General features: G+C 38.3%; 1 protein-coding gene and 1 long non-coding RNA gene across 3 annotated transcripts; both read right to left on the bottom strand.

Annotated features, from left to right (window-relative positions):
• Positions 1–42,390: 42,390 nt before the first annotated feature.
• On the bottom strand, positions 42,391–117,772 carry adcy2a (adenylate cyclase 2a). Of its 2 annotated transcripts, XM_023964242.2 has the most exons (25): positions 117,158–117,772; positions 112,900–113,097; positions 101,394–101,555; positions 78,547–78,696; positions 77,386–77,534; positions 77,197–77,308; positions 74,782–74,909; positions 74,382–74,540; positions 73,349–73,481; positions 73,109–73,285; positions 72,884–72,927; positions 72,683–72,763; positions 72,370–72,439; positions 72,049–72,146; positions 71,878–71,962; positions 65,661–65,798; positions 64,557–64,673; positions 56,569–56,753; positions 54,055–54,139; positions 51,259–51,417; positions 50,453–50,599; positions 49,499–49,609; positions 49,269–49,383; positions 46,815–46,939; positions 42,391–45,638 (listed from the first exon to the last, which is right to left on the bottom strand). In XM_023964242.2, the coding sequence occupies exons 1-25, from the start codon at positions 117,686–117,688 to the stop codon at positions 45,486–45,488; spliced, it is 3,612 nt and encodes a 1,203-aa protein (XP_023820010.1). In that variant the 5' UTR covers positions 117,689–117,772; the 3' UTR covers positions 42,391–45,485. The 2 variants fall into 2 exon arrangements, with proteins under 2 accessions (XP_023820010.1, XP_078789610.1); XM_078933484.1 differs by lacking the exon at positions 101,394–101,555.
• LOC144984578 (uncharacterized) lies at positions 60,160–62,616 on the bottom strand. The gene is made up of 5 exons (XR_013648377.1): positions 62,463–62,616; positions 61,887–61,944; positions 61,683–61,744; positions 60,791–60,886; positions 60,160–60,301 (listed from the first exon to the last, which is right to left on the bottom strand). It is a non-coding gene; the product is annotated as an uncharacterized LOC144984578 (long non-coding RNA).
• Positions 117,773–144,179: the final 26,407 nt, after the last annotated feature.

Genomic DNA, 144,179 nt, shown 5'->3' with positions numbered 1-144,179 from the left:
AGTTTAGTTTGGAAAACAAGATAAATCTTTATTATTGTTTTCTTGTGTTAGTCTAAATGCTGACAACCTCTCTTCAGCTCTAGGAAATACAATGAATGCAAAGATGTGTCCAAAAAATCAGGGGATGGAAAAGGAGAGGAGAGACCTTTTTAGAAGAAGTGACAATTAACTAGAGCAACTAGCTGCATAGGTTGAAAGCAAACAAGGAAGCAAGGGCAATTCAGCCTGTGACAGCTCTGCTTAAATTCACAGAACTTTTACTGTCAGAAAAGATAAACCTAATGAAAAAGAAATAGAAAATGTAAAAGCCACGTGTCTATCTGTTTTGTGCTTTCACTGGAAGATAATAAGAGTTTCTTGGAAACATTAAGCAAACAGTGGAGGAGGTTACTCAGCAACAGCAGACTCAGATCAAAGCTACATACTGTAATGCCAAACTTCAGAGTAATTCTTGTAAATAGTTAAGATATTTTTTTGTAATTTTTTGATATAATTTTTTGTTAACCAGTGCGATTTGTCTTTGTGTCATTTCATCTTTTAGGAACACAACCATTATAATTAAAAAAACTATGTAATAATTAATTGGACTTTATCATACAAAAAAATTTTTTTGGTTTGTCTGTTCTCAGGTGGATCAATGAATGAATGAATGAATGAATGAATGAATGAATGAATGAATGAATGAATGAATGAATGAATGAATGTTCTCAGTTGCCACAAAAGGCAGCATTCTGTACTTTTTGTTTGTTGAGAAAAATCAGTTTCGTAGATTAGATTAGATTAGAACTACATCTCACAGTCTTTGGGACTCTTTAAGCATTCTTTGGCTAGATGAGAAAGTAAATATCCCCAAACTAAAATAAATGTGTAACCCTTTTGCCATCTTAGATGACCCCACCCTTGCATTGACGTGTTCTCCCTACCATGACAAAGGTGGATAAAGGTGAAAAGATTTCATGTAATCCATGGACACCAGTGAAGATCACAAATCATTGAAGAAAAAAGGTTCAGGGCACTGTCTAGTGGGTCTAGATGACCCAACTCCCAATGTTAAAGTGCCTAGGATAGCACAAGGGTTAATCCTTCAATAAAATCTTGACCTATATGTGTACATTGTAGATAAAATTTGGTGTTTTATCTTCTTTCAAAATGTAGTGAACATGGTCACAGTTTCTCGGTTGAAAATCCTTGTGATGCTGCAGTTTTTGCCTTTGACAAACCAAAGATCAAATGAAAGAGTTCTATTTTTTGCGGCATGAAATCAGAGATTCTAACTCAAACTGCTCCTGCTTGAAGTGCACGCTTTGAACATACAGAAAAAAATGGAATTCTCCACACCAAAATACATGCAGGGCTGTATTTTAATTTACATGCTGCAGTAAGGGTGCGTAACAAAAAAGTCAAATACTCATACTGCCTGTCTAATGCAATGTTTTTTTTCTTTCCTTAAGGACAAAAGTCTTCATGAGAATTAGCTCCAAAATGAAAAAAAAAAAGGTGATTACAGCACTTTGCTGTAAATGTTAACCAAACAAATGGGCAGGTGTTTAATGTGCACAGCTCCGGGATGAAAGGTCTCTGCTGCAAGAGTAGCCCACTTCAGTATTTTTGGAGATAACAGACGACCACAAGTTTTTGAATAACTCTGAGTTTTAGACTATATGGAATCATGATGTCTTGTTCAACAAGTGGGATCATTGAAGAGTGGTGTGAAGAGTGAGGAACCTATTTAGAAACTGACGAGAAAATGATTTTGACCTTTAGACCCTCCTTATTGGGAACACTAGACATTATAGTTCATTGCGGTCAAAAACACAGGCATTGGTCTTTTTAAAAGTGAAGCTATACTACAATGTACAGAAAGTCCAGAACTACATGGGAGAGCTGGGCGATGACTGGAAGAGAGCTGTAAGTAACACTAACAATGGTTACTATAGTAACACACAACATCATGGATTCAAATCCTTCATTGCTCCAAAGGTCAATTCAATTCAATTCAATTCAATTCAATTTTATTTGTATAGCCCAAAATCACAACAACAGTCGTCTCGATGGGCTTCGAAGTAAAACATGAACTCAAAAGGATCACGAATACAAAGAGTTCAATAGGAAAATACTAAAATGAACTAACAAACTGACTATGCTATACTGGCATCCCTGCCCTTAGACCCCCCTTCGCGGTAAGGAAAAACTCCCCAAAAAAACGGATTCCGGAAAAAACGAAGAAACCTCAGGGGTGCCCACATGAAGGAGGGATCCTCCCCCAGGACGGACAGGCGATTTACCAGAACTCTTAGAGAAGAATTAACTTATCTAAATCTACAACTACATATATATATATATATATATATATATATATAAAAGTCCAGCAGACGAGCTTCATCCAGCCGTGGTTGTGGGGACAGTCAAAGGCGCGAGTCGAGCCGGAGACAGGAACCACAGCCAGGTGTAGGAGCAGGAGCAGAGACGAGGTACTCGGTCAGGTACAGAGCAGAGACGAGCCAGAGATGAGCCAGAGGCAGGATCCACAGCCAGGTGTAGGAGCAGGAGCGAAGGCGAGGTAAACGGTCAGGAACTGGAGCACGGATGAGCCAACAGGAGTCTGGAAGCACTCCCACTCCCCAGGAGGGGAGAGGAAAAGAGGGACAATACATGAATCGCGCTGTACCAAACAGAGGCATGGAGAACTAAATGATGAATTATGATCAAGAATAGAGGAGAGGAAGCGTAGAAGTAGAAAAGAAAAGAGGACAGAACCCTGGAGCACCATAGTTACCCCCGCTTCAACTTCTAGCAGCCTTTTAAAGGAAAAAGTTATTAAGTTTAATTTAAACAAATTAACATTAAGTTAAATAATCTCTAAATACTAACTAGTCTGACAATAAGCCTGTCCAAAGAGGAATGTTTTCAGTCTAGCTTTGAATGTAGAAACTGAGTCGGCCTCTCTTACATGAGCTGGGAGTTTATTCCATAAGACAGGGGCTTGGTGGCTAAACGCTCTACCTCCAACCGTACTTTTACTAATTCTAGGAACCACAAGCAGTCCGGCATTTTGCGAGCGAAGTGTTCTCATTGGATGGTAAGGGACTATGAGGTCCTTAATATAGGACGGGGCCATTCCATGCAAGGCCTTATAGGTTAACAGGAGGATCTTGAACTTGATTCTAGAATCAACTGGGAGCCAATGGAGCGAAACCAACACAGGAGTGATGTGATCTCTTCTGCTAGTTCCTGCTAACAATCTTGCTGCTGCGTTCTGAACAAGCTGGAGACTTCTCAAGGAACTCTTAGGACACGCTGCTAACAAGGAGTTACAGTAATCCAGCCTCGACGTAACAAATGCATGGATGAGTTTTTCAGCATCACTCTTAGAAAGTATATTTCTGATCTTAGCAATATTCCGCAGGTGAAAAAAGGCAGTTCTACACACCTGACATATGTGAGCCTTAAATGATAAATCCTGGTCAAATAAAACCCCAAGGTTTCTAACTGTGGAATTAGGGGCTATACTTATGCCATCCAGGGAGACTATCTGAGCAGACAGAGTATCTCTGAGGTTTTTAGGACCAAGTATAATGACCTCAGTTTTTTCTGGGTTCAAGAGGAGGTAATTAATTGTCATCCAGGTCTTGATGTCACTGATGCAGGCGTTCAGTTTCTCTATCTGGTCATTCTGGTCAGGCTTCATGGATAAATACAACTGCGTATCGTCGGCATAACAATGAAAATTAATGCTGTCTTTCCTGATTATGTTTCCTAGGGGTAGCATATAAACCGTAAACAGGATCGGTCCCAAGACTGAGCCCTGTGGGACTCCATAGTTGACTCGAGTGCACTGAGAGGAATGGCCATTTACATTAACGAACTGATACCTATCAGACAGATAGGATTTAAACCACTGGAGAGCAGATCCTCTGATCCCTATGTCCTGCTCTAATCTATGGAGTAAAAAATACTGTGGTCGATAGTGTCAAAAGCTGCACTGAGGTCCAACAGGACCAGAATAGAAAGTAGTCCCTTTTCTGAGGCCAATAACAAGTCATTAGAGACTCAAACTAGTGCAGTTCCGTACTGTGGTGGGGTCTAAACCCCGACTGAAAGTTATCAAAGTGGCTGTTGTCCTGTAGGTGGCAGTAAAGCTGCTTAACTACAACTCTTTCTAGGATTTTAGAAATAAAGGGCAGGTTTGATATCGGTCTATAGTTGGCCAAGATGCTAGGATCCAAACTGGGCTTTTTCAGAAGAGGTTTAACAACTGCATATTTAAAAGATTGTGGCACGTAACCCGTTTCCAGAGAGGCATTTATCATTGTTAATATGGGATCATTAATTAGGGGAAAAGTTTCTTTAAAAAGTCTAGTGGGAATTGGGTCTAACAGACACGTTGAGGATTTGGAGGACGTAATAATTGATGTTATTTCCGCTTCATCCACAGCAGTGAAGCAGTCTAATGTTACAGAGGTTTCTATGGATGTCTCCATTTCTACCGCTTCAGCCTGTTCTGGGCTGATAGTAGGAATAACTTGATTTAACTTATGTCTAATATTTGAGATTTTACTATCGAAAAATGTAAGAAAATCATCAGAGCTGAGAGAAACAGGAACATGTGGTTCTACTGAGCTCTGACTGCGAGTTAATTTAGCAATAGTGCTAAAAAGAAATCTTGGGTTGTTTCCATTCTCTGATATTAAGGTTGAATAGTACTGGCTTCTAGCTCTACGCAGAGCTTTTTTATAATTTAATAGGCTATGTTTCCAGATATCCAGAGACTGCTCTGAACCGGAGCGGCACCATTCTCTTTCCAACTTACGGGTTTCTTGTTTAAGAGAACGAGTTTCAGCGTTAAACCACGGTGCTACTCGGTTTTGTCTGACGAACTTAGGTTTCAAGGGGGCAACAACATCGAGTGTACTCCTGAGGGCTTGTAAGGCATCATTAACAAAGTGGTCATTTATACTAGGACTGATGCTACGGGAGCTGGACTCAGAGTATTTTCTCAGAATATCACTAAGTACTGGCTGAACTGTGTGTTTAAACTCAGACACAGAACGGTCAGTTAAGGTTCTTCTAAGCTGTTTCTTATTCACTGGGGCAGAAGGGTGTTCCAGTGTAAACTGGAAGGTAATCAGAAAGTGATCAGAAATGATGGGGTTAAGAGGAAGGACACTCAGCTGGCTGATCTCTATACCATGGGTTAGAACAAGATCCAGGGTGTGCTTATGACAGTGAGTGGGTTCATTCACACTTTGGGTGAAACCAACATCATCTAATAAAGCTGCAAAAGCCTTTCCTAGGCAGTCACTGGGGTCATCAACATGAATATTAAAATCCCCTTATATTATAATTTGATCAGAATGTAAGACAATAGTCGATAGGAAGTCAGAAAACTCAGTTAAAAATTCTGAATATGGGCCGGGGGGGCGATAAATAATTATGAGTAAAACAGGTTTTCGAGTTTTCCTGTTTGGGTGACCTAAAGACAATATGATGCTTTCAAATGAATTATAAGCATTTTTAACTTTAGGGCTGAGAAGTAATCTAGACTGTGATATTACTGCCAAACCACCTCCTCCCAAACCCACAAGGGTTAAGCAGGTCTTCCTGCTTAACCCTTGTGCTATCTTAGATGACCCCACCCTTACATTGACGTGTTCTCCCTACCATGACAAAGGTGGATAAAGGTGGAAAGATTTCATGTAATGCATGGACAACAGTGAGGGTCACAAATCATTGAAGAAAAAATGTTCAGCGCACTGTCTAGTGGGTCTAGATGACCCAACTTCCAATGTTAAAGTGCCTAGGATAGCACAAGGGTTACGCCAGCACATGTCCAGGCCTGCAAAAAAGTTCTCCAGAGACCATCTATGATCCAGAGGAGGATTGGGAGAATGTCTTGAGATCAGATGAGACCAAAGTGAAACCCTTGGATCTAAATGCCACTCGCCTGGTTTGCAGACGGACATCCCAAAGACACTCTACCCACTATGAAACATGGGGATAATTATTATGCTGAAAGGATATGCTGAAAGGTGAACAACCACCTATTTAAAAGCGTGCCTTCGCATGTATCCTGACATTTCTAGATTTTGTAGGACTGTGCAGACAGACTCACAGATTTAGTGGGTTTCTCTCAGCACAGATAAGAGCTTGTAAATGCAAATGCCAGAACAAGAACAATCAGCTACATGCATGCAGGTTCACCATGTCAGCTGCGACATCAGAATCACAACAGTCTTTACATATGTTGATACTCTTATGTCAAAAGAAGCATTTTTATTATTTTCTATTGAAAATAGATACAAATAAATGTCCTGAAGGAGATCAATTAATCAACAACAAGCCTCTAACAACTGTGTACCCCAACAAACAGAGATCTCACTTACAAGGATTCTCATTTATTGAGAATATCCTGGTATCTGATCTCTTTTTTACACACACACAGATACAGATAGTGCTCTTAACCCTTCTGCTATCTTAGATGACCCCACCCTTACATTGACGTGTTCTCCCTACCATGACAAAGGTGAATAAAGGTTGAAAAATTTCATGTAATCCACGGACACCAGTGAAGATCACAAATCATTGAAGAAAACAGGTTCAGTGCACTGTCTAGTGGGTCTAGATGACCCAACTCCCAATGTTAAAGTGCCTAGGATAGCACAAGGGTTGCAGTGTTTATTAAATACTGTATCTCTTACAGCTCTTCTTTGCTCAGCTAAGCATATCTGTACCTTGTCTTATCACTGATCCATTCATCTTCTCCGTTTTGCAAACACACTCAAGATGGACTGTCACTCACGCACAAATGCACATAACCCTTGTGGGTGACTGACAGCTTAGTGAATCCTGTGGAGGGAAAAAAAGCTACTACTCTGTGAAATTAGCTTACTTACCACACAGTTCCAATCAATTACATTTGGTTTGTGCACATGGACACAACAGTAGGTGTGCAGTGAGGCCCTGAAAGCACAGCAGTGCTTTCTGTGCTCCATTAATTAGGATATGTAGATTATTAGTTCTTCACTCATGAAATAGCTGAACCTTTATGTAAATAATGTTATGTATTCTGTTTCCAAAATTGTCCAACAATTAAAAGAAAAAACAGGTCTTACTTTTCTTTTTTTGTTGAAAATCAGTCAGGCAGAGGTGCTGATGTCATATTATTATTATTATTATTATTATTATTATTATTATTATTATTATTATTATTATTATTATTATTATTATTATTATTATTATTATTAAATATACTGTAATACATTTTTTTTAGTCCAGAGTTAACTTAGTCATGGTTTGTGAGGATTGTGCTCTTGGATTTGGGTTTGTCAGTATTTTTTCAATGGTTCTTGTAATCTTCTCTTTTCAAGTTTACTCCCATGTCAGTCACACCAGGTTAGGTTGATGATCATTTCAGTTAATTTCCTTCAGTGTTTTTTAAAGTTGTGTCAAAATTCCTTCACGATTTGTGCATTATAGAATATAGCCTGGTTCGTGGTTTGTTGGGATGTCTGAGTCTGCAATTCCTAAATCCACTACCCTGGAAATTTCCTAAAAGTCTCTGCAAAAAACACATTTGCATCAATGCTAACTAGGTTAGCAAATATAGACCACGATGCCTTGTGCTTGAATAAATGTATCCATTGAATAAATGTATTTGAAACATTTTTTAAATCATCCAAGTTTTCATCATCAGAACACAGTGTACTCATAATTACAGAAATGTTTGTATTTATTAGGTTTTTAATTCGGCAATTGGGTGATTTCACATTTACCACTAAAAGAAATTTGTCTAATTTAGGTTAAAATCCAGGGCACTAAATTGGTTCCTACTGTGTAGTCCTTTAGGGGTCAGAGGGTATTAGATTAGATTAGATTAGATTCAACTTTATTGTCACTGCACATGTAGGTACAAGGCAACGAAATGCAGTTAGCATCTAACCAGAAGTGCAATAAGCAGTAAGTACAGAATAAAGTTCTAAAGTATGTACAATAACTATACAGGTTAGTATTATGGACATAATTTACAGATATTAATACTATAAGCACGATATACAGATAGGTGTACTATGAATATACTATACAGATGGGCTATGTAAAAGGGTATGAACACTATAGGCAGAACTATGAACATAATTTACAGTATTGCAATGGACAGTAAAGTGCATAGAAAATATTACAATGTGCAGATGGATTATACAGTGTTCCTGGATGAACAGACAGTAGTGCAAGTAATAACAAGTTACTGTTTTTGCTTGTTGTGAATAAATAAATGATTCAGAGTGTTGAAGAGGGGGGGAGGAGTCTATGGTGGTGTGGGGGGGGGGGTGTTTTAGGGGTGTCAGAGGGAAGAGTTCAGCAAGGAGACAGCTTTAGGGAAAAAGCTGTTCCTGAATCTTGTGGTCCTTGTCCGGAGGCTCCTGAAACGCCTCCCGGAGGGGAGGAGGTTAAACAGTCCGTGGTCAGGGTGAGAGGAGTCCTTGAGAATGCTGCGAGCTCGACGTAGACAGCGTTTCCTCTGGATGTCCTCAAGAGCAGGAAGTGGTGTCCCTGTGATGCGCTGGGCAGTTTTCACCACCCTCTGCAGTGCCTTGCGGTCAGCCACTGAGCAGTTCCCGTACCAGACTGAGATGCAACCCGTTAGGGTGCTCTCGATCGCACACCGGTAAAAGTTCACCAGGATGGATGAAGACAGCTGGTTCTTCTTCAGTGTCCTGAGGAAGAAAAGGCGCTGGTGAGCCTTCTTGACCAGGCTGGAGGTGTTTGTGGCCCAGGACAGGTCCTCCGAGATGGTGGTTCCCAGGAACTTGAAGCTGGAAACACGTTCAACAACCATCCCATTAATGTGGATGGGGTCATGAGTGCTTCCATTCTTCTTCCTGAAGTCCACAATGAGCTCCTTGGTCTTGTTGGTGTTGAGGAGCAGGTTATTGTCAGCGCACCATGTGGCCAGGTGCTGTACCTCTTCCCTGTAGGCAGTCTCATCATTGTCACTGATGAGGCCAATCACCGTGGTGTCATCTGCAAACTTAATGATGGAGTTGGATCCATGCACGGGCTTGCAGTCGTGGGTGTAAAGGGAGTAGAGGAATGGGCTCAGCACACAGCCCTGTGGTACGCCAGTATTAAGTGTGATGGTGTTGGAGTGGGTGTGACCTGACCGAACATGCTGAGGCCTGTTGGTCAGAAAGTCCATAATCCAGTTGCAGAGGGAGGTGTTGATTTCCAGGTCTCCAAGTTTTGTGGTCAGCTTGGAGGGAATGACGGTGTTAAATGCTGAGCTGAAGTCAACAAACAACATCCTAACATATGTGTTGTTATTGTCCAGGTGTGTGAGTGCAGAGTGCAGCACTGTGCATACTGCATCCTCTGTGCTCCTGTTTCTGCGGTAGGCAAATTGGTGTGGGTCCAGTATTGAGGAAATTAGGACAACTAACTGGTTGTCTGAAAACTGCCTGGTTTTCAGTTTTTTATTGTCAGGTCATCTGCTTTTTCATTTTACTCTTCTGTTTCTTTTCTTCTCTTATTTCATTGGTTTTGTCATGTGTAACCCTTGTGCTAACCTAGGCACTTTAACATTGGGAGTTGGGTCATCTAGACCCACTAGACAGTGCGCTGAACCTTTTTTCTTCAATGATTTGTGATCTTCACTGGTGACCTTTATCCACCTTTTTCATGGTAGGAATAACACGTCAATATAAGGGTGGGGTCATCTAAGATAGCACAAGGGATAAGTTTGTTTTGTAAACCTTTTAGTTTCTGCCACAAGGCTGGTCTCCATTTTGGTCTGCATATAGGATCCTTTCCCACTGTCTCCTGACAGGATGACAAAACCAAGGGAAAATCAATCATGACATGGTTAACACTTTCAGCAATTCAGGCATCTCCAAAATGTGATTCTTGATTTAATTCTAACCAACGAAAATGTTAGCAATTTAGAGTTCTGATCATTTTTACAACAAACGGCCTGTCTTGGAAAGAAGTGCTTTTTGAGTTTAATCTGAACTTCCTCCAGCTTTTCTATTACTGTATTTCTTCCTTTCTTTTTTCACTAATTGTGTTTGTGATCTTTTGAAATCAGTAAATTTTGTTCTTCCGGGCACAAAAAGCATATTTAGCCCTTGTGCTATCTTAGATGACCCCACCCTTACATTGACCTGTTCTCCCTATAACATACTGTAGGTGGATAAAGATGGAAATATTTCATGTAATCCATGGACACCAGTGAATATCACAAATAATTGAAAAAAATAAGGTTCAGTGCACTGTCTAGTGGGTCTAGATGACCCAACTCCCAATGTTAAAGTGCCTAGGATAGCACAAGGATTAAAAGTGTAATATTTTTAAGAACACCTAGGGAATTCAAGCTTTGATGTTGCCAGGATGAACTATAATTGGAAACAACAAAATAAAAACACCCCCCCACAACACTGCAGAAGTGTGTCACTTGAATAGATTTTAGTTGTTAAAACTAAGTGCTCTTCCTGGCTTTATATGAAAGATGCTGTAACAAGATGTGCTTGGACTCCACCAAAGATTATTTTCTCCACTCTCAATCAATACCATCCCTTGGACTCCAGTCGAACCCCAGAACCGTCAGGGCTGAAGTCAATTCAGATCCTTAGAGCTGTTTAACTACAGTATTAGCTACAATGCTGGCAGAACACAAATGCTTTACTTTCTTTTTATACCACATTTATCTTTACAGCTTGCATATCATGCACCCTCACATATTTTATTATCTTCCTGAGAACTAACCTGTTCAGCGTACTGTCTTGTGGGGTCTAGATCAGTGTTTTTCAGTCAGTGTGCCCTGGGAGATGGTCAGGTGTGCCGTGGGAAATTAACCTCATTAACCCTTGTGCTATCCTAGGCACTTTAACATTGGGAGTGGGGTCATCTAGACCCCACTAGACAGTGTGCTGAACCTTTTTTTCTTCAATGATTTGTGATCTTCACTGGTGTCCATGGATTACATGAAATCCTCTTCACCTTTATCCACCTTTGTCATGGTAGGAATAACACGTCAATGTAAGGATGGGGTCATAGGATAGAACAAGGGTTAACTGATCTAAAAACATTTTCCATCTCCAGGTTATCAACTCTTTGTTCATCAAAGCAGGCCCTGATAAACACTAAGTAGTAAGAAATGTGAAAGATCGTAAAATACTTTTTTCTTTGTGTTTATTTGATTCTATTAAAGATATTTTGATAAGAATGACAGACAGAGATGCTAGTCCTCCTGCGTTCGGCGGCTGATTGCACTACATCTCCCATGATGCATTGGGTTAAAGTGACAGCATCTCAGCGCACAATGAGTCTTCTTTTGACGTCTTGAAACCACAACGAACACACATTAAACAGTTTTTAAATCTTCTAACTTAACTTTTATTACACTTTTGGAAAAACAGCTGTAACTTCCAGCTTTTTCTGCCACAATTATCACAAAAATGCATGTGAGATTGTGGAGGAGCTGTAGATCGATACAGACTATGAGTTTCTCCTTTTTTGAAATTTTTTATGCTGGTGTGCCGCGGGATTTTTGTCAAGGGTAAAGTGTGTCGTGGCTCAAAAAAGGTTGAAAAACACTGGTCTAGATGACCCAACTCCCAATGTTAAAGTGTCTAGGATAGCACAAGGGTTAGTTACACTGACCAAAAATATAAACGCAACACTTTTGTTATTGCTCCCATTTTTTATGGGATGAACTCAAAGATGTGAAACATTTTTCACATACACAAAATAACCAGTTCTCTGAAATATTGTTCACAAATCTGTCTAAATCTGTGATAGTGAGCACTTTTCCTTTGCCAAGACAATTCATCCCACCTCACAGGTGTGCCATATCAAGATGCTGATTAGACAGCATGAGTATTGCACAGGTGTGCTCTTCAGTTTTGTTTTATTGAGGGGGTCAGGGGACTCAGACAACCAGTCAGTATCTGGTGTGACCACCATTTGCCTCATGAAGTGCGACACGTCTCCTTCGCATAGAGTGGATCAGGTTGTCTATTCTGACCTGTGGAATGTTGGTCCACTCTTCTTCAATGGCTGTGCGAAGTTGCTGGATATTGGCAGGAACTGGAACACGCTGTCGTATACGCCGATTCAGAGCATCCCAAACATGCTCAATGGGTGACATGTCCGGTGAGTATGCTGGCCATGCAAGAACTGGGATGTTTTCAGCTTCCAAGAATTGTGTACAGATCCTTGCAACATGGGGCCGTGCATTATCATACTGCAACATGAGGGGATGTTGTTGGATGTATGGCACAACGATGGGCCCCAGGATCTCGTCACGGAATCTCTGTGCATTCAAAATGCCATCAATGAAATGCACCTGTGTTCTTCGCCCATAACATACACCTGCCCATACCATAACCCCACCACCACCATTGGCTACTCGATCCACAACATTGACATCAGAAAACCGCTCACCCACACAACGCCACACACGCTGTCTGCCATCTGCCCTGAACAGTGTAAACCGGGATTCATCCGTGAAGAGAACACCTCTCCAACGTGCCAGACGCCATCGCATGTGAGACTTTGCCCACTCAAGTCGGTCACGACGACGAACTGGAGTGAGGTCGAGACCTCGATGAGGACGACGAGCATGCAGATGAGCTTCCCTGAGACGGTTTTTGACAGTTTGTGCAGAAATTCTGTGGTTATGCAAATCGATTGTTTCAGCAGCTGTCCGAGTGGCTGGTCTCAGACGATCTTGGAGGTGGACATGCTGGATGTGGAGGTCTTGGGCTGGTGTGGTTACACGTGGTCTGCAGTTGTGAGGCCAGTTGGATGTGCTGCCAAATTCTCGCAAACGCCTTTGGAGACGGCTTATGGTGGAGAAATGGACATTCAATTCCCTAGCAACAGCTCTGGTGGACATTCCTGTTATCAGCATGCCAATTGCATGCTCCCTCAAAACTTGCGACAGCTGTGGCATTGTGCTGTGTGATACAACTGAAGATTTCAGAGTGGCCTTTTCTCGTGGCCAGTCTAAGGCACACATGTGCAATAATCATGCTGTCTAATCAGCATCTTGATATGGCACACCTGTGAGGTGGGATGGATTGTCTTGGCAAAGGCAAAAGTGCTCACTATCACAGATTTAGACAGATTTGTGAACAATATTTCAGAGAACTGGTTATTTTGTGTATGTGGAAAATGTTTCACATCTTTGAGTTCATCCCATAAAAAATGGGAGCAATAACAAAAGTGTTACGTTATATTTTTGGTCAGTGTATGAACATTCTGGCCTTTCCAATGATATCTCATTTGTTTGGGTGGAATTAAGGAAAATTTGGTTTCATGTGGAGACCAAAACAGTCTACAGAGATCATAAATTAATGTGCTGGTTCTCAGGAGTGTAGTTTTTACTTAAATTATTGTTTATATTTGTCTTATTTTATATTCGCAATACACAGTAAGATAACTCAGAACTGGAGAATCTGTTTATATTGTAACATCAGAGCTGATTTCCATTGTTTTTTGGATAGATCATCATGATAGATCATCATGAGGACCAGTGGAAGTCCTGCAGAAGTTGTTCTCCCAAACTCCTTTGAATGAGCACTTGACTGGTTTAGGCAGCTGCTCCTCATTCACTGGTGGTGTCTTGACAGGATCACCGCACAGGTCTGGGTCTTTATTGTTATTTTTTAAATATCATGTTTGCAGTGATGATGAGTTGAAAACTTTTTGGAAATCTGTAGATATATGAAGTCCTCTTTTCATATTTCATATTTATGACCGAACTTTCTTTTAAGTTTTTCTGCTTTTTGTCATAATATTTCAAAGCAGTAAGGTAAAGCAATTCATCCCATCCAATTGTAATTTCCCCTCTTGGCTCATAAATGCATAAAAAGGATTGGCAGAGAAGGAATTCCTGACTTGGACAGGACAGAAGGAGACTCAAAAAGAATAAAAATAAAGAAAAATAGTAATAATTTAAATAAATGAATAAATAATAATTAAACTAAAATATATAATAATTAAATAAAATAAAAAAAAAGAAGGAGACTCAAATCCACTAATGTCTCTAATCTGCTTTTTGTTGAGGAGTTCAGATCCAACCAATTCCATTATAGCTCTAGGAAAGAAGTTGAAGATTGAAACTTAATATGTCCATGAGACGAGGACAAGAGGTCCATGTCCAGAAGTTGCTGCAGCAGATCATGACAAATGTGAGTCACTTTACTGTCTTTCAGCTTCTTTAAGTTAGAACATAGTTTGCTTTCCAAAAATTAGTCTAAAAATATATATATTACATGCAATTTTAGCCAAAATTTAAAAAAAAAAGTTATTTTTAGGACATAGTTTCTGCAGAGCGGCAAAAGATTACCTCTGAATTGTGGGCGGTACTGTTGCCACGGAGTAAGGATGCCCCCACTTCCCATCATCGATGTTTACATGTGCTTACAGGCCTGACAACCCCAACCTGATATTACCGCTGCAACAAAAATGGCGAGCATTGTTTAGGCCAGTTATCAGCTCGGATAAAGAAAATTAAGATGTGGATGGATCGAGTCTTGCACAAGTGGATGCATCAGAATGGACCAGCGCAGGAACCTTGTGGCTTGCCGTAGTAGCGTCTAAATCACACCTACAAGCATTTTCCATTAGCACTTTTTTTTAAAATTTGCTTCTGATTCATAACATTTATAATAAACTCAGAAATGCAATTTTAACCGTCTATATATATATATGTTCTCCGTCATCAGAAAAATGCCACAAGAACATGTGAAAAACACCTTGTGTTCATTGTAGTGGGTCTCTGAAACCAAAATGAATGTTTATTATTTCCTTTAAGCTTTTCAAAAGCTGCAGAATGTGAGACACAAAGGAGAAACAGTCTTGATCTCAGGATAACAAATTACTTTGAGAATAACTGAGTGCTCTTTTATGGTGATAAAGACAGGCAGTCACTTAAAGAGCATGATGGAATTCATTTGCATGAACAAGTTGCCTTTATTTCCTTCTTTAAATTGATAAGCATGTATGGTTGTGCTGTTAATTAGCAGATAAAAAGCATTTTAAAATAATACATTTAACATATAGCAGTGCGGCTTCATTTTAAGATCAGGATGTAGTACTTTCAGAAAAGAAAATTATAGTTTGTACGTGTGATTCTGCTTGTTTTGGATTATTATGAGTCTCCTTTGAATTAGAATGCTTTTTACAAACTACGTTCCTGATGAGATCAGTCTAACTGATGATTGATTGGAGAAAAAAACACCGAAGACATTGTTTAATCAATACATTGTCATTCATGTTTAAAATAACTGACAGTGACGTTTTGTTTTTCAAAATTATTATAACTAACACTTGCCAAGTTGTTCACCTTTCAGCACATCCATTTAGTGGTCGTCACAGCAAATCCGCTTATACTGCTTTCAGCTTCAGAGATTTTAATGCTGGATGCCCTTCCTGACACAGACCTGGACCCCCTTGTGGAAATAACATTAAACAAGTATTCAGTGGATTTATATTTATGTTCAGCGTTATGTTTTAGCAGATCTAACACACACAAAAACATCCTATAATTAAAATAGTTTAAAGACTTGTACAAACTGCATTTGTTGCAGTAAACTAACATACAGATTTTTAATAAGCTACAAGACTGAATCTGTTTTATCCCATCAACTCCATGTACAGTAATCCAAATAAAAATAAAAAAAATGTTGGGGGTTTATGAGAGAACACAGTGCAATGGAGAGATTCAGAATGGTGACAAGTGCCTGCTTCACACCTTTTCCAATGTGCGGTTCAGCCAGAATTTATGTGAACTCAATTTTAACTTCCACTAAGGCTAGATCCCAAAGTACTCCAATATCTGTGTTGAAGAGGCCACTGAGGACAACTGAGCATGTGCAGACCAAAATAAATCTTTTTCAGTTCCTAATAAGGATCACTGTGGATGATTTTACATGTACTTTTTACACCATCAGCTTTTAGTGACATGTAACCCTTGTGCTATCTTAGGCACTTTAACAGTGGGAGTTGGGTCATCTAGACCCACTAGACAGTGTGCTGAACCTTTTTTCTTCAATGATTTGTGATCTTCACTGGTGTCCATGGATTACATGAAATCCTTTTCACCTTTATCCACCTTTGTCACGGTAGGGAGAACACGTCAATGTAAGGGTGGGGTCATAGGATAGCACAAGGGTTAAAGGGATAAAAAGAGCAACATAGCCCAAACGTGCAATTGCTTGGTGCACTGATGCTCTCAGTCTTGTCACATTTGAGTGCATGCAGCCATTATTGGCTTCAGATAAAATAGGTATGTGCTCTTTCAAGCATTGGGTATTAAGTTCATCCTTACAAGTTGGCATCTATGGGGCACCAAATGTAAAAGTTTAGCAATTGAAAACCTGCATTTTTGCCAGATTTAGCCAAATTTTCTTTCATTTGGCAGATTTTCACAAGTGTCAGAATTGAAAACTAACAAAAGTGTTACATGTGTCATTTTAAAAGCATACCAATACTGAATGTAAAAAATAAAAATCAAATTGAGTGGATTAAATCATTGTCTTAAAATAAGGTTTTCTTTTTCCCCAAAACATTGTTTACAATAAAATTAAAGATCAGATAAACATCAGTGGGAGTTTCACCTATTATCTTCCACTCATCTCTCTGAAGTTGGTGCAGAGCTTGTTGACTCTGTGTTCAAAACTGTGGATGGTGCCTGTGGGTTGACCTGCAGTGTGGAAACCTGTAGCCCTGATTCAACTGCACAACAACAACATTTCATTACACGTTTGGCAACCAATCAGGGAAAACCATGACTGCAAATTGTGTGTCCAAATTCCAGCAATATACATAAATGGCACAGTGAACACCTGACAATACTACCGTTTCTATTTTATTTAATAAAAGAGACCTGGGCATCTTTTCCTAGAAGGATGTTTCTTGGTCCAGATGTGTGGGCCTGACTGACAGTGTTGAGGATAATTTGGCGTGTGGGGCCAAAAAAAAAGATTTTCTTGGCCTATACTTCAAACAATTGAGTTCAAATTTACATTAATATTTAACATTCAGATTTAATATTTGGATTATCATTCACGTGTTATAATTACACTGTGTTATATTCAGCATTTAATTTTTACATTTTATATTCAGATTTTGTATTTAAATCGACATCGCTTTTATATTTTCACAGTAGGATTTTTCTTTATATTTGCTTATATTTCATAAAGTATGCTTAAAACAGAACACTTGGGTTTTTAATAAATTTTGGCATAATTGTAATGAAAATACTTCAAATTAATGGAAAAAAAAGTAGTGTAATCAAAGAAGTTTTTAATATCTAACAAAAATGCATATTCTTAGTTGCCGAACTTTTACTTTCAGCATCTCATTAATTAATTAATTGATAATTTATTTATCCCACAATGGGGAAATTCTTCTTTTGACCTATCCCCTGAGGGGGTGTGGTGAGCTGCAGACTAGCTGCACTCACGGGGCAATCCGTGAGTGCAGCTAGTCCGCCAACCCTTCGGTTGTTGGACGACCTGCTCTACTGCCTGAGCTAAACTGCATCTAGTGTAAAGACTTTTTATTCTCCAGCCTCTCAGTAATTCCAAGACAAAACTTAGGACTAACAAGTTCAGAGTTTTTTGTACAAGGTTGAGTTGTACAAAGAGTTTAGTGTAAAAAGGTCTGCATTACCAATTTACGGAAAAATCCTGGTTAGTAAAAAAACTTCCTAAACTGAGCATCAAAGATGGATGAGAAAGGTGAGGAAGAGCGTGTTGGAGATTGTGTAGTGTCTTGATGTATGGTTGGTTTTTGTTTGTTTGTTGAGACACCAGTCTATGATTGATCAAATCATAGTGAATTAGGAGCAGACTAATAAATACATTCTAGACAAGCTTTTAGTGTGACGTTTCATCTACTACAGCAAGCTTCCTGCTTCGCTCCATCATTCATCTGCTCGTATACGACTAGATCTTTTGTGATTTAGGTTAAACTTTATGGATCTTCCTCATGTGTAACAGTCTTTTGTTGGACAGGACGGTAAAGAAAAGAAGGAAAGAGGAGAGAGGGATGCCAGGGAAGGCTGTTAAGCGGCATAAGGCAACAAGTTGATGGATGTTTATAATCATTACAGTCAGGTTTATAAGTAATATAAATCCAAAAAGGGACCAGGGCCAGTCCACAAACTCACCTAAATGCCACAAACATACCTGTGGGTTCCAAAAAAGCCCACATACAACACATGTCAACATGTTCACATCACAATACAACTGATGTTCACACACGCATACTTATGCATTCAGACCAACGCATGAAATATTTCATTTAATAACTCAAACTATTTGTCCATTTACTTGTGCGAAGCTGAGATAGCACCTGTGCTCGAGTGGGTCTTTATGTTCTTCTAAAGTGGGTGATGGAATGTAAGAAGAAGGAGGGAGAGTACTCAGCCATCCCCACACCAAGACCCCCGCCGCGGCAGTAGCGGCAGCAAGGACCCCCCAACACCCGCACGACAGCAGATATAGAACAGCCGCCCGCCGGGCAATCACATCCGGCACCCAGGCCAGGGCCAGCAGGTTCGCCACGGGGGCCCCCATAGCCAGAAAGCGGGGAGGCACCGGGGGACAGAAAGTGCAAGCCCCAGCCCAACCAGGAGAGCAGCCTCCCCCGCCACACCGATAGGGCCCAACACGGGGCCCCGCCCCAGGAGAGCACCCCCAGCCCCAGACAAGCAACCCACCGGCACCCAGGAGTTCTGGGCATCCACCCCGACCCTGGGCACGGGCCAGGGCCCCCCAAGGGAGACCCGCCCTATGCTCCAGACAACCGCCTACCCAGTCCACAGTTGATCCAAGTGAGAGCAAGGCCCGGGAGGAAGATGCCGGGAGGAAGATGCCCCAGAGCAGTGCAGTTCCACAACAAGTGTTGTTCCCATGGCCCGACCAGGCTCACCCATAGATGGAATTTGGAGAAGGCCAGCGCTCGAGAGAAAGGACCAGAACCCACACCACAGGAACACGGACACCCCCAGACTCAGGTGTGATGTGAATCCCGGCCCCCGGTCTTGCCAGAGAACACAGGGATCCCTCTTCCCGCGTGGAGAGAGGGTCGCCGGGCCAACACCCAAGCACGACATGGCCGCTGTTGCCAAGGGCCTGGTACCCCCTACCAGGGATGGGGTAAGGGACAGATGGTCCGATGGTTCCTTGTATAATGTGTGTGTGTTTTTCTATAATGTGTGTGTGCGTGTGTGTATGTGTGTTGGAGAGTATATTTATGAGCGTAAAGGGTGTGTGTACTAAAGGGGTGCATGTAAAATTGTCAGGTAGGGCACTGAGAGGACATCTCCTGATCACTGCTTGCCATTTTTCTTACACCAGTAATGTTAGGTTTGGGGTGTGAGAGGCTGTAAGCTAATAATAGGCTGTAAGCTTCATAATAGAAAGGCCAGTGGAAACATTTTTAAAATGGATCAAAAGATGTTTGGAGTAGGGCTTAAAAAAGAGAACGTGTAAGATAATTGTGTTGCTGCAACTTTGGACAGAATGTTTGTGACTTGAGGGCGTAATGTCTCAAAAATGATCAGTTTCATTACAACCTCTTAACTATTGACACAGTGGTATTGGAACAATGTTTTTTCAGGCACAGAAACTCAGCTGTGATGCTAATTTTGTGGAGTCACAAGGGATCAATAAAATCCTCCACACTTCAGTAGAACGAAAACTCTGTTCTCCATCTCTGTTACTTTAACAATTGGGCCTCTCTCCCTGAAAATGGAGAGTTTCTTCTAGCCTGCTTTACTGTGCGGAAAGTGTCCATCTGTGAGTTTTAAGTGAGAGGTCCAATAAACACCAAATAGTTTCACAAAGACATCTTACTCTGATTAAAATATTGATTTGCATCTGGCAGCACGCAGGCAACACATAATCTGATAGAATGTCTCTCTTGTTTTGAAATTTGAATCTCTTCTGCAGCAGAAAGTCTATTTTTCATTTCAGTCTTTGTGTAAAAAAAAATCCCACCATCAAATAACTCGTACAATTAGATAAAAACAAAACCAAATTAATTGTCTTGTTTCTCTTACTAAAATATAGAAATTGTTTTTAACCCTTGTGCTATCCTAGGCACTTTAACATTGGAATTGGGGTCATCTAGACCCCACTAGACAGTGCGCTGAACCTTTATTCTTCGATGATTTCTAATCTTCACTGGTGTCCATGGATTATATAATTTTTTTCCACCTTTATCCACCTTTGTCATGGTAGGGAGAACACGTCAGTGTAAGGGTAGGGTCATCAAAGATAGCACAAGGGTTAAATTGAAGTAATCAAGCTGTATACAGTAAACCCTTGTTTTTCGCGGGGGTTACGTTCCAAAAAGAACCCGTGATAAGCAAAATCCGTGAAGTAGAAACCTTTATTTTTTTCTTACAATTAATATGCAATTAAATACTCTATTATCCATTGAAAAGAAAGAACAGACCAGTTTACAAGCATTTGTTTCACAAATAAAGGTACTATATAAACATTTTTTTTTCAACAAATAACTTCTGTACTGTACTGTCAAATAATAATTTTAATCATCGATGTGAACGAAAGGCTTCAAATTGTGGAGATTAGCCCCGCCCACCGCGACCCGAGTAATTGGATTAAACAGGAGAAAATTTAAAATGATTATGAGAAAAATACAAAGTACAGTGGGACAAATAGTGACTCAGGTGTATTTCACTGCTCTTGACTGATCCGCTGCATCCTGACTCCGCTCTGCAGTGTTTTCTTCTTTCGAATCCGCGGTGCAGCTGTGTTTGTTCGGGGGAAGAACATAGTGATAGGCAGTTGTTGTTGCTCGTTTTTCTATGGGTTTTAGAGAAACTCGAAATTGCAAGAGAATTTGAACGTACGTAATGTTAATTTGGCAAGCTGTTTTACGTACCTGTACACTTTAAACTGCAAAGTTATAGACGCGCAGGTAGAGAAGAAGCAGAGTGACTTTTTAGCCAATCACAATGCAGAACACAATGCACGATGCAAATCCGTGAAGTAGCGAAACCGTGAAAAGTAAACCGCGTTATAGCAAGGGATCACTGTATTTGGGTTTTCAAAAAAAAAGATTATTATCTAATTTCCTAACAAACAGATGTTGGATGATTTACATTGTGAAGCTTTTGATAAAAAAAAAAGAGAAAAAATATAAACTCTTCTCTTCAAAAACAAAGTATACTCCACATTCAGGGATACAATGGGATGAATCATTCATTTTGATAAAAGATAAAAATTGACCATTTGTGAGTGTGATCGCTGCTTTCTTCTTATTATTGTTATTTATTTACTTTTACAAAGTGCAGTTTAATTAGGAAATATTCAAAAAACACAAACTTTAGACCGAGTAGTGTTGCTGAACACAGTATTCTGTGCATATTCTGAACTTTGTTACAAGTACTTTTTTTAAATTTCCTTTCTAACATTGGCCCACTTTCTTGCAGATTAAATGCAGTTTTTGTGGTTTCTAGGCAGGTTTGAGTGTGCGCCTGAAGAAGGTCCCTGAGCTTGTTTCATTAAAGCTGGTTTCACAGTGATGGATGTTCATTCTTAACAAGCACGTTCCTCTGTGCTACCTCTCAAATGACAAATAGAGCCTTAGAGAACAAACACAAACAAATAGGCCAGAAACAAACTGAAAATGCAAAACTATCAACCCTTCCTCCATCAAAGACACATTCAAGCGCGTGGCAACACATGACCTAAAAAGGCCAAGTGTACAAAAAAGCACCGTCTTGACCTGTGAATGTCTGTTTGTGTGTCCTACTAAAACGCGATCAGACATGAAAACGAAGCAAAAATTCCCTTCCAGGGAGTAGATGACCTAATTTGACTCTTTTTTTGCCATCATCTCTATCTTTACTTGGTGTTGACCAACATTTTTTTTCAAAGGTGTTTGACTCTGATTGCAAGGCCCAACTTTCATTTAAGAAATTTTTATATAGAACAACCCCCCCCCCCAACACAGAGATGCTCAGAGGCAGACATCAAAGTGTGTCAACACAACACACACTTTAAAAATATGCTAATTGGCTAAGCAAAATGGAACATGTGTGCTTGTTTTCAGCAAAGGAAATCTATTTGGTGTAACTGTAAAAGCGATCAGACAACGACCAGAGCAATAACTAAATGTGCATTGGGTCTTATGTGTCTCCCTTCCTATTATTGATTGTAATGCAGTTCACGAGGAATAGAAAACAGATGGTTCATTTCCTTGTTGTTGCCATTCCTGAAAAAAGATGGCACTCCAAATTAAACGAGCCTATTATACAGCATCCCATTTCTGACTGCATTTTAACTGTAAATTAAGAATTAGGTGCAAACATTTTGCTATTACCTGAGTTTCTATGTGTTCTCTAAAGTTGCATAACCTCAAATGAGTCTTTGGTTGTGCTATAGGAGAAAGCCTGTTGGTGAGCCATGGGATTTCTTTAAGCCGCCTGATTAATTGCTAAATCGGTGAGGGCATGCCCCCACATTGTTGAGTTATTTATCCTATGAGACATGTTGGAAAATTGGTATTGACTGCTACAGGAGTCCTGCAGCAGAGCACAGAGGCTGTTGAACCCTTCGACTGAATGGATAAGGATTCAGAGTAATATTTATTTTCAGTATGTTCGAGAAGTGATAACGGAGTAAAATAAGCTCTCAAGATCACATTAAAGCTGACGGAAACATTAAGACATACTGTGGAAGAGAGAATTTTTTTTTTTTTTTGCTTCTTTGTTAAAAACTCTCGTGTTCATGTGTCGCTACACAAGATTTTAAACCTTTGTTTGAGGTTGGTCGTTGAACGAGCACTGCAAGTTAAACCAGTTGAACTTGGACCAATCAGGGGCTTTGATTTGGTAGTGACAAATGAATAACGCCCCCTTTAAATCACGGTGCCAACCATTTGAAAATTGATCCTGTAGGGAAGCTTAAAGGGCCTACATCATTCAAAATCAACTTTTTGAGCTTTTAAGTGTATCATTATGTCAATTTCTCACGATTTCTAGGCTACCCCACTTTGTTGGGACACAGCCTGGGTATATAGACAGATAGATAGAATTTCTCACGAAAAACAACCCCAAATCAGCATTTTGCTCCAGTCACAGAGCAAAGAAACAAGTGGGTTCCCAATTGTGATGTCACAAAGTGGGGAACAACCCCTTCCAGGAAGACTCTGCGTTGCCAGCCCCTCCCCCAGGCTAACACACACCCACTTTCTCTGCAGAACCAGCGGGAATTTGCTGGGTCAAGAGTGTACAATATGCAAATCCAAATTTGCAAAAGTTTGGATGTTGTTTGTTTTCGTGCTGGAAACGCAGATACACTGCCGAGGTCGGCTCTATGTTGATCTCATAAAATGGGCGAGACCCACAAGGAGCAAAAGATGGTGCCTCAGAGATGGAGTTGGCTTACTTCTGGGTAGGAATATAAACTTGCAAAAATAATTCACATTTTATAAAAAAAATCTGTTCTTCAGTGTGCCAAAAGAAAATATATGATCGTATACGTACATGGCTACAGTTTATTCTGAAAGGCTTAAAAAAGCGTAATATAGGCCATTTAATAATTTTGGTCTGTTGTTTGCTGGAATTCTATGACACCAAGTCTTTCATAAGAATAGAGCTGTGTTTATTTCTTCTCCTTTAGATTACTTCAACTCTCTTTTGACCTGTTTTAACAAACGTTCCCTAAACCGTCTTCAGCTTGTCCAAAACTCTGCAGCAAGGCTTTTAACAGGAACCATTAAATGGACACACAGTCAAAATTTAGAGCCTTGCATGGCCAAGCTCTGACGTACATATCTGACCTTTTAACCCCATACTCTTCAACCCGATCCTTGAGGTCTGCCAACCAAAATCTTTTAAGCGTTCCAAAAACGTGCTTCGAGATTACAGGAGGTCTCTCGTTTCAAGCCGTTGCTCGTCGCCTGTGGAACTCCCTTCCATTGTTGTTGCAACAGATTGACTTCGATGAGTGTTTTAAATCTCAGGTTTAAGACGTTTTTTAGTTGATTTGAGTCCTTGCTTTACTATGTTACTATGTATACTGTGTTTGTTTTTTTATTAATATTATAGTATTTTATTACCTGTCTGTGTTTTGTTTTGATTTGATGTTATGCTCCTTTCTGGGAAGGGTGCTATATAAATAAAGATATTCTATTCTAGAAAGAAATAGCCTGGAGCTCATTGTGGTGCTAATTGAAGTGGAATTGAGTGATACAGTGGGATGTTTAGAAATAGTCCTTTCTTTTTTCTTTTTTTTTTGCATGTTACTTCATGAAATGCATGCCATTTTATTCCAAGCACAGCATGACTTACTCATGCGATAAACATTATGATCCTTTGAGCGGAGGATGAAGACAACCATGTCAGTGGAGACATCTTGTGCATTAGTGACCTTTCACAAGTCAACAGCTGGGGAGGAAAAAGAGGGCGACCATCCATGTTTGGAAGTAATACGGTGGCTCACTTGTTTTAAAATTGAATGATTTTCTTGATTAAGTCTGTCTGAAAATGTGGTCGCAAGCGCTCATGCTCCACATTTGCAGCATCTTCCAGCCCATGACAAAATTGAGGGGTTTGGTTTTCACCCAAATGCAGGAATAACATGTCAGAGCACAAAGGCTAAAGATGTCCACCTTCCTCAGTATTCAAAAGAAAGACAGCTTATCAGGGGGAAAGGAGACCAAAGAGGCTGCAGGCTGGCTGATGATGTGACGGACAAGCTGCCCCTGGACAACGTCCCACTTTGATCTGCTTAGGTTAGCTGTTGGATTTGGGGCAAATTCTGCTCTTTAAAAATGCGCGGTGAAAATCAGGGTTATTTTGTGCCAAATGATGGATGAAAAAAGAGCATAATTGCTTTAAGTGTTTCATTTTATGTTCTTTTTCCCCATTTGTGTCACAAAACAAAAACTAACAAGCGAGTGTAATTTCTCTGAGGGAAATTGTGAAGCTTATCAGCAACGCATCCTTTGGTCTGACTCTTTTATCTAATCAGTCTGCTCATTTGTGAGTGAACACTGTGAATGAAAGTGCATAAAAATAAAAGCTGGTACCAGATGTTGACAAGTTTAAAGCTTTTTATTTTTAATCATGCGAAAAGTTCATGCAGAGCGCCTGAAACGTTCAGAGGTGTTAATTGGATTATCGTCACTCTTTTGTGCCAAATGGAATCCTTTTATGGAATTTCTTTTCAAATAAACCTCCAATTGGATTAGAATTTTATACTGTGTTATTGTTTGTTTTCCTAAGTCTTTTCATAAATGCAGAATTAGTATTTGACAACAGCAAAATATAGAAGTTTAAAAAGCTTAAATATCTGAAAAGTCACTATTTTTCAGAAATGCTAGCAGAAAAAAAACTAAAATAGTCAGTTATCTAAACTTACAAACAAAAAAGGAATTATATTGAACTAATTTTAAGTATTTTTTTAGAGGAATTGTATTATTTTCTGTGTAGACTATTATATACTGTAGGTAGGACAATTTCAGTTTAGTCAAGTAATAAAGATCACAATAGTTCATGAAAAATCACATTTCTCTACTGTGTAAGAAAGAAAATAAACTGCTTGCTGCTGGTTAGGGTTTAACACTGGTAGAACAGAGTCCTCAAGAGTACACAGTTAAAAAGAAAAGGGCTAGGATTCACTTGTACTACAGTGATTCTGTTTAAAGAAGTGTCATAAGTGGACCAAGCACTTGAAAACAGAAACTCCAACCTCTAGATACTGTTGTCCGGCAAATTCCTTATGTTCTGTCACCTAGGAACTAAGGAAAAGCCTGTCGAGGCCATTCTCTGAACCTCCCTTAGTAAACAATGACACTCCCTTCTTACTTTCCTGCAGCAAATCCAAACAGAATCCAAGAAAGACAACACCTGCAAATAATAATGTGAAATGAACGATACAGGGTAAACAAAATGTGAAGAAAACACTCTAATAACACAACTAAATTTAAACATGAAACCCAGAAAACAGGAGAACAAAAAAAAATGTGCCCCCTCCGAACCCCTAAACCAAAATAGAACCAATAAACTTGAGAAGTTGTGGATCTGCATCACTTTTTAAACCTCAGGGGAGGGAGAAGTTCAGCAAAGCACTATCTGATTTGGGGATCTTTTACAACCAGTGTTTTAATGTGCTACATATGGCCTCATTCTCAGACAGTTCTTTATTTAGCTTAACTAGAGATATGAGTGGGTTTTTCTGTTAATCAAGCTTTGTTTTACAATTTGTATGTGTATGTCACAATTTCTATTTATGTCAAAACAGGAGACTTCTTTATCCAAATTATTTAAACTGATGAGTTTCTAAGGGTGTAAACAGTTCAAATTGATTAACTTAACTGATCTGGTCTTAACCAAATTAGATGTGGAGGCATCTCTTTTGAGTGTGATTTCAAGTTAATTGAAATCCATTGGATCTTTACTTAGGGCGACACGGTGGAATGGTGGTGAGCGCTTTTAACTTACAGTGAGACGACCCTTGTTTAAAGATTTCTTGTTATTGATGATATTATTGATGAGCTCATTTGAAATGCCTTGTTTAGGGTTTAGGGAACAAATGCGGAAATGAGTGTTCCAAAAGGTCTTGCTTTGGGGTTTGTCAAGAGGTGAGAGTTTTAACTCAAGGCAGACAGCCAAAAACATTCACAGTTTGAGTATCCCATAGAATCTGTCTGTCTAGAGAGGGGCGTTGATATCTGAGATACTGTATTCTATTAACAAAAAGTGTCAACTCTGGTCAACTGGGCTTCAGCTTCCATGCTGCAAACAATAGAAAGCTAATTTCAATGTCCCAAAACACAACTAATTTTCTCAAATATCAGGATGTATGCAGTATCAAAATCAGTTCTGTTGTATGTTGCACTAAAAATCAATTTGTTTGGTACATAAAGTCAAAAAAATATAAGGACTGAAAATACTGATAAGGACGAAAACACCATAAAGTTTGACTTGTACGTATAGGTTATTTTTATGTTATGTTCTATGAACACTCAAAACCATTTCTAAATTGAATATAGGTACACAGTGTTACATTTGAATATTTTTTTCATACATTATTTTTATAGGCAAAATATAAAATGGTAGATTTGGGATATATTAGATATGGCCATTTTTTTCAGCTGAGTTTTGTATTCAATTCTGCTTGAAGCATTTAACTTTCTCTCCTTTTACAGTTTTAAATTTAATCAGTCTTACATAGTTGTGAATTTTTTCCCCTTTTTTAATGATTCTACAGGGCAGCTGAAACCTATGTTGTTGCAATGTATTGATTGCTGTGGTATTTGTCTTTACATTTTCTTTCCTTTTTTTCTCCAGGCATCACACAGCTCTGGCACCTTGGGGTCCTGGTTTACAGAGCTCCTTGAGCGGAACCGTCCGTTTTAGTCTTGGCTCTTCAAAGACCGGCCCAACTGCTTCTAGATGACAGGCTTTTTCAGCCCGCAGGGCATCCTGACAGCCATGAAACAGGTACACACGACATCAGGCTGCCTGCCTATTTACCCACTCCAGGGGAGGAGAACAGATGGCACGCAGAGGGAGAAGCAGAAACACAACCAAGAATCTACACATGCACACATACTAGCACTCACACTGACAGACTACAGCAACAAACAAGTAAAACGCCTTCAGTTTTAGTTTCTGTGATTTATTAAGATTTAATAGCGTTTTGGATTTACGCCTGGCTGCAGTCTTACTCATGTTGCTATGGTCCAGAACCGTGTTTTTTGTCTTTGTTTTTAATGTATCCTAATCTATCTTCAACCAAATTCTCATTTAAACAGATAAAATAATGAGCAAGATGAAAGATCAGCACAAAGGAAAGAAACTGGAAACTAGGAATTACACAACAGCAACAGATTTGAATTAAAAAAAATGGGAAAAAGCTAAAGTGACCTACTTATAGTGGAGAAACCATTGACTGTATCCTGGAACTCGAATGAGTGAGTGTGATATCCTTCATGCACTACTTCTGGTTCCAATGAAGTAATTTCAGTGTCCAGTTTTTTATTTATTTGATTGGTGTGAGTCTACGTTTCTATGGCAACCACTCTCACCAATCAGGAGTGACCTTTTTGGAAGTCTACATCCCTTACAACTTGAAAGTGTGACAGGGGAATCAGTCAATCAAATGTTTTGAATGCGTGATGTGAGACCACCCACTTTTCTTGAGGCATCTGATTGGTCAGTTTACAACTTGAATAACTTTACTACAGATAAAATTTAATGCAAAAAAAAAGGATTAACAAGAACATGTTAAAAATGCATCAGAGCAAGAACGGTAATTCTGAGAATTTTAAAGACAAAAAAATTAAAAGCTGTTTTTTTTCTCAAAAGAAGTCTAAGGTATTTTGGCTTTTTGGACAGGTTTTACTATCACAAAAAGAGGTTATAGAGCTTTAGAAGCCAGAGTGTAGATTTGTATTAATCCCTTTTTGTTGTATTATTTTTTATTTTTATTTGTTAGAAGAAGAAAGGTGAAAAAGTGGGGGATTTGAATAAGTTATTAATTTAAGCTGTAACAATTATACCAGATCTGCTGGAAAAACAAATATTACATCAAAGGTGAAAATCTGACACTAAGATGAGTGGAAAATATCTGTCCATCAATACACCGTGGGTTAGGAGGAGGGATGAAGCAGACAGGGAGCAGTGTGGCAGTGTGCACGTGCATGTGGGGGCGGAGATACATGCATGCTGCCGAAGTGAACCGTGTGTTCATAAGGGGAACCAGATCCTACCCAGCCAGACCAGCCTTTCAGACCAGCTTTTCATGACAGTTTGAACGACACAGATCCGATCTTTTCAAATGCGACCCAGGCCACTTGGGTATGTAGTCCTGAATCCGATACGTATCCGATCTTTTGAAATGCGACCTCCGTCTGACCAGCCAGGCCACATGAATCCGACCCGTACGTCAATGATACACTACAAACGTCATAATTCTGCACTGAAGTAGGCAGGAACGAAAACATAAATAACAAACATGGCGGATGATGCTGCTGAGACCAGTCAGTAGAAGGGAAGCTAGCTCACCGATTTGATTAATATTTAGGGTGACAGCTCTATTCAGGCCAAACTCGGAAAAAATTTCCAGCAAAATGGCCGAGCGTGGTGGGTCAGAAGAAACGCCGGGGAGACCTTCTCCAGGGCCGAAGGCGGATCCTCCTAGAGGTTCACTTCCCCGTTCGGACCCTCAGATTCTCCAGAGCGGGTTAATCAAGAGTCAATAGCATTCATTCTGGGGGAAACCTTTTATTATCGTTCTCCTTCCTCCGAAATACACAACATGAATGCGTGCACCCAACACACTTCTTCTGCCCCCTCTCACTTCCTCCTGCACTGCACGCGCTCTCTCCTCTCTCTTACACACACGCGCGCGGCCCCAGCACATATACATCCCCATTTCACAACAGTGGGCACAGACGATCCTGGCTCTAATGCCTTCTTAAAATGAGAAGATTGTAATTGTGCTGGCTCCTTTGTGAAAATTAATTTATCAATGCAAAAAGAGCTCCGCTGTTGACAACACTGTTGTTGACATCCATTGTTAACGTTAGCTACTTCCGCAAACAACGAGCGATGTCGTTCACCGTTGAGTACTATTCTGTGCATGCGGGTCACTTCTGAGTCATTTCACGGTCACACAGGAGATTACAAAAGTTTGCATTTAATTGGAAATGTGAACGGCCTTGGAAAAAATTCTAATTTTTTCAAAAAAACGGAATTGAGCATTAAGCCCTGCAGTGTGAACGTAGCCTTAGTCCAGTTCTCTTATACAGTCAGTGGGGGACACATTTAAGTAATGCAGCAAGACTACGAAGGCCGGATCCCCGTTTCTGATTGGCTGCAGAGAATGGTGCCACGGTACATCTTAGAAGAACCTTAACTGACCGTTCTGTGTCTGAGTTTAAACACACAGTTCAGCCAGTACTTAGTGATATTCTGAGAAAATACTCTGAGACCAGCTCCCATAGTATCAGTCCTAGTATAAATGACCACTTTGTTAATGATGCCTTACAAGCCCTCAGGAGTACACTCGATGTTGTTGCCCCCTTGAAACCTAAGTTCGTCAGACAAAACCGAGTAGCACCGTGGTTTAACGCTGAAACTCGTTCTCTTAAACGAGAAACCCGTAAGTTGGAAAGAGAATGGCGCCGCTCCGGTTCAGAGCAGTCTCTGGATATCTGGAAACATAGCCTATTAAATTATAAAAAAGCTCTGCGTAGAGCTAGAAGCCAGTACTATTCAACCTTAATATCAGAGAATGGAAACAATCCAAGATTTCTTTTTAGCACTATAGCTAAATTAACTCGCAGTCAGAGCTCAGTAGAACCACATGTTCCTGTTTCTCTCAGCTCTGATGATTTTCTTACGTTTTTCGATGGTAAAATCTCAAATATTAGACATAAGTTAAATCAAGTTATTCCTACTATCAGCCCAGAACAGGCTGAAGCGGTAGAAATGGAGGCATCCATAGAAACCTCTGTAACATTAGACTGCTTCACTGCTGTGGATGAAGCGGAAATAACACAATTATTACGTCTTCCAAATCCTCAACGTGTCTGTTAGACCCAATTCCCACTAGACTTTTTAAAGAAACTTTTCCCCTAATTAATGATCCCATATTAACAATGATAAATGCCTCTCTGGAAACGGGTTACGTGCCACAGTCTTTTAAATATGCAGTTGTTAAACCTCTTCTGAAAAAGCCCAGTTTGGATCCTAGCATCTTGGCCAACTATAGACCGATATCAAACCTGCCCTTTATTTCTAAAATCCTAGAAAGAGTTGTAGTTAAGCAGCTTTACTGCCACCTACAGGACAACAGCCACTTTGAAGACTTTCAGTCGGGGTTTAGACCTCACCACAGTACGGAAACTGCACTAGTTAGAGTCTCTAATGACTTGTTATTGGCCTCAGAAAAGGGACTACTTTCTATTCTGGTCCTGTTGGACCTCAGTGCTGCCTTTGACACTATCGACCACGGTATTTTACTCCATAGATTAGAGCAGGACATAGGGATCAGAGGATCTGCTCTCCAGTGGTTTAAATCCTATCTGTCTGATAGGTATCAGTTCGTTAATGTAAATGGCCATTCCTCTCAGTGCACTCGAGTCAACTATGGAGTCCCACAGGGCTCAGTCTTGGGACCGATCCTGTTTACGCTTTATATGCTACCCCTAGGAAACATAATCAGGAAACACAGCATTAATTTTCATTGTTATGCCGACGATACGCAGTTGTATTTATCCATGAAGCCTGACCAGAATGACCAGATAGAGAAACTGAACGCCTGCATCAGTGACATCAAGACCTGGATGACAATTAATTACCTCCTCTTGAACCCAGAAAAAACTGAGGTCATTATACTTGGTCCTAAAAACCTCAGAGATGCTCTGTCTGCTCAGATAGTCTCCCTGGATGGTATAAGTATAGCCCCCAATTCCACAGTTAGAAACCTTGGGGTTTTACTTGACCAGGATTTATCATTTAAGGCTCACATATCTCAGGCATGTAGAACTGCCTTTTTTCACCTGCGGAATATTGCTAAGATCAGAAATATACTTTCTAAGAGTGATGCTGAAAAACTCATCCATGCATTTGTTACGTCGAGGCTGGATTACTGTAACTCCTTGTTAGCAGCGTGTCCTAAGAGTTCCTTAAGAAGTCTCCAGCTTGTTCAGAACGCAGCTGCTAGATTGTTAGCTGGAACCAGCAGAAGAGATCACATCACTCCTGTGTTAGTTTCGCTCCATTGGCTCCCAGTTGATTCTAGAATTAAGTTCAAGATCCTCCTGTTAACCTATAAGGCCTTACATGGAATGGCCCCGTCCTATATTAAGGACCTCATAGTCCCTTACCAACCAATCAGAACACTTCGCTCGCAAAATGCAGGACTGCTTGTGGTTCCTAGAATTAGTAAAAGTACGGTTGGAGGTAGAGCGTTTAGCCACCAAGCCCCTGTCTTATGGAATAAACTCCCAGCTCATATAAGAGAGGCCGACTCAGTTTCTACATTCAAAGCTAGACTGAAAACATTCCTCTTTGGACAGGCTTATTGTCAGACTAGTTAGTATTCAGAGATTATTTAACTTAATGTTAGTTTGTTTAAATTAAACTTAATAATAACTATTTCTTTTAAAAGGCTGCTAGAAGTTGAAGCTGGGGTAACTATGGTACACTGGGGTTCTGTCCTCTTTCCTCTTTCCTTTTTTACTTCTACCCTTCCTCTCCTCTATTCTTGATCATAATTTATCATTTAGTTCTCCATGCCTCTGTTTGGTGCAGTGCGATTCATGTATTGTCCCTCTTTTCCTCTCCCCTCCTGGGGAGTGGGAGTGCTTCCAGACTCCAGTTGGCTCATCCGTGCTCCAGTTCCTGACCGTTTACCTCGCCTTTGCTCCTGCTCCTACACCTGGCTGTGGATCCTGCCTCTGGCTCATCTCTGGCTCGTCTCTGCTCTGTACCTGACCGAGTACCTCGTCTCTGCTCCTGCTCCTACACCTGGCTGTGGTTCCTGTCTCCGGCTCGACTCGCGCCTTTGACTGTCCCGATAACCACGGCTGGATGAAGCTCGTCTGCTGGACTTTTATATATGTAGTTGTAGATTTAGATAAGTTAATTCTTCTCTAAGATTTCTGGTAAATCGCCTGTCCGTCCTGGGGGAGGATCCCTCCTTCATGTGGGCACCCCTGAGGTTTCTTCGTTTTTTCCGGAATCCGGTTTTTTGGGGAGTTTTTCCTTACCGCGAAGGGGGGTCTAAGGGCAGGGATGCCAGTATAGCTTAGTCAGTTTGTTAGTTCATTTTAGTATTTTTCTATTGAACTCTTTGTATTCGTGATCCTTTTGATTTAATGTTTTACTTCGAAGCCCATCGAGACGACTGTTGTTGTGATTTTGGGCTATACAAATAAAATTGAATTGAAATTGAATTGAATCTTGTGATGGGATTACTTTAATTTCCGTTATGAAGTGACAACTCAGTGGTATAAATTATGTTGTAAACAACATACAATGGAGAATCTAAAATAAAGAATCAATTTAGGAGTCTTTGTTTTTTCCATTTTTTTTCTTTTTCAGTTAAGAAATAAAAGGTACAACTAAGTTGGCTGTCTCTCACCTCAATGTGCCAGCTCATTTGGTAGCTGGTGGTTGCAACAAACTTTTTATTGTATACCAAAAAATGCAGAGCTTATAGCTTTATAGTTATAGCTTATAGTTTATTTCAAAGGGAAGGACGTTAAGAATTTTGACTATCGTGCAGGGTTCTCACTTCCGCTTCCACTTATTTATTCTGCTGTGTAGCAAAATCCCAGTTCCTCAGAGACAGAGAAAGTCTGAAGACTGCTGATGTATATTTCACTAAGTTGGGTTAATGCGAGTTCTAGACGTAGCAACAACTGAGAAAGTGCTTGTTTTGTCCTTTTAGTTGCATCAAAACTCTGAAAGGTCACTGGTTTTCCTGGAAATTTCCTGCCCAACGTTAGAGTATTTAAGTTTTACTATATATTAAATAAAGATTTGAAAAAACTCGAATTGTAAATTCAATTTGTAAACTTACGATCTGTTGCGACATACGGCCATGGACAACATCTGATTTGCTTATGCTTTCTTTCTAAAGGGGCCTTTTTCCTTTTTGTCATTTATATTGTAGCCTTTTTAGTAACAACAGAAACAGCCTGGCGCAAATTGTCTGTCATCCGTGTGCATTGCGGGGTTGGAAGTAACCCTATTGTAAGGTTAAATTGCAGATTTGTTCCTCCACATGAAATCTTTCGAGCTAACAAGGGTTGGATCCTGGACCCCGTGGTGCTTAGTAACAACCAGGCGGATGAAAGATGACATTACACAGCACTCTTCAAAGAGAGTGTATGTATATGACCTTTACCTAGAAGGGGCTGGCTGGGGGCCACTGCAACTGCAAGCTCATTGACTCCTGACAAACCCAAAGTCCTGAGATCTGGATGTATGCTGAGAAAATCAGCGATCATGTTATTCAGGAGCTCACTCCACAGGGAGACTGCTGGAAGGATTTTATTCTCTGTGAAAAAGCGTTAATCTGGCCTGTCTTACCAAGATCTTAAAGTCTTTATCCCCTTCAAGGTTCACATCTCACGCTATCACAACGGATGTAACATTTAAATGTCAAACTGACAAAACATGTTGGAAAATCCGTTTTCAGTGGAGCATGGAAATCACGAAAGACCAAATTAAAAAAATCTGTTATTTGGTTGCAGAACAACTACTTGCTGGGAGACTGTTGGTCCTGGCATTCATGTTGTTGTTACTGCAACACATGCCATCTGTGTAAATGCTACTGACCAAGTGAGGGGGCTCTTTTTGCAGACTGTGGTACAGCAAACAGTCAATTCTGAAGAAACAAGAAGACAGGGAATAAGTGTAACTGGGATCTTAAAGCATCTCAAGCAAAATGAAATCTATCTACAGATTTGTTTTAATCACTTCTCTTGAAAGTCATGCATCTTTTTTTTCTTCCCCTGCATATTCTCCATTATCTTTCAGGTTCTCTCATTAAACTGTGGCCCACCAAAATATATTTATGCTGCATTGTAGGTTGCAAAAAGTTTTTGTACAAAAGAAATAGACTCACTGTTCTAACTCCACGTTACAATTGATTTATTTAAAGATTCACTCCAATGAAAATTTGCTTGTAGCCTTTTTCTCTTGATGGAGGACATACAGTATATATAAAAAAATTAAGATTAAAAATGTGTTTTTGAGAATGATTCATGTTTTTTGATTTTGCCAAAAACAGCCCATTGTTAGTAAAAAAATACCACTGGGAATTCTTTGAAAATATATAAAAGATGATAGGAGTGGGACGTTAGGATTATGTTGGACACACAGAGATTTTTATCACGTTTGGATTATTTGGAAAGACTGGCAAGTAATTTCAAAGAAATCTTTTTTTTTATGTCAAATGGCTAAAATCTTAGATCAATTTGTACTAAGGTGTATTGAAACATTTTTTGTATTTATAAGCTATGTATTTATATTATAAGTTTGTATGCATTGGTTTTTGTGTGAAACTCCCAAGATTTTATTATTTGCTATCTCAAAAATGACAATGCAGATCACTTATGGACATAAGGTTATGTTCTTATACTGAAGCCTTTGCTATGTCTTAACAAATGAAGGAACTAATGTTTTCATGCAAACGTATTGCTTTTTTTCTCTCTGACATAGCTGCATGTTTCAGCCCTTGTGCTATCTTAGATGACCCCACCCTTACATTGACGTGTTCTCCCTACCATGACAAAGGTGGATAAAGGTGGAAAGATTTCATGTAATCTATGGACACCAGTGAAGATCACAAATCATTGAGGAAAAAAGGTTCAGAGCACTGTCTAGTGGGTCTAGATGACCCAACTCCCAATGGTAAAGTACCTAGGATAGCACAAGGGTTAAACGAGGAAACAAAAGATATTTCTGCTGTGAAACTCAACTGATTCTGTATGGAAAACAGGTTTGTTTGAAGGAAAAAGCACATGGGTGTCTAAAACACATATCTCTAAAATGTTCTTTAACTTGAAAAGATTGATTACATCATCAACAGACTCAACAGTACCGGTAATTGTTTTTATGCTAGGAAGACACGTTTATCCCACTTGCCACTCTGTAGATGATGGTGCTCTGACAGTCAAGCATGCAAAGACAGCTTAAAAGACCCACTTTTTGGTGAGTAAATGTCATTTTCTAACTGAACTAATTGCTTGATTTGCAACAGATTTACCTTCATGAAAACAGATGTCTTGTTAGTTACTGCTTGTCCCAGTGGAATCATGTTAATATTTTATAAACTTTAAATTTTCATCAGTGGCTTCCATTTATAAGCAGCAGCTTCACTTCCTAACTCTGCATCACAAAAAAAATGGAGCTCTGATTTTATGTACCTTTTATGTTTTCTCATTTTAAGGGTTACAGATTCAAAGTATCCAAGTCTCCATTCTTTCCCAGTCTACAAGAGACAGATGTTAGCTGCATTGCATTAGTGGAATCTTCTTCCAGAACAGTGGAACCGCTAGGGTGGGCAGAAAAGAAATGGCTCTAATGTGAAATGATTGCTTCATTTTCAAATTAAGGAATTTCAAAGTAATACACAAAACCAGCCAAGTAGGGTAGAGTGGTAGAGTGTCTGCCTTGAAACTGGAAGGCCACGAGTTTGAATCCACAGGCAAGTCATATACCAAAAACCATAAGTAAATTAGGACCCAATGCTTCTATCAGCTCTGCACAGCATTAACCCTCGTGCTATCCTAGGCACTTTGACATTGGGAGTTGGGTCATCTAGACCCACTAGACAGTGTGCTGAACCTTTTTTCTTCATTATTTGTGATCTTCACTGATGTCCATGGATTACATTAAATCTTCACCTTTATCCACCTTTGTCATGCTAGGGAGAACACGTCAATGCAAGGGTGGGGTCATCTAAGATAGTGTAACGCTTCTCAGATTATGGGACTAGGCGCATTAATCAGAGATCGTCTCAGGGAGCCCAAGGTGTGTAAATGAAAACACCGGACAGCAATGAGAGTAAAATGCAATTGATTTTATTAACAGAAAAGACATTTAAACAAGACAGAAAAACAAAAGGAAGTTGGACATGGGTCTGAGTCCTATTAAGTTGTTTCCAAAAGGCTATTAGTGATGATGTAGTTGAGTTTTGCTGCAGCTGAGGAGTTGTTATTGAGGGTGGAAGGGTAAATATGTATCAAGAAAGTGTTTTAGGCGTCCTGGTGTGGCCACAGCAGCAGCAACAGCTGAGAGCTGAGAGCAGGAAGCAGCCAGCAGGAAATAGTAAGAAGCAAGCAGGAAGTGCACCAGCTGACCTGGAGCTTATATTCACATTGACCCTATCACAATAAGGGCGGGGCCAGGTGTTCCCACTTAGTGTGATGGCAAGTCTGATGCCAATGGGTCACACTAGCACAAGGGTTAAGGGGTTAGATTGGTGGGTTAAAACAGTGTTTTTCAACCATTGTGCCGCGGCACACTAGTGTGCCGTGGGAGATGGTCAAGTGTGCCGTGGGAAATTACCCTCATTAATCATTCACTGATCTAAAAACATTTTCCATCTCCAGGAAATCAGCTCTTTGTTCATCCAAACAGGCCCTGATAAAACACTGAGTAGTGAGGAATATAAAAGATCTTAAAATTACTTTTTCTTTGTGTTTATTTGATTCTATTAAAGACATTTTGATAAGAATGACGGTATTTACCTGCAGCTATAGCGGTTTGCGGTAAAGTCCCGCCCCTTTACCTGTCTCCGCCAATCATTGTTGAAGGCTTAATCACATGTCAGCAGTCTGACCAATCAGAAGTGGTTAAAGTCTTCACTTCCTTGTTCTTAATTCTGCTCATAAAGTCTCTCAGTTCCAACAAAAATACCAGCTAAAGCTCGTCTTTAGCGGTGTAGCTTTCCACAGAGTCCGGTGTCAGACCGTGTCAGACCGTGAACAAAACAATGAAGCTCACAGACGCGAGTCTTTCTGCCCTTTTTCGGCAGTTTTCACACTACATCTCCCATGATGCATTGGCTTAAAGGGCCAGTGTCACAATGAGTGCGCGTGAAATGTCTAGAAACCTCAACGGACAAACAGTTTCTAAATTTTCTAATTTAACTTTTATTTCATCTCTTAGAAAAAACAGCCGCAACTTCCTGCTTTTTTGGCCACAATTATCACAAAATGCACGTGAGATTGCGGGGGGGGGGGCTGTCGATCAATAGAGACCATGAATTTCTGCTTATTTTTTATTTTTTTTGGATGCTGGTGTGCCGCGGGATTTTTGTCAAGGTTAAAGTGTGCCGTGGCTCAAAAAAGGTTGAAAAACACTGGGTTAAAACACCAAATGGTTTCTGGTTGCAGCTGTGTCTGCAGTTTATCGCTCCCCTGAGAATGGGTCAAAATGCAGAGTACAAATTTCACACACTCCCTGATACTTTAACTTAAAAAAAATGTGATGTTTTACTTTTAATGCTTGTCAACTATGAAAGCCATTTTTGTCCATGCATCTAATAAGTAAAAATACATCTATGTATTGGGACATAGACTGATCAGTGGGTTTTTTCTTTGCTTTCACAGTTGCTTTCATTAAAATCTCTGTCCATAATCCAATCGTATATTGGACCTTAGCACTACTGATTGAAGTTTTAAATTCTTCAGATCTGTATGTATCAGTTTTCTTTTCCTGTGTGCTTCCTTTCCTAAAAATATTGTTTGCCGTTTGTTCTGCCTCCCCCATGTTTCAACAGTGAAAGCAGTGCAGATTGAATTTAACTAGATCTTTTTTGCAACAAAACGGGAGGAAATGCAATGTTATACTTTCATTGTGACACCTTGAATTTGTGAAATCTAAATTAAAAACAAAATGTGTGTTTTCTATGGTAGTTTACACATGGGCCAATAAATTAAGTTATGTGATAGGAAGTGGTTTAAATGTTGTTCAAAACAACTTTCTCGATACTAAACATAATGGCACACATTTTTCTAGCACAAGTACGTAGTACGTCATGGACTATCCACTTTCACACTATCACACTCACTCCAGTTTCAATCTATTTTTTTGTTTTTAGCCATACTCAATTAACTCAGAAAGTCTTTCAAGTCACCTCCTCTTCCCCCAAGGTTGTGTTCTGGGGTCCCTTTGCCATTTTTTCACTATCATTCTTCCTCTTGGTTTCATATTTAGCAAGAACAATGTTCATTGCCACTGCAATGTGAATGACACCCAGCTCTACATCTACCCTATAGTCCAACTCAAATCTCCCTCCTACACTCCATGCTAACTGGTAGACCACTAAGTACCCGGATACCCTGACATGTGCAGTCTATTCCTGAAAATTTGTGTATGAATCTAGTAGAAGGATACACTTCAAACAATATACTTTACAATACAATAGCACTTTGGTGAACCTTGTTCTGTTTAAAGTGCTTTATAAATAAAGTTGAGTTGAGTTGAGTATAATTATTGGGTAATAAGGGTTCAATTCCCAGTGTGGGTCCTTGGGGAAGACCCTTTACTCTACCGCCTGACTATGTAGCCACAAGGCTATGTAGCCCCTGTGCCGGTCCCCAACCTGGATAAGTTTTAGGGTGGTGTCAGAAAGGGCGTCTGGTGCGATAACCTCTGCCATACGACCCCCTGAAGGGATGTGCCAAAAAAGGAACAACTACAATGTAATTATTGCTTTAAAATGGAGAATAATGTTAGATTTAAAGTACATTAAAAAAAAAACATACGTGCTATTGTCACCTGAGGTGATTTAAACTTTAAAGTATTATGAGTATTCTTTTGATGGCTTAAACAGTCTAAGAATTACAGTATGCCAAAATTAAAAATTATTTAAGTGTTACCAGCAACTTCTCAGGTAATAAAGGTTTAAGATACAAGTCTGGTTAAGTCACAACTTATTGAATTAAAATTATATTAAATTAAAATGCTGTTGATCTGCTTCAAAGTCATCCCTTCAAGTCTAACAGTATTACATTTCCATTGAAAATTCCTCCATTTCTCCCACCCAACAGATGAAGAATCTGAGTGTCATCGCCTTCCACATAAATGGAAAACATGATCAGCATGCTTCCATCTTCAAAACGTCAAACGCCAATCCCTTACACCCCATGCTGCTGCTATATTAGTTTGCAGTCTCATCATTTCACAACTGGACTACTCCCTCCAATCACAGTAGCCTATTCTCCTGTCACATAAACCCCATTTTCCTGTAACTTCACAGGCTGCCGATCTTTTGGTGAATTAACTCTTACTTTTCACCTCCCTGTCTGACTGTCTTTCAGTGAAGGGAGAACTTTCAGTGCCTCCGTCCCCTGTTAAGAATTATACTTCCTCTAGACCTCCATTCAATTTCTTTCCACACTTCAAAATTTTAAGAGAAAACACATCTTCAGGCTTTCAGGTTCTATTTTGGTCAAATACCCGATCTGCTCCATTTTCCTCTGTATGTCTGTATGTCTTAATGTCTGTATGTCTGTATGTCTGTATGTCTGTATGTCTGCAGACATACATACATACAGACATACAGACATACAGACATACATGTATGTCTGTATGTCTGTATGTCTGCAGACATACATACATACAGACATACAGACATACAGACATACATGTATGTCTGTATGTCTGCAGACATACAGACATACAGACATACAGACATACAGACATACATGTATGTCTGTATGTCTGTATGTCTGTATGTATGTATGTATGTATGTATGTATGTATGTATGTATGTATGTATGTATGTATGGAATGGAAACAAATTTATTTCAAATATTAAAAAAACACACATAAAAAAGAGAAAATAAAGAAAACGTTCACACTCGAGAAAAAAAAAGAAAAAAAACATTATTATAAACATAAACAGGAAAAAAATATGAACACATATATTATGTACAATTATACAACTATACATATTCGAAAAGGAGTGAGAAAAAGTATACACTTATACAAACTCACCCCCTATTCCTCATCGATATTAATTACATTAGCAAGCAGCTTCTTTATTTATATAAAATGTTTTATAATATAATCCATGTAGCTATAAAATATAAGATTTTTTATAGAGTACTGTCATAAATACTGCGCATGAATAATAATTGAAAAATACTATGCGCATATTAAGATAAAAATAATATACACATATTATTTACATAAGCATACTTACATACATGTATACATCTAATATCCATCTGATATATTTGAATATCGTTTTAAAATCATATTTTCATATCTTATTTTAAACAGTTTTATGTTTGGACATTGCTTTATTTCTGCTGCTATACAGTTCAACAGTTTTACTCCACAAATAGAAACACTGAAACATCTTCTATTTTTGCGTGCTTTGTATATGTAAAAAATTCTGTTTTCTTCTCAAATTGTACTCTCCCTCTCTTTTCATGAATAATTTTTGTATATTTGCTGGTAGCATGCTATATGTGGCTTTGAACATGATTAGTGCTGTACGCAGCTCCACCAAATCTGTAAGTTTCAATAATTTTGATTGTAGGAATAATGCATGGGTATGATCCAGATAACCCACGTTATGTATGATTCGTATCGCCCTCTTTTTGAGTATTAACAGTGAATGTAATGATGTTTTATAATTGTTTCCCCATATCTCCACACAGTAGTTTCAATATTTATGTATGTATGTGTTTTTTTAATGTTCTTTTCGTGTGACAAACGAGTGTTAAGAAAGATTACTTCATTTAACCCTTGTGCTATCATAGATGACCCCACCCTTACTTTGACGTGTTATTCCTACCATGACAAAGGTGGATAAAGGTGAAAAGATTTCATGTAATCAATGGACACCATTGAGGTTCACAAATCATTGAAGAAAAAAGGTTCAGAGCACTGTCTAGGGGGTCTAGATGACCCAACTCCCAATGTTAAAGTGCCTAGGATAGCACAAGAGTTAAAGTGCAAAATGTCCTCTCATAAACAATGAGGAGCAAATAGAAGATTATTGCAGAAATAAATTTGGAATACAATTCTGCAAACTAGGTTGCACTATGTGAAACAATGAACGCAAGGATCTTTTATTTTTTTAAAGATTCAATTAAAATATTAGTCATTTTATGATGCAGATGTTTTTAAATGTAATACATTTAGTTCTGAGAGGTCAGTTCAGAATTTCACCAAGAACTTGTAATTCAAAGCTTCAAAAAAATGCCTTTTCTGCCAAAACCAAATGTTTAGTTTATGGTGCACAGTTTATGGTGCAATGGTTGGCATTCTAGCCTTAGGGCAATTAGGCCCTGCTAAGTTTGCATGTTCTGCTTATGCACATATGGGGTTTTTCTGGGCACTCCGGTGTCCTCCCAAAATATGCCTTGTAATTTGAATGGTGACTCTAAATTGTCCCTAATGTGAATGTGAGTGAGCGTGTGTGTCTGTTTGACTTTGTGTGGCCCTGTGATGGACAGGCGAACCATCCAGGGTGTACCTGGCTCTGGGCAGACAGTTGCTGGGATAGGCTCCAGCATCCTCTTGGCCCCAAAAGGGATTAAGCAGGTTTTAAAATGGATCAATGGATTAAGAAAACTTCCACGTATCCGACTTCACTGTTTGACTCACTTCTGACTGTGATAGTTAGAAATAATCATTTGTCCACTCGTTCACCAAAGACAATATCTAACTAAACGTGTGCATCAGCACCACCTAGAACAGAGGTACCTTTCTGAACTTGTTTTGATTTCTAGAGTCTATTACATGTTTATATAAAATCAGTAGACAGAGGTGTTTCTATTTTTTACTTTGAAATGCACCATCATGCTCCTGTGCAGATCACTTCAAAGGAAGATGGCATACAAACAACAAAAATTAGCTGCGCTGTCATACATATAAATTTTTATTAAGCTTTTACAAAAACAATGGAATCATCAAAACACTTTTTGGGTCAAAATTTTTTTTCTTACAAAATCACAGTAATGTAAGCACGCTAAAGCTACCCTGTACACAGATCAGGCTTTGCATTTCCAAAATAAAACAATTTACACTAAAATCATCTTTATTCATCTGCATCCAATGATATCACAACAAATATGTCGTAACCCTTGTGCTATCCTACTTTAACATTGGGAGTTGGGTCATCTGGACCCCACTAGACAGTGCGTTGAACCTTTTTTCTTCAATGATTTGTGATCTTCACTGGTGTCCATGTATTAGATGAAATCCTCTTCACCTTTATCCACCTTTGTCATGGTAGGGATAACACGTCAATGTAAGGGTGGGGTCATAGGATAGCACAAGGGTTAAATGTGTTTTCTAAGGTCACGCATGAATGAGGCAGTAAACATGAGGACTGTCATTGGGCTGTCCAGTCACTCACCCACTGGACACGTAAGGTATAAGAAGAAGTTGGTCGCTGATCCATTTCCAATGTAAGTCAAAATATTTACTGAATTGTTAAGTACGTTAGATAAAAAGTATCATATGCCAAATCTGAGATTTTAATCGAGTCAAGAGTTGCGAGAAAAAAAAGCGTTAAGTGTTGAGTCAGCATCTAGACCGAGCAAATTATTTATACTGATCTGACCTCTAAAGTTACCGACACACATGTTCATGAATGTTCTTGAATGCACGTTTAGCATGTGGTTTTCACACCTGGACAAGCACGGAGGGGGCTTCCTCTGTTTATTAGCGCATGTCCACCACCTACAGTTGGAAGAGGCTTGGTGTGAAATGTCAAAGGAGTCCAAATCTGGTGAAACTTGCTCAAGCTTTTTTCTTTCACAGTTCTATTCTGGTATTTGAAAGACTTGGTGTCATAGAATTCCGACCGGGCACAAACCACAAATAATAATTTTCTCCTCTGCAATCAATTTTTATTGTTTTTGTAACTCATTAGTGTACCTCAAAAAAGTAGCTGGCTGATTATAAACACATTTTAGAAAAGGTTTAGCAACATTTTACCATAAATTTGTGACAATGTAATGAAGATGAGATATTTAATGGCTAGGACTAACCAATTGTTACTTTAGCAGAAAAAGCCTTTTCATGTCAGCTTAATTTACTTCTGGAGCAGCTGACATCAGGTTGAAATGCATGATGGTCCACTACAAAGATCAGTTCTTTTTTTCCTTCTGAACATTACTTACAAAGTTAGAAGGAACTTTCTAATAAACAATAGAAAATAGCTTTCTTTGAACAGTGGAGTGAATTGGTGGACTCCATCCAGACGCATGAAAGTAAATATTGGCCTCAATCATGTAACCTAATGTTACATGATTGTTATGAAATATATGTAATCTAAAAAATAAATTCAAATGTAAACTCACAAGAAACAAATTCAAATTAAAAATTAAAGGACATTAAAACAAAAAGTTGTTTTTTAATATTTTGAATTAGGGTTGTATGGTTTATCTAAAAGAAGAAAAAAAGTAAACCTACACTAAACAATATTCAGAGAGAATATTTTACCTCTTAAAACTGCTGAAACATTAAAAGAACAAGTAAATCAAAAACAAATCTCACTTCAGAATCAATTCTGAACTGCCCAGTACGATTTTTCAACAAAGTCTGTGTGCAATATTGTGGATCAAGTTAAGTGAATCCATTCTATGTATTAGACCTCTGTGTGCTATGGAAAAGAAACGTTTGAGTTGTTTTAAAAGGTGAAAAATGTGCTCTCCGATGGTCCCCATGCTTTTAGTAAGCGTAGCTCCCATAGCTGCTTTTGGATTTGTGCCAGACAGTTTTTTTTTTACGAAGCGCTTACTAACCTCATGTGTATCATAAACAGCTCAGATGATGCAGGGAAGATGATAGAAGTGCAAAGGCAACTTTGGAAAGCTTGGCCTTAAGTGAATATCATAATATATTCATAGCCTTTTTTTTGTGTCTTTATCCTTTTTATAGTCCCAAACTGCCCGTAGAATATATCTAAGACTTTGCGCTTTTAACAAGACAGATGAAGTTATGTATGTACACATTCTAAGTCTGTTGCCTGCTTGCATGTTTTTTAACAAGACATATTTTGTTCTCTGTAAAACTTCTGCATTGCCCTAAAGACTTATGAGTGAAACGCAAACTTTCCTACATTCATTATGCCAGCTGTTGAATTACCTGTAAAAAAAGTTGTCACAGCCAACTGTTTGTGAGGGATTTCCTCTTGTATGTTATCTAAAAGTCCTGTACAGAAATCTGTTTTGATCGTTGATAGTACATGAGAACTGGGCCGAGTGACTATGACATCACTCTTAGAAAACAAATTACTTCTAGCTCCAAAGAAAGGAAGTCAATTCAATCACAAAATTGCTGGCGATACGGATGTCGCCATGTTGGAGTCAGAGGACATCAGTGTTCTGAGTCATTGTTTCTATGGCAACCACTCCCGCCAATCAGGGATGAGCATGTTGGAGGTCCACACCCCTACCACTTGAAAGTCAGACACTCAGTCTATTTCTCAATAGACGTCTATAGGGTTTTGGCTTCTTGGAGTCGACGGGTACTTCCTGTTTGAAACATGTAGAGGGAGGGGCTTACTTAGTCCAGTTCTCTCATACTGTCCATGGTTTTATTTGACTGACTTGAAGAAAGATCCATGCTGGACAGAAATGATTTCATGTCTAAGTCGAACACTGATTTGGACTTCTTGATTTCTGTCTAACCAGGCAGGTACATCCAGTTGTGCACTACAGAATTTTTCCTTTTTTTTTTTTTTTTTTTACCTCCAAACGTTCAAATCCGAATATATTTTCACAGGTAATGGCCTACATGCTGTCCATGCCCTACACTTACGGTTACATAAGTGACTACGTATAACTACAGCTGTGGCACAGGTAATTTGCAATGCAACAGTAACATCAAATTTCCCCTCCCCTTCGAGTCTATTTTTACCCAGCAGAGCTGAGTAGATTAAAGCTCCTCTGTCTAAGATCAATGTCTGATCAGGATGTAATTGCAGAATTCAGAACCCATCTTATGGCATAACGTTCCCCTGGGACAGTGAGCGTGTCATCTCTGTGTGCACAAAGAAGGTCTTGAGCTCTCCTTTGCCCTTGACATTAATGATGCCTCGGCAAGAACACATGTATCCCAGAGTGAGAAGGATGAGACTCGTCTCCTCCGTCACCTGCCGAGAGAGAAAAAAACAAATGCACGGGTAAAGTCCATTTCGCTTATCTGACATGATTAGAATACATTTCTGTGTGCAGAAATACTCTAAGTCTGCACAGGAAAAGTTTTATGCCCATTAGTGTCACAAAAAAGTGATGGACTTTTCTTGGCTTTTGCTTCTCTGCTTCGCAAAGCTTGCAGACCAAACCAGCACTGCAGCTGTGGAAGAGCTGTCTACATGTTTGACACCAGCAAAAATGCCCCGAAATGAAGTTTAAAATAGAAAAGTGGAGGACAAAGCAGTTTTCAGAGAACACTGGAAGTAAATTCTATCTTGGGCTTAAAAAACCTGCAGAACTCTAACAAAGAATGGGAAACACTCATGAAAACGTGTACGTTGTTTTTTTTATTTTGCTTTCCCTATAGCTTTAAATATCCACAGGTAAGCAGTTGAGAGCAGTGCAGTTGTGCCATGCCACACAGCAGATGGGCTCTGCCAAATGTGTACAAGCTGTGAACCTTAATGTGGCTCTCTGAAGACTAAATGATTGTCACAGCCACATGCCATGCAGGTGGAAAACTATTATATCTTATCAGCGCTCAGACAGAATGCCAATATGGGATTTGAAGATGTCAGATGTTGCAGGGCTGATGAGATGCCCTTGCTGCTGTAAGTGGTGCATGCAGAGGGAGGAGATGTTTTATCTTTTTCACATCTGTGCTGCCATTTAAATGTCAAAAAAGTGGAAAAAAGGGAACCATGCTGATCCTCTGAGACAGTCACTGCCACTCATGATGTGATGTCTGAAACTCAGAGGACCCATCGGGGCACATCATATGAGTTTTCTGTTTGCTTTTGGAAATCGCAAAAATAAAAAGGACTTTTTCAACTTTCTTTAGAAAGTCTCTTAGATGCTGCCATAGCTTGAAAAGCCATAGCTGGAAAAGCAAAAGTGGATTTAATTAGTAATAACTACATTATTGATGTGATGTAATGCAATATGCCATGAGAAACAGATGCAGCTGAGGCTTATAAAAGTATATCCTGCTTATTATTTGTTCTTTTGTGTTCATATTAACTTTTGAAACAAATTGGAAGTGAAATTTGAAGAAGAAAAAACAATGTTCTCAATTTACTGGAAAATATAAGCAAATTTCTTCGGTTTTGAAAGGATGATCCTGCTTTACACACCTGTATTTTTCCCAGCACTCCGGTGCTTTCCATCCTGCTGGCTACATTCACCGTGTTCCCCCATATGTCATACTGTGGTTTCTGGGCTCCAATGACCCCAGCTATGACTGGACCATGATTAATACCTGAGAAAGAAAATAGGTCAGTAATGAACAGGTGGATTCTGTTTTCATATTTATATTATTTAATCGAGCATCAATGCCTTTTCTGATGTTGCTGGTGATTTTGGAGTATAATTTCACATACAATGAGTAATTTTTTGAACTTTTCTTGGTCATACTTTTTAAGTAGCTTATAGTAACCATTTTATGTTAACCAGTGTAAGAAAAAAAACACAGCTGTTTACTAGACTTAATTGTGAAATTATAAATAGAGCCCAAATCACTTGTTTATATTGAAATTCTCTGGGAAAGCAGCGTAGCTCCCACTTTCAGAGTCCGATTCTGTCTCTGATTACTGAAAAAGAAACCTGTGGAAGAGTGGGGACATTGCCTTTAAGCAATCAGACATCGATTTGGTGTAATCCTTGTGCTTAAAGACCTACATCCCTTCCTGATGGAGCATATTAGGGCCGCTCTGCTAGCAGCAGGGATGTACCGTCATAACCGCCTAGCTGCTGAGCTAATGGAGCATCCCACGCTGAGATCACCACCGACAGGTGGAAGGTATCGAACTCTTTTACTCCATGCAGGGGGGAAGGTTTAACTTAGATAAAGACAACATCTACAAATCCAATTTCCCTTTAACACTGCAGCAGCTCGCTGTTGGAGTTCATGCAGTTTGGAGGAGTTTTGAATTTGAAGAACATTAGCTGGGAAATTGTGTAAAATGTCATATCTGTCTTCATCCCCTTTTTGTTGAACGTTTTCTTAATTTGGGGGGATGAAAGTTCCTTTGATTCCTACAGGTTATCATGTATTTTTAACAGCTGATCTGGAAAGGCTTATACTTTTTAAATCATTCCAGGAAAATAAATTGCTTTCATTTTTATTTCCAGTGCTTCCTCGCTAACCATATATTTTATTAAATGCATCCTATGTACTCATGTCAGATGGTAATCTATACAGGCTTCCTAATCATTAATTGATGGAATATTTTGCAAATTATATAGAGAATTTGTCCACCGAGGTTTTATTTAATCATTTTCCTTGATGTAATGCAGTCTGGCTAGTGTTTAGTAAAACTTATTTCCTGATGCACATCAACGTTCAGGTAACTGTATTGATCATAGCAGCATGATTGCTTCCCAGTAGGGATGTACAAGAGGAAGATATGTATCGAAAAGTCATAGTATTGGTTGAAAATTACAAGATTTTGTTGGTAAAAAGGTATAAAATTGATTGGGAATTAAAAAATTGACTTCCAATTGGCTGAAGGTGAGCCACAATAAGGGATGTGTGTTGCATGCGCTAAACATAATAATCCTTTTTTCACAGCACTGTAAACAATACCTGAAAAAATTTGAATGACAAAACAGTCCAAGAGACCCAAAATGCAAGGTATTTATGTTTGAAGCTCTTATGTCCTTTAGAGATTTCGTTTTTGTTGCGTAAAATATATGTGCTTAAAAGAAAAAAAAAAGTTTATTTATTTAAATCGGATCTAATTGCAATGATTTGACCTCATTTGGAGTAACATAAAGCCTTTCTTTTTACCTCTTTCTTTATTTTGAAGGAATCCTACAGTGTTTTAGGGCAGGTAAGATCTCTTCACTGCTAAATTAAAGAGAATTCTCTAGTTTGAATTGTCTGTATCATATCTTTTTCCCCAGCAGGAGTTAATAAAGACTGCAGATCACCAAAAGCTTCAGTCTCACATTTGTCCTGTTATTTCCTATTTTTACATATCTATTAACATCAATCTCAAAGTAAAAAAACTGAGTAACCTTTCAGGTTTTCTAGACTACATCTTATCTCTTTGACTGAAGTGTGGGTTTCAGGAAAGTATTTCTCAGTAATGTTTCTTGTCAGATCCTACATTTAGTTTACTAAGCCATCAAAACTGGCTGAAGAAGGAAAAAACGTTGCTACCGGAGTAAATTCAGTAAATCTGAACCAATGTGTTGCTGAGCATCAAGGCGATTTAAGAAAATGTTTTCCTTTATGGTAGAGTTCTGACTGTCATCTTGAAAACCTGAAAACCTTAATTGATGTCATCTTCAAGCATGTTTTGTAGACATTTTTGCATCTCTAAATCTAAGATGGTTCTGTGCAGTCTGGTGATTACAAAATCTTCTGCCTGTTGGCAGGTCTGTGCTGATTCTGGTGGATTGCTGGGCTCGTGACTCTAATAAGTTTTGCTGCACTGCTGTTTGTAGATCATTGATATTTTGGTACTTAACTACCCATGCTAGATGCTTATAAACCGCATATATTTTTTTGACAAACTGACACTATTTTCACTGCAGTATGTTACAGTCAAGACAATAATAGATTTTTTTCCAGTGTTACTTACCAACTCTGAGCTTAAAGTCATTGAAGGAGTGTTTGTTTATCACATCCAGTTTTCCCACCAGGGCAAATGCAAACTCCACCATGGTTCCAATGTGCATGTACTGTCTGTCACGCTCCTGCAGGAGGGGTACCACCAACAGATACAAATCCATTTCTGGTTAAACATTTCCAACCTTTTATTTTTTATAATAATATTACACATGGATTTGGAAGTAAAAGCTATGTTCTTACTTGGCACGTGTGTTCAGGTCCTGATGATGCATTAAGTCCAGTAGCAGCCATATAAGTGCTGCCAATTGTCTTGATTTTCTCCACTCCACTAAATTTTGGTTTGGAAAGCAGCTGTACGAAGAGATACAAACATTATGCACGACAACAGAAACATTACTGAAGTGTTATTAATAAATCACTTTTAAATTCATGAATCTGAATTATATCAAAAGGAATTTAAAGCTCCATGTAAAAATCCAATCTGATCAAAATTGTGTTTTTGGTGTTTTTAACATGTGACATTTTTTTCACATGACATACGACATATGTGAAGAAAATTTAGCTCAAAATTCCATCTCCGAGCATTTCTTTATTTAAATGGTTGTTAATCAGGAGCAGACGAAAAATAATGCTGATTGAAAAAGCTTGTTGTTGTTATGTAAAATCAGCTACAATCAGCAGGCCACAAGCTCCCTGCCCTGCTCCATTCTGATGCATTCACTTGTAGATGACTAGATTCATATACGTCTTTATTTCCCTTGTCTGAGCTGGCAACTGGATCAGAACCATGTGGCTGGATAGCCTGCTCACACTCCTTTTTATTATTGTTGCACCATTAATATTTGGTTAAGAGCACAGGCTGGTGAGTATGTAAACAGATATAGCTTGGTTATGGGTGAAAGGAAGGGCAGGGTTGCGTCATGCCAGAAGTCCCACCCACGACTCATAGGCACATTTCTAATGAACTACTATCTCTCTACAAAGACTATGTCCTTTTTTTATTTTGACTAAAGACACCATAATCATCATTAAAAGACCATTCTTATGAAACGATGATAAAAGTGGGACTTTAAGTCGTGAAATGTTGTAGTCTGATTGAGAGGCAACATAACAAGCTGCTAGAAGAGCAGTAAGTGCAAAAGCATCATCTGAGCCAAGCAAGATGGTGTAGTCGCAATCGTGACGGTGACTTACCTCATCAAAGTCAGCAATAATTTCATTGAGGAGCCTGAGGCACTCTAGTCCCTCCTTGTTGACGTCTGATTCAGTGTAGAACTCCTTAAAGTCTGGGATAGAGGCGAACATGACGCAGACCAGATCGTAGGACTGGTGGTACAGATCCTGCATACCAAGACACAGACGTAAACACATGCAGAAGTTAGTTTGGAAAGCTTCCTGGAAGACAATATCCTAATATTGAAATATTGAATTGACTTTAATGCGTTACATACGCAGGGATGACAGACAAATACGTCATCTACACTACAGTCTGGAAAAACTTCATACAATTCACTGGTAAAAGCTGGTCCTTTGCTATAATACTCAAGCCAAAACCCAAATTATGCACCAGTCAAGCAAATCACCCAGACAGTAACCAGATACTTGCTCTAGAGAGCAATGAAGCACCAAATCAGTTCAATAGCAAACACATTTTTGCTGCCATGTCTGTCAAATATTCTAGCAGTCGGTGCACCTCTGCCAAAATGTACAGGATTTATTTTTTATTTTTTTTGGATGCTTTAGACTCCTTCAAAACTCTTTACTTTTTGATCTGACGACAGAAATCCCCAATTCTAAAAGCTAAGAAAAGACGGATTCGTGGACTTAAAGAGTCAGTTAAATATTCAACTAAACTACTCCCTCATTATTACGGTTATATAAAAAGCTATTTCATTTTTCCTATTTGTTTCTTTGCAAAAAGATCTGTGTATGATCATAGCACTGCTGTCATAAAGTCAGATAAAAACAATATATTGGAATGAAGAAAAAGTTCTAAACACCTCATTCTTCCAGTTGCGAGCCAAAAAGTGTTCTGCAACATGTGCAGGCAGGACGTTCTCCAGCAAAACCCGGTTGAGGTTTTCCATAGTTTCAATCTCCTCACACTCCTTCTTGAACTTGTTTTTCCAGAGGAAGTCTAACCTACAGTAATATTCATTCTGTTACAGGAGGACACAGAGGTGAAGAAGACTGAAGGTACAGCTGCACTTCTGTCAAGTGACACAAAAAAGAGAAACCAACAGCAAAAACAAAATCCAGCAAGTTAAGGAAAAGAAACAAACCCAGAATGAAGCTTTTAGAACTTGTAAAACAGATCCACAGGAAACATAGAAAGCAATGATCTTTCATTAAAGAGTGGAATCAAAGCAAGATCATGTTCTGAAAAGAGGGGAAAAACTCAAAGGAAGAACATTAAGTTATCTTCTTATGAAAGAGTGTTGGGGCCACTATAGCAAAAGAAATTAGGGGATTGCAAAATCTTGACTCTTTTTCTTTAAACATTTCTGATTTTATCCTGAGAAATCAGAGAAATTCTAAGGAAGAAGTCAGAAATACAGAAAAAGCACTCATTACTGAAACTGCGCTCTATAATCCAGTGAGCGCAGTTTCCCTATGGTCTTGTAAATACTTGTTGGATATAATTTACTCTGAAAGGCTTAGGAAAAGCATGATATAGGACTTTTAAATGAAAAAAAAATGATTTTTTTTTTATGTACAAAAAGCAAAATTCTAATGATGCTACGTTCACACTAGGCATGCATCGCTGAATTTGGGTTCTTGAATGCACTTTTAGCTACCCGATAGTAGCACGTATACCAACAGTTCAGTTGGAACAGGCTTGGGGCAAAATGTCAAAGAGGTGCAAGCCTTGCTTCAGGTTTTTTGTTTCACAGCTCTATCCAGATTTATAAATGACTATGTGTCATATAATTTCAGCCAGGCACAAACCGAAAATATTAAATTCTCCTCCAAGATGACTAATGTAAAAAGGACGGCACCAATACATCATTACCAAGTCCGAGTTACTGAGTGGTCAAAGTTCAGCTGGTTTAACTTCAATTCGGGCAAGATTTGTACATATAAGCTGAAAACGGACTTAAAAACTTGCATAGTGAGGCATGAGCATGAAGGTTTTGAACATGGAAAACGAACAAATCCATGTGTTCAAATAGACTTTTCATAGGAAGTGGTCTCTTGAACCCGTGTTTCTAAATTCACTGTGAATATAACATAAATTAGCCAATGTAACTAAAATAAATAATGTGAATAAAACGTATGTGCCTATATTGAGAAAAAATTAAGATTCTGCTGTTGAACATAAAAAGCTTTCTGCTGATATACAACCTAAAAAAGAATCACATAAAGGCTCTTTGGTTAGATTTTCTAGTTTGTAAACCTTGGAGTTGTCCTGCAAAATTCAAGGAAAGTTATGCTGTTTTTTTTGTTGTTTTTTTTGCAATACTTTGACCAGATTAAAAAATATGCTCAAATGAACTGAGTATATTTTTTCCCTGGGTACTAAGCATTTTTCTTCTCTATTTTAGCTTTCACACAAGTTTGCAACCCCAACACTAAAGGTTGCATTGAACAAACTTTCTTTTGTGTCATATCCTTTTTAGTAGTGGAACCGGTTCTTAAAATTGTTGTGCATTTTGTGGTACAAGCACCAAAGTTGGCATGGATGTACCTTAGGATACCATCTTTCAGAAAAAACATATTTACATCAATAAAAGACGGTGATTTGTACATGGACAGTCCATGTTATTCAGTCTGAGTCAAATAGAAATCAAATATTCAATTGAGAGTTTGGCCACCATCTTTAAAAATGGATGCCATTTTTTGATTTTTCTTGTGGCAAATGTGCTTTTCTAAAGGGGACCCTAAGGCACATCCATGCCAAAGGCTTGATTTGTCTATATCAACCAAACCGGCTCAGCTTTAGTCTCATACTCCCCTACAACTTTGATCCACTCAATGGCTATTCCACTCCTGATTGGCCTTACATTATTCGTTTTCAAATAACACTTGTGTTCCTTTTCGAAAGATACTTCCTTATTATAAATATTAAGGTTTTTTCTCTCTCAAGAAACCTGCTGGTTCGTGCAAGAAAAGCCAGAGAAGTAGCATTTCACAAGTGAAATTATGGGATGGGGGAGGACAAAGCATGCAGAATGCATGAGACCTGACCTAGCTGGAAAGGGTGCTAATTGGGACAACTGAATTTGACTCAGAGTAGGGCAGAAAGCAGCTTCTTACCAGCACGGACTAAGTGCCTGCTTGAATTAACATGAGGCTCAATAATTAGGGGCTGCCTCCCCCCCAAAAGGTCACAGAAAATAAAGAGGTTTGCAGAGAGAGGGAAGAACCTGTAGCTTCAAAAGTGAACTTCTGTCTGCAAGCACATTAAACATTTAAATCTCTTGTGACGCTGGGCAAAGTCTGCGACTCATTTGACCCACAAAAACTGCTTCTTGCTCAGCCGGGCACTACTGCACATCAAAAACAGGTCAAGCGTGAAGGAGCATTAAAGGAGGGAATTTTTAAAATGTAGTTTCCCACCATCGTGTCAAAATAATCCATTTGTCAAAGTATGACAGAAGCTGTTACTTTGCCAAACGTTCAGTCGGAAGGACAAATAAATGGTCGTTTAAGCAGCATGGATTGGTGAAAAATGTGTGGTGGTGATTTAATAATGTCACATAGCTTAAACTTGCTGTTTTTAAAAGGTGTGATGATAAAATGTGACATAGGAGGCGACAGATAAAATCCTTCAGACTATTAGACCAAAAGCTTACCTGTCGGGCAAGAACGAGCAGAGTGACGAAGAAGATAAAAAGTGAGATGGAACCCATAGTTTTCAGGTTTTTGAGAACTCCTGGTCTGGGGGAACAGAAAACAAAAAAGAAAAGAGTGTAAGAGAACAAAAAAGATTAAAACAGATGATAAAAAGGTGGAAAACAAAAAATAATACATTGGAGGTAAGGAAAAAAATGTTGAAACTTTGTGTGGTTACCAGTATATTTAATGCCGAGCTGTCACTCAGTTCAGACTGTCACTTCTACTTTGCTGTGACAAGATGGTGTTTACTATTTAAATCTGTGGCAGGAGAAGAGCTTTCCTGTCCCTGTCCTTTCAAAAAGGAACATTTAGCAAAGAATGCTCCAAAGAACAACAAAAAATGTGGTATTTAAAATCCACTTTTTTTCTTTTATGACAGAGTTGCTGTTTTTTATTATTTCACATAAACAGGCTAAACATGAATAATAAAAAAACAAGGACATGTCTCTAATGTATCTCAAGACTATTAACAACCCTTTCTTCCATGCATCAAATCATAGCTTTCCCAAATAAAAAATTATGTGTGATAGGAGTCCTGCGGCATCGTTGTATCTTCATTTAATAGAGCGCGTTTTGAATTTTAATGGACCCTTCCTCATATCAAGGCCAGAGCTCAGCAGAAAAGCAAGAAAATCTGCCAATTATACGCTTGCCTTCAACTATAGGCAATTTGGCATCAGTTCAGATTTTAAAAGCCTTTAAGCCGCTTGTCTAGGAAAAATTGTATTTTGGTTTGTTTAGGAAAAGGAAAAAAGAAATCACTTGTCAAAGTTTGTGCTAAATTACCAACGCTATAAGAAATGCATCAAACATGGTGTTTTGATGTTTTTTAAATTAAGGGTAGACCAATCACACGGATGTGCGTTGTGGACATGCAATTAAATGAACAGGTCACAAATGGGCATTTTATGAAGCATTTTTAAACAACTTTTTTAAGAAAGGGGTCTGGAACCTTCAACACATAAAGACCAATTTCGTTTTTGATATATATATATATATATATATATATATATTTAAAAAAATTGTATTATTTATATATATATATATATATATATATATATATATATATATATATATATATATATATATATATATATATATATATATATATATATATATATATATTTTTTTTTTTTTTATTGTACAGACTACAATCCAATAGAAGCCACAAAGTCTTACTTTGCCATTTAGAAAAAGAAGACACTAGATGCGTTTCCGTTGCGCAAACTAGATTTAGGATTGTGGAAACACGACAATTTCCAAAAAAACTAGCATCTATCAAAAAAAGGTTTTCGAGCTTGGAAGAGGTGGCTTTCGGTTTATCAAAATTGACATATTTTGCAAAGCTGGGATGGAAACACTTTTCAAACTAAATGAGTCATGTGACCAACAGCCGGATTTAAAGGCGCTTCAAAGCAGTTACTTTTTACAATTTAAAACTTTGTATTTTTCTTTAATCAGAGAGTCACAACGGGAGAGTCACAACGGAGGGGCAAAATAACCACATGTGGCTCTGGAGTCGCAGGTGGGAGACCCTGTTCAAGGCCATTCATTTCTAAGCTTTTTGTTTGTTAATGGTTAAGAACCATTTGTCACAGCACAAAACGAGCTGCATCTGTTTAATTGTAACATTACCAGCTTTTAATTACCAGCATATCTGCTTGCTGAAGATTTAAAACCTATTTGCACTGCTCCTGGCTGGCTGCTTGAGTTACCATTAAAAATCAGTCTGCTTTTGTAGTTTTGGGAGCTCTGCTGAAAATCTATAAAAGTCCCATGGGAGCCTTTTATGATTAGCCTCACAGGTCTATTTGTCAGTGACAATAAAGCTCCCTTTTATTGTTTTGCACATTACATTCAGTAATCACATTGATCTTGTAATAGTATTGTCTGCTCATAATTCAAAGTTATATTTAGATGGAGGACTTCAAATGTGAACTCAGGTGTAAACTATTTCATCACAGGTGGATACTATATTTATTTACCAGCGCTGCAGTGCTTTATTGTGCCACACGCTCAAATAAGCTGACAGCATTCTTTAGAAACATAGGCCCTTGGGATTGCATCCTAACAAGCATGTGTCACCGTTTGGTCCAACTTGATTTTATATGTCCTGTGACATAAACTCATCCATGGGGAAGGCTTCTTTTCACTTTCTCAAAATAGCTAGTTTCATTCCTAATTAGCTCAGTATGCTGCTGATCCTTATTAGGCAGCAAATGTCCTGATTTGTTGGCAGCAGGGATGTCTGCGAGTCTGGCTCTGAGCACAGTGTGGAGAGATGACTGTAGCATACAGGAAACATGTTCGTTGGAACATTCTCGGAAAATTATCGGTCAGAGTTGAATACTTGTAAAAGAAATAGTCCAAAAAAGTCAATGTACAATGATGTGGATTGGCCGGAGATGCAACATTTCTGTAAGTTCACATTGCAGACTCATAAGACTCAACAAGACACTTCCTTAACCTACCTGTCCAGACTCTCTGTCTTATACAAAAACCTGCTGTATTCATCTAGCAGAGAGGAATGTGTTTGGAGAATAATAACGTTATAAACCACCACTGCTGAGAGCATAATAATCATCTTCAGCTCGTAGTTTATCCTTAGAAACACGGAGCAGGAGATCAAGCCCAGGATACAACTGTAGATAAAATACTGGAAAAAAGAAAAGAAAAAGACAGTCATTTATTTTACAGTTAAAAAACACCAGAAACAAAAAAAAAAGGCATATTTTATTTAAAGACCCACTCCGATTACCTTTTGATCTATCTTAAAAGAGTTCCCAGTGGTCTTTAAATTATGATCATGCCGTTTTAGGACATTTATGTAGCTATTACCAATGCAACCGTCACTAGAGAGCAACCCCGACCCCCCTGCCCTTTCTTGTTGCAGAGAGCTCTCTGTTTAAGAGAGCAGGTACGGTGGCCCAGAAGGGTCACAACACAACACATTAACTCATGGCCCAGAAGGGTCACAACACAACACATTAACTTTATACACAACACACTAACTTTACACACAACACATTAACTTTACACACAACACATTAACTTTACACACAACACATTAACTTTACACACAACACACTAACTTTACACACAACACACTAACTTTACACACAACACACTAACTTAACACACAACACATTAACTCACAACACAACACATTAACTCACAACACAACACATTAACTCACAACACAACACATTAACTCACAACACAACACATTAACTCACAACACAACACAATAACTCACAACACAACACATTAACTCATGGCCCAGAAGGGTCACAACACAACACATTAACTTACCTCACAACACATTAACTCACAACGGAAGTAAAGCAGCAATTGAAGGGGCTTTTATTCTGAAATTTCTACTGGGCTGAGCAGCTAACTACCTAACAGAAAGTAATGTCACAGTGAGCTGTGGAGGGAGCATGTTATTGCTACAAGAGAAGCTAGCAGCAGTGTTGCTTATGAGGGGCCGTATAAGACATTATTCATTCTGAACCATTCACATTCATACATTCTTGCTCTCACAGTCATATATACTCTCTTTCGCATACATATATTCTCTTACGCATCCATATATTCTCTCTCTCACATTCATACATTCTTGCTCTCACAGTCATATATACTCTCTTTCGCATACATATATTCTCACTTGCACATCCATATATTCTCTCTCTCGCATGCATATATATTCTCTTACGCATTCATATATTCTCACTTGCACATCCATATATTCTCTCTCTCGCATGCATATATATTACTTTACACATACATACATTCTCACTCTCATTGTCACTCTTAAAAAAGAATGTATGTATGTGAAAGACAAGTATATATGAACGTGTGAGGAAGAGTTTATATGTGTGTGTGAGAGAGGAGTATGCATGAAACGGAAGTTACTTTGCATGAAAAGGAAGGCACTTTGAATGAAAAGGAAGGCACTTTGAATGAAACGGAAGGCAGATGATTTCTCGTGCTCTGATTGGACGAGAGGCCGCCACCTCCCATTTTGAACAGACGCTAACACGAACCAATAAGAAGGCCATCGGAACCTTAAGAAATATTTTATCTTCACCTCAAGTGGTCACAAATCTGTCTGCATCTCTAGAGACACAAAGGAATGTCTCAAATACCAATAATGGTAATAGAAGTGCCACCGAAACAGAAAATCCGTATCCACCTTATTCCTAGCCCCCATGAGCCTTTGCGTGAATTATGGGCGACACTTCCTGTAGACGCTGGAACACGCATTTACATTAAAACAAATACCTCTTGTTTTCGATCCATAACTACATATAAATGTGGGAAAACCAGCTGTCATTTCTTAAAAAAGGCAACGGTGATGTGGAGATGAAATATTTGTTAAGGTTCCGATGGCTGCAGGACCCCCGTGACTACTTCTTGCCGGTTCGTTTTTTTTTTAAATAAACTTTATTAACAATATCTTGCACATACAAAATACCAAACACAAAACTCCACTGTGTGCAAAATACAATCTTCACGTTCGCCATGAGAATGAACAAAAAAACATAATGATAACCATGTAAAACAGGTTATGCAAAAAGAAAACAAAAATAATAAGGCAAAGGAATCTGTTAAAGTTTCAGGAGAGACCATGTTTCAACTGTTCTGACAGCTTTTTTGTTAGTGGAAGATTTAATACTGTTCACATACAAAACCATTTCTTTCTGAAAAACATAAAACACGGTTTTTTTATTGGCATATTTACACTTGTGTATAAAGTATTTAGCCATAATTATAAGTAAATTAACTACATATATTTTTTCTGCATTACGTCTTTCTTGTGTAAAATATCCAAAAATAATATGCTCGTAAAATAATCTATAATCTTCACATAGATGAGTTCTTATAAAATGTATCACATCTTTCCAAAATAGTTGAGTGAAATAGCAAAACCAAAAAAGATGAGGCACAGTTTCTGGTGAGGAATGACAGAATGAACAGTTTATGTCCAGATCTTTTTTAAACTTAGTAAAGAAATGTTTCACTGGATAAAATTTGTGAAGAATTTTGAAAGAAATTTCTCTGATTTTATTGGTGATGAAATACTTTTGTGGCAGGGTCCAAACCTTTTCCCACTGAATTCTACATCCAAAGCTGTTCCAGTATGAGATAACATACGGTTTTGTGGCAATCTCATTTTGAAACAGAGAACGGATACTTTGATTATTCCTGCTAGCTGAAAAACATACCTTTCCACAACACAAGTCTGTTAATTTGGGATTTCTTGCTTGTTCATGTTAGCGTCTGCACTGTAATCCCTAGCGAGTTGACTGAACTTAAAAATTATTTTGTAACAGATTACGCAACAGTTAAGTTATATTATTAAAACTTTTAAGTTAACATTTATTAAAATTCATATTGTCAGTTGGCTTACATTTGTATTATTTCATATAAAAAATATTAAGATTCCTCAACTTATAAGAGAGATTATTTACTTAAAGTTTTTAATATTTTCCAACTAAAAAACGCTTTAACTAACTATATTTTTATATTACTCAACTCATAAAATATGTAAAATTCACTCAAATGCTTTATAAATTCTTTAACTCATTAAATGTGTAGCATTGAAAATATTTAAAATTCTTCAGCTTAAAATGTATTCTAAACAGAGATATTGATACTGCCCCACTACATTTTAAAGGCTAACATTGATAAAAACCAACAAACGTGAAGGCCACACAATAGTGATTGCTTAATAGACTTTTTTTAATTGCTCTTTAAAAAAAAGCACAAATATCAAGAGGATGAAGAAACAATAAGTGCAATAAAACTGCATTATAAGAGTGCCACACAACATATTGACAAAAAGAGTTGGTTTTGTATTTTATGGCAGAAAAAGCAAATGATCACAACAAAACACATTAGTTACATAACACTTAAACCAACAAATAGTCCATTCTGGAAGACTCACTCAACGAAACATTCTTCAGCGTCAATAAATGTCCTTTCAGTGGTTTGCTGTCCTCAAGGCTCAAGACAGCATTCTGAATAAATATGAAGGCAAGTTCAAGTTTTTTGGGGTGCTGTAGGTCCAGAGCATAGATGTCCCCGAAGAGTTAGAAGAGATTAGTCAGCCAGATCTGTGGGACCACTGACGGCAGCATCAGGAGCATCACCACGACAACTGAGAAGATACCCACAGCAGTGTCTGTGAGGTCTGGTATTCTGGAAAATACAAAACAAAAAACACAGATGAGTTCAGACCCTCAAAGATATTCATCACACTAATGTCCAAAACTGACATTCCTGCCATCTGTCAATAGGAATCTTTTCATGCTAACATTCTGTTAGCTTTTAATCAACTGGCTATGATGTTTTAAGGACCAACTCCAATTAAAATTGTGTTTTTAAAAAGTTCTTTAGCATTTTTCTGAAGGAGGACATTTATAAAATAATTTAAGACTAAAGCTTCATTTTTCTTTATTCAAATAATGATGGATCAGGAGCAGAAAAGGTAAACGAAACTCCACTCCTTCCAATCAGGAGTCCCTGATGTTCGCCTTTCATCTTCTGTCTCATTTTTAAAACCATTTAAAAATATCACTCAGTTTACAAACTACAAACAATTGCCCTATTTATTATGTCACTCAATAAAATCTCAATCAATATTAAAGGATTAGTGAAAACCATTGACAGGGAGTCGTGTGCACTTACTGTACAGGTCATGAAGAAGTTGGAGGCATCTTCATGCAGATAAACAGGAAGTGCAAGGAGGACAAGTGCCCGTCTCATGTTCACGTCACGCTGGTCCTAAAAGAATAAAAAGAAATATCCATTACCTTTGAAGCAAATGCAGAGCAAACACTTCCAATATTTACTTAAGGAACTTTAAGAAATAATAAAATGATACCTTTTCTAGATGTCTATTTCTAGTAAGAGGACAATACAGTGTTTATGTCATGATCCACTTCAGGTCAAAGACCCAAAGTCATTTGAAGGCAAGTTACACCGTGGCTTCTTACAGCTGTTATCCGTTTTTGAATTATGCACATTAGAAATTCACCTGGAGGTCATAAATCCTAACCAAGCTGGCCAGTTCCTGTCTGTTTTGGTGGACTTAGTCTCAGAAAAGGGCAGCTTTAAGTTACACAAACATGTAAAAACTGCACAATTTCCTCTGACTGCATCTACTCTACATAAATCCATTTCAGATCTTGACAGATGAGTTTTCATGGTTTCAAATGATGGAATGGTGCTAATGCAACATCATTTTATTATTGTAATATACTGTCATAAAGACATGACAATATTCCAAAGTGTCTCCACATACATTGCAGTGGAAACACTTTGGAATATTGGCTATGTAGTACTGCAGTATTATATGTAGTACTGCATAGTGCCAAAGTAACAGAACACAACTTGCACCTCCATTCCATTGTGCCACCTTCAGCCTGCAATTTAAATATGTTTAGTTAAATTGTAAATAATTTCAGCTCTATTTAGACCTTTGGCTAGTTAAAATGTGCATAAATGTTTCCATGCTGCCGTATAAATCTAATAATGGTAATAGTTCAGGATGAATGTATTAAATAAGTATAAAACTCACCCACTGACACCTCTTTTCTGGTGAAATGGTGACTTTCTGGTGAACTTTCTGAAGTTCAGTATCTGAAAAAGTCCAAGAGAGATTTTTCAATGTTAAAAAATGTTTCAATTATATTCTGATCAAAAAACATTTATTGCACTACACAACCTATTGCATTTTTTGTTTTTTTAAAATAGCTCTAGACAAATAACTGAGACAAGTTACCTGGCTGGCCTTGGCGTCTACCCGGAGGTGAAACACTGAACACTCTGTAGTTCGGTACCTGAACACAACACGAGCACGTTGATTAATTTATTTTTACAAAAACCTTTTTTATAACGGAGATCAGTGATTTATAAAAGCTTAAAGCTGCATTCAAAACCCAATGCTTCCATGTAGCAACCAGGCTTAAAACTGTTGGCGGTAGCTCCTCCCACACAACCGTTAGAGGCTTTGAGTGACATTTTTGGACAAATGTCCAGCAGCAAACTTTAGCCACAGACAGAGGCCTCCAACGCGAATTTCACACGCGGATCATGTTTAGTGTGATTGCAGCATAACAGATCATTTCTACCTCTGAAAAAAAAAAACCTCATCACTGTCGTAACTTACGGGCAGAAATGCATTTTGGGTTTGGCTCGCCATACGTCTGCTATGACAAACTAATCATGTATACATTTCCACATTAATCTCTAAAACAATCATAACACACATATGTTTAAACAACAGTAAACCACATTTACGGTAGTATTATAAGAGCATTTTTAAAGCATTCATTCATAAACCATGAACGATACTTACCAAATTAAATCAGGGCTGAAGACAAGACGGCACCATCAGCGATGAGGCGGATGAAAAAAAAACCCGAGGTTGGGGCGTCTTGAAGCGGGACGAAATCGCAACGCTTTGCAGAATAATAAAATGCTCGACTTTCAATTTCAAACGTCGCATACTCGCATTCGGCAAATCCAACATGGCCACCTGAGCTAACGTAGAGAAAACGAAAGACCCTCCCACCAGTACGTGATGACGTCATAACGCTACTTCACGGATCTTAAAATTTTTGAGTGCCAGATACAAATAAGCTTTAAAATATTTAGCACTGTTAAGTTAAATTTGAAAAAATCTTGATAGAGCTTAATACTTTATAGTTGAATCAACTACAAAATGACATTTAAGTTGTGTAACCTTAATAGTTATGAGTCAGTACAAGTGATAGGGTTTAGTGTTCAAAATGGGAGGTGGCGGCCTCTCGTCCAATCAGAGCACGAGAAATCATCTGCCTTCCGTTTCATTCAAAGTGCCTTCCTTTTCATTCAAAGTGCCTTCCTTTTCATGCAAAGTAACTTCCGTTTCATGCATACTCCTCTCTCACACACACATATAAACTCTTCCTCACACGTTCATATATACTTGTCTTTCACATACATACATTCTTTTTTAAGAGTGACAATGAGAGTGAGAATGTATGTATGTGTAAAGTAATATATATGCATGCGAGAGAGAGAATATATGGATGTGCAAGTGAGAATATATGAATGCGTAAGAGAATATATATGCATGCGAGAGAGAGAATATATGGATGTGCAAGTGAGAATATATGTATGCGAAAGAGAGTATATATGACTGTGAGAGCAAGAATGTATGAATGTGAGAGAGAGAATATATGGATGCGTAAGAGAATATATGTATGCGAAAGAGAGTATATATGACTGTGAGAGCAAGAATGTATGAATGTGAGAGAGAGAATATATGGATGCGTAAGAGAATATATGTATGCGAAAGAGAGTATATATGACTGTGAGAGCAAGAATGTATGAATGTGAGAGAGAGAATATATGGATGCGTAAGAGAATATATGTATGCGAAAGAGAGTATATATGACTGTGAGAGCAAGAATGTATGAATGTGAGAGAGAGAATATATGGATGCGTAAGAGAATATATGTATGCGAAAGAGAGTATATATGACTGTGAGAGCAAGAATGTATGAATGTGAATGGTTCAGAATAAATAATGTCTTATACGGCCCCTCATAGTTGCTGCTAGCTTCTCCTTCCTCTAAACACACACAATATGAACACACACTCCTCCCTCCGCTCTGACACCCCCCTCTGTCGCTGCACGCGCGCTCCTCTCCTTTTTTCCGCTCCGTCCTGTGTGTGCGTGTGTGTTGGGGACTGCACGTGCCTGTGTGAGAGGACGGAGCGGAAAAAAGGAGAGGAGAGGAGCACGCGTGCAGCTCCCTCCACAGCTCACTGTGACATTACTTTCTGTTAGGTAGTTAGCTGCTCAGCCCAGAAGAAATTTCAGAATAAAAGCCCCTTCAATTGCTGCTTTACTTCCGTTGTGAGTTAATGTGTTGTGAGGTAAGTTAATGTGTTGTGTTGTGACCCTTCTGGGCCATGAGTTAATGTGTTGTGTTGTGAGTTAATGTGTTGTGTTGTGAGTTATTGTGTTGTGTTGTGAGTTAATGTGTTGTGTTGTGAGTTATTGTGTTGTGTTGTGAGTTATTGTGTTGTGTTGTGAGTTAATGTGTTGTGTGTTAAGTTAATGTGTTGTGTGTAAAGTTAATGTGTTGTGTGTAAAGTTAGTGTGTTGTGTATAAAGTTAATGTGTTGTGTTGTGACCCTTCTGGGCCACCGTAGCAGGAAGCATGTTTGACATCTCAAATAAGCTCTTTTTCAAACTGCTTTTCTTCGTCTGCTCCTGATTCGCAATGATTTAAATAAAGAAATACTCAGAAATGCAATTTTAGGCTTAATTTACTTTATATACTGGATATCCTCCATCATCAGGAAAATACCCCAAGAGCATGTCAAGAACAGCAAAAACTAGGATTTTCATCGGAGTGAGTCTTTAAGAAATACAATATTGTAGTTATATATTTACTTACTGGAAGGTAGAAATTGTTTTTTCCTATGAAGGGGACTTGTTGGTCATTTGAATAAAAAAGTGTCTCATTGGATGAATTGTTGAAAACTGGAGGCGATGCTCTTTTATCCAAAAAAAACTAGAAGAAAAAACCCAAAAAGAACATTTGAAAGATTTTCTGGCTCTTTCAATAAGTGCCATATTATCATCCAATTAAAGATAGGAAAAAACATGAAGTCACACATTAAAAACCCATTTTCCCTGTTTGCTTTGCATCTCAGAATGTGAAGTGATGAAATCGTCTGCATTTAACTTGCAGGCGGAAAATAAAATCTTGTTAGATAGGAGGCCAATAGTGACAGCCATTCAATAACAGCCATTAAAGTATGCCTGCAGGATAAAATGAGGATTGGCCACCCCACAGAGCAAAGCCAAGTTGATTTGGTCCATTTGCCTTGAGCAACTGACCCTTGTCAGGCGCAAAACATGATTATAATCTCTGCAATCGATTTGTGTGTAGGTATAAACCAGGGTCCTGACATCGTCCTTTATCACACAACCTCTTCTGAAGCCTCAGGCAACAGCTCTACCTTTATCTGAGACTTTATGCATTTGTTTTTACGCTCAGCTGACATTAACCTCACAATCAGAATCGTTTGGAAAATAATGAAAGACAAAAACACCCTAGAAAATATTAAACGTTTGCAGGAAAAAGGGGCTTATCAGCACATGCAACAGGAGGGTGAACATGGCAGGAAAACCACAATATTTATGACTAAGGACCTAAAGAGTGACTGAACAAAACAAAATATGCAACTTGTTTAAGTTTTAGCTGATAAAGAAATCAAATTATATTTTGTACTAATATTACAATCACAAGAATCTACCCAACTCTGATTATTTTAAGGGAAGGGCAGGAAAAACTAATAAATAATTCAATATTTAGATCTTGTTGTTTTCATGTAATTGATCCATAGCATGTACATTTTTGGCTTACAAACCTACTGCATTCCTTTACTCTACAAACACACATAAAAGTTTCCATTTGAAAGACTATTTTAGCCCCAGCAAAGTGTACTTAGTGTTGTTCTTCCCCTAATGTGGCTCCCTGCACATGAAAGCTCACCATGTTGAAGACTGCCATTATGAGTATTAGAGCTGTGGTTGTCATGGTGAGGGAGATGCGGGGCCATGGCTTGTTGGCGATAATAACTGATGACCTCAGCAGCCACAACCACGAAGTAGATTCACTTTTGCTGCAGTGCTGCGGGGAACACACAAACAAGAACGCATGAATGGGGTTATACGAGGACATCACAGAAAAGGAGGTCAAAGAGCAGCAGTGTTTCATGCAGAAGAGGCAGAGAAGTACACAGCACTTGTGAGGTGAGAAACTCTGGAGGGAAACTTTTTGTTTGTTTTGCTTAAAATAAGTTTTACAAAGATATTCCACACTGTATTTAACAAAAAAAAAACAAACAGGTAATCATTGAAAGCACAAATAGATTTTCCTGAGGATTTCTCAGGATGTCCACATAAAAAAACTCCCCAACACCTTCCAACTTGGCTTCTTATTCTACCAAATGTACCCACTTTGGATAGACATAATATTTGGTCATATTTTTTAGTGTGTATTGCGTTTTCTTGGGGGTTAATTAATGTAGATAGAACAAACAAAGTATCCGACTGGTAGTTTGCAGTCAACTTCCTTGCCTTTTGACAGAGAAGCCTGCAGCTAAGTGTGTTTCATAGTGAAGCCCAAATTATTTATTTGATCGTCTCAGAGCAATATCTGAGCATGGAGAGTGGATGTGACACTTGGATAGCTGAGGGGTGCACATTACTTTACAATATATAAAGGATGGTTCACTGGCTTTGCACGATTCAGAAAACTGGGAATGTAAAATTCTTTTTTTTCTTCAATGTTCAGATATTCAAAACACTTTTTGTCTTTTAGTTTTATCCTTTCAGACTAGACATTTCATAAAACAAACAAAAAAGTGCTTTTCCACAACCCCTTCTGCTATAACTGAAGGACTCCCTCATTGGACGATGTAAATGTGCATGTGCAAGCAGTCACTATATATCATTGATGATGTACAGAGAAATTAACATGAAAGCCTGAAGCAATGCTAGTAATAGCATGATTTGTTACTGTAAACTAGGGAAAAAATATAAAACAGATACGTTCATCCATTTTAAAATGACTAAGATATAGCAAACAGACTGATTATCTGTATGATATGAAGCAAGTTTTAAAAATTGGGCTTTCAAGACTTTCTCAGCATGTATTCTACGGTATCCGAGCAAAGAAGCACAACTGACACAGAGCAAAGAGCCACAGTTACAGGTCTATTTAGTTGTTTCCCCTCCAGGGACCCCGCAGTGGGGCATGTAAGAAGCCCTGCCAGCTTTTTAAGTATTGTGTTGTTCACCCATGCTGACACACGCCCTGGTCCTGCTGCAGCAGAGTCTTGGTCTTGATCTGCATCTGCTCTTTGATTTAACTGGAGCTCAAATTTGAATTCGAATTTTTATTGTTGAAGCTTTGTATTGTTATTTATATTGATTTATTTGTATTGTTATATAAGTTATTTCATTGGCAGGTTGATAGACCAAGGGGTGAGCTTATCTTGACTTTGTTCAGAAAACTGGTCTATTTTTGTCTAATGTTAAAGCCAGAGAACAAATTCAATTCAATTCAATTCAATTTTATGTATGTAGCCCAATATTACAACAATAGTCTCAATGGGCTTTATACCGGTAATTGTATAATAAACTTGAAATCATAAAGAACATGAAGTCATAGAATTCAATAGGTAATGGCTAAACTAAACAGACTAGGCTAAACTGGGCATCCCTGCCCTTAGATCCTCCTTCTTGGTAAGGAAGAAAGCAAAGGAGCAACAGTAGAGATGAGCCAGAGGCAAGGTCCACAGCAAGGAGCAGGAGCACGGACAAGCCAACTGGAATCTAGAATCACTCACGCTCCCCCGGAAGGGAGTGGCAAAGAGGGACAACACATGAATCACACTGCACCTATGGGGAACTAAATGATAAATAAATGAATGATCAAGAATAGAGGAGAGGAGAAGGAGAAGTAGATGAGAATAGAGGACAGAACCCCAGTGCAGCATACTTTCCCAGCTTCAACTTCTAGCAGCTACTAGCAACTATTTGTTATTGAAATTTAATTCAAACATGTTAATAGTAAGTTAAATATTGTCTGATTCCTAGCAGGCGATAAGCCTGTCCAAAGAAGAATGTTTTAAGCCAAACTTTGAATGTAGAAACTGTGTCGGCTTCTCTGACATGAGCTGGGAGTTTATTCCATAAGCTAAAGGCTCCATCTCAGTTGTACTTTTAGAAATTATGGGAACCACAAGCATGTCCTGCATTTTGTGAGCGAAGTGTTCTGTTTGGTTAGTAAGGGACTATGAGATCTTTAAAGGTGGGGTCATACCATTTAAGGCCTCATAGGTTAGCAGGAGGATTTTTCATTTGATTCTAGATTTAACTGGGAGCCAGTGAAGTGAAACTAACACAGGAGTGATTTGTTTTCTACTGTTAGTTCCTGCTAACAATATTGCTGCTGCATTGCGAACAATATAAAGACTTTTTAAGACTTCGCTAGCAAAGATTTACAGTAATCCAGCCTAGACGTAACAAATGCATGGAAGAGTTTTACAGCATCACTTTTAGATGATATATTTCTGAGTTCATTTAAAGCTTTAGAATATTTGCTAAAGTACATTTCACAACATTCAAATTGCTTAAACCTAGAGCTTTCATCTAAATAAGCTAGTGTGCTTAGTCTTTTTTTTTAATGCAAAATGTGGCTTTCATTAAGGCTAAGCTTGTCAAACTGATGGCCTCAGATCTAATCCTAAAATACTTTCATGTAACGAGTACAAGGTCAGTAGTGTTCCCCCAGAATGAGTAATTTGATTTCTCTCCAACATGGCTGGTTATTGAGGCCACACTTCTCACACAACATAAACCTTTTTAAAGTTTAAAAAAATATTGTAATTTATATAAATGCAGACAACTCTTTATCCGCCTTCTGGGGCTGCAAGTATTTCCAATTTCTTGAGAAATGAGGCTGAGATGCAAAAACTGAGAAGAAAAAAAAGGAAGTATGACTCCAGGCTGCCTCTGTGATTCACAGAGAATACTTCATTGTTTTATAAGGATAAAGAAAAAAGCTGAGATTGACTTTCACATTCTCTAAAGCAAACATGAAAAAGTGCCCAACAATGTTGACTATAGACAGCAAAATAAAAGTTGTAACGCTGTCCAACTTCTATTTAAGTGTTGTGCTTCAACTCTGAGTCTCAGACAAACCTGACAGAGACGTGATTTCAAAACCACAGCTGACAGCACATTCTCACCAGCAGGAAGGTTCTGACACAAGGGAGGAACAACTTGTTCAAGCCTGAGGCCTGTGACAATTTTTTGTACCATTAATGTTTTCAAAGTAAGTTTCTTTTAAACCCTATTTCACTTTACAGCTTTATTTCTTTTCTAGACAGTATCAAAGAATATAGTGGAGCTTTTCATTATGCTCTGTCTTACTGCTTTCCTGTCACCCCTTACTTACATCACAGTTTTCTCCCAGGAGGCAACAGCAGAGAAATGCAAACCAGAGTTGTGAGGACGGAGGTGACTGAGCTGCTAAGCATGAACACCGTCATTTTAGGCCCACGTACATCCGAAGTTCCACAGTGGAGACAGCTGTATTCAATACTATTAGCCCCTGCAGAGGAAATCTCTCTTCTTATTTCTGGTCTATCCCAAGTGCATTTAGGAAAATGAAAGTTCTCACAGCGGAGCCAGCAGTTTCTAGGTCACTGGAGAAGATGAGAGCAAGCACAGGGTAGCATGGTAAAAAGCATGCTTGCTTTAGCATTAAAGAGCTTCTTATCATTCTATTCAACAGCAGCAGTAGATTTCAACAAAAAGCTATTTCAGAGTCATTGGAAGGCTTTGCTTGTCATTTTGGTAAAAAAAGGGAATTTTGAGGGGAAGGTAAAATAGTGTATAGGGGTGTAATGATTCATTTTAACAGCGATTCAATTCATATCCTATTTTGTGGACACTAATCTGATTTATAGTGAATATTGGTTCATTTTGAACGGCAGATTCACTAAACTTAAATCGATCTTTAGCCAAAACTTCAAACAGTGTTACTCAGGGATCAATACCTCGGTACTGAAAAGTGCAGGTGAGGTTTTCCAGATTTGATTTGATTAACAATTAGCCTCAGACAGATTGATCTGGTTGGATGGTATAGGAATATAAATCGATTAAGTAGATTAATCACTGCACCCCTATAAATAGTGTACAAAATAAATGTATAAAATTATGAATAGTTCAGCAATTATTTTACATATATTTTCAGCTATTTTAATAAAACCTTTTGTCAATATTGATTACGAAATTGAGACAAACCTGTGAAGTAATAAAAACTAAGATTTGTTGTTGGGATGTGACTTTAAACATTTTGAACCTTTTTAAAAGTATTTTTCTAAGTAAGTAGCCTGCATAAAACCTACAAGTACAAGAAAAATGACTTATAAAATGACTTATAGCCTTGGAAAGAAAATATAAACAGAATTATAAATGATAAATAAAAGATTTATTTCTTAGCATCAGATCAGATGGAAATCGGAAAAAGAAATACTCCAAATTATCAGGAAGCATTGGCCAATGGTTTGTCCACATAAAATGAATTGTGAATGACCTGCATCCATGTTACTCTGATTCTACTAGAATGGAAATAGACCGTAAGTTTGCAGACACACACAGAATTTTGTAATCCCTTATAACCCTTGTGCTATCCTAGGCACTTTACCATTGGGAGTTGGGTCATCTAGACCCACTAGACAGTGCTCTGAACCTTTTTTCTTCAATGATTTGTGATCTTCACTGGTTTCACTGGATTACATGAAATCCTCTCCACCTTTATCCACCTTTGTCATGGTAGGGATAACATGTCAATGGTCATCTTGACCCCATAGGATAGCACAAGGGTTAAATGCTTGGTTTTTCTAATGAGATTTTAAGCAATGACCTCATAGTGCTTTTAGGACAGCTAAAGTTTGCCCTTGTTCTTTTTACTCTTTATGATTAATAGACAAATGGTCTCCAGCAGTCTTAGTCAATGAAGGACGTTATGGATTTACAATGATAAAGTCATTACAATATCCTAAATGTTATGTTTTTACCATCTTTAATTGAATAATTGCTTGACACAGCAAGTATTTTTATCTACTGAATGTAAAATTAACTTTAATTTGGACATTCGCAGAAGTCCAAGACTAAAATGAGACCCTAAATAGAAGCTCATCATGTAGAATCCTCTGTTTTTTGTGTATATTCCCTATTTAACCATTGATAAAAATGTGTTTTTAAATGCTTTTCCTGAGACGCCTATCTCATTAGCATAATCAAAACTTTCTTTAAAAACCTACTGCTTTAAACTTGCCCGATATTTTCTGCCATGTGGTTCATCATCATTCCACTAGGGGCAGTAAAAGGGATTTTCCTGCTCATTTCAATTGGCTGCTTTCATGAAAAATTAAAAAAACACTTTTAGCGGGACAGGTTTAGCTAATTTTCAAAACTTTGTGGTGAAAATAATGATAATTACACCATGTTAAAAATGTATGAATCGAATATGAGACAGTGGCTAAATACGTTGTTTTTTTTTTCTTTTTCCGAACACTCAATATTTTAAACAAACATAGTTGTGGGCAAAAACTTACCAAATAACCCAACACATCATAAATTATACTATTTAAATATGTCATAAAAATAATATAGCAAATTATGTTTCTTGAATTACATCATAGGGATTAAAAAACATCTAAATTCCAAACTAAAATACATTTTTTGTCAATTTTCTGATGTTAAGCAGTTTAACTTCACTTGCCAATAATTCAACAATATTGCAAATGAGCCCTAGAATTGCAGGATAAAAACAAACATTCAGCTCTAATGAAGAAGAGCATAGTTGCAAATTGATATTGCCTGTCAGGATAGAACAACACGATAGAAAAAAAATGACTTAATTTTTGCTCTACAAAGGAACATCCACCTTTTATGGAAAACTCTTCTGTCTCAAGGCTACACCAAAGTGCCTTTTGTAAAAATCTGAGGGTCACTGCTTTGAGTATTTTCACTGTAGAGATATTTGAAAGCCTTTTGTTCCATTTGAATCTCAAAGAAATCACTTGTAACAACAGTTTTACAAAAGAATGTATATAATTTTCTAGAGGAATCCAGATCAAATATACATTTTAACTTAAAAAAAAAAGTAAATCTATACAAAAAAAACTTACAAGAACGTGTCCAATGAAGCATATGAAGAGGATAAATAACAGGACCAGAAAGGCCAACCCAAAGGATATTCCCAAAACAGTGGTTCTGTAGAAAATATAGAAACAAGTTGAGATAGCCAACCCTAGAAAAAGGTTACAAAATTTGTAAACATCAATTTGAATATAGCCTACTTGGGTAAGACGAGAACCTGCACGATAAAAATGCAGAAAAAGATTAAACATGCGCAGGTGACGTAGTATTTAAAAGCTGGCAAAGTTGTTGCTCGGTACTGAAAAGACAAAAACAAAGTCCAGCATCAATGAAAAGATCATAAAGCAGATATTCTTAGTACTTTTCAACTTTGAAAAGTATCTGCTATTGACAAGATTGCAGGGCAAGCTGAGCGTGGGCAAAACATCACAAGGGAACAAGATGTCCAATAAAAACACATTCTGCAAGTCTCTTCACACCACTGGAGAAGTGAAGTGAAGTTTACTTGAAAAGCCTCTTACCTCCTTCTCCAATGATCTGTTGTGAAAAAACAGGGATATTCTCTGAATGTCTTCTGACTTTAGCCACTGTCTGAAAGGATAAAATAACTTTTATTATCTCAAAGCAAAAGGACACAAAAGTAGAATATTTGGTTTGGAGGATTAAAAAATAACTGGATTAGTTAGATACTGAATAAGAAAAGGTGGAAATTAAAGGTGGCATCTTTAAAAATGTGTTAATTAACGTTAAAAAAAATCATGATTTTTTTATCTCTAATTGTATTTTTTTAACATTTCAGAAATAAATAGTAAGAATTTAAAACGTGAAGGGTACTTTTGTGCATTTATCCCATCAAATGTCCTTATCATCCTCTCGGTAAGTTCCTCTTCAAACCGTTTCTTCTGAGACTTTGTCCTTCAAAATCAACAATAAGCATTAGATTAATTTCATCCAATGGGGATTAGGATAAATTGCGATTGAATTTATCTGTGCGCATCCAGAGGTTAAATTCCGTTTTTATAGTTGAGAGCTTGCCTTTCTGATCTTCTCTGAAAGTGATACTGTCCCATGGGTACATCCTAAAGCCAGGGCAAGAGGAAAAAAAATACCAAATCAGCAGGTAAGGAATTGGGATGCAATAACATATGGAACAGACCAAAAGTCTGGACACACTTTCTCATTGATTTAAATAAGAAGGTGTGTCCAAACTTTTGATCTGTACAGTAGATGTTATGATGTGTCTAGAAGAGAAATACTCACTGCAGTGCTGATCTTCCCATTCTCATTAGTCATGCTGTCTCTGTGGTGAAGGTTCGCAAAGGGCTTGGCTGCTCCCCAAGACTCCAGGTAACGGGTCATTCTAACTGAAGCTCTCATCTTTGCTCCGTAGTGAATGTGGCGAGGTCGGTAATGATTCTGCGGGCTCCAACGCTCCACCTAAGGAAAAAAACAAGGGTAACTTTTAACATTTTCTTTGGGGATTGCCGTTTTCTTTCTTACCTTAGGGTTGATAACCAGATAGGTGATGACCCCATGTTCCTTGAGGTAGGGGTCTCTTTCTTGTCCATCCCCATCCTCCACTTTATATGCCCCATTCAAGTGCTCGAGTGTCACAGAAGTAATGTGGACTCGTCTGGAAACAAATGAGTCAATCGGCAAAAAATTGGATTTAATAAGGATTGTCAGCTACTCAGGATGTTTCCTTGTGTGGACTAATAGTAATCCCACAACACATTTGTGCAGATGAAAAAGGAAGACTTGAAACGACGGGAGCATGCAAACAAAGTTAAGGTCCTATTATCTATCACACACCTAGTGTGTGAAATTTGTTCCCCGCATTTGACCCATCACAGCTGTGCTTGGGAACCATTATGTGGTTTAACCCCCCAATCCAACTCCTTGATGGTGCGTGTAGAGCAGAAAGGCTTTGGTTCCCATTTTTAGAGTCTTTAGTATGACTCCTTCTTTAGAGTCTTTGGTATGAAACACACTTTAACCTTCCAGTCTCAGGGCGGACAGTCTACCACAGGGCCACTGAGCTGAAACACGCCACACACTATTTTAAAGGACCTTTACCATGTTAATCTTAAGCCTTTTCTAGTAAAAATACACATGTTTGTGATAGTATATTACCTTTGGCACACAAAAGAACAAATGTTTTCTGAAATATGAGTTATTTTCCGGAATTTCTTTTCAACCCAGAAGTAAGACGCCTTGATCTCTGAGGCTCCGCCTTTCTCTCCTTGTGGGTACCGCCCATTTCATGACGTCAACCTAGAGTTGGCCTCAGCAGTTTATTTGTGTTTCGCCCATAAAAACAAACAAAATCTTTTTACACTTCTGTATATTCCAAACAATTGATAACCTCATCTCCCATTTCTTGGGATATTCACATCACAAAATTTTTTTACTAATGCTATGTTCACAACGGGCATGTGAGGCACATTCAACAGGTGTTCACATCTTCACACAAAGTCCTTAAAAAGGTATATTTCCTGAAAATGTGGCCTAAAAAAAATAAATATCCCCTTACCCCGGTACACCTCCTGCTTCCATATGATTGGCCAACGTGACATCATGTGACCAGACATCATATTGCCATTTCTGAAGTCCAATAACACCACACAGAACATTCCCAGAATGCACGCCAACACGCATATTGATGTCAACTCCTGTGGCGTCTCTCACTTTTCTGTTATAAATGACAAATATTAAAAGTCATATTCAAAATCTAAAATTTTTATTTATTTTCTAACCCTTCAAAGAAAAAGAGCTTTAAATTTTTTGACATAACTTTTACCAGTAAATCTCGTATAAACACTACAGAGTTGGGATGAAATCCGCATAGATCCATAAAGCCGCAAAGTAGCTACAGAAATTCCAAAGCTGGTTTTCTAATCTTTTAGAAGCTGTGTTATGTAACTCCCACTTACTTGATAGCTTCACACATATCCAGACCCATTTTCACACAGTTCTTGGCATGGTCTGGCAGTGACTCAGGTAGGCCGGAGACACAGTAGTAACAGTCACCAAGGATTTTAATGCGCATACATTCATTTTCCTGCACAAAAGAGAACTCACTGTTGTTGATAAGACCAGGTTAATAAAATGCAGAAATGACTCAAATACACCTTGTACACATTTTTAGCTTGATTTTTTGTCAAATGTTTAAAAAAATATGAATTTAGCTTAAAAGACCTTTGACTTGTATGCATTGTTAATGCAAGTGGTAATTCCATTGCTACTAATCGCGGAGCAGGACCATTTTATATGGGGGTGGGAGGGGGCAGAAGACTTTGCCGGGGTGGCAAACAGAACAGCAAAGAGGGAAGGTCATTACAAATACATTTTTTAAACCATTGTATTATTGTTGAGTTAGTATTAATGAGTTTTCCAAAAACAAGAATAGCATAGCATAGGCCGCGTCACACAACTGCTACGTACAAATTGCATATTTTCCACATCTGTACTTTTGGTCTTCCATGATAAATGCGTGATTTACATAATTTATAAATGTTTCTTGCGTTCATCATCGTCGATCTGCACAGATGTCCATTGAGGGTTTTGACGGGTCTTTACGTGAATTCAGTTTTGAGCTGTTCAAAATTTTTGATCAGTTGAGAATCTATTCTTTTCATCCTATTCATCCTATTTTATGTAGTTTATACACAATTATTATGTAAATCTTACGCAATTGTGTGAGATTTTTGCAAGATGATTTCGCCAGTTTGTGACTTTCCGCGACCGTTACACATATGTATACGTATGTCTGATGGACTTTTCACGCATGTACCACCGATGTATAACTTAAAACGTGTATACTACGTACGGTTTTCAAATTACGTAGTTAGTTTTAAATTACGTAATTCACGCATGAATCACTAATAAATTGCTTGTAAACAGTGAATAATCAAGCACAGTTCATGCACGAATGCCGTATTGTGTGACGGGTATATGAATATGCAGAAGGCAGGTCGCGGGAGGTGGCTGGGTACGGTGGTGGGGGATGCAACTTTAGACATGCACCGAGCCGTTCTGAAAGATCTCCCCAGCTACGACTGCCGTTGGGGGTCCCCCGAAGCCTTCCAGCTGACTTAGTTAGAGCTGGTGGGAACACAGGGAATCCACCTGTTCAATTAAAACAAAGGACTGCGACTGCCGGAGGCAGGTGCTGACCATGGTGCTGATGTGATGTGATTTCTGCCCAGTGCTCTGAATGTCCAAATTAAGACATTAAATAAAGCGTGGGTTTATTTGTTTTCTGCGTTGTACTTCTTCAGTGGTTTTGACTTGGTTCACTCATGATACATCTGTAAAAACCATAATTTTTCTCACTTTTTCCACATATATTCACAAATGATTAATTTTCATCTGTGCAATAATAATAACAATAATGGATTAGATTTATCTGCGCTTTTCCAGACGCTCAAAGTGCTTACAATGTGTCCATTATTCATTCACTCCTCATTCATACTTGGTGATGGTAAGCTACTGTTGTAGCCACAGCTGCCCTGGGGCAGACTGACAGAGGCGTGGCTGCCAGTTTGCGCCTACAGCCCCTCTGACCATCACCGGGACATTCATGCACATCCACACACCAGTGGAGCCACACTGGAGGCAAGGAGGGTGAAGTGTCTTGCCCAAGGACACAACGACAGTTGGCTAGGAGGAGTGGGGATCGAACCGCCGACCCTTCGATCTTTGGACGACCTGCTCAACCGCCTGAGCCACTGCCGCCCAATATGCAGAATTGTATGTAGTTGCAGTGTGACACAGCATTAACAAAGCATGGAATCAGCGCGGATTTTGGTTAAGACCTGGTCTTAACCAGGCGAAGCAAAAATAATTAGGGGATGTAGATTTCATTGACAAATATTACTTTTCTAATGCTTTCTGAAGCATGTAAAACTGATTCCTTAATTTTTTATATTCTCAAAAATTGGGGGGCCAATGGGAAAACAAGTTATTTTTCTACCGCCCTTGCCCCCCCATAGTGTCGCCCCTGTTGGATAGTGAAAAAAATGTGGTCAATTGAGCTCATTAATGGAAGAAGTTTAAATTGAGCTTCGCAAAAGGAACTTAACTTGAAGATTTAAAAGTGTGAGCAGGATATATGATACAAAAGTAGTATTTTGGCTGAGCTAGATTAAAAGAACAAAATTACAAAGTTCTATGAGAAAGCATTTTACACTGTTGCTAATAAATGATCGCTTGTATTTTTAATCTGACAATACTGCATCATTATAGGTGTGTTTCTAATCAATTATTGCTGGTATTTCATATATGATAAAGCTACAAAGTTTGTAATCCTGTTTTATCATCACAAGACCTAAATAAACAAATGTTACCTTTGCAATTTGATCAAACTTGCCAAAAAGTTCATTCAGCATGTGCACCAGTTCTCCTGGTGAGCAGTCACTTGCCAGCCGAGTGAATCCAACTATATCAGCATAAAGGATACTGAAAAGAAAGAAAAACTCATCAGGCCTAAATCACTCAGTTTTTTTAAACAAAGAAACAAAAAAAACAGCACATACCTGACATTAGTGTGTCTCTGAACATAGAGATTGTGAAAGTTGTTTGTGTTCTCAGTCTGACCAAAGTTTGGACCTTTTAGTCTCTGAATGATCTCAGCTTTCATCACACGGGCAATGTGTGCTGGCAACAGAGACAACAGGAGGCGTTCCTGGGAACACGAAGGGGAAAAATGGAGAGAAATAAAGGAGGGATGCTCCAAAACGTGATTACATTTTAAAGAAAAATCGTTTTCTATGAATATTTGTTTATAATATTATAAAATCACAATTTCAAAACTCACCAAAATCTCCCGAGATGAAATTCATCATTTCTAATTACCCACAGTCTTCAGTTAAGCATCAAAATATCTTCCAGAAGCACTGTTTTTTTTTTTTTAGGGATTTGATTTGAACATCCTACTGATTTCAAGATTCATACCTATAGCACCGTCTTGGGCATGTCATCTTTATCCAAGGCAATGGAAACATCCAATCTGACAGGTGCAAATCATCTCACTGCACCTTTTCTAAGGTGCTGACAGAGCTGTGTGAATGGGATGTCTGCGGTGGCAAAGGCTGCCAAGGATTTGGGTAAATTCATATGGTCTCAATTGAAATACCCGACCATAAAATGTATGTATTCACTTAAGTGCACTTTGGTTGAAAGCGTGCAGCAAATGGCATATATTATGAGTGCGCTGAGGATTTGGGCCAAAGGGGGTGTCTCTGCACAGTAACTACCATCTGTCACAAACCACAGCCAGCACTCCAGAGCGGCAACAAAACATTTCACCCAAGGCATTTAAGGCGCCGCTCGCAACAGTTCAAACAACAACACAAGCTCAATTCACCAGAGGGAGAAACTGTTCCACTCTAGTGCTGCATGTTGTTATATACATATATATATATATATATATATATATATATACATATACATATATATATACATATATATATACATATACATATATATATATATATATATATATATATATATATATATATATATATATATATATATATATATACATACATATATATATATATACATATATATATATATATATATATTTAGTAACCTAACAGAGAATATAACAGGGCCTCCTTTTTTCGACTGACAAAAAGACTCAAATACACTGCATGACTTCACATTCAATAACTCACAGATGATCAAGTCTTTACCTGTTGCCTCTTCTCAAACTCCAGCTTTATTGGGGATTTGATGCAGTTGCAGGTGTCTTGATAAGTTTGTTTGAGTGCGAGCTCCATCAAGTGCTTGTGGTACGCCCCAGCCATGTTCCCACACATGAAAATGATCACATTGGCCAATATCTGTGCAGTGACACGGGACAGAAAGCAATCAGTCAAATATAGGAAACCAAAATGTGAAAAATGAAATATGTTCATTCAATTGGCATTTTTATAAGAATGCATCCGGTTTTTACATGTATTCTTGTTCTTCCACTAATAATGCAATGACATGACAGTTCCTGTTGTTGAACGTAAATGAAAGAAGCAGCACTTTTTAACTGGCCTCAGGTTTTGGGAGAACTAATTAGCTGAATTTCTGAATTAAAGCTTCCTGATGGTGGAGGGACCTCAGTTATTGCTGAAACAGTAATCCATAAAACATTGAAACATTTTTAATTCAACAGTAAAATCTTAGACTGAAAAAAGGCAATGATTTCTTTTCTGGCATGAGTTCAGAAATTACTTTAAAAAGGCAGAAATATAACAAGGATTGTTGCCTCTGGCAATAAATCCTGCAATAACCCAACGTGCAGGGCTATATTTGGAATATAAATACCAAGCAATGATCTTTTTTTATTACTTTGTGAATCAGTTATTGCGAGTAAGCAGATTATGTAAAACAGCTAATGTAATAGGAAAAACAAGAGGAAGGAGCACGCTTTAAAGTAATTTAAAAAGTACTTAAAAATGGGCAGGTGTTCTAGGGAACACCTTTGGAAAAATTTTATGCTAAACGTCATGTGACGTATTTCTGTCTTTCATGTATACAGTTTGTGACAGATTTAATATTAGCCCTGTGAAACGTTTGGATGCAAAAACTCTGCATGTAAACTACATACAATGAATTGCTTAGTCCTAACTTGATAAGACAATCTCCATGATCTTTGGAAATATTAGAAAAAAAGGTTGGAGTCACTGCAGTGAGGAAGGCCCTGCTGCAGATTCAGAGCGCTGTGAGCCCCCACCCCCCCACACGTGTACTCTGTGCTGACCTTTCCTCTTTCATAGAGGACCAACCGCAAGTCAGTACAAACTGGGAGTAAATTCTTATCTTGTAGCGAGAGCAGTCCGACATGATTATGTCCCATTTATGTTAAGGGCCAGAGAATAGTTAAAATAACAAATTCAATAAGAAGAAAAATCATTTTAAGGATGTATTGTGTTCTTTTGCATCACTGCATCCCAGCCCCAAAAGGGATCCTGACATGTAAGTCAGTGTATTACTAACTTCATAACGCTGCAGAGAGAATTTCATTTTGTCTGAAATGATGCCTCATCTTTCAGAATGAGCTGGAGGGACACACGCATTCTGTTCTGATCACCAACAACTGAATGTCTTGCACGTTACACTTGCCTGATCTTCTTGTTAGGGCACAAAAACAGAAAGTCTGACATTGAACAGTATGCGGTTTGCTGGAAAACACAGTTAAAAAAAAAAACCTCAAGTATAGAAAAATTTTCTTCTTATTCTAATTTATTTTACTTAATTATTTATTTAATTATATTTATTTATTTATTTTGTCATTTATTATATATGTATGCATTTATAATTTTAATTATGAAAAATATATTCTTACTAATAATGTTTGACTGTTTTCCAAGTCTTAAAAGAATTCATTATTTCCAGATTAAATTAGAAGGTGTTTACCAAATGTGTTAAAATATTACATATGAGTTTTGGGTTATTGATGAATTAAGGAAAACAAGTATCAAACAAATAATTTGCCAATAATGTATCACATTTTGCACATCCCATTTTGTGTGTTTTAAGTCATCGGTTTGAGGAAAATGTATTTACACATTATTTTAAAAAATCAACGGAAAAAAAAAATTTAATAAAGGTAGGTGATCAACAAATACATTGAATCACAAATTTTTTAACCCTTGTGCTATCCGATAACCCCACCCTTACATTGATGTGTTCTCCCTACCATGACAAAGGTGGATAAAGGTGAAGAGGATTTCATGGACACCAGATCACAAATCATTGAAGATAAAAGGTTCAGCGCACTGTCTAGTGGGTCTAGATGACCCAACTCCCAATGTTAAAGTGCCTAGGATAGCACAAGGGTTAAAGACATTCAGTGTCCTGAGCTCACCTACACCAAACAATCCACTCAGAGCTGCAGCTATGAGTCACATGTAGACTTTGGTCTCCAACTGAATTTCTATGCTTGAGCAGGTAATACAGTCTGAGCAGTGTGTTGTGAATGTCACAGCAGGTCTTTTTCCACAAGGCTATTGTTCCTATGCACTGTCTTCTGCTTTCTGTATTGGCAGATTAGACTCAGCTGACTGTCACAAAGAAGCAGGCTTCAATGGATGACGCTGTATTCCTGCCTTTAGCAGCAATGCAACCACTAGTCTTACTGTTTCTGTCAACAGTACAAACAGTCCAATATGATATTTAAACAATGAACAAAACACTGATTTAATTCCTATATCTCTAAACTGCTTTTAATAAGGCATTAATATATTTCCACACGAAAAATACACGTTTTTACTTTCATTAAATAAAACCTCTCCAAAAATCTTTGTGTGTTTTTAAATAAAGATTTCAAAAAATAGGAGGTATTCCACAAACTAAAGGGGGAATACATTTAACATCCATTAAAGGGGATAAACAGTTTATTGTCAGACTACGGAGCCCTGGACGTGACATATAAAACAAAACAAATTGTTAATAAAAAAAATTGTTAATTTGTGGCCACAAATTAGTTTGGACGCAAATTAATTCTTCATGAGCCCAAAATAAACATTTTGTAGACACAAGTTAGTATTGTGTGGGCAAAAATAGCATTTCATGGGCAAAAAATTTGAAATGTTTTGGGCACGAACTAGCATTTTGCATGCCAATAACAGCCTTATTTTGGCATGAACTGGTATTTTGTAGACACAGATTACTATTGTGTGAGCACAAATTTAACACTTTGGGAGCAACAAATTAGCATTTTGTGAGCATGAATTATAATTTTGAGTGCACAAATTAGGATTTTAAGGCCCCAAAATCCTAATTTTTATACAAATGTTTGCATTTTTTGAACACAAATTTCTACTTTGTGCAAACAAATAAGTATTTTGCATGCACAAACAAGAATTTCCTGGACACAAATCAGCATTTTATCGGCACAAATTTGGAGCAACAAATTAGCATTTTGTATGTTTTTTGTAAGAAAAAACTTGCATTTGGGCACAAATGATCATTTTCGTGTCACTAATTAGTAGTAGGAATTGATGATACTATTTTGTGGCCACAATTTAGTATTTTGTGGACACAAATTAGTTTCTAGTAAACACAAATTGGCATTTTGTGCCCACAATTTAGGACTTTATGGCCGAATTTTGTTTCTGTGGGCACAATGTAGAATGTTGTGCTAACAAAATGTTAATTTGTACAGTAATTAATATTTGTAGTTTGTGCCCACAATATGCAAATATTATAATTTTATGCACACAAAATACTAAATCGGGCCAACAAAATGCTTATATATTGTGCAGAAAATACTAATCCTTGGCTAAAAATTATTCATTTGAGGGGAAAATGTATGTTTTTGTTGTTTTTTTTCTCGTTTTTTTTATGAATGTCATGTCCAGGGGTCCGTAACAGGCTTCATGCTTAGTTTAGTTACTTTGATCCTTAAAAAAAGTTTATTAGATAAGATTTATTCTTCAATGTTCTTTAGAGACAATCCGACTGTCACATGTCCTGTTTTACTCTGGCAAGAACGATCTGCCTCTCTTAAGTACTCGAACTTACCTGTGCTCCTGTCATTTAAGCAGCTCTTGTCACAATTACATTGCCAAATGGTTTCATCTGGTTCCAAAAACAGCTTGAATCTTTTTCTAATCTAACTCCACAAGATCCACTGGTCGGATTTTTTAGTTAAAGCTTGCCATGGATTTTTTAACCCTGCTGCTGTTATTTTATAAAGCATACATTTTCGACTATTCGGGTTCTACGTGGTTTTTGTCAATTTGATTTTGATCATTGGAGCACATTTTTGAATAAAAACCTTTTCTGAAACCCCAGAAAGTAGCATTGGCAGCTCCTATAAAGTATGATTAGAATCATTACATACAAATCTAATCTCTTTGATTCCTCATTCCAGTCTTCCCTGAGCTATTTACTGGTTGGCAATCTCCTTACTGTTTTCTCCTCGGGCTGCACCAAACATCATCTTTTGTTTCACTTAATTATCTTTTACAAATGAGAATAATAATAGGATCAATAATTCAATTTCGGCTGGACTGACTTAAAACTGAGAGCCAATTTTGTACCTGTTAGTAGCCTAGTGTTTTATTTTTTTACTTGGACCGTGTTACACATGTCTGCTCCAAGCTGGAAACAAAAATCATAATGCTGCACAAAGCTTAGATGTTATGCTCCATCTTTATGGTTCATTGGGGTTATTTATTTATCATTTGAGACCATCTAAGCTGCATATGAAAAGGCTCTTTTTCCCTGCAAACAAAGCAACTTCTAATAATCAAGTGCAGACCAGCCATGCATTTATGGAAAACCCTACGGTTGTGGTGGCCAGAGCTTTGAGCCAAGTAATGGTTACTTCTTTAGTTATTGGGGGGGGGGGGGGGGGGGGGGGGGGGAATGCACACCAAGCATACATTTAGCAAAAGAAAAGAATAAATGAAAAAATCAGCCAGAAAGCACATTAAGATAATGTATATTATATACATTCTAAACAAAAGCAAGACATGAGCAGAAACCAAGCAACTATTTATGTTTTGTATAGTAAGCTCAAATGTGCATCCTGCAAAGCTTTGCACATCTTATGCAAAATACTTTTAATGCATCATATAAATTATAAATGTTGTTCAGGGGTAGCTGACGTTTTGCAAAAGTAAACACTTATAGATGCAGTTTTTTTATGTAAGAGATAAAATGTATGAATCAGCAACCTTTTACCAGTTATGTTGTTTTAGATGTTACTAAGAAATTGGAAAAATAATGTAAAAAGATGAAAAGAACAACGTATTTAGGTGTCTTCGGGGGGTCATGCAATTCATCTCATCTTTAGGTGGATCAGTTTATACTTCCTTATGTTTTCTACTAAATAATACGAAGACGACCATTTATCATTTTCTACAAAACAGCTGACAATAATGAATTCATATTAGGAGAATACAGTATATCATACAGTGCTTTTAATGAGTGAGCCGTCTCTCAAAACAGAGAAAACCAACGCCAGAGGGCAAGTGCATGAATGTGGTCTACAGCCTGGATTTATGCTCATCCCTATTCACTGTATCTGGGGCAGACATCCCTTTTTTCAGTCCACTGAATTTATTATGTATTCTCCACAAACACGGAAAAAAGACACAATACCAAAGTTACTATTTACTTTATTGAAAAGCATGACACTCCTAAGTCTGGCCGGGTTTGCAATTGTGTTTTCAATGAGAAGACTGCTGCAGAATGATGTTGAGAGCACATAGTTCACACAAGTAAGCTGAATAACTAAAACACGGTCAAAAATAACGGACCAAAACCTTTGAAAGGTGTTTGATTAAAGCATTTTTGTCAGGTTAATATTCTGGTTTTATTTATTAATCAAACATAAACAGATATTTATACTCACAACTCCTGATGGGCCTTTTTTTGTGTTGACCAACGTTTGCTTGGATCTGCCTTTAAGTTTTTAGAAATGAAGACGTGTACATACAACATGCCGACGATACGCAGTTGTATTTATCCATGAAGCCTGACCAGAATGACCAGATAGAGAAACTGAACGCCTGCATCAGTGACATCAAGACCTGGATGACAATTAATTACCTCCTCTTGAACCCAGAAAAAACTGAGGTCATTATACTTGGTCCTAAAAACCTCAGAGATGCTCTGTCTGCTCAGATAGTCTCCCTGGATGGCATAAGTATAGCCCCCAATTCCACAGTTAGAAACCTTGGAGTTTTACTTGACCAGGATTTATCATTTAAGGCTCACATATCTCAGGCGTGCAGAACTTCCTTTTTCACCTGCGGAATATTGCTAAGATCAGAAATATACTTTCTAAGAGTGATGCTGAAAAACTCATCCATGCATTTGTTACGTCGAGGCTGGATTACTGTAACTCCTTGTTAGCAGCGTATCCTAAGAGTTCCTTAAGAAGTCTCCAGCTTGTTCAGAACGCAGCAGCTAGATTGTTAGCTGGAACTAGCAGAAGAGATCACATCACTCCTGTGTTGGTTTCGCTCCATTGGCTCCCAGTTGATTCTAGAATCAAGTTCAAGATCCTCCTGTTAACCTATAAGGCCTTACATGGAATGGCCCCGTCCTATATTAAGGACCTCATAGTCCCTTACCATCCAATGAGAACACTTCGCTCGCAAAATGCAGGACTGCTTGTGGTTCCTAGAATTAGTAAAAGTACGGTTGGAGGTAGAGCGTTTAGCCACCAAGCCCCTGTCTTATGGAATAAACTCCCAGCTCATGTAAGAGAGGCCGACTCAGTTTCTACATTCAAAGTTAGACTGAAAACATTCCTCTTTGGACAGGCTTATTGTCAGACTAGTTAGTATTCAGAGATTATTTAACTTAATGTTAATTTGTTTAAATTAAATTTAATAACTATTTCTTTTAAAAGGCTGCTAGAAGTTGAAGCTGGGGTAACTATGGTGCACTGGGGTTCTGTCCTCTTTCCTTTTTTACTTCTACCCTTCCTCTCCTCTATTCTTGATCATAATTCATCATCTAGTTCTCCATGCCTCTGTTTGGTACAATGCGATTCATGTATTGTCCCTCTTTTCCTCTCCCCTCCTGGGGAGTGGGAGTGCTTCCAGATTCCAGTTGGTTCATCCAACTTTAGGTCTAGGCGCTGTAAGAGACGGCAGCCACTCCAGACGCTTCGCAGCACTGTTTCTCGTTCTTCAATCCTTTCTTTGTTTTCTTTCTTTTTCTTATCCTACATTTTACTGATAGGTATCCTATGGATACGGACGTTTTTCACATTAGAGCCAGCTCTCTCGTTTATTCTAGAGAGGTTTTGCTGGCTCTCAGGAAGAGTACGCACGGAGTGAGGCACGACACCCCAGTGGAATTGCGGAGGAGATACCGGGGCTGCAAAGCCGGGGCTAAGCTAAAGGCTAGGCTAGCGGACAATCGGAGGCGATATAAACCATCGCTTCCCTCCATGATTATGGGAAACGTCAACTCACTGCCGAATAAGATGGACGAGCTGTCCGCTCTGGAGAACCAGCGGATTTACCGCGAGTGCAGCTTGCTCATTCTGACGGAGACATGGCTAACCGATAGCGTACCGGACGCTAACGTGGACCTGCGGGGATTTACAGCTGTAAGAGCCGACAGAGACACGAAGGCGTGTGGGAAAAGCAAAGGTGGGGGACTGATCATCTACATCAACAGCCGTTGGTGCAACCCTGGCCATGTCACAGTCAAGGCAGTGTGTTGTTGCCCTAATCTGGAACTGCTAGCCGTTAGTCTGCGGCCATATTATCTGCCCAGGGAGTTCAGTCACGTGATCTCCATCTGTGTTTACATCCCTCCGAGGGCGGACGCAGCCGCTGCCTGCGAGAAAATACACAGCATCACAGCACGGCTGCAGGCACAACATTCTGAGGCCTTCATAATAATTTCGGGAGACTTTAATCATGTCACCCTGGACTCCATCCTGGCTACCTTTCACCAGGTTGTGGACTGTCCAACCAGGAAGAACAGGACAATAGATTTACTGTATACCAACGTGAAGGAGGCATACAGAGTCACCGCCCTGCCCCCACTGGGAAAGTCAGACCACAACCTGGTGTACATACAGCCCCAATACACACCCCTAGTCCAAAGGCAGGCTGTCTCCACTCGTTCCATCAGGAGGTGGCCTCCTGAAGCAGAGGAGGCACTGAGAGACTGCTACAACACCACGGACTGGGATGTGCTGCTGGGTGAACATGACGAGGACATCGAGGGGATGACGCACTGCATCACAGACTATCTCAACTTCTGTGCAGATGTGGTCGCCCCCACCAAGACTGTTCGGTGTTACCCAAATAACAAACCATGGGTAACACAGGAAGTCAAGGCTGTCCTCAACCGGAAGAAGAAGGCCTTCAGGACTAAGGACAAGGAGGAGATGAAAACAGCACAGAGGGAGGGGAAACGCTGCCTGAGGGAAGCAAAGGACTGCTACAGGAAGAAAGTGGAGCAGAAGCTGAGGGAGAACAACATGAGGGACGTCTGGGAAGGTGTCAGAACCATCACTGGACACAAAGCCAGGACCAGCATAGAGGGGGGGAGTGTAGAGCGAGCCAACGACCTGAACATGTTTTTCAATAGGTTCAGTGAGAACACTCCACTCCCCACCGTCACTGTAGCCTGCCCTCCCCCCGACATATCTTCATCACCAGCAGTCACCACAGTCACCAGCAGCCCACCCTCCTCTCCCCCCCACCAGCTGCCGCAGCCACCACTTCTTCACACCCTCCCACTCTCACCTCTCCTGCACTACACCCCCCAACCTGCACCTTCTCCTCCTCCACGGGAGCTGAACAGCCCCCCAACCCATCTACCCTCCTTACAGCCCTTCCCCTGTTTCACGGCTGACCAAGTGAGGGGGGAGCTGAGGAAGCTCCGGCCCAGGAAGGCAGCAGGACCCGATATGGTGTGCCCACGGCTTCTGAAGACCTGCGCCGCTGAACTCGGGGAGCCGTTACAACGCATCTTCAACCTGAGCCTCCAACTCGGGAGAGTGCCCACCCTCTGGAAGACTTCATGCATCGTTCCGGTCCCCAAGAAGAACCGGCACAGCGAGCTGAATGACTTCCGACCAGTGGCACTCACATCACATCTGATGAAGACGTTGGAGCGGCTCTTCCTCAAGCTCCTCAGACCCCAGGTGCTGCACGCTGAGGACCCCCTACAGTTCGTCTACCGGGCAGAGGTTGGAGTAGAGGATGGCATCCTCTTCCTCCTACACAGAGCACACTCGCATCTGGACAAGGGAAAAGGCACTGTGAGGATTACTTTCCTGGACTTTTCCAGTGCCTTCAACACCATACAGCCCCTTGTACTCCAGGAAAAACTCTCCAGTATGCGAGTGGACCCGTGCCTGGTTGCTTGGATTTCCAGCTACCTCACTGACAGACCACAGTACGCCAGGCTGAAGGACATCACATCTGACACTGTGGTCAGCAACGTGGGAGCTCCACAGGGGACTGTACTTTCCCCTTTCCTCTTCACCCTGTACACTGCGGACTTCTGCTACAACTCGGACACGTGTCTCATCCAGAAGTTCACAGATGACACAAGCATCGTGGGGTGTATCAGTGGCGACGAGGAGGAGGAGTACAGGAGCCTGGTGGATGATTTTGTTGTCTGGAGCCACAAAAACAACTTACAGCTCAACACCTCCAAGACTAAGGAACTGGTCATCGACTTTGGGAGGGACAGACCCAACCCCAGACCAGTTCTGATAGGAGTGGAGGAGGTGGAGGTCGTGCAGACCTATAAATATCTTGGGCTGTGGCTGGACAACAAGCTGGACTGGACGAGCAACACGGGGCAGCTGTACAAGAAGGCCCAGAGCAGGATGTACTTCTTGAGGAGGTTAAGATCCTTCAACATCTGCAAGAAGCTCCTGGGGATCTTTTATCAGTCTGTGGTCGCCAGTGTAATAACCTACGCTGTGGTGTGCTGGGGGGGGGAGCACCTCAAAGGCTACGTTCACACTGCAGGCTGAAACGACCCAATTCCGAATTTTTTGTCCCTAAGCGGCCCAATTCCGATCTTTTCATGACAGTCTGAATGACACAGATCCGATCTTTTCAATTGCGACCCAGGCCCCGTGGATTTGCCGTCCTGATTCCGAATTGTAGCCGTTCTTCTCAATTGCGACCGCCGTCTGACCGGCCAGGCGACTTGATTCCGAACTGTACGTCATCGACACGCAACAAACGTCATCATTTTGCGTTAAAGTAGGCGGGAACGAGAACGTAAACATCAACCATGGTGGACGATGCTGCTGAGATCAGTCAGTGGAAGGGAAGCGAGGTCACTGATTGGATTAATATTTGGGCTGATCGCTCTTTCCAGGCCAAACTCCAGGGCTCTTATCGCAACTGGGCGGTTTTTGAAAAAGATTCCAGATAAATGGCAGAGCGTGGTGTTGAACCTTTCCCGCGATGACTTTTTTTTTCTTTCTCCCCTTCCGACCGTGCTCAAGCGCGGGGGAGCCGAGGCGATCCTCCTCCTCCTCCTCCCTGTTCTGATCCTTAGATTCTCCAGAACGGGTTAATAAAGAGTCCATAGCATTTATTCTGGGGGAAACCTTCTTTTATTACCGTCCTCCGTAACACACAACATGAATGCACGCCCACACTGCCCCCCCCCCCTATTCTCTATCGCGGCACGCGCTTGCACACACACACACGGGGCGCGCGCGGGCCCAACACATACACATTTCCATTCCACAACAGTGGGTACAGATGATCCCGACTCCAATGCCTTCTTAAAATGAAAGATTGTAATTGTGCTGCTCCTTCGTGAAAATAAATTTAATATTACAAAAAGAGCTCCGCTTTTGACAACACTGTTGTTGACATCTGCTCCGCAAACAAGTGACGTCGTTCACCGTTGAGTATTCTTCTGGCTTCTGCGCATGCGGGTCTCGTTTGGGTCGTGTCACGGTCACACTGGAGATCACAAAAGTTCGGATTTACTTGGAAATGTGAACGGTCTAGCAAACAATTCGGATTTTTAAAAAAAATCCGAATTGAGCATTAAGCCCTGCAGTGTGAACGTAGCCAAAGACAGACTTCTCCAGGCTGGAGAAGCTGATCAGGCGGGCTGGCTCTGTGGTTGGCACAAGGCTGGACCCTCTGGCTACTGTGGCAGAGAGAAGGACACTGAAAAAACTGACAGGTATCCTGGACAATACCACCCACCCTCTGCACACGACCATCAGTAGCCAGAGAAGCACCTTCAGCAAGAGGCTGCTCCTCCCAAGGTGCAGGACTAATAGACTGAGGAACTCCTTTGTCCCCCGTGCCATCAAACTCTTTAACCTCCACTTAGGAGGGGGGAGGAAGACGGAAAAGGAAAGGGAAAGGGCCTGAATGACCTTTTTTTTGTATATACTGTTTGGAATTTTTCTAGTCACTGTGCTGCTTTTTCCTCTTCACTATATGTATGTCAACCAGTGCTGTATGCGATGGAGATGTCAATTTCCATGCGGGAACCTCCCAAATGGATAAATAAAGTTGTCTATCTATCTATCCGTGCTCCTGTTCCTGACCGTCTACCTCGCCTTTGCTCCTGCTCCTACACCTGGCTGTGGATCCTGCCTCTGGCTCATCTCTGGCTCGTCTCTGCTCTGTACCTGACCGAGTACCTCGTCTCTGCTCCTGCTCCTACACCTGGCTGTGGTTCCTGTCTCCGGCTCGACTCGCGCCTTTGACTGTCCCCACAACCACGGCTGGATGAAGCTCGTCTGCTGGACTTTTATATATGTAGTTGTAGATTTAGATAAGTTAATTCTTCTCTAAGAGTTCTGGTAAATCGCCTGTCCATCCTGGGGGAGGATCCCTCCTTCATGTGGGCACCCCTGAGGTTTCTTTGTTTTTTCCAGAATCCGTTTTTTTGGGGAGTTTTTCCTTACCGCGAAGGGGGGTCTAAGGGCAGGGATGCCAGTATAGCTTAGTCAGTTTGTTAGTTCATTTTAGTATTTTCCTATTGAACTCTTTGTATTCGTGATCTTTTTGAGTTCATGTTTTACTTCGAAGCCCATCGAGACGACTGTTGTTGTGATTTTGGGCTATACAAATAAAATTGAATTGAATTGAATTTAAATATGTTGTTTCTATAATCTGACACCAGTGAGCCAATTTCTCCTTTTCCATCTTGCTCTGGGGCACTGTAATGAGCCGTACTGGGGAAAGTCAAATCCAGCTAAAAGTTGTCTATTATTCACTCAGCCCATACACGATCAATGAAAAACCATATTTGAGATAAACGAGAACTAGTTCGAGCTCAGAAAAGAAGAAAGTCAAGTTTTAAATGAAGCCAGCCAACTGCACAGTTTTAAACCAAACCTCACTAATTGTTTCAGCACAGACTCGAAATTAGCCAACTTTGAAATTGGAGTTGGTTTATTCCAAACAATCAAAACACTTGAAAACTAAAGAAGACAAAACAAAATAAACAAATCAAACATAATTAGAAAATCAATTAGTTGCAATTCCTCAATACACCAGAAAGGAGAAATTTTCCATTCATTCCTAAAAAGTCTTATTTTAAACATTCATTCATTCATCTTCTAATCCGTTTGTCCCTTTCGGGGTCATGGGGTTGCCGGAGTCTATCCCGGCCACTTACGGGGGAAGGCAGGGGACACTCTGGACTGTTTGCCAGTCTGTCGCAGGGTCACACATATCACACACCCATGCACACTCACATTCACACCTATGGACAATTTGGAGTGACCAATTAACCTATGAAGCAGGTTTTTGGACAGTGGGAGGAAGCCAGGTCCCCGGAGAAAACCTACGCATGCACGGGGGTCGGGGAGAACATGCAAACTCCACACAGAAAGGTCCCCCCATTGTTGTTCTGTTTTCATGTCCCCCAGCCGGGACTTGAACCAGGGGCATTCTTGCTGTGAGGCAAGAGCGCTAACCATTGCAGCCCTTATTTTAAACAAAAAAAGAAAAAAGTAGTTATAGTCTGGTGTTAAGGTGGTGTTAAGGATTTCTTTTTCAATTTATACTGCCTTTATTTTCTAATCATGACAGAGGACTTTCCTTAGTGTCATTTTGATTTTTTTCAACCTAAAATGTGTGCATTGTTAAAATAAAAGTGGGTGGATGCAGCTGTAGCAACTGATGCATGACTGACCATGACTGATGCAACACATGGTATTGTAGTGGATTAAACATGAGAGATGACACGTCTCACAACCTAAAACACAACTAACCAGTGGTTTGATCTGAAACCACTGAAAACATCTCTCTGTGATCACAGATGGACATAAAAACGTGGAATTCTGCAGCTGTTTGCAATTAGTCAAACTATGCCATAAAAAGCCTGAAAAGCTCACATAAATTACAGATCATTTCTGTGCTTGACAGCAGTCCAGGATGTAAAAGAATGCTATTTTTGGTCTGAAAGTAGAGGTTGCGATAAGGAAATAAAAAAAAACTAAGCTTAACCAGTATGTTTATTGCAATATTTTTAGTGAGTTTGCCTGAAGAAATGCTATTTTGAGTGAAATAAAACATTTTTTTTCCATACTGTTTGTTGATAAACATTTTGGGTCTTTTTTTTTTTTTTGGAAAAACAAAAATTCAACACCTAATCCGATCGTCTCAGATATTTTTCGGACTCCTAAATTTATGTGATGTTTAAAGACCCACTCCAATAAAAATGTTCTGATGATTGAGACATAAAGCTAAAAAATAGCATTCAAGAGTGTTTTTATTTATTCAAGTTGTTGTGAATAAGGAGTATACGAATAAAAGGAGTTCTGATTCATCCACCTGTGGAATAATATATTTATGTACGTCTTTGTTTTCTTCATGTGAGCTGGCATCTGGCTCAAAACTGTACGCCATTTTTGTTGCATCGCTTCTGTTGGCTTGGAGTTGTGCGGGGCTGTACTGTATGCTTGCTGGAGAGATTGTAAACAAAGGGATGATGGGTAATCACCGCAAGCTAACTCTGTGCCAAACATTACGCCCACATCTCAGAGGCAAATTATTAAGGAATTCCTGCCGCTCTGCAGAAACTGTTCTAGAAAACGGCAGTTTTTTTTTATTCATACTTAAGCGACCAGTGGGAACGCTTTTACAATAGATCAGAGATGAGCGGAGTGGGACTTTAATGTGTTTGTGATAAACAACTCTCTAAAATAATAGATGAGAATTCTTTTTGTCCGAAATAATTTTCGAATGAAGGTTAAATAAAAAGATAATTTCTGAATAACCAGCAACTTAAAATAATTTAGCTAGGTATTGTAGTGTATACATTATTTAAACTGCACAGCATGTTGAATCCCTGTTGCATGAACATATCAGATAAAAAAAATGAAATCCAAGTGCTTTTAGCTCTTCAATACATTATACAGTTCATTAAGAATCAAATGAAAATCCCTGTAAAATATAATGGACAAAATGGAAATGTCAGCGTGATTGCTTCTCAAATAATATTACTCAGGCAATCTGTGTGTTCACTGCAACAATTTATGGGAGAATAGACTTTTAATAGCTGGCATTTGCATGTTCATTGAGTCAACCCCTCATAATCAAATCTATTATCTTATTCCAAAGGGACATGAAAAAGAGAGAAATTTCAATAATCAATTAACAGAGACCTGAATGTCATCATTTTACTGGTTGTTCGGTACAAATATTAAAAAAATATACCTATTTGCATTTGCACGTACACTTGAAATGTCATGATACTCTATAAATGTCAATGTGCCAGACTAGCGACTGGGTCTTTCTCTATCTGCTGTCTCAAAACATGAAAACAAAAACGCCAGACCAACAGTTAAACAGCAAACCCTCACATAGTTAGGAGCATCTGAAGCTGTATGCATGTCTCTACATAATTACATAAAAGTCTTGCACCCATATACATGTATATAAAATGAACTTACTGCACGGCTGATTTTACATATTTCCATTTTGGAAAATATATTTTTCTTCAGGGTTTTCTCCTTCAGCCGTCAGTTTTCTATTAAAAACTGTTAAATAAATTATTTTGTAGTCTCAAAGTAACTTTATTAATAATGCATTTTTCCCCCCTATTCTGGGAGATTTACTCTCCCCTGGCAGGTATATTACAGACTTCATGATAACTGTCGTCAAAAGCAATTTAAGAATCCTTTAAAGGACGTCACTCAAATGAAACAGAGTTGCTGATGTATAAACACAAACTGAAGTTTGTTTCACCAAAACAACTATTAATCTGCTGCAATATTAGTATTTAGGGTTTTTTTAATTGATCAATTTAATTGATGACTTGTTTCATATTCCTATAGATCGATCTGTCTGAGGCAAGTTGTTGAAATGAATCGATAATAATGGATACTGGAAAATACCATTGGGATTGAAGATTTATTATTTTATTGTGGATTGGTGGATTTATCTTACTACAGCGTAAAAACAACCATCACAGTGGATAACAAACATGTGATGTCAGCAAAAAATGATCAGTCCATCATACCAGTCCAATGTGTGGAAACACTTTGAATTAAGCAAAGACGTGTGACCAAACAGTGTGGTAGAATGTTCTAAAAATATTCCATTTGGATTGTTTTGATGTGCAAAAACAACAGTGGGTTGAACTTTATGAAACTAAAATATGAATAGATTTCCCATTCAATCTTGTTTACTTGATTGTTTGTACACATATTTAATTTACACTTGATTATCTTGTAGGAAATACGAGGAATCTGGAAAACATCACCTGCACTGTTCAGTACCCAGGTATTTATCTCTATGTAACTCTGCTGGAATTTTTGTCCAAAGACGTAATCAAATAGTTGTTAAAATAAAACGTTACACCCCGACTTTGCATGATATACTTTCTGAAAAAAACAGATTAAGATTCAATTCATTAGATAAATCAATAGACCACCAAACATTATTTACAGTTGTTTGAGCTGCTCAATCACATTTTGCAACATATTTGCAGTGTTTTTGTCCAAAACAACATGATCACAAAAGCAATTCTAATCTATATTCTCCACTTCTGTCTGTTTTTCCAATAAAAGCCATTTGTTATTCCAGGTAGCGATTTGAAGAATTGATCTGGTGCGGGTGAGAAAAAGTTGTGGCAGACTTTTACCTTTTACCGTCTCCACTCAGACAACATATGATTGGAAGAATTGTCAACTGTTTGGGGTCATTTTGTTGATTTTTTTTTTAATTATAACAAAAGTTGAAAAGTTTGCACAGCTCCAAAAATATGTGAATGCATGCAGTCTTGATCAAGGATGTTCAAAAAGTGGCAAGAAGAGTTCATTTGTTCCAATTAATAGTCCAATTAGAGATTTGGGGGGAAAAGAATTAATTGGGTCAAAAGTTTCTTTTAAGAAAGAGTCTGCAAGTAGAGCAGAAAATCCTCAGCATGAAAAGGAATTTTATGCCCACAATGTGTCTCTTATCCCTTTCGTCTTTGGTCTCTGTTGATTTGCTGAAGCCATGAACGATGGAGGGAGTGGACATCCTTGTCTGCCCCCCCGACATTGGAGAGTAAAGCTTTGTGACATAATCCCATTTGTGGTTACAGCAACTCTGGCTGCTGATCCAATGAATAAATGATTCTCCATGTGATTCTCTGTGTATGACTTAAAAAGCCATTTTCCTTTGGCAAAATACTTTTTTTCCCCCCTCATGCAGTGACACAAAGGGTATATTCAGACTGGACACTTTTGGTTCGCTTTAAGTGAACCAGAGTTTTTTCTACCGATAAACCAGAACAAATTTTCAGTCTGAATACACCCAAGCGGACCCTGGTTCGGGACCAGAGACCGCACTCTGACCCATCTTTGGATGTGGTCTCAGTTCGTTTCCAATCAGACTGAGATTCGGGTCGCTCTGAGATTCCTCAGCCTGAATACCTTTCCGGGAGCGGAACAAGTGAACCAAAGCAGCCACCGTAGCCGACGTAAACAGAACAGGAATGTGGCAACTGATGAGCCGCAGACAAATATAAAGCAATGATTGTCATATAATCAAACAGGAAAAGGTGTCCAACTCCAACTAGAAGGTTTATTTTAACATAGCTGAAAACGCTTCTTACATGCTTTTCTGTGTCTCCTTACACGGCACACGCTGCTGTGACGTCATCCTAAAAGCTACCTTGCAGTTCCTTAACAGAATTCTCTCAAAGCAATGCCACAACACCACAACAATGAGATACAGCAATTCATTGAAATGTGATCGGAAAAATGCAGGCTCATTAAAACAATTTCTAATGTGATAAAAATTGCTTCTCACACTGTTTTCCCGACAATCTAAATCTTCTTTGTCCTCTTCTTGTCAGTAACCGCCCTGCAGCATGTCTCCACCAGACCAAAAAAGCGAGTAAAAGGTATTCTACCTGACAATGATATAGTCGTTCAAAATTTGTGATTGAAATATAAATTTTCATTGAACTAAATGCACAGGATTTCCATCATTTTGCCTCTAGTTGCTTTACCCCGCCCTCATAATTCCTGACCAGTGAGTGAAGAGATCGTTAGTCACATGGTTTTGTTTACACGCTTTAGTCCGGACCAGGGAAGTCCGCTCGACACCAATCTAAATACAGACCAAACACAAGGTTTAGAGCTTGATCCGGACCAAATTATGCGGATTGGACCAACAGATTTTTCCAGCCTGAATACACCCTAAGATAAATTAAGAGTTGCTCTGTTGTAATTAGGTTAAATAATCTGCAACTGCTATTAAAGGCATTTCTATTTTTCATTAATCTTAAGTCTAACAATTGGGGAGTGAGTGTCTTAATTCCAGTGGCTAAGGCTTTAGTGATTATCTTAAATTAGTACTTGTTAATGATAGAGGCCAGCAGCTAGAAGGATGAGTTGGATCTTTGTTTTTATAATTACTAACATGACTGCTGTGTCAGATGTGTTTGTATTAGGGATTTCTTTCTTTTTCCAGTAAGTCATTAGGGATTTTAAATATGGGGAATTTTTACTAAAACCTTTTGAAAGTCAATGAAAATTAGTGGAGCTTCAGATTTTTTGTTTATGTTTCTAGAGGAGTCCCATTAACTTTAGGTTTTTAAAAAGTTGTTAAAATTCTAATATGTTTGGACATTATTAAATGGAGTAAAAGTCACTATAGAAGGTTCAGAAGACATTCTTGTTTTCCTCTGGGTTTCAGAAAGTTTTGCCTGAAGTATGATGTTTTTCTTTTTAATCTTTTGCACTGTTATTGTTTAGATAAAACTCCCATAAAAAACTGTTTTGTATGTTTCTAACAAGTTCTTGTGTCATTTTTTAATGATGGAGGACATATGCATTTCTGACTATTTCTTTATTCAAGTCGTTGTGTATCAGGGTCAGACGAAAAAATGCAGTTGGAAAGATATTGTGTTTGCTACTTTTTGAACTAATGTTACTCTGTACAATCTATGTTCTAGAAAACAACAGGTGTATTGATTCAGTATAATCGTAATTTTAAAAAAAACACTCTTTTAAAATAGCACAAAAGATTATCTGACTGGGACTTTAATTTGCTATATCCTCATGCATCTTCTCTTTTTGTTCAGTTTTGTTAAACTATTTTAAAATGTTCTAAAGTCTGTTATGTGATGAGTTCTGAGTGTGCAGATGCTTTTTTCTGACTGCATCTGACATGGTCTCTAACAGCAGTTAGATGTAATTGATAAAATGCTAAGACTACACTGCTTCCTACAGGCCTTTTTGGTGCTCAGAAGCCATGTCAGCCTCTTGTCCTTTTGAGTAAACCTCTGGGAGCTGTATACACATGGATCTGAAGGTTGCCCCATTACTGCATCAGAATAGCCAGTGACTAACTGACTGCATTGAGCTCATTTGATTAAATGTTCCCCTGACTGACCAATGCTGCTCCAGCGTTCACGCGGTTTGGTAAACTGTATTGATCCTCCTACACTAAATTTAGGTACCAATCTACAGCAATCCGAACCAATTTACTTCATTAATGTATGCTGTAAACCTGCAGTTCACTGTGAACGGAGGCCTTTTCTCTTAGTTGTGGAGGCCAAAGCACACGAAAGGCAAGTGTGGCATTAGGAAGTGTGGATATCGAACCTCCAACTGCTGCAAAATTCAGCAGCACGCGTACTGACGAGGACCAGGGGGCGGGAACACATTACACCAATTTTAAAATCGCTGCATTGACTCCCTGTGTGCTCAGGATTGATTTTAAAGTTTTTTTTAATGGTTTATAACTGTTTTTATGGTCTCTGGCCATCATATTTGTCTGATATGATTTCAAAGTATGAGCCCTCAGGAACCCCAAGGTCCTCTGATACAGGCCTTTTGGTTATCCCACAAGTTAGAACTAAAACACACGGTGAGGCCTCATTCAGTTGTTATGGATCTCGCCTGTGGAACAGCCTCCCAGAGAGCCTCAGGGCCGCAGAGACTATTCATGTTTTTAAAGGAAGGCTTAAGACCTACTTTTTTAATTTAGCTTTTAGTTGAATTTTAGGAATTTATTTGATATTTTAAATATTTATGTTCTCTTTTTACTAGTTTGATGTATGTGTATGTGTGTACATTTTATTTATTTATTTATTAATTTATTTATTTGTACTTACTTATTTATTTATTTTTTTAGTCACACTTACCATTTTATATGTCTATAAAGGTTTATTTATGTAATTATTTGTTTTTTGTTCTTGTTTGTAATAAATAATTATAATGTTAATTTTATTCCTTTTACATTTTCGTTGTAACTCCAGTGTTTTCCTCAGAGGGATCCTCCACATTGGTGACTGACCCTTCTCAGTGAACTGGGATTGGATCTCCCGGGTTTGACTCTTTTGATCAGATCTGGGGGGTCCTGTGGTAGTGTACTCCGTGAACTTGGGTGGGGGGCACTGATGTGGAAGTGTCCCCAAAATATCGTTTTCCCACTTCAGTACAAACCCAGGTCTCTACATTCCATCATTTTATCACTCTTTTTAACATTGTGTGTATTTGTGTGTGTGTGTGGGGGGGGGGGGGGGGGGGGGGTCGGCATTGTTTGCCGTGTCATTTTGTTTTTAAATTTGACACTTTCAGTGACATGTGTTTTAAAAGTGCTCTATAAATAAAGGTTGATTTGATTTGATGATGAAACTGATTTCTGTGACATCTTTCTGTCGTCACTGCTAAGCTAAGCAATTCAGGATCAGGGGGGGTTGACACAATCAGGGGACCTCTCTTTCCCCCATTTTAGAATTGAGGATTGAACAGTTGCAAGATTCATGTTCTTCACACTATAAAGTTGCACAACTTCTTGTCCAAATCTATTAAATGAGTTTACATCATGTAAAATATTTTTGTTTTAGTTTTCAAGTGCCTTATGTTGATTCAAAAAAAAAAAAAAACACCTCCAAAGCAGTATTTCATTCCCAATCCACAACAAGCGATTGGGTTCTCACATTGTGATGTAGATAAGTCAGGAACCGCCCCTTCCAGGAAGAGTCTGCGCTGCCAGCACCGCCCCCAGGCCAACACACACACCCACTTTTTCAGCAGAGCTAACGGTAATTGGGTAAACGCTTTCATTTTATATGCACATCCATCTTTGCAAAAGTTGGGATGTATGTTTTTGTGGGCAAAACGCAGACACACTGTCAAGGCAGGCTGTAGGTTGATGTCATGAAATGGGCGGCACCAATGAGTTTTATAGGCTACAGGTGCTACGCTAACTTGTTGCGTACACAAAGTTGGACGCCATATTGGATTGGGACCAAGTGCCTGTTTACTGCTGTGCTACAATTGCACAAAAAGAGCTGGAAATACAAGGATGTGACTTTTCACAAAGTAAATTATCACTGTCAGTTAGGAGAACGTATAGAAAATATTTTAGGAAGGTCTGAGGCAGTTTACTCTCAATAGTGAATGTTTAGGCTGATCTTGTATTCTATTCAAAGTCAATAGTAGCGTGAGACTTCACACTATTTCCACATTTTCTGGCAGCACCACTGATCTTTTTATGGTTTTTGGAGGATGACTTTAGCACTTATATGTGTGTTGGACCTCAGATTAGACCAGTCGACCTGCTGAATTTAAGCATATTACTAAGTGGAAAATTTAAGCGGAGGAAAAGAAACTAACCAGGATTTTTTCGGTAGCACCGAATCCCCATCCGGCAGTCGGACAGGGACATGTGGTGTACTGAAAACTGCCTGCCCAGTGTGGTGTAAGTACATGAGACATTCTGACAGATCCTGGGTGGAATTCACATGTTGTCCCGCGGCGGTGCGTCGCGACTGACTCTGGTCGCCGCATGCTTTGAGTCGAATAGACGTCTGCGCCCCATTTGCAGCGATATCGGCTACCCAGCGATACCAGTTTGTGTTAATCTTAGTATGGGTGTAGATTTGAATAAAATCACAACCATGCATCAGGTATGCATTGCATTTCCTATATATTGAAGTATTGATCTATAGAAAAGTTTGCTATGTCTGTTGCATCTTCTCCATACAAGTTATAAATGCATGAAGTATGTTTCATAGCAAAACTGACAAAAGAAAATAAATAAATAAACTAGATAATTTTAATTTAAATATTTAGTGCAATAAAAAACTGTTCTATCATGTTTGGGGTGTCACTGCTGAGGCATATTGCTCAACAAATAATTGTTTACTCATAAAAAAACCTAAAACACAGTATGACTGAAATAGAATGTATATTGTTAAAAGCTTTTGGTTTCCGCTTTTGTCATTCACCTGTACCTGCAAATGCAAACTACATGATTGTTTAAAATAAATTACACACAAACACACAAAAATGTACAATAAGTACCCTTATTTCATAGTTTGGTAAATGCTGTCCTTGCACTCATAAGAAATTTAGCAGGTGTATTTTGAGAATTGATTTGCAACATCAAATTGCTGAATCCCCTGTGAACATTGTTTATAGACAATCACTCAGGTGTGGAGAAAAAAGAAACATCTTTACAGAACCAAATGTAAAACATTTCTATGCAAAAACAGGATTTCACAGCAAGATAGCTACCCCTAATTTGAATAAAAGTGTAAAACTAAATTTCTCCAGGTGCATAAATCATTTTTTCACAAGGTTTTAGCAGTCATTCAAAGTATAGACTGGAGTTTTTTATTCCATGACTGTCCACTTAGAAGCTGTGCTGCACAAAGTCAGCACGACTACAAAATTTAACGGAGAAAAAAGTCTCAATCCTACAGTTTTTGATTCATATTAATCTACATGCACATCCAGTATGTCCTTTTTTCCATTTTTTGAGACAGAAAAAGCAGTTGCACGCAAGAGCTTTCATGCATATTTCCATTTTTTTTTTCTGAGTACTCCAACCTCAAACTCCAGGCTCAAATGTGGTTTCTTGAATATTTAAGAGCAAGCAATGCACAGAAGGTACTGTCTGTGAAAGCAACACTCTTGAGGAGATTTAATGTTATTAAAGGTTAGAGGGTAAGATTTATGTATTTCAGTTGAAAAGTTTTTGCATTTTATGTCAAAGCCTGTGCATTTATGAAAACGGTAAACTAAAAAATGAATTTTATTGCATCCGCACAATAAAGAAGCCAAAATGGAGTTTCATTTATGATCATTTGTGATCATCAGAAGCTGCGTTTCCATTGACAATGAAATTGGTGCTCCATGATGCTGCATGGCCTAAATAAGACGTCGACGTCTCCTTTAATAAGTGATGATGAGCGCTGGTGCCGGAACAGAAATTTCAAGGCGCCTGCTGTGAATTAAAGTATTGTTCACATCCATCGTCATATTTCTGAAAGACTTAAAGGACGAGTTAGTTTGTGTTTATTCACATAACCATGATTTAATAGAAACAAAGCACTTGTGAAATTGTGTTTTTTCGACATTTGTAGATTTCGCTAAAGTTTTGTACTTATGTGTAATGGAAACACAGCTAGAAATGCTGTGGTTGGAATTTCTTAACGTAAAGCTAAGTTATAGTCTACTACTTTTTCATTCATGCTTATCTTGACGTGAGAAAACGCAAAGTATTAGTTGAGTTATTGCATGATTATTCAGAATTTAGTTGGTCTTTTGGATATTAATGAACTTATTGCTATTAAGCCAATATAAGTCAGATCCTTTTACCTGCCACACCACAGGCTCCATTTGATCCGAAACCATGGACAGGTGAACACTCAGCACAACGGTGTGAGAGGCGGAGGTCAGAACACTGGCAACGATGGCTTCCCGCATCGAGAAGGGCAGCATGGTGTAAACAACAAACACGATGAATAGGAAAAACGACACCTGTGGAGAAAGATACAGCAGCTTAAAATTGCATGCTTTCCTACGCTTACATTTTTAAAGTCTTGCAACTTTTTTTTTTAGTTATAAAAAACAAAACAATTTTTTTCTCTAAGGGCTATCTCCAATAAATCCTTTAACCCGAGATCTGTTTTTTTTTTTTTTTTTTTTTTTTACAATGTATGATGTTAAAAAATTGTCAAATAATAAAGCTTTACTCCTTAGATTTTGTTCTTAAGACTATGTCACACAGCCACTATGTACATTTTGTGCATATTGCAGGGAAAAAGTGAGAAAAGTTGTGGTTTTTACATGAAATTTTCCTAGATGTCTCATAAATGGACCACGTTAAACAGAAGAAGCACGAATAATCCACGCAAAGAACACATAAATCAACATAGAACATGAACTGTGCGTCCTTAATGTGCTGTTTATATGAAATTCATTCGTAATTCGTGCGTGAATTATGTCATTCGAACGTGATTTGTGTGCCGTATATGTGATATAAAAGTTAGACATCTGTGGTACATGCGTGAAAAGTCTGTTAGAAACGCGGAACAGTCATGGAAAGTCACAAATTTACTTATGCCTCTCGAAAAAAATCACACCCAATTGGGTAAGATTTATCTAATGATTGCACTTAAACGTTGTGTAATTCTGAACCAACCAGTCAGCTGAAACCCTCAACGGACACCTGCGCACATTGACGAATGACAAACGCAAGAAACACTTACGTATTACAAGCCTGTATCACGTAAAACGTATTTCATACGTGGAAAATGCACAAAATGTACATAGTGGCTGTGCAACATGGCCTTTAATCACCTAGCAACAATAGTGCAAATAATACTTTAGTAATAAAATGTTCTTCCAGAAATTAAAAACAAACAATTTCGTTATAAAGAACAAGGGCTCACTGCCTTATCCCATTTTATCGGCATGTAGCCAAACAACCTTTTTAATAAACAGCTTTTTTTCTTTAATGAAAGGCTTTCTATTTTGTTAAATCTACCCCCTTCATGCATGGACAGAAAGAAGTCAGTGTTCTCATGTTCTGCTTCCAGGTGCCAGGGTCCTCGGGAAACCTGGAATGTGGTGAAGAGGGGTGGCCTGAAAGCATCTGAAACAGTCTCCCCTCTGTTTAAGGCTTCAGTGACTAACCTACACTTCCAATTTGTCAGAGCGGCAAGTGTGTCTGGGAATGCAAATGGCAGCACACAGAGAAATGATATGTGTAGTCATCTAAAATTAAAAAGACATTCATATTTATGTGACAATCCTAAAATAGGACCCACTGGCTTCCCAGATGGGTACCTAACAATGATCATGAATACGTGCATATGTTTTTCTTAGAATAGAATGTCACTTCTAAACATGGAAATATCTGAGTAGGTAAGAAAATGATGATAATTTTACATTTTTTCCACTTAAGGGCATCTTCATGATGACATTATAAATTGCAAGTAAGCAAGTAAACAACTGAGACCATACACAAAGCCTGATAAGGGTTCAGTAGCTTACATCTTGTTGTCTAAACCTGTTGAAAAAATGGAAGATTTCCTTCTGAACAGGGCCTGAATAATATTTTTTTTTCATAGTTTAAGTCACTTTATTATTGTATGGTTTTGCCAGGAGTGCAATGCTTAGGTGCAACTTAAATATGATTATTTCTTACATTAATAGGCTCATGCGTTTGTTTTTTTCTCCACTATCAACCACTAGAGGGCACTGTTTGTGTATCACTATTTCCTAATGACAGCAACACAGAAGAAGAAGCGCCACCCTTGGCAAAGTTTTTTGAAAGTGACACAGACAAGGAAGAAATGAATGGATTTAATGATTTAAAAGGGATTTTAGTTGATTTGCTAGCACGTTCTTTATGGGATAGTTTCTGAATAATTGAGTTTACGGAAGCATCAATTATTGTTATTAGTTCTATTGTTATGATTTTTATTATGATTTCTGTTTTGGTCCCATTTTGGTTAAATAAATTGCTCTCGAAATACGACTTCACAACAAATATAGGATTTTTTTTCTTCTTTATAATGCATTTTTTAGCATCTGCAACTTATACTCTAACGCGATTAATTGCCCGAAATATACAGTACACATCATTCTGGTGAAATGTATATGAAGTATGCTCAGAATATGGTGCCTGGTATTATTTAGATGCTGTCTTGTAGCTCTTACCGTCAAGCCAGAGACAGCTTTTAACAACATAAATTTTGAAACCCCCAAGAAGACCAAAAGGCTGAACAGCAGGCAGCATTTGATATGTATTTACTGCTGTTTTGACACAAACCCCTCTTTTGTGATGGCAAACTCTTACAAACAAGAGCTGCCCAGGCTGGCCTGTTACACAATGCAAGTATAAAAGAAATATAACAATCTCACAAGTCCTGTCAAAAGCACACCACAGCAGAAAGAGCACACGGATAACGAAAAAAAACAAAAAAAAAAGGTCTTTCTGTGCCTGCATGGTCTGTTACAGATGCATTCTTTAAATAGATGAATGGTAAAACTGAAAGTGAGATTCATTTAAATTCTGACTCACTTGTCAAGACCAGAGACTCAGCCGATTGGGATGTGGGGGGTGCTCTCCCTCGGGCTATGGCACTGTCCTTGTCAAACAGCTGTGGCCATAGCTGGCTGCAGAGCACACCAACCAGCTCCACCAACCGTGGATGGCTGAAATGGGATGTCACTATCACAATTAGAAAGGACCATTTCTCTAGCCACTAATAATATTAAGCCTGGCATAAGGGTCTCATTATGGACCACTCCATTTCAGATACACTTATAGTACTACCAACCCAAAACCTCTATTTGTCTTTAAAAAGAACAATTGTTTTATTAGACACTGTATGGTATTTAGCCAGCACTTCCTACAGAATAAATTACATTTGAGATTCATCCACCAGAGTCCCCATGTACACGACTCCTCACAAAGAACAGATCAGAAAATCCAACCTCTTCTCTCTGTTGCCATAAACAGGCATATGATACAGATTTAACCCCACAAACCACATCAACATTGAAGAATAACCTGTTTTGAAATCAAATATTTCCTTCAACCATCCAGAACTTTATTCTTTTATAATCTAACATTCCTTTTTAAAAAACAAACAAACATATCTTTCAGCTGGTAAAGTTGACATATGCTGGGACTAAAAGACTGTTCAGTCTAAGACCACAATGCATGTTACATTTTCAATTCTACTCTTCCACAGAGCAAACAACTGGACCACCAAGTTTGGACCGTAAATCAACACAAGAGACTTGCTGCTCACCTTTCAGCATATCCCTTGAACAGTGAATCAGATTTCACAGATTTGCACCAGTGGTTTAGCAGATTGTTTTACGCTGGAGACCCTTCCTGACAAAACCCTTTATTTTTTCCGGGCTGGGGATCGGCATAAAGGGGACCAAGACTTGTCTTTCCTTGTGGCTACACAGTTAGGCAGTAGCATAAAGGGTCTTGCCCAAGGACCAACACTGGATGAAGCTCATCGCACCCCCTGGGAAACGAACCCTGGTTTGCTATGTACCAGACCTACATGTAGCCAACTGAGCCATTCAGCCAACAAAATCAACAAGACAATGCATTCTATAGGTTGTATTTAGAATAATTAATCTTTCCTTTAAAGATATGTACAACCACACTCAACAAAATATGTCGAAGTTGCCACTTCAACATGTTTTGGGCTTTCGCCTTCAAAACTCACATTCACACATAGCGCTGCTAGTTTCTACGACCGCTTTAAGACTCTGCGTCCAAAATATGTGGTCCTTGAACGCGCAGAAGTCAAACCAGGTCAAACTTTAACCTATAGGTTAAATCAAGCTCATGGGTCTAATTTTTAATTTTAAAAGTATTTTTGTTAAATAAATTCTATAGTTGAATTAAAGATACAACATAACAAATAATAACATAAATATAATAACATAACATCGAATATGCCATGTTCTTTATAATGTATTTATAATATGAATGAAGAGAAGGTAAAAACCTCCCTTCAGACCGCCACATGAAAAGTAGTTTTCCATTCCCTATACTTTAAAAAAAAACTGAGGCTAGAACTTTGTTTCCCAATGCAGGAGAGAATTACTAATTGCTGCCAACCATCATCCAGTTTTGCAGAATAATTTGCTTAGAGCCCAACATGCGTTTTCTAAAATTAGCGCTCCGAATTATGGCTGCTTTTGAAGCTGTACCAATAATGGAGAGACCATAGCAGAAAAGCCCACAGCTGAATGGATGTAATTTTTATAAGTAAAAAAAATACAACTGAGTTTCATTAAGTATGACCACAAGACCCAAGTGCACACAAACTCCTTTCTACAACCATCAACTCATGACTTTTACTATTAAAATGACTTTGGGGTTCATTTTGGTGAAGTCAATTTGGCTTTTGCACAATTAATCATTTCCTTAATACTGATAGAGGTTAATAAAACCTATGACATTACTTTTTTTTATTTTACAGACCATGGCTGAAAAGCTTACAAGTTGGATTTACAGTGTTTTCATCCACTTGCTGTTTAACTCCGAGGTAGACATGCTGTTATCATTTATTTCTGGTCTCGGTAAATATTTGTCAAAAAGACAGCTCCCTTAATCTACAGTGAATCTCTTGACATCAGATAATAAGTCCTTCCCTGTTTTTTAGTGCATTTTGACCTTAATCATTATAATTAATTTACTACAGAAAAAACCTGCACCTCTTATCAGATACAATACCTTTTCCATTTCCTCTGTCTTCCCACCCTCCATAGTCCCTCCACAGTTTTTTTTTACCATCAGTCCCTGTATTATTCCCATCTTCCCACTTCTTCACTGGTGCCATCTGACTCCTATTCTGAAATTTTCAGCCTTAAACCCCAATGAGATTAGCTGCATACAGGATTGCATGTGCATCTACCATTTGTGTCTGTGAGGCAGAGAAAAACGGAAGCCGAGGTCCAGTAATTTCTCATCGAGGGATAGAGACTGGACTGCACAGATAAACCATTTTCCCTACTATGGAGAAAAAGAGAAGGCTTTGTTGGTAGAGGATGAGGACCCAACTGATTACAGGTGGGAAAAAAAAAATGGACTGCATGCAAACTAACATTTTTTGGAGGAAAGAATACTCATCAGAACACCCCTAAGGAACATAGTTTGAGGATAATTGCTTTAATGCATATTTTACTAATCAAAGTATCCAGTAGTTGCCATGTACAGTTTACTAAAGTCACTTTTTATGGGAAGTTATTTATTTTGCTGGTCACATATTTCAGAACTAACTTCCCCTTGGTCATTATTTATAATAATAAATCGACCGTATTTTCCAGACTTTAAGGCTCACTCAAGAATCTTAATTTTTTTTTAAAAACAACACCTTAATCTGGAGCGCCTTACATATGGATTAATTCTGGTTGTCTTTACTGACAAAGGATTTTGAGAGAAACATGGTGGTTGGGTGTTTTTGTGAATATGCTAATGCCGTCCGTGAGGCCCCCCAGACCGGTGCAACTGTCGACCGGGCTTTACTGTTCCCAGTCTGCTCTGACCATGTTGCGCTGCCGAGCTGCGGTTACATGGACAAAACGTTATAAACGCCTGATCCCAATCAAAATGCGCTGGCGAAGGCAGCTTTTGAATGCAGAAATGCCACAGTCTTGAGAAACCGTGCCAACAATCATGTGAATTTGTGTTACCAGTCGTGTCCAGACAAAATAAATGCTGATGTTATTCCCACATTACATGCATCCAAGGTACATTGCCACACAGATTTTAAGTGCGTTCATGGCTAAATGTTGTTGTTGCCACATATTAGCCTAATACTACCCCTTCTTCTGGTTATAATCGAAAAAACTTCTTTTGGGCCCATGTACACAGTTCAATTCTAATAAAATCTTTGATCCGATCAAAGACATTTTGCACATGTAACCGCAACTGTTGTTTGCTGACATGTCCAAAATGGCGCCGCTCTTTATGTATCTTGGACAATGGTAACAGGCTATTGTAGTGTCTCTAGCCTATATATCTCATTGGTGAATCCACTAACATGGCTAAAGACTCTAATGTGGCTAATGCTTAAATTATGGCTAAGAGTAACAAAACTTTTCTCAAACTCTTTTGTCTTCCTAAATGTGCATTATAGTCCAGTGTGCCTTTATGACATAAGTTTGAATAGACTGTAAACTGATGGTGTGCCTTATAATCTGGTGCGTCATAATGTGGAAAATACAGTACAGATTTTATTCACAACTTAACATTTAAGTTATTTACCTAGTATGCAGCAGACTGAGGACTGTAATATTTTTATCTCTTCCAATCTTAGTCACAACAAATGAAACAATCAGAAAAACGGTATAAAGCCAATGAAGAAAAGCCAGATTGGACTGTTCTATTTGTTACAGTATAGACACCACTGACGAGTGTGAAATGAAAGAACTCACATGGAGCAAAAACTACAATAACTCAATAAAAGGTCTTATAAACGTCTGCAACACTTTTTTCTCCATCACTTGACTTGATTTATTCCAAAACTAATAAAAGCCCAAACAATGTTAATCTTGACACAAATAATTTCAGGTTTGCATTAAAAAAAACATTCTCAAACACCATTTTGGCACTTTGAGAGAACAGTTATCATCTATGATGACCCATATAGCTATTTTAACAACGAAAACCAGAACACATGGAAGCAGATTTTTCTTTTGTCATGTTTCACAGTATAAGCAATATTCATGAAATTAGAAACGTAATCCTGTATAATCCTCTGACAAAAGGGCGTCACGGTATTTCACTTATCACAGCATGACCTCGGATTCAGTAAAAGCTGCTCAGTTCCTAGGTTTTTGCTTTAGAAAAACTATAGCATTGTTTGGAGTATAAACCAATTTCAAGTATTTGAACCTCAGTAATCACACAACATGGCACGTTGCTGCAAAGTAGGCCAATAAGGGATTTCAACTATGAACTTGTGCAGCTCAAGGTGAACCGCTATCTCCTTCAGAAAGAAGTGTGTGCAACACAACCCCAGCAAAATATGGCATTAACACCATGTCCACAAACTATAAAATGCCTTTTTTTGTATCAACAGGTTTATTGTGGCTTAAATAAAACAACTTTACTTAAAAAAACAGAAAAATAGAAATATTTTAGAAAATTCAATTATTGTTTTATCTAAAATTGGTAATACATCATTGATGACAATTGTCTAATTTTCGGGAGAGAAAATTTTTTTACTTAAAAACATCCTGTATCTGAGAACAAGTTTATGTCATGTCACACTGCCACTACTTACATTTTGCCCATGTATGAAATTGTGCTCTTTCGTGGTACATGCGTGATATACCTAATTTGTAAGTGTTTTTTTGTGTTTACGGATGTCTCTTTGATTATAATATGGACTTTAACAAGAATAATGACAGTTTAGACTCTATAATGTAAAACTGAAATGCATCATTATTGTTTTACGTCAAGGATAGGCTTTGGCCTAATATTTAAAGCAGTAATTGTATTACAGGGCAAATATATTATATTAAATATACTATTAATAATATATTATCAAAAAAATTATATATATATATTGTAGAAAATGTATGTTTTAATATCTTATTATTCATTATGTTATAGCTTTATCTTTAGTGTGAAGTGAACTCATTTTGAACTCATCAGGACTTATTCTCCAGTGACCTTCACTTGTGCTTTGTAGTTGCAGCAGCAACTAGGACTTCTTTGTGCAAATCTAGGAGTTTCCAGAGACGCAATAAATATGTCATGGAGTACATTTCTACTATCTGGGTTGAACACCTTATCCTTGGGAAAGTGTTCAGATTCATGTTCTCATGTTTTCAAACTTTTCCATTGTTCTTGGGAGAATCTACGAGTAATTCGCATGTAACTTGTGTGTCAGTAGATCTTTACTTGAGAATCCAGATATATCTGCATTAATGTTTAATCTGTGCTCTAGAACTATTGTCAGGGAAATAAACTTCGAGTATTTTTAATCTGGTGGAATCCTTGTTTGCTTTACCACTCTCGACTACTGAACATGCATGTACGGAAAGAACTGAAAAGCGAAGATTTCTTTCCTACAATTTATATATATATATATATATATATATATATATATATATATATATATATATATATATATATATATATATATATATATATATATCTCATTAATTCTTCATGGTGTCATTGAGATGATCACATTGCATCCTGCCTCTTTCATCACCAAGTCACATTAAAAGTTGGAATTGTCTTTCTGGTTGGGAGTTTCTTGTCTGCTTTCATGTTTGATGTGACCCATGGTTAACTCCACTGGTTAAACTGTAACGTGTGAAGCTTTAAAGCTCAGAATTAAAGTATCTTATTTTAGCTGGCTTTGCCCTTGCAGAATGATCAGTGTAAAATACGACTTAATTTGGCTGACTTTTAGGAAAGCCTATATATTAGCCTGGCAAATTGCACAAATGCATAATTTAAAACCTCCTCATTACCGACTGCATAAAGAGATGACACATGGATTTAAATATAGCATAAAGCAAATAAATGAAGTGAGAGTTTTGAATCCTTTTAAACAAGATGGACCAGAGCGAAGAAGTAAAGTGTAATTAGAATGAACCAGCAGCAGAAAAGTTGCCACAGCATTAATGGGCACACATGTGCAGCAAGCACAGGACAGGTATAAATAGATGTGTGAATCAGCCTGTCTTTGACACAGTCTGTCAGTTTACTTTTGTTTTTGTTCTCAGTCCTTTGTTTTTTGTGCAGGTTGGCTGTGGAGGGCTCTGCCCCTTCACCTGTCTGTATTTGGAGTGGTGCACAGCTGCCTACACTTTAGTTAATTTGTTGCGTTCTATTTAAGCTCCCCTGTTTCTGTGCTCTGTGTCGCAGTGTGGTTCTCTGTTTGGTTCTTTTGACCTGTGTTGTTGTGTTGTTGTTTTTTTGGAGTTTTCTTCCCACTCGGAGTGGTCCCTTTTGTTAATTAAATAAATTTCCTCACTCCACTTCGTTTCTTCGTTTCCTGCCTTTGGGTCTTACGCTACCCCTTTGTGAGCCGCATGGGGCATCTGTTTTTCCAAGTACTGCTGAATGAGGACAGCTTTCATGCCATAAAGAACTAATGTACTGCAGTGTTTTGATAAGCCTGGCTGCAGAATGCATGTGACAGTACCAAGGAGGAAACACTTTTCATTATTGACTGCAAACAAACCAAATATAATATAACAGGACTGCTCCTGAAAGGAACACAGACATCACTGACAACTTAGCTTTTGCAACCAAATTTCTCTTTCTCTTGATATTTTTTTAAAACCCAGTCTGTTCTAATCTATTAAAATTAAAAAAATAATCCAATGCCATAGAAACCTTTTTTATTTTCAACAGATGAATGAGAATCATTATTATTAAGCGACGTTGCCGTTGGCAATTAGAATTCAAGCGAAAAGTCCATGTAAATGCACGTAAACACGCATTTCGGGGTTCCACGTTCAAAACATTCACGCGTAGCTACACATGACTGTTTTCAGGGGCTCTACATACAAAACACATGGCCATTGAACCTGAATTGCAAGTTAAACTATGTCAAACTTTGACCAATCAGGGACTCGGATCTGTTAGTGATATGTGGATGGCATCTCTTTTAATACATGGAAGTACCAAGAGTTTGAAAATTCATCATGAAGAAGAAATGAACGATTGCAGTTTGAGCCTCGATAGAATTATAAGACACCAAGTCTGTTATATATCGGAACAGAGCTGTAGAAGAAAAAACCTGGAGCAAAATTCACGAGATTTGTACCGCTTTGACATTTCGCACCAATCCTCTTCCATATTTAGGTGGTGGACATGCGTTAGTAAACAGTAGTAAAAAAAAAAAAAAGAAAGAAAAATGCCTTCCCTGGGTGGCTTGTGGGAACACCATGGGCGATATGCGCATTCCAGTATCCGCAAAACCTGCATTTTTCAAACAAATATTTTTCACTAATAAAACATTTTTAATAGTGCGAGTTCAATACAAAAATTTGAGGAATTTTATAACTTTGTAAAATCTTATTTGAGTGGCATTTAATTATGCTTGGACAATGTTATCTTTTTGGTAGTTAAAAATGTTTTTACTGAAAAGTATTTTAGCTGGACTAGTAGAACTCACAAAAAAAATTGGGACTTTTTAGATGACTGTCAGTGGCATTAGATATATGTCATGTTTTTAGCTTTCCATTTCAGCTAGGTCAATGTTGCTTTTAGACAATTAATACATCAATAATAAGCCACATTATACAACACTTATAATTTATATGACAAGCTGCCAAAAGGCCCTAATCAAAACTGTTTCCCTAATATAATGCAAAAACAACTCTGAAAAAAGAAAATTATTATAAGGTTGAATGAAAAAGTACAATTAAAAGTTCAAGGAGTTAACAAAACTTCACTAAACTAATCCATTCAAACAGATCTTTCCATTTAATTAAGGGCATAATGAATGAGCTGCACCCAATGGCTAGCTGTCAATTTGACTTACATTTGACCACAGGTCTGGCAGCACAAATGGGAACTACACAATATAAAACAAACAGTCTTCAAATGGTAAAGCACAATATCTGCTAGCTGCTCACAAGCTGAATCTAAAGAGTGAGTCGTCCAGAATCATGGCTAAAGAGGTCGTTTAATGTATTCCTTTATTCTAGAGTGCACTCAGAAGAAGAAGTGTTTTTACACCCAGAACATGGTTTGAAATACTCACTTATTACCATTGTGGTTTCAGCATTTGCCTTACGACACATTCAAACATTTTAGCAGATACTGTTACTCTTAATGATGACTTAGCTTTATAATTTGTTTTGTACGTGTCAAATATTTTCTTATCAACAAATGTCTTGCAAAACTATCTGCAGTGGTTTTTGTCCATTTTTAAAGGATTCTTCAGCTGCTTTTTTTGTTGACAACAGATATGACGTCATCAATTTCACAAAGTTAAAATCTAAATGATATGAGCGTTTTGCGATGATCATTTATGAGTCCGCTGTCTTCTAAAGATGAAAACATTGATGGTTTATTAAAAAACCATGTGTTTAAATACATTTTTTGGCAAATATTGTTCCGACACAATGCATTGTGGTCTATGTAGTGCACTATGTAGTGAGTAGTGAAGGAATTTGGACACAACCACAGTCAGCCACTGCAACAAGTTAGCCGCATTAGCAATGAAGGACATTTTTGTTCACAAAAAAGACACTAAGGTTTTAAACTGCGATTTATGCCGTAATATTTTTTTAAAGTTGCCAAAAAAAACTGGGGGCAACAGAGAATAACAGCAGGTGTCGAAATGACAAGTATGTTTCTTACCTGATCCCAGGGACAGATGATTCCTCCAGAAAACATAAAAAGATAACCCATGGCAACCAAGCAGCCCCAGATGACCAGGGAAAAAACACGTAAAAGCTTCTTGAAGATGGACTCAATGCAGACAAGGACAAACACCGCCAGGAATATCGCCAGTGCTGTGGGTACAGTGATTACAAAGGCCACGTGGTCTGCAACATTCTGTAGAAAAAACAAAAAGAAGAAAAGGAAGAAAAAAAGGACATTAGCAGAGAACAGCTAAAAGGCATATTTAAATGATCTTTTATTGTGGATTCATTTGACTTTTCAAACTAAAAAAAACATTGTAATTGGTGCTGATATTTTAAATATAAAACTGTCAAGGCACAAAAGAAAAATATATACTATTGAGACATTTTATGGGGAGAGGAAGACACAAAAATAATGGTCTCTGCTTTCTTTTCTGGCAAGATGATGTCACATCCATAATAGATTTGCCAGCGCCTGTCTGAAACTCGCTTAGATTCAGAACATCAGATACCATTTTCAAGAGATTTATCAAAGGAGACAGAAAAGAATAGAACAAGTGAGATGAGATGTTTGTTGAATAAGCTCTTTTCATTTAATCAGTTTTGTGTCACTGTTCCAATAGAAAACGGATAAAAGTGAAGACACATTTCCGTCTTTAGGCCTGGAAATAAGGGGATCTTTACCTATGAGACAAACATATGAAAGATTATATATTCATTTTGTTCAATTTTAGCTTTTAAGTTCCAGTTTCCATGACAAAAAGCTATGTTTCTGTTATTGACAGCTTATGAAACAATATTTTAAATACTTTGACACATGATTTTGCACTTATTGCGATCATTTACCATGAAAATATGTCTGCCAATTAATTAATAATTTTGGAATTACTGTGAATACTCGTTGATATTTTTTGGGGAAACACACATCTCTCTAAAATAACAGTATTTTAGACAATGCAATACTAACAAAGATAAAAAAATAAATAAAGAGATGGTTGCATTCAACCAGGATTTGACCAGCTTGCTCCCTCATTTCTACATCTGTCCCTACCCTCCACCTAGTCCACATCTTTTTCTCATCCACAGCCAATGCACTGGGACATGTGAGGATGTATGTGGCTGCAGAATGCCACACAGGGTTGTCTTGCCCAGAGCAGAGCTTCAAAACAGCCCAGGATTTAGGTCAGCTAACCAGTAGGATGGAGGGATGGATGAACACAAATGAATTCCACAAAAAGAAGTGTAGGAGTGAAGGGCAGCATTTCAGGAAGGAAGAGTATGCATCTCACATGTGGTAACATTTTATTTCTGTTTCTTCATGGGTTGTAGAGCATTTATTTCTTTAAAGCTGTCTCTTGATTTAAAACAAATATAATTTCTAAGCTTCCCCAGATAGGAGTCTGGAGTTGAGAGTTTGGTCAATACTAAGATCTCAGATTCAGGAGGGATGCTGTGAGTTTCGCCTTAGCCACTGAGAACTGCACCAGCTATTTTACCTTTCCACGAATCCTCGAGGGATAGTCCAGATGTGTCCACTTGGAAAAGGATGCAACCCCTAAGATATAGTGTGGACTCTGCAGGTTTTTTTTAAGCAACTTTGTTCATTACCTTTATGGAAGGAATCTTGAGTTGCAGCCAAGTACAGGAGGGATGTCACTATAGGAGTTTTGCAGATGATGGAATTCTTTTGGTTTTATCAACCCATAATCTTTAGCTTTCTCTGGAACTCTGTGCTCTCAGCAGCTGTGTGAATCAGCACTGCACAGTCTCAGGCTGTGGTCCTTGGAATACGTTATTTACCCAGGTGAGGCAGCTTAAGTTCTGTTTCTTTTTTTAACCAGGAATTGGTTGGAGTTATATGTTGGGGCACATTTGGACATCTTCCATGAATGACATAAATACCCTGGAGTGATCATCTCTGGATTGATTAAATGGCAAAAATAAGGTCTTAATTGGGTCAGGCACTCACATCTGAGTTCACATGCACACCTTAACAACATTCCAAAGCTGGTTGGTTAGGTGGGACAAAGTTTTTTTTTTTTTTTTTATTCTATAACATGTCCACCCACCTGCCAATCAAAGTTTATTTTTAGAGCATGGCAGTGTGGAGAAAATTGTTCCCTTTCGAACCAGCCTCCAGTGGTCATTTGAAGAAGTGCAGCTTTAAATACATGACTTTTTTTTATCTAAATCCAGGGGAACTTGATGCCACTGATGCAGCTTCCTGGTGAGGTGTTACAAGCACACCCCTTGGAAAAACTCTCTCAGCTGGCATCGGAATAGCTTGGCATTCTCCCAAAAAAAGCTGAAAGAGGAATCGAGGGGCAGGAAGGTCAGAGCATCCTTACTGAAACTGCTACGACCCTTGTCCTAAACCTGGATTAACAGATGTTTTCTTTGATGCAACTAAATGATATATTTTGGAAAAAATAGGGGGAAAGTTGTTATATTAAATTATGTGCAAAATGAAACAATAATGAAATCTTTATCCTGAAAGGGAAAAAAAGAAGAAAAAAGAATGGATTTAAAACATGAAAAAAGCCCATCTGGAGACTAAGTTTCCAAATTCCCTTCCTGTTATTGAGTGTTTAATGAAATAGCTGAAGAGATGAGTCAATAGAACAGTTCAATTCTAACTGTTGGCCTCATAAGTCTCTTTGGAACTGATTAGCAGTTTAAATGTAACATTGACTCAATAATAAGAAAGAGGTGTGGTTGATTGTGTGATTGCATAAGGTCATATGCAATCACACAATTGCACATTTAATTATGAAGAGTTTGGGACTCCATAGTAAAGGGACTTTTTTTGTTGTTGTTGCTTTGTTTACTGTCAGTTGTGTCTAAATCCAAGAGATGCTCTCCTTTTCCTTTTTTTTTTTTTTTAAGAAAGAGCTGTAGCAATCATAACGCTGTTCTTTTCCAAAATGCTCACAGGGGCCCTTGTTTTTTTGGTAATGACAATGAATTACAGGCATTTTTTTTTCCTTTCTTTTTTTTGCTCCACCTCTTTCTCCTTCTCCCCTGCTCCACGTTGCACCTTGGGCTGGTCTGACAAAGAGCTACACTGTCTGCTCAGCAGCCAGTATCAATTAATTGTGCTGTAACGTGATGATCTTCTAAATTTAGCTGATAAGTGAAGGGGTATGAGGTATCCACAGTCTACCCTGTCACATTTAGAGGTGAATGTAGGAAATAAATCATTCCTCTGAATAAAAGGCAAAATGTGGAATTCTAAAAGTGAGTTGTTTTGATAGATCACATCCTATTTAAGCAGTTTCCCGTCAAAAGTCAGTAGACAGGTTTATTGGGAGAAAAATAAATTCACAAAACAATATTTACAAAATTAATCATGCTTCATCTTTAATAGGTTTTATGTTACAGCTATTTTTGGCGCTCAGACCACATAAATAACTTATCTATCATGTTTGCATACATGAAGGACAATTTTTAATCAGTAATTCACTTTAAATTACTGTGGTTTCTATGATAGCCCATAGTTAGAGTTTGCTGTGTATAATCCTACTTTGGTGGATTATTTGTGAGATTAAATGTTAGCCCTTTGTGTCTCTGCATGTGTTTGGATTTATTCATTTGTATTGGTTGACTCAGCCAAAACAAGCTATTTTTCTAATATGATCAGGAAATGTGTTATATTGCACAGTGATTATTAAGTGAGACAATTAACAAGCTGGGTACTTAGTAAATTAAAAACAAAAAATGAAAGGTAGTTTTGACGTTTCAATTTATATTTTCCTACGTCTTACTCTCACTATTTTGGATTTATAAGGATTTTAAAACAAAGCAAAACCTGTCAGAACAGTGACAGCAAAACAGATCCGCCCTGTTTGTCAGTCAACCAGCAGCAAAAGCAAGAACTAAACCACTCATCTCTTGCTGCCACTTTTATCTCAGCGTTTCCTTCATGTTAGGGCAACTGCACACTTCGTACGTCTGCATATGGATGCATACATTTTCCAGTCAATGTGTGCAGAGAAGTTTATATGCGGCCAACAAGTTTTTTATCTTAGAAATTATTCCTACTTTTGATGGAGAATGTGTGTCCAACTACTTATTTTATAGTTAATGAATAAAAATAGGTTTTCTACCGCTGATAGTTCAAACTCTGAAATGCAAAATGCAATATTTAGCAACAAGAGAGGAGAAAAAAACATTTTTGTGTTCATTTCTAAATAATTAATGTGTAAGATTAAATGTTTGTGTGTGTTTCTGTATGTTGTGAATGAGCAGCTTACCAGCCCTGAAGCAAAGAACACAGTCAGCAGAGCCAGGCAGGCTCCCATCACAATGAGGAGCAGAAACACAATGAGAGGATGCTGCTGGCTCATACAGTAGTAGGATTCATAGAGCCAGTCCGGGGACCTGCTCCGTTTCTCTCTACCACCTCCTCCTTTATCCACTTCACCAGTCTCTCCTGTCCGATCAAGGAGGTAGCGCTTCCTCCTTATTGCCTCTTGCCACATGGACCTTGGAGCAGTGAGTAAAGAAAAGGAGGGAGGGAAACCAGAAGAGGAAGAGGAGGGGATCCCTGCTGAGGTATTAACAGTTTCCATCACAGAAGAGGAGCAGTTGTTGCTCTGTGCTGTTCCTCTGTTGTTGCTCCTGCTGGAGACTGTGGACTGAGAGCTCCTCAGCTCCAGGTTGTTCTTGGGGTCCTCCTCTCTTAAGTCCTTTAGGTGGAAACAACTGAAAGCTGAGTCTGAGTCAGAGGCAATGTGCGCTGACCGGAGAGGTGGCAGGAACGCACCAAGGGTGGAGCGCAGCATCCTCCTCTTTCTTCCCCTGCCAACATGTTGGGGTGGAAAATGAAGGGAAGCACAGACACTGAGTGCTCTTTAGACTGAGAGAGAGAAAAAATGGGAGGGAAGTAAAGGGAAATGGGAGGGGGAGAGAGGGCCAAGGGGGAGGGGAGGGAGGAGAAGAAGAAGGAGGTGCAGCAGGGAGAAATCATTCTGGAAAAAAAAATGAGAAAAACAGGGCAACATTTAAAATATTTACATTTAAAAAAAAATGGTGTAGCTGTGATGCACTAATCCATCGAATGGCTCAGAGGATGGGACCAAATTTAAATTTGGCAGCTCAGTCCCAAATGTAATGTCTGTTTGCAGATTTGGAGCTCATGTCTCACTCACTCTGGAAATGGAGACATAAATCATAAATCCATCTCAGCACATTACGAGTAATTAGATACTAAATGTACATGTTTCAAGTATCAAAATAAGGCACTTTGATCATTTTTTTACATTACTTCTTCACGGTTCCTCACGAAGATGCAGCATATGAATTAAAAAAAAAGCTTGAAAATTGAATTTGAACCGAATGAGCTGAGGCATAATGATGGAGTAGCTTTTGCTTTGTGTTTTTGTTGTTTTGAACATTGTTCTTGTGAGTTTTTTCTGATGATGGACATGTACAAAGAAAATTCAGCTTAGAATTGGATTTCTTTTTTCAAATTGTTGTGAGTCAGGAGCAGATGAAAAAATGCAGTTGGAAAAGCTTGTAGCTGCGATGTGGAAACCACAATCAGCAGGCCACAAGCTCCCTGCTCCATCTACTTTGTTTTCCTCATATTAATTAGGAAAATGTCTGGAGCTCCAATTTTGCTCGCCAGTTTTGCTTCACTGGAAATGTTTGGTTGGGGTTGTGAGGGGCTGTAAGCTTGCAGTAAAGAGATGAATGTTGGGAAATGGGTGAAGGCTTACTCCAACAGTCCCACCCACAATTAAAAGGCGAATTTCTAATGAACTTAGGGGCGGACTTACCATTGATCAAACATAGACAATCACCTGGAGCCCCCAACACCCAAAACTGAACACCTAAAAAGTTTAAAAAGTCTCTTAAATAAATTTTACTGTCATTATTATATAACTTTCTTTAAAAAAACAGCCCCAATGAAATGGCAAAAGAAGGATCATGTGAAAGGATTTCTTCCTCCCCCGTCCCTCTGCTCCAATGGAATATTCCAGACAACAGCAAGTTAACCAGCAGACAATTTATTGTTGCCAGATCGGGGGGGTTTCTGACCAATTGAGTGGTTTTGTAGGGTTGGGTTGATAAAAATTGATTAATCATTCTGAATTGATCCAAGCTTTATAAATCAATCATCGATCCATAAAAGTAGGGATCATTCTTTTATGCCTTTCCTTTACTGATGACCTAGTGCTACTCTCATGAGATTTGATAAGATCAAGCTTTTAAAACAATCGTATAATTTCTTTAATATTTAAACGTGATTTCAATATTTAAATGCTTGTCAAAATATTTGGATTCTTTACATACAGCCTGTCTACTAGTGGACTGATGAAGTCATTTGACGTTTTTCCCTAAGGATTTTTTTTACAAAACAAGGTTATTAAGACCTCTGCAGAAGGCCCCTTTTTTTTTTTTGCCTGTGGCCCCCAAACTGTAAGTCCGCCACTGAATAAACTCCTGCTGCTCTGCAGAAACTATGTCCACTGGGAATGCTTTAACAACAGATAAAAACATGGTCGGAGTGGGACTTTAAGCATCAGTTGACAACACAACTGTTTGGCGAGCCATCAATTGTTGCTGAAATGTAATCTTACACTATTCTTGGTATTAAAGAATTTGCACCACCTTCCATATACTGTATATTCACCTATTTGAATATTTATTCTACTGTAGAGCTGTGAGCTGGACTCTGAGTCCTGCTCCCATTCCTTTTTGCAAACCACTACCACACACACACGGTATGCACCTCTATACAGTCTTTCACCCCACTCTTCCTTTTCATTCCTTCCCCCTCCTGCTTTGCACTGGTGAGCTCATTCCATCTGGACTTGCTTCTACTGTTTTGCTGTCTTTCTTCTGCAGCATCGTTGTATGAACGGTTAAGTTGAGCTACAAGGCCACTTTCTTAGATAAGTGTCCCCCATACTTTCCAAATGGCACAGGCAGAGGAGGGTCTGATTATTGATTAAAGCAAGTAAAGCTTTGCTTTGGCAGGTGGGGATGGGGCTTCTTTTAGCTTGACAGAACAGGATTTTTGCCAGTTGGCATATCAAGTAAAAACACAGTTGACAATTCAGCTTGAGGCAAATTTGCTGACAATTGGACAGATCAATGATCTTTGTATAGGCTCTTTCCCAAGAGCTGATATATATATGTTTGTATATATATATATATATATGTTTGTATATATATATAGGTTTTTTTTCTGCTTCATTATGTTGCCTACTCTTATAATTCTAAGTTAACAAAAACTGCAGAATGTGTTTAGCTAAAAATAATTATCCTGCAGCTTGCTTGCTGCTCTGACCCGTGTCTGCAAAACCGTTTTTTTTCTGCACTATGCACAGCCCTGTTTAAAGCCCGCTTATCTGCTTTCACTGAATACTGCAGGTGGACAAAAACTGAAGCTTTGATTCTCCAAACATCTCATTTTCACAGCCTGCTCAGTTCAAACAGAAAACCCCAGCTTAGTTCATTCAGTATCTAACTGTAGGAATGAACTAAGGTTTAAAAAAAATGTCCCTGTGAGGCTTACTACAGGGTCTTATTAGAGAAGTTTGAATACCACATTAAGACAAACTAAAGATCCTATACCTCAGCTTTTGCCATGTTGCACCATTTTACCTGCAGCCAGGAAAGAAAAGCACTGGTTTCAGGGATGGGGATATTAAGTTATTTCCTTATGCATGTAGGCAAGTGTGTTGTGAAAAAAATGTTACTGTCAATAAAAACTGTGTTTTTGTTGACAGTAACAAACACAAGAACATGTGTTTTTAACATGTTCTTGTGGTATTTTTTTGATGAAGGAGGGCATATATTAAGTGAATTAAGCTTAAAATGACATTTGTGAGTATTTTTTTATTCAAATCGTAAAACAGGAGCAGACAGAAATCTGCTATTTAAAAAAGATTGTATTTTTATGTCTAAAACACAACGGCAGACAACTATATCCATCAACGTCTTTTGTTTTTCCCGTCCTCGTCCAGCTGGTTTCTGGCTCGAAACTGTACAGCTAGATAGTTCAGATATTGCTCACCGTTTTTGTTGCACCGCTAATGTTAGCATGGGGTTATGAGGAGCTGTGAGGTAGTGGGAGAGCGTGTCAACAAATGGATGACAGGAAGTACGGGTGGGCTTACTCCATACCAACAGTCCCGCCCACAACTCAGAGCTGAATTTCTGAAGAACTACTACTGTTCTGCAGAAACTATGTCACAGAAAATGACACAGGTTTTTAAAATTTTGGCAAAAAAATGGCACAATCATAATTAAAAGACCAATGAGAACGCTTTTACAATAGATCAAAAGAAGATCAGAGTAGGACTTTAACAGGACCATACAACTTTTTGGCTGTCAGAAATATGTTGCTTTAAATAACTTCTTTTTTATATATTTTTTCACCATCTTCAAAAAATATAAAAATTACCAGAAAAGTAATAAAAGATTAGAGGTTTTATACAGCGCCAAAAACATGTTCCCATACTTCCAACTACAAAAAAGAAAAGGCCTGTGGCCTGAAACCTAATCAGGTGTTTTAGAAATACCACAAAGCCATCAACCATCCAACTGCATCTATTCTATTCTACTTTATTTTTATTTGCAGTACTGTGTAAATGTGCATGGACAAATAAGAAAAAGCAGTTGTGATATCCTCTCTGCTGCCTCCATGAGCCTCTGGAGAACTGTTTTCTCTGCCTGGCTGGTGTCATCATACCAGACTGTGAGGAGACATGATGCTATAGGCGAGATAGCTCTCTGCAAGCTTACTGTTGGCTTCTTTCAGGAGAAGAAGGCTAATTCCAGCCTTCCGGCTCAAACAGAGCAAGAAACCTATGGGTTTTAGTCACAATATTAACAGTGGCTTGTCTCTATATTAATACAGGAATGAGAAGTCACAAGTAAGAGGTTTTATTCTTGAAATCTATTCCAACCCGTCCAGTTTTCTTTACATTTTTTCATACAGGGCGGATTGTTGCTGATTGGATCTGCACTTCATGTCATATCCCCACCTTAAAATGATGGTAAGTGAAATGACATGATGTATGGGTTTTCAAGTATATTAAATAATTTTGTATTGTGGCTACTTTCTAATAATGCGCCTTTAATTCTTGTTTTTTATCAAGTTAGTTTTAAAGAGGTGGATCAAAAATATGATCTCCAGCAAAGCAGGAAAATACATAAAGATCACAATTCCTTCCTCGCAATGAGACAAACCTCTGAGCACTAAACAGCTGATCCTTAAGTGTTTGTTCTTCTTTTTTGCACTAGAATTTTCAGTTTTGTTAGCACAACTTAAGGAAAATTATCATCATTCATGTAAGGGTACAGTTATAAGGTATAAGGAAAAATTGTGAAGTCAAGTTAAGTAACTCCCAAGCTTTGAGGTTTAGTTTAAAAAAAAAAAAATTAAATAAAACACAATGCACACAATCAGGGCAACAGTTTTTCTGAGGATTTCAGCTGTATCTAAGGCAAAACTATAGTCACACAGATTTAATTCAAAAGGGGCCAACGTCAGCTTTTGATGTTTGGTTTTTATTTTTTTACTTTGTTTTGTTTTTATTTCGAAGCTCTTGTACTTGTGGAATAATTGGTCTTCCTGCTGAGTTCTGTTCACATGCTCTTAATCTCTACAAGCATAAAGTCAATGGAGTAGTACTTGAAGTTATTTATTTTACTTATATATATATAGATATATATCTATATATCTATATATATATTTATGGTTGTTTTTCTTGCAATATTCTGTTATTATCTGTGCACAGAAATGTTCTATTTAACTGCAGAGATTCAGACAGGAGAACATTCATTTCAGTGCCTCCTTTCCTTTCAAGTAAAGAAGTTCATTCATTTGCATCTGTAAAACGTGCATTTATCCTTGCATTGCTTATTTACTTTTTCTGAAATGCAGCATTTGTGCAGCATGTTTCAGTTTATCTGTTTGCAGAGTGGAGTTGCTCTACTTTCAGCTTCTGTTTCATTTCTAAACACAGTCCTCCTCACCTTCAGGGGAAGGCAAAAAGACACAATTAATGCACTTGTGTGCATTGTCAGGCAGACATTCTCAACACTTTTGCTTCCAGTGCACATGCTCATGAAAACTTCCTAAGTGCAGACGATAGCAAATGTTCTGGGAACCTTCGGGACAGACACGGAGAATGTTACCAATAATAGTAGATACAAATCTTTTTAAGCAAATGAGCAAAGGTTCTGCAGACATTTGCAGAGAAAAATGTCAGGGATATCTGGGCATCTTGATCCACTTGATTTTAAAGTCTCACTATGATCATCTTTCGATCTGTTGTAATAGCGTCCCAATTGGTTTTTTAATTATGATTACCGTATTTTTCCGGACTATAAGTCGCTCCGGAGTATAAGTCGCACCAGCCCAAAAATGCATTATAAAGTAGAAAAAAACACAGATAAGTCGCACTGGACTATAAGTCGCATTTTGACGGGAAATTTATTTGACATAATCTGAGACCAAGAACTAATAACTTGCACAACCTCATATGACACAATCATAGCAGACTGTTTATCTCATAATTTCACAGTAATTCTTTCTCATACTTATTTATTTATTCCTTTAATGAAGCATCATTAGCCAACTAATATTCTGTTTTCCTCCTGTATTTGTAGAAACAGTTGTCATTTTTATTGCATTTCTGAATAAATGAAATCATTGGAAAATAGAATATTATGTTGTTAGCCTTCACGATCTTACTGTAAAAAAAAGTTTGCTGATTCTCTGAGTCACTTAACAGACTCTTAACACTCAACATACCTCATACATCAAATTGACCCAGGAACATCATCTCTGTTCCTCACAAATGAACATAACAGGAGGGTTAACAATGGATTTATTTCAATTTAGTTCTAATATAAGTCGCTGCGGAGTATAAGTCGCACCCCTTGCCAAACTATGAAAAAAAGGGCGACTTATAGTCCGGAAAATACGGTATACTGTTTCACCTCTGAGTTGTTGGCAGGGCTGTTGGTGTGGAAGACCACTCCCACTGCTAGCTTACAGCCCCTCACAACCTCAAACCAGCATAACTATTTGGCTGGGTAGCTCGGTCCAGGGTTTGATTCCCAGAGCGGAATAAACAATTGTACCACATCAATGGCGAGCAATTAACATACCAGTGCTAACCAGCATGAATGTGCATGAATGATGGTCAGAGGGACCGTAGGCACGCCTCTACCATCACCAAATATGAATGAAGAGTGAATGAAAAATGGACACAATAGAAGCGCTTTGAGCGTCTGGAAAAGCTCAGATAAATCCAATCCATTATTATTATTAAAACTGGTACAACAAAAACGTAAATAACTGTTGGATCTATGCAGCCGAGCCAGATACCAGCTCAGATGAGGAAATCTAAGACACGTTTAGATCTAATCATCTACAAGTGTGTGCGTCAGAATGGAGCGGAGCAGGGAGCTTGTGGCCAGTCGATTGTGGCTTCTACATCACAGCCACAAATTTTTTTCCAACAGCAGTTTTTTTTCTGCTCCTGATTCACAACTATTTGAATAAACACAGAAATAAAGAAACAAGATAAAGAAATGTTCAAAAAGGGAATGTTAAGCTTTTTTTTTTTCTTTTTTGTCCTCTGTCATGAGGAATAATGCAACAGGAACATGTTAAATACAACAAAAATATCATTTTCATTGGAGTTGGTCTTTAAAGCTGGTTGGACCTCCATGATGGCAATACGCAACAAATAAAATGAATGACACAAAATACTATCTGTGTATCTAAGTGAAAGTCATCCTTGTTACCATAACCCTTGTGCTAACCTAGGGACTTCAACATTGGGAGTTGGGTCATCTAGTCCATGGATTACATGAAATCTTTCCACCTTTATCCACCTTTGTCATGGTAGGGAAAACACCTCAATGGTCATCTTGACCCCATAGGATAGCTCAAGGGTTAATCCACACAAGAATTCAACAAATTTTCAAAAATATATATTTTAAAACACTTTATGTTTAAAGTGGGGGTGGCTGTGGCTCAGGTGGCTGAGCAGGTCGGTCAACCCGCTCCCCCTAGTCGACCGCCTTTGTGTCCTTGGGCAAGATACTTTACTCCAGTGTGGCTCCACTGATCTGTGAATGCGTAGGATGGTCAGAGGGGCTGTAGGCGCGTACTGGCGTCTACGCCTGTGTCAGTCTACCCCAGGGCAGCTGTGGCCTATTGGTAGTTTACCATCACCGAGTGTGAATGACGAATAGATATGCATTGTAAGCGCTTCGAGTGTCTGGGAAAAAGTGCGGAAAAATACAATCCATAATAATTATAATAGTATTTTTATTATTATCATTTTTGTTAAAGAATGCTCAGAGCAACACATTTCTTCACAAAACAACAGAAACAAGACTTGCTTTAAAAAAAAAGGATAAAAGTGTTTCTTGAATCCAATGTCTTTGTTAAAATTTTCCTATACAACACATCAAACTTACTACACAAAAAATCTCTAAAAATGTCACTTTTGGAACAATTCTAACGGACTTTCAAGGACAATGTTTCCACAGAAGCTTAAGGAAACTGATTTTTAATTATTTGTGCAGCTGTTCTGCCCATAATATTGTATTCACATTAGTATCTGGTTTGATGCAAACACTCGAATCCCTATGGAAGAGTTCTTCTGTTTGTTGTACACTCATTGGCTTTTTTGCCGCTGTTGTCTTTAAACGGGTTAGAGCTGGGTAAGGCACTTTTTCTCTATTTGCTAGGCTATTCTGAGCTTCTCAAAGATAGATTTTATGATGGGACACAATGTGCCTAAACTTTTAGCAAATGACAGCTTGATCCCAATTAAAGCAGCTGCAGTTGGAATTAAACCAGGCAACGCAGCTTTATTAGGCACATTTAATCATTTTTTGGCACAACATAGAGCTGCAGACAGACCTGCTGGATGAACACAGCTGGGCATATTTGATGCAGTGCCGTAGCTAAGGAATTCAGGGCCCAAAGATGAAACTTAAAAATATATATTTTTGGTCAATTTTATATATGATTTAAGGAGCAAATCAGATTTGGAAGGGACGGCAGCTGTAGGAGCAGGGCTGTAAGGTAAGGGGGAAACTACCCCCCCACAACCCCCCATTGATTCACCTACTGTTTGCCACTGTTACACCATAATCAGCATTTTCTGTTGGACTCCTGGCTAATTATGGGGACACTCCCACGTACATTGGCAGAAAATATGCAGAAATAAATGATTTGAAGGCTTCCTGCATTTGGCACAGAAAGTCGGTCAAGGTTTAATAATGGTTTTTCACAGCCGTGCATAATCTTTCTCTGAACTCTAACGGACACTAGCTTTAAAAAGAAAAGAAAAAGGTTTTCCCTCAAGTTTAGTGTCTCTAAAGGCTATGTCACACAGCCACTTCGTACATTTTGCGGATTTTCCACGTATGTAATTTCGGTCTTTCGTGATACTTGCGTGTGATATACGTAATTTATAAAAGTTTCTTGCGTTTGTCATTCATCGATGTGCAGAGATGTCCGTCAAGGTTTCGGTTGAGGGGTCTTTTTATTTTATTTTATTATTGATTGACGGGTCTTTAAGTGAATTCAGCTTTGAGCCATTCAAAATTTTAGGTTGGCTGAGAATTACGCTGTTTATGTCTATTTTACGTAGTTCATACACACTTACGATTATGTAAATCATATTCAATTGTGCGTGGTCATTTGCGAGATGCATACATAAAGTTGTGGCTTTCCATGATTGATCCGTGTATTTTCACCTATGTCAAACTGACTTTTCACGCATGTACCACCAATGTAAAACTTTCATATCACATATACGGCACACATCCCGTTAAAATTACGTAATTGACACAGGAATCACTAATGAATTGCACATAAACAGTGCAATAACCACGCAGGGTTTGTGTTCTATGTTGTTTTACGTGTTCTTTACGTGGTTTGTTCATACTTTTTTGTGATTTTAATGTGGTTCACTCATGATGCATCTGTGAAAATTTCCCAACTTTTCTAAGTTTTTCCACATATACGACAAATTTTCATCTGTACAATATGCACACAATGTACATAGTGGCTGTGTGACACAGCCTTAAGATTTTGATAATGCCTCTGTTTGGCAAGCTTAGGCAGTGTATTCACATTAAATACAAAATTATAGAGGTACAACAATGGCTAAAATGAAAGCATTAGTGTTTAAAATGTAGAGGCTGCCAACTTTCCTAAAGGAATGAATAGAACAAATTATGTATCATGGAAGGAAGTGGGGAAAAAACTCCTGGAATATGATTTAAAGGCTTTTTTCATTTGCCACCCTAAATGTAACAGATGTAAGAGTCAGAGTACTGTTGTTTACGTTGTCTTGTCAATTTCAGTAGGAGTTGGAGACCTGTACACCAGAAGACCAGAGAAAACTTCACTAGTTAAACAGATTTCACCAATGATTTTAAGTAGATGAAGAGATACTAAAAGAAAGATAAATGGACTTTCATCCATTGGGCTGTCTTTCCTTTTTCTTCAGTCATTTTCTCACTACTCTCTGTCCCATTATTTTTCCTTTTTCTCATTTCCTGTTCTGTGGTCTCCTTTGGTCACAGACTGATGGGTGGTACAGGTGCATCCAGCTTGTTCCTTGAAAATGAATCTTACATGCACCGACTCCAGTTGTGCTGCTGCAATTTAAAACAAACCAGACTAAAGAGAAGCTAAAAGAAAGAAAGGAGAAAGAAACAATTCTTTCCTTGTAAATAATATTTCATGAATCTAGCTTTACATTTTATATTTATTGCCATTGGACTCTATGCTTCCAATGATTCTATATAACAGGGGCAGAAAGAATGGCAACAGTACAGACACTATTTTACATTCATTTCTGATGAAGTATATTCATGATTTTCACTGGGGACTCCAGCTTCCTCCCACCATCCAAAAACATGCTTCATAGATTAATTGGTTACTTAAATTGCCCCTAAGTGTGAGTGTGCAAGAGTGTGTGATTGTGGCCCTGCGTCAAAGTAGCGACCTGTCCGAGGTGTCCCCTGCCTTCGGCAGCCCCGTGACCCTTAAAGGGACAAAACTGGTTTAGAAGATGGATGGACGGATAGATGAAGTATATTCTTATTGTAAATGTTTGTTAGTGTTATTGAGAAACTGCTCACAGGAACATGTACGTTTGAGAGTTCCTCGTATGAGCAATGGCTCATGTCTGTCGTAAAACCGTGACGAAAAATTCTGTTTTATTGTCATGTTAAAAAATACTGTACCTGGCTGTGCAACAGCAAAATGTTCTTGTAAGTTCACTTTCCAGGCAGTCTCTAACTTAGTGTGTGATTCTTGAAGCTGGGAGCTGAAAGTATTGAGTTAACAAGCTCTTTTTTTTGCAAAAACAGCAGATAGATGTGTTTGCAAGAAAATGGAGGGCTACAGGGAGATCAGGAGAGCTGCAAATACAGGTGACCATGAGCTTCTCACTTCTGTAACAGTCAATTTATGCTAAAACAGAAACGCTTTTTTATGTCACCATTTAAATTTGTCTTCATTTCACCTTATTTCCCTGCCAGATCTCATGAAGACCAACATTCCAATCCAAATATTTACTATAATACAGTGTAACTGTATTAAAAGGAATCATTTGTATGTCACATAGAAAGAGATGTTTTTTTGTCTCTGAGATATTTTGTACCGTACACCCCCTCATGCCCTCAGAGCAATTTCTGATGCAACAGCAGCTAAATGGTTGGAAACCAATGTTTCTGCTGCAGAGTGCTACATTTTGCAGACTTTAAGTCAGGGTTCAAAAAAGACTTCACAGATGAAAAATCTGACTAAATTTGTGCAAATTTCTCTAATTTATACATCAACAGATTTGATCAAAAATGACCCCTAAAATGGTGTTCAAAACACATTTCAGAGCCACAAAAGCCTCTAAAGTCCCATTCCAATCATTTATTGATCTATTATAATAGCGTTCCCCATGGTCTTTTAATTATGATTATGTCCTTTTTAGCCAATTGTTTTTAAATTGTCATTTTCTAGGACATAGTTTCTGTAGAGCAGCAACAGTTCATCAAAAATTTACCTTGGCAGGACTGTTGGAGTAAGACTGCCCCCATTTCCTGAGATCCATCTGTTCACATGCTTTCCCACTATAGCTTACAGTCCCTCACACCCCCAACATAGGTATAAGCAGTGCAACAAAAATAGTGACCAATATTGGAGCTATCGAGCCGTACAGTTTTGAGCCAGATGCCAGCTCAGACCAGGAAAATGAAGACGTACATGGATCTATATGATAGAGCAGGGAGCTTGTAACCAACCATAGTAGCTTCCACGTCACACCGACAAGCTTTTTTTACAAATGGTATTTCAGAGTCTGCTCCTGATTCACAACGATTTGAATTAGGAAATACTCAGAAATACAATTTTCAGCCTAATTTCCTTCACGTATGTCCTCCATCATGGGAAAACTGCCACAAGAACATGTTACAAAAAATCTAAATTTTCATCAGAGTTGTCCTTTAAAGCACATTTCAGAGCCACAAAAGCCTTTAAAGTTATCTTGTCACTTTCCCTCTGCACAGAGCAGAACTGTAATGGCAATGAACTAGCAGGCGGCTGGCTTTAAGTCAGCTCAGTTGTTAAGGGTTCACATCTCTTTGTTCAAACCTCCTTTCTTATCTGAAGTCTGTAGCAGGGCACTGCCATGACAATCACTGTCAAACACAGGAAGCTAATATTCTGCAAGCCCAAGCTCAGATCGCTGAACTCTAATGCCATTCTGTGAGCTTTGTGGGCCTTTTATGGTTGACTTATGGTCTGTTCAGGCTTTAGACAATTCCAGGAATGAGCAGTCCAGTCACACAGATCTCCAAGAGAGAACCCTGCATCCTGGAATTGCTTTAAAACTGTTCTAAAGTGTCTAACAATGAGTTTGTTTGTTTTTTTGAAGAAACTCTATAGGAAAAGTAATAGGAAAGTGGAGAAAGCTGAATTTCAAACAATTTTAAGTGCCATATGGTTGACAGCCAAACAGTGTGGCAGTGCACTGACACGTGCACACACAATATGACATATCCTCAAATAGCCCATTGCCCCCTTGCTGTCTAGCATGCGAAGCAGGATGTGTTAATGAACAAAATCTGTAATTAAAGCCTTGTCACCATTTTGGGGCCACAGCTGTGTGGGTTAGGAGGAAACATGTCAGCTGGTCTGAAATATTTAAAACTCCTGGCAGCCAAAAAAAAAATAATAAATAAATAAAATAAAATCACCCCAGTTTTCATGACGGCTTCCAATTAAGTGTTCAAAGTCGTTTAGATGTAGATTTTTTTTCTTTCTGCTCCTGTTTAGTTTTATCACCTCAAATAAGGGCTGGAAGACAAAGCCATGTGCAAATAAACATGGAGAAATGCAATCAAATCTTGGGTATAAATGGCAAAAAAAAGCACCAATGTTTGCAGGTAACATAACCCTAATAAACTCGACTGTAAAAAGAAAAGCTGTTAAGAGAGTTGTGCATCTTCAGTGAAATGGTGCAAATTAATAAACATAAATTATGATCCTGAATTCCTCCATAGCTGTAGAAGAAACAGGAGAAAATCTTCCTCTTTTCCTGTCGGCTTTACCCCTAACGGGTCCCCACAGCGAATCAGCTTCCTCCATCTAACCCTATCTTCTGCATCCTCTACTCTAACACCAGCCATCGTCATTTCTTCATTCATTGCATCGATAAGCCTCCTCTTTGCTCTTCCTTAAGACCTCTTTCCTGGCAACTTTAGACTCAGCATCCTGCTACCAATATTTTTTACGGTCTCTCCTCTCTCTACGGTCTCTAAACTAAAAGATGGATCGCTAAATCATGTGGGATGTTGGCATTTCCCTAGCATTAGCTATCGTTTTCTGTAAAACAGCAAAACGCTCGAGCTTCATTCAAACCCATACTGATTTGCATGCTGGGGTGTCCAGTTTTCCTATTACTGGTAAGTCAATAAAACAGACGCAATTAGAGATCTTGCAGCCCATTTTGAGCATCGGGTGCAGTGCATTTTGGGTGTCATGGCACCGCACCATGATGAAGAATTTGTGCTTCAACCAACTCAGCTTTGGTCAGTGATGCACTGATGTTGTCATCCGTGGGTGGAGTCCAAAACCAATATGGAGGAGAAGCTGATTTTTGCAATTTAATTTCTTTTGGAATTTAACTATATTTTTTTAATTTTATGGGGACAATAGTAAAAAGATGATCCGATTTTGTTCTTATTTTTATTTTTTCCTCTCGTTGGACTAATGTGGGACAGCAAATTGTCAAATTGTGTCAGAGGGAGATGAAAGTACCATGAAAAAGCGTCCATCTTTCAATCTCATGAACCCAGACGTGGCGAGGTGTTTACCAACACCTTTTGAGAGTGCTACAAAATAAACATAGCTGATCTGTCTACGTTCACATCGCAAGTCATATTCATGTTGGCCGCCTCTCCTTCGCTGCATGGGGAATTTGCTGCTAGACACCTAGAATGTGTTCATAAGCTTGACGCAACAGCCGCGTTTGGAGGAGCTACCACCAAATGTTTTTTGCCTGATCGCTACATGGAGCTGTGTCTGTGTATATCTCATTTACAATGCATGGAAGACATGGATGATGTTGAAAAATCAGATTTTTTTTTATTTTACAGAGTTCTACAAAAGCATCAGTAATAACGTTGTGCTGCCCAAATCATGCCACGCCGCTCAAATCACTACTGTTCTATTGCCTTAACATTGAAACTAGTCATTCATGACGTGTGAACCGCGTTCGGTGTGAATACAGCTTTAAACAACTTTAGATTGTGATTCCACAGAATCAAGAGTGTATCCTCATTGGTCAAATGTAAGTTGCCTGTTCATATCTAAGAGCAAAAATTTTGTTGATATCGTTTTTACAGTTCTGTTGCTGCTGGAAAAAAGAAAAACAACATAATGCCATGTGTTGCATTATTGTGATAAATGCAGAGCTTATAACGAAAGTAATAGTATAATTTGAATTTGTCCGCACTTCAAACAGACTTTTTAAAATGATAATTTAAGGCAAAAGAACATAAAGTTAAAGGCTCACTTGACTGTAGAGACCTCATTAAACACAACGCTGGCATTGCTAGATTACAAGCTTCGTTGCAAATGAATTATTCATTTTAATTAGCTGTGAGTCTTTTTGAAACAACCTAACTTGCACAAAAATTCACGCAAGAACATGCATACTGAATGCTGCTCTCACCAGTCATCTGCAGACAAAAGTCTGAAGAGCATTTCCACATGTGAATCCATGTCTCTTAATCTCTTGGCTTGCTGTGAGATGGCTGGACTGGAAATTAACTAATTAGAAGACAACCTCTGCAATAAAAAAAAAAAAAACATTGTTTCCAATGACATTTGAGGGAGAGCAAAAACATTTGCCAAGAAAAATTAATCAGCCAGCACACAGTTTACCTGTCAATCTCTCCTGGTGTGACAGCACTGGAAGCTAGTTCCAACTTGTCAAAATGAAATATTGGCTCAGAAATGTTTCTGTGTCACAGTTTAATGCAATTGAATGGGTTTAGATCCAATCTGAGTGCTATTTCTTCATAAAAGTATCTCTATTTTTGACGGTAAACAAGCCACAGCATTGCTTATGTCATCTGTGCACCTTAACTACATACCTTTTTACGGAGCCCGTGTCCTGACATTAAAAAATTAAAATACATCTCGTTCCTGTAGATTAATATCTTTTTCCCACAAATTAATATCTTTTTTCGCACGAAATACCATTCCGTTCCCACGAGATAATATTGCGTTCCCTCGAAATACTATTTCGTTCCCTCTAAATACTATTTCGTTCCCTCGAAATGATTAACTTGTTCCAACGCAATAATTAATTTGTTCGAACGCAATAATTATTCACGTCATGAGTCATTCATAAACACGGATATGCTCTCCGTCTGGCTGCAAAAGCCACTTTCAGCAGTAACTTCCGTGTCTCTGTGACCCACATTCATTCAAGAAAGGAAAAAAGAAAACAAGAATGATCAATTTATTATTGTCTCAATGAATATAAGAAAAATATCATAAGATTTATGATACCTAGGTTTGCTGCTTTGCCATACGATTCACCGGACATAGCTCCTAGCTCCGCCGCGGAGCTCTTTTGCTTGTCATGCCGGCATTCGGGCAGCTGGCTGGCCGCTAGACAGACAGCCAGCTGATATTGTAGTTTAGGGTCGAATAGTAACAATAATATTCAGGACTTGTCTTTTATTAACATACTCTTTAGCAGTTGTTTTACATTCGAAAGTTAGCAGGCTACACGCTAACTAGCCGATCATTTATCCTGTTATTCGCCTACTGGACTTAGCTTTTAGCTCATAGCCAATAACCATATCCCTGTAACTTTTGCGGCCAGACGGAGAGCATATCCGTGTTTATGAATGACTTATGAAGTGAATAATTATTGCGTTCCAACGCATTAATTATTGCGTTTGCACAAGTTAATCATTTCGAGGGAACGAAATAGTATTTCGAGGGAACGCAATATTATCTTGTGGGAAAGGAATATTATCTTGTGGGAACGGAATAGTATTTCTTGCGAACAAGATATTAATTTGTGGGAACAAGATTATATATATATATATATATATATATATATATATATATATATATATATATATATATATATTTTTTTTAACTTGTTCTGTCCAACAGCTAGGCAGACAGATGAGAGCTGAGGGCCTCTTGTGTTGGACATATTTTACTTTAACAAGAGGGGTTATTAATCTTCAGACAAACCAAAGGTATGTCTGAATAAACCCCTTTTGTAATTGAGGCCAAACTTTATTAATTTCAATCATGTTTGAAAATCTTTGGTGTTGGACCGGACGGAAAAGGTAAGAGGGGAAGAAGAGAGAGGGACGTTAGAGAGAGGGGGGGGGGGGGTAGGAGGGTGATAATAGGAGGGGAAGGGTGTAAGACCATGAAGCAGCATAAAGCAACAAGTTTACTGGTTGTTAATCATTATGGTAAGGTTCAAATGTAGTACAAAAAGGGCGGGGCCTATCCACACACACACTCAAATGTTATAAACACACCTGCTAGCTGCAAAAATGTCCACCTGTCGACATGTACACAAAACAGATAGTGTTCACACGCATACTTATGCCTTAAAACCAACTAGTGTGAAATATTTCAGTCATTCAATCATGCAAACTGTTAGTGCAAAGGTGAGCTAACACCTGTGCTCAGGTGAGTGTTTATGTTCTTCTAAAACAAGATATATTTTTATTTTTTAATGTCAGGACACGGGCTCCGTACCTTTTACACGCATGGGCTGGATTTAGCACTGAATACACTAAACACATACACGTTTAAAAACGTATAACTGATTTCAAGTATTTGTTTATTTTTACATAAATTGGGGTTCCAGATCATAAAACACACAAAAACAGAATTCAGGAAAATCAGAATGCTGTGGAGATATTACCATTCACTTCTCTTACAAAAAAATAAAAACAGAGATTATGATCACATCAAATTAATTATAGTAGTAATTATAGTAATTAAATTATTAGATAAACTGTTTCCCAAGCAACTCAACAATTTTGTTGAAAGACATAACATACTAATTGAACAGCAGTATGGTTTTCGGTATAATAGGTCACCATCCTTGGCAGTGATGGATTTCAAAGAAAATATTGCAAGATCCATTGATAACAAAGGGAATACCATAGGTGTTTCTATTGATTTAAGCAAAGCATTTGATACTATTAATTATACACTCTATTTACAAAAATTTGAGTATTATGGTATTAGGAGTTGTAGCGACTAAACCAAACAGTCACTGAGAGGCTGACGCTGGGTGGGTCCGGGTTTTGAATGACGCGCTCAAAAACCATAGAGCATAACGAAGTTTGTATTTTTGCTGGTTTTAATAATGGAAAATGAAGGTAATTGCATCCACTTGTAATATTTTGATCAAAAATAGAAAAATCAAGGGAAAAGCACAAAAGTGTATAAAGCGTATGAAGCGTATAAAACGCATAAAGCGGTCAACAAAAAATACGGCAACCCAGCTCACCCCCCCTTCCATCTTACACAGGGAAAAAACCACAGGTGAGTTATAGTCAATTAAGGTCACCGCCCACAACCATGTGACCCACCAGCTGATTACCTACACAATAACCTATAATCAAAAAAACAAATCTATATTCATTTAACATAAGAAAGAACACACTTAATTCATGGCACCTACACACCAGCCCCTAATTATTAAGTTAATACACATAATAATTACACACATTTATATTAGTAGGGGACATGAATTGTTGAAAAACCTAGCATTATAAAGTCCATAATTGATGTCCCATCTTCTTTTCTTCTCATAAGGATGACCTTATCAGTCCTTATGTCACACTCATGTCCATCAGTCAAGTCATGGTGCAGCAGCATGCTCTTCATCCTGTCCACCTCGTTGCTCGTTGGTTTTGAACCAGTTGCAAAGTTATTTAAAAAAAAACAACACTTCAATATGGTGAAATTGATAGTGAAGTATCAGAACAAAGGACAGGAACATGTGGAATTCCTCAAGGTTCTCTTATAGGACCAAAATTGTTCATACTTTATTTGAATGATATTGCCAATGAATCAAGAAATTAGAGCTTGATATCAAGAAGTCCTACCAATGGCTAGAAGGGCTGGCCTACAGGACAGCACTGAAGCACTCATCCTGGCAGCTCAGGAACATGCCCTGAGCACCAGAGCGATAGAGGGTGTTATATGCTGGCAGGTAAAGCATACATGGAGCGCCACAATCAAGTGGCTGGAATAATATACAGGAACATGTGTGCAGAATATGGACTGGAAACCCCAAAGTCAAAATGGGAAACACCTCTGAAGGTGGTAGAGAATGAGAGAGCAAAGATCCTGTGGGACTTCCAGATTCATACTGACAGGATGGTAATGGCGAACCAACCAGACATTGTAGTGGTGGATAAAGAATAGAGGAAAGCCGTTGTGGTGGATGTGGCAGTGCCAAGCGATGGGAACATAAGGAAGAAGGAACATGAGAAACTGGAGAAATACCAGGGACTCAGAGAAGAACTGGAGAAAGTCTGGAAAGTGATATATATATAGGAAAGGAAAGGAAAGGAAATAAATAAATAAATAAATAAATAAATAAATAAATAAATAAATAAATAAATAAATAAATAAATATATATATGTGTGTGTGTGTGTGTGTGTATAAAAAGATCAGTATTTTAGATAAAGATAAAGTATTTTTTCTATTTGTTACCAGCTGATGCTGCTGCTTCTTGGATGTCAGTCATTTACGAAACTTTTATTAATAGAACACAGTGTTTGTTTTTAATCTCAGTTCCATCTTCCAGTTGCTGCTTTTGCACACTAACAATAGGACATGAACAATGGGAGTGTCTGGGGAAGTCTGCTCCGTCACAACAGCTGCAGGTTGATCGTGTCAAAATGTTGAGAGCTCACTGTTGTCATGCAGCCAGCTTCACCAGGTGTGACTCAGCCGAAGCTAATCATCTGTCATTAGCTGATCTGATCGCTTGAACGCTTTAATCATGAACAAAATGTGCAGAATTTTAATTTACTTCTAAACAGATTGTCAGCCACTTGCTGCCAACACACAACATCTCGTGACAGGAATGGCCGTTTACAAAACCAACTCCTATTGTGCAACATTTTAAATGTGTAGGTTGGAATAACAGTTTCAGCTTTCAAGAGGTTTAGTACAAGTTTCTAAAAAAAATTTTTTTGAACTGAATATCTTTTAGCCTGACTTGACAGTTAGGCAGCTGCAGTTTTTCACGACATAGGAGTTATTAGTTTTAGCTGCATCTCAGTCCTACTTTGTGACACAGCTTTAGGCTTCGCAAGTCAATGACAAAAGTATGGAGGCGTATTGCATGACATAAAACAAATAATAAAATAATTTTTTTTTTTTTTTTAATCTTTTTCGTATATAAAAAAAGCTGTCATTTTTCACTCCAATCTTTTCTGTGATTTTGGTTCTCATACTTTAATAATAACAAAAGCTAAGAAATACAAACAGGCTGGGCACTAACCTCATCTACTCATGAAATCTGTAAGATGACCTGCAGCTAAAGTTGAAAAGGCACTACGTGTCATAGACAAGTGATATGACGTACTCTGCACTTTTATTTTGACACGCTAAACATTGTACATGCACAGGTGTCATCATCCTCTCCCCCTTCCCACACTCATGGTGCTAAAAAGAAGTAAACTCAACAGGAAGAAATAACTAAGGGTGAAACAACATAACTGCCAGATGAAAGGACCCGTAGGCAAAAAGAAACACCCATGCTCAACCCTATTTTGACAGAAGCAGGCAAAGGGGATTGATTTAATTCCCTGTGATGCCAGCTCCGACAGTAACCCCTGCAGCCTGCGGAACTCCGACAGCAGCCCAAACGTGCACGTGACCGACACTACAGTACCACGAAATAATATGACTTGCATGAAAACGGTGGTATTTTCTAAACATAACAATAAACACGAATTATGACATGAGCAACGTCCTCTCTGCCCACAACACTCCCTGGTCGCTACTATTATAACATTTAAACATGCCTTCAAATTAAGTGCATGGAAAATCCAATTCACCACAATGCTGAATGGTTCAAGGAAATCTCCCGTTGGGATAAATCCGTACAGTCCCTGACAAAAGTCTTGTCACTTATCCATTTTGTAGAAACAAAAGCGTATAACCTCACCGTTAATGAATCCATTGGTTTTAGAAATGTCTCGTATGAAAGCTAAAACCCTCCCAAATTATGTTCAATATACTAAAATAAAAGTGCTGTGACTCGTTTTCTGCCTCACCAAAAACAAAAAAAAAAACAGTTCAAACAGAACCATGTCTCTGGCCAAAAAAACACATTGTGGCTTTTTTTGTCAAAAACCAAAAATTAAAATGGAGATCACCTGTTTTTTGTTTTTTTTTCTTCGAATGCACTGGCTTCCATACAAAAGGAAAGTTTGCAGAAAAACAAAAGTGAAGAAGACGCCTCTTGTGATGGTACTATTTTCACTAGTATAATTTTTTAATGGAACTTGCACGGCCTTCTGGGACTTCTAGTGTTAAAGGACACTGGATGAAGCTCTGTAACATGCAAAGCAGAATCTGAATGTATTATTGCTTCCGATGGTCACACAAACATTATAATGCATCCTGATGGAGACAGGTCAGCAGTCCATTTCTATTGACAGTTTTTAAGTAGCCACTGACTGCTGCTTTAACAGCTCACAATTATATGGGAGGCATGCTATTTATGTTTTTTCGCGGGTTTTTACTAAGACACGGTCGTAATTTATGTTGGAAAATATGTGCGTGCATGCACACCATTATGTACCTGGATAGGTGATTTAATGGAGTTCACATGTTTTGGAATGGCAGATTCAGCTTTTAGGCGGATAAAAACCTTATGATAATTTGCATGCACTGGCGACAGATGAAAACAGGAACGAGTTTTCAGACTGTAAAATTTGGCCCCAAACTCCCAGCCCACACACTTGGACATTTTTTACATCAATTAGAGTCATTTTTGCTCATATTTTTCAAGGGATGGTGAATAATCTTCCTATTTCAGGACATTTCTACCTTTGAACATACATATCATTTTGATCATCATCCACTCTGGCTGTGCAGCTGTCCCCTACAGGTGCTGTTTCACGCTGTCAGTACAGGTTTGCAACCAACACTCACCCTTACTCATATTCGGAGATCATATACAGTATCAACAAACGGTCTTTCAACTGTAAATGAGCTTCCTTGTGTTTAAAAACAAGCCTAGATAATTGCAATGAGTCTAACACCTCTTATTTAACAAAAAAATCAGAATAAATTCTTCTTTCTTATTATCTTAAACATTGAGACAAATAGTGAAGCAAGTTAAGACAATGGTAATGTTTCCGACAGTCATGTTCTATTTTTTGTGTATCCTAGACTAGATAAGCTGTTTAAGTAAAAGGTTTCAGGCTCAGTGACCTAGAAAGCAGAAGGCAGAAATAGGAGCAGTTTTCAAAATAAAAGAACGCAAAACTAAAAAAAGAGAAACTTAAGTAACGGTTAAAAAAAAAAATTCAATTCTAGGGATCTTCCTTTTGTTTGCTGAGTTTGTCAAAATAGATGTTTTTATTTTAAAAGGAATAGAAAAATAAATAAAAATTAAGGTCAATTGAAGCCATTTCGATGCCCATTTCTGTTTACCATTCCAGAATTGTTGCAATTTTGAATTTTTTCTAAATAAAACAATAAAAATAATGACTTTAGAACTTGTTTTTGGAGTATACAAAACTAAAAAAACACTGCTGAACGTTTAGATGTCATGCCCTGTCAGAAAAAAGGACATTTTATGAATGACACAAAGATATTTTTCACATTAACAAACAATATCGATAGATATAAATAATATATTTTATATAATGTAAAGAAGATGGCACTATTCTCCTGTTTTGTCCAATTTCTAGTTAAGTTTTTAAATTAATGTTAGCACCACTTTATGATTTTTGAAATTCTAGGAATTGTTTTTGTTTTTTAAATTTCTGTCTAACTACTTTTCTATTGTGGAAACCTTTATAAAATGTGTATATTTGTTTGGAGACCCATTGAATGGATGCACAGTTGTTTAGATCAGAAACAATGCCTGGTATGAACACTAGAGGGTGTAAGCCTGTAGTTTTATTGTTTTATTGTTGATGTCATTCATAGAAGAAGATGTTTTGTTCATGATTTTGTCAATAAATTTTAATGAACAGAGGACCAATGGCGACTTCGCTAGTTTTCTGAAAAATTTTGTTGTCTATATTAAGTAGAGGTTAACTTTTATTCAGATGTTTTCATAAAATAAAAAGAAAATGTAATAAATAAATAAAATTTGGAATCCAAAAGAAGGAAAAGAACAATATTTCCCCTCTACAACTAATATCACAAATAGACTTGACATGTGTTATTGTTTTTTGAAATTTGCTTGAAATAAACCAATCAATTAATCACTTAATTTATAGATTTTGTTGTTCAGCGAGTCAGCTGTGAAACCACAGCTTAGCCAAAAGGAAATTATTTCGAGTTGGACAAATGCAACCTGTTCCATTAAAACATTTCTGACCATGCAGCTCTCAACAAGCAGGCTGGCTGGTAAATGTCACACCTAGCTAAACATATTTTGACACATCCCAGTAGGTTATGAAGAATGAACTCCTCCTGTTACCTTGTTATCAAAGAAAAAAAGTTGAAAACAGAAGCAACTAAGTACAAAAATGGATGCAAGTATAATATGATGCATTCTCCTGTAAAATTCAACTCAAGAAAAAAAAAAAACTTAATAAACATATATATGTGTGTGTGTGTGTGTGTGTATGTTTTGTATAGTTGTCATCATGATTAGAGTGTCACTGGGTCATTTATGATTTTCATATTCAAAAGAGAATGAATAGAGCTATTTATTTAATAAAATCCATCAGTTCTCTTTGAGGCTGGGAAAAAGGATTTCTGATTATACTGAACTGTGAATGTGCAGGAAAATCAAAGTAAGTTGAAGAGGTGAGGGTATTGACTTGAGAGGCGAAACATAATAGGAAGAGTTATATACTCCGAAACCAATGAGGGAAATAAAAAAAAAGGTGGTTGGTTTAGTGCATTAGGGAAATGGATGAAAAATGGACCTGCACACATTTTTAATAGACTGAGTTCAGAAACGTTTGGTTAGTGACAGTAATTCTTAGTAAAACCATCAATTGGTTACTGATATGAAAGATTTAAGCAAAAATGGAGATGTGGAAAAATGTTTACAGCCAATTCCTGATTGTATTTTGTATAATGAAAAAGAGAAGACAGAGTTAGTCAAAATTCCCGAGGGAACAGGGAAACCTAGTCATACAGCATTAAAAAAAAGGAAAAAAAAGGAAACCAAGAACTATTTTTCATTTCCTTGTTTTGCTTGTTTGGGTTTTTGCTCTTTTTTTGACTGCATATAGGTTACTTTTTTGAGGTTACAGTTTAATTTTGGCCCAATGCTCTTGGAACTGTTGGATGCAGAATGTGTCTTTTTCACTGAGGGCAACAAGCAGAATCTATCGGCATAAGCATTTGTCACAAGCGAAAGCAGGGAACAGTTAAAGTGGATATATTGATGACAGAGCTTTTTTTTTTTTTTTTTTGCTGGTGCTCGAGTGTTTTCTTCAGGATCAGCTGGTTTGCGTGTTTTAGGGAAAACAGACATCAAAGTGGAGGATACAGAACGCCACCAGCTTTTGACACTAAACCGAAGCATTTCCAACTAATTTTGTGACATTTTTTATATTTGGCCAATTAATTTATTTATGTTTATTCATGTCAATAAAGGTTGCAAAAATTATGGACAACTGTAAAGTTCATCTGGCATTTTGTTGTCTGTGTCAGAACAGCAGGAACTTGACAACAAGTGAATATATAGAAGCCACCACTAACTAATAATTACGGAACTCATGAACAGCCTGTCCTGCTTTTATTTTTTTGGATGTTTTCTCGTGATAATGACATCCACTATCTCCTCACCTCAAGAAAACAATTTATTTTCTCGTAATAACAGGATATTATTTCTGAACACTGAAAATTGGATTTGTTTTTTTTTTTTTTTTTTTTTTGCAGACACAGAAAAAAACTATTATCCGGTAACCTTGTAGATGGCCTGGTCCCCTCATCTGGTCATTGTTGAAATTGACAACAACTGCAGAATCACTGAACTGCAGCCGCCTGCTGCAGCCAGGCCAATGGAGAAAATGTATATTTTTTGTTGTCATTTTCAAAACAACAAAGTTTATTGTCTCATGATAACGTCTACTATCTCATTATCATGCAAAACAAAATTTGGTTATTTCGGGATAATCTGTTATGACATGTATTACCTCAAAATCATAACATAGCTAAACTTTTTAACTCATGTTAGCGACATTTACCATCTCGGTATCATAAGTAAAAAAAAGTATCTTGTAATAACAATACCTACTATCTTTTGTTATCACGAGAAATTGTTTTCTTCTGATAAAATGATTGTAGATGTTCTCACGTGAAAAGAGGCAGAAAAAAAAATGTCTTAAACATGCACGACAGCAGTTTGGTGAATTAACAGCAGCTTTTGCAATGATTTTCTTCCTTGATGGCAATTTGCAGCAGCTATGTGTATTTTTGAAATTGGGGAAATCTCCAACTAACCTAAGCATAAGAGGGGGGGGGCATTGTTTCCTATGACAAATGGTCTAAAACAGAGATTAGTGTGGGTGAAGCTAATTTAGGAAAACGTTTTTTTTTGTTTGTTGGACGGAGATTTAAAATGTCATGTTTTAGTTTCAAACAACCAATCCCTGAAGTTATCTTGCACTTTGTCCCTTTTTTTTCAAAAGGTTTCTCCCCTGAGGGTTTCCCAGTCCTCCAATGGGGATTTTTCAAATAATTCCAACTGTTAGTACTTTGCAAATTGTTACATAATGAAGTCTACCACTATTCCCTACCAGTAATGAACTTACATTCAAGAACTGAGAATGTTTTTGATCTATCTCCTGACTGATTTGAAAAAAAAAGACACAATAATACAATAGGACGATAGCAGAAAAAACACACACTTAACAAAATGCCTTCATATTGAATTGATACCAGATGAATAGGTGTTAAATTAGGAATAGAACGTTTTGTCAACTGCAAAAGTATTTTTCAGCTTTATTAGAGTGTAAACAGCATGACACTAACTTGACATTATTCTTGTTCTAGCCCCCACTGGCTGTCACTGTTTGCAAACACTTATCGTCACATGTCAGTTCCTATCATCTCTGATTAGGACCTTAAATCAGGGGGGCGTTTGTTTTTTCACCTTCTGTCCAGACGCTGAAAACCCCAAGCTGCAAAAAACTATTGATCATTTCTTCGAACTTTATTTCTGACGCTAGAGGGAATTCTGGGAAATGACGATTTTAGGTTTATTTCAGCCTCCCTGGTTCTCTCGCCTACATCGATTTAAGGGGACCAAAGCAAAACAAAAACTAAAGGAGATTAAAAAAAATGCACAAAAAGGTCAAATCAAGTGGCATTAAAGAAAAGTTTTAAAAAATTGATTAAAATATTAATAAAGAATATTTATAAAAGAAGTCATTAGCTTGAGGTGAACATGTATTTAGAAATGAGGCAAGCCAGCAACTACACTAAATAAACATCTTTTTCAATGTTGTAAAGGAGGCTGGTCTCCATGAGAAACGTACCCAGCTTTTTAAGTACTGTATATTTCGGAAATTAAACGGCAATTGAGATTTCGATTTACAGCCCAGTTTTCCATATATTCCACTTTAAGGGGTCTAAAAAAATGGGCTCAATCTGCTGATGAGCTCATGCAGTTACATCAGGCCATGTTCCACTAGCACCCCCCTCAGGCTCCATGAGGAACAACATGAAAGTCACAGCAATGATAAGTATTCTGCTGAAATGTCCACTCACCGCCCACTTCCCACCTTGCTAGGACCGGTTTGGGCCTTCTTTTGCCTTCAGAACTTCCTTAATCCTTTGTGGCAAGGTACTGGAAACATTCCTCAAAGGGTTTGGTCTATGTTGACATGACAGCATCACGCAGTTGCTGCAGATTTGTCGGCTGCACATCCGTGATGCGAATCTCCCGTTCTAACACATCCCAAAGGTGAGCTATTGGGTTGAGATCTGGTGACTGGAGGCCATTTGAGTCCAGGGAGCTCATTGTCATGTATAAGAAACCAGTCTGAGATGATTCCAGCTTTATGACATGGCGCCTTATCCTGCTGGAAGTAGCCATGAGCAAATGGTAGACTGTGGTCATGAAGGGATGGACATGGTCAGCAGCAATACTCAGGTAGGCTGTGGTGTTGTAACCATGCTCAGTTGGTACTAAGGGGTCCAAATCTAAAGGAAATATCCACCACCACCAGCCTGAACCATTAAGACAAGGCCGGATGGATCCATGATGTAGATGCTGAATTTTGACCCCACTATCCAGATGTCGCAGCACAAATCCAGAATGATCAGATCAGTTTCCTGTTCTTAGCTGAAAGGAGTGGCATCATTGTTGTCTTCTGCTGTTGCAGTTCATCTGCCTCAAGGTTTGGACGTGTTGTATGTTCAAAGATGCTCTTCTGCAGACCTCAGTAGTTACCAGGTGTTATTTAAGGTACTGTTGTCTTTCCAGATGGAACCAGTCACCTCTGACCTCTGGCAGTAACAAGTCATTTCCGCCCACAGAACTGCTGCTCAC

Source organism: Oryzias latipes, chromosome 16 (assembly GCF_053564925.1).
Source record: "Oryzias latipes strain Hd-rR chromosome 16, Olatipes_Hd-rR_3.1".
NCBI classification, from domain to species: domain Eukaryota; kingdom Metazoa; phylum Chordata; class Actinopteri; order Beloniformes; family Adrianichthyidae; genus Oryzias; species Oryzias latipes.
This window is presented reverse-complemented; position numbering and strand designations above follow the sequence as displayed.

Bases quoted from the DNA above. Each gene is read 5' to 3' on its own strand.
- adcy2a (XM_023964242.2), bottom strand. From the start codon at position 117,688: ATGCTGCGCTCCACCCTTGGTGCGTTCCTGCCACCTCTCCGGTCAGCG. The intron at 77,535-78,546 runs GTAAAGACTTGA...TCGTGTTCCCAG, and splicing joins AGTTTGAGAAGAGGCAACAG to GAACGCCTCCTGTTGTCTCT. The intron at 65,799-71,877 runs GTAAGTTTTTTT...TGTTCCCCGCAG, and splicing joins GCTTCATTGGACACGTTCTT to CACTGCAGCAAAAGTGAATC.